Source organism: Xyrauchen texanus, chromosome 38 (genome assembly GCF_025860055.1).
Source record: "Xyrauchen texanus isolate HMW12.3.18 chromosome 38, RBS_HiC_50CHRs, whole genome shotgun sequence".
In the NCBI taxonomy this organism is placed as follows: domain Eukaryota; kingdom Metazoa; phylum Chordata; class Actinopteri; order Cypriniformes; family Catostomidae; genus Xyrauchen; species Xyrauchen texanus.
This window is the reverse complement of record NC_068313.1, coordinates 14,272,089-14,393,984: the sequence shown is the minus strand read 5'-3', so window position 1 is coordinate 14,393,984 and position 121,896 is coordinate 14,272,089. Positions and strand designations below refer to the sequence as shown.

General features: G+C 39.0%; 3 protein-coding genes across 7 annotated transcripts; 2 read left to right on the top strand and 1 right to left on the bottom strand.

The window, feature by feature from the left end:
- The first annotated feature begins 350 nt into the window (after positions 1 to 350).
- On the top strand, positions 351 to 79,970 carry LOC127631507 (zinc finger protein neuro-d4-like). The gene is given in 13 exon segments (XM_052109651.1): positions 351 to 428; positions 430 to 494; positions 21,554 to 21,583; positions 27,512 to 27,672; positions 27,789 to 27,896; positions 28,839 to 28,966; positions 42,834 to 42,923; positions 46,933 to 47,011; positions 47,868 to 47,999; positions 72,159 to 72,278; positions 72,351 to 72,463; positions 72,598 to 72,679; positions 76,556 to 79,970. Coding segments are annotated over 13 exon segments (1,227 nt in total). The 5' UTR covers positions 351 to 380; the 3' UTR covers positions 76,627 to 79,970.
- A 9,581-nt stretch (positions 79,971 to 89,551) lies between these two features.
- LOC127631506 (endonuclease domain-containing 1 protein-like) lies at positions 89,552 to 92,798 on the top strand. Its single transcript, XM_052109650.1, has 3 exons — positions 89,552 to 89,932; positions 90,865 to 91,021; positions 92,222 to 92,798. The coding sequence occupies exons 1-3, from the start codon at positions 89,636 to 89,638 to the stop codon at positions 92,611 to 92,613; spliced, it is 846 nt and encodes a 281-aa protein (XP_051965610.1). The 5' UTR covers positions 89,552 to 89,635; the 3' UTR covers positions 92,614 to 92,798.
- Positions 92,799 to 92,800: 2 nt separating this feature from the next.
- Positions 92,801 to 117,317, bottom strand: LOC127631502 (TRPM8 channel-associated factor homolog). 5 transcript variants are annotated; one of them, XM_052109643.1, is made up of 9 exons: positions 108,269 to 108,430; positions 108,119 to 108,179; positions 97,698 to 98,449; positions 96,616 to 97,607; positions 95,785 to 95,879; positions 95,454 to 95,667; positions 95,087 to 95,326; positions 93,725 to 94,062; positions 92,801 to 93,428 (listed from the first exon to the last, which is right to left on the bottom strand). In XM_052109643.1, the coding sequence occupies exons 3-9, from the start codon at positions 98,312 to 98,314 to the stop codon at positions 93,186 to 93,188; spliced, it is 2,739 nt and encodes a 912-aa protein (XP_051965603.1). In that variant the 5' UTR covers positions 98,315 to 98,449; positions 108,119 to 108,179; positions 108,269 to 108,430; the 3' UTR covers positions 92,801 to 93,185. The 5 variants fall into 5 exon arrangements, with proteins under 5 accessions (XP_051965603.1, XP_051965606.1, XP_051965602.1 ...); XM_052109646.1 differs by lacking the exons at positions 108,119 to 108,179; positions 108,269 to 108,430 and adding an exon at positions 117,259 to 117,317; XM_052109642.1 differs by lacking the exons at positions 108,119 to 108,179; positions 108,269 to 108,430 and adding an exon at positions 114,097 to 114,168.
- Positions 117,318 to 121,896: the final 4,579 nt, after the last annotated feature.

Below are 121,896 nucleotides of genomic sequence, written 5' to 3'. Positions count from 1 at the left end.
TATGTTATCTCTAATTTAAGTATGAATTAGCTATAAGAATATCATATATGACAGCGAATTCCTTTTTGTCTAAGAAAGCTTCAGCCTTCACCCTCATATTTCCATTTTCTTGTCAAAGAAGCTGACTAACACGAGAGCAAAAATACTGACAGACTGACAGTCCAGAAATCCAACCTTGTATTTACAGTAGATGTTTTGACTTATCCATACAATTTCAAGGCGGGACTAGTATACAGTTACCAGCAATGTAATGTGGTAGTTGTAGTACAGGCTCTACAGTCTCTAAAAGACAGCGTGGCGTAAAAAACTACATTTCCCAGCAATTAACATCCGAAAGTCTCGCTCCTATTGGCTGGCTGCTTCAGCCGCAGCCCCAGAGAATGAATGAAATTGAAATTGCTGGTATATTACATGTACAATACCGGGGAACTGCAGTCTTACATTGTATCATTCTATATCAAAATGGCCACAGCGGTCCAAAATCCTCTGAAATCGTAAGTAAAAAAATATTTATATTTGAATGCTTACCGGTATGAATGCCATGCAACAACGAGCGCTTGTTTCAATGCACACATTTGCAAACATCTTTAAAAGTATAAATTGCGGGCGAGGTTTAAATTACGAAATGCATGTTGCAATATAATAAACCATAATGCACGCGACGACATTTTGGCATCTGGAGAAACGTGGCTTCATGTTGTAAAGTGCAGCAGACTCTCGTGCATCTTTTCTGCATATGCACAGTGATATGGAGGAATGTTGAACGAGAATTGACGTGACCCGGCATCCCTGGTCAACATCGATCTCTGGGAACTTAGAGTTGCTGGTATCGCAAACGAAAGATTTACCGAAATAAACGGCGATCCTTGAACATTTCTGGTTATGATTTTACACGTGTGCATAAAATTCTATATACAAATATTATGCTTTCTAAAATAGGATATCATTGGATATCTAGGATAACTCGTACGTTCAAACGGCATGAACTGGAAAATAAAATAAATATGTTTACATCTCGCGCGCCGACCGTTAATTTGATTGCCTAAAGTATATATTGTGAATTGTTATTATAGTGTGTTTCTGTGTAAAATCCATATGTTTTAACGTGGAATTTTCAGTGTCATGACAGTATAAATGTAACATGTTGATATATCTTATGGGCCGTTTCTATGAAGTTTCCACTGGATTCCTTTGTGAAGATTGACACTATTTTTCGGCGTGCGGCACACAGACGTCGCGCGGGCTCAGTGCCAAACGAATTGCTTTACATCCGTCTGCTTTGGAGACGGGAGACATTCCGCATGGCAGAAGCATATTTGTATTTCCCACGAATGTGACTGTAGGCTTTATATCTGATAAAAGGGATATGCGACTTGTGCCGGTTTTAACGTTGTTTCTCCTCCGTAACTACCACGAACGCCTACTACTACTGTACCTGGACAGTGGACACAGAGGCAGCAATACAAATGCATGAACGCAGCCGCTGTTGACACCATGTAGGTTTTACCTAAAGGGAACGGCGACATTTCATGAAATTCTCGGAATGAATAGCCAATGCACCTGTCCAAGTACGTGCTTCGCATGGCCCTTCCAAATGGACAGTGGAAGCCATTCTTGTAACTAATCCTCAAGAGTTATAGACAGACATTCTGTATCACTTTAGAGCCCATACTTATTCCATAACTTATTTATCAAGCTATAGCACATTATAGTAATTGTAATTATAGCACAAGAGCTATATTACAATGAAAATACTTACACATGGAAATGGTAACCATTTAGTAGCCTACTATGGCAGTATACCATGGATACCAAGTACAATGGTGCTGCCATCTGATATCCACTATACCACGGTATTTTTTTGAAGAAATGAAATGGAAATATTTCATGTGGGTGTATAAATGCAGTATAATTTCAGTATAATTAGAGTCATCTACATTAATCACAAGTTGAGCCCGCCATAAATGAGATACTACCTGTACCTTGCCTAACAAAGCTGAGAGTGAAGTTAACTTAAGTGCTTTGCTCTTAAAGGAACAGTTCACCCAAAAATGTAAATTCTCTCATCATTCACTTACCATCAGAACATCCCAGATGCGTATGACTTTCTTTTCTCTGCAGAACACAAACAAAGATTTTAAGAAGAATATCTCATCTCTGTAGGTCCATACAATGCAAGTAGGGTCGACCCTAGCATTTTGGGGGCCTAAGCATTTTGATTTTCAAAATGGTGTACCGCTACCTACAAGTACAGCTATCCAAACACACCCATCAGCAATAACTAAGCAAGTTTAAAATTGGCAAATAAACAAGTCTATTTTTCAAAAGCATAAAGCTTAAAAATAAAAATCTATCAAATAGTTTATCAGAAGGTTGCCGGTTCGATCCCCACAGCCACCACCATTGTGTCTTTGAGCAAGGCACTTAACTCCAGGTTGCTCCAGGGGGAATGTCCCTTTGGATAAAAGCATCTTACAAATGCATAAATGTAAATGTAATCAACACAGCTTTAACTACTTCAGAAGTACAGAAAAGAAAGAACATGTATTTTAAACAAACACACATATCACATGCACAAATTAAGAAATGTATTTATTGTGTGCAAACGAATAATAAATGAATAAATTACCAAGTTAAGGTATGCTATTTGCACCCTGGTGTATAATAAAACAGTATTTAATCTAATAAGTATTGTGATGGAACTTGACTAAATCGCTGGCAGCGAGACGAAACGCACCTGATGTGTCATGTAATAATTGTACCTCATCACTGCTGTCTTAAAATGCCGAGCATGACTTTAGAGAGAGAACTGTCTATTCCTGTCCAAGAAATGGTTACCACAGCCCTCGCTTTCTGGAACGTGAGATGCTGAGCCACTAGAAAATGTGCTAGAAAAAGCTGCCAACCACACGTTTCAGACCAGGAAAGATGAGCATGCGCCCGTCTACCCCCCTTCTCTACACTGCACAAACTATTCATTTTAATTTAAAATAAATAAATTTCTGATGTACTACCTGTTCTCGATTACATGGACCAATAAGGGCAGAATAGTGAAATTGGCAAAAGGTGGACTTGAACCCAGATCGCCCACGCAACTAAACAATTGTCTTACTAATATTGCCAAATCAGATATTAGGCTGGAAATGGTCAAATTCACATACTTATTGCTCCACATTTTTTCTTCTGAGAGAATGTAAAATTTTTAATGGTTTTGATAGGTTCCATCGGACTATTGGTGTGCATATAGCTGGGCTGTGTACCCAATTCTATTTAATGCATTGCCCAATGCACTTATTGTAAACAATTATTTGGCTATAATTCCACTATAAGTCCACTGTACATCTTGCCATTGCAGTCTTTTGGCACGATCATGATTTCAAGCTCGATTACACTTCCTAGTGCTTGACACATGCACAGAGCGCTAGATGGCACTAGTAAGTGTTATCAAGCTTGAAATCATGATTACCGAGGAGATTGCTGATTTATAGTGTAAAAGGAATTATATTTTGGTCTGTTCTCACCCAAAACCAATTAGATCACTTAAGAAGACTTAAAACACATGAGTCATTTGTATTACTTTTATGCTGTCTTAATGTGCATTTTGTCTTAATGTGCATTTTTTTTTTTTTTGGGTGAACTGTTCCTTCAAGTTGTCAAAGAGACTACAGTTGTGGCAATGGACAGTAACAGTAACAAAAATACCAAAAGATACTATGGTAAAACCAGGGTTTTTGGTCATATAGTGAGGTGGCATTTTTTTTAAGTGCCTTGGAATATCAGTACATGAATATAGAAATTAGAGACAGTAGTAATCATTAGTACCATGGTATTACCATCTGATAAAATCAATCCATTATACATCACAGTGCATTTTAGTAAACTGATGTAATGTCATGACTCGTGTAAAAACTTATTCTCAGACATGAACATTCCTGGAGTACTTCTAAGGGTTCTCTGCCTAATCTTTGGCTCTATAAATGTCCATGAGCTGTGACTTGATGATGTTTTGAGACATATGCAAGGTCAGGTGCGTCTTTGTTCTTTTGAGATACAGTATTTGCATGAGAAACATGAATGTAATGAGGGGCTGCAATCAGAGTCTGAATTACTGTGATGTTACACTCTTCAATAAGCCTCTTCAAAGATACAAGTGAAAGTGTGGTACTTCAGGAGCCATGAGGAGATATCCACTGAGGAGCCAATCTAATTTCCATTATTGGCTTTTATAAATCAAATTTTTTTTAGAGATGGTGATTAAATTATGCCTACCTAGATTGCTGATTATCTGCTAACTGGCATGCCTTCACCAAAATGTTTTGAGCCATTCGGGGGCTTAGCATGTGCATGGGACTTTGGGGACATGCCCCCCCCCCAAACACTTTAAAAAAAGGTGGTTATATCCCCTGCAGTTGTACTGGATCTCCTCCATCCTCATTGCAATCTGCATCCATTCCGAAAGAGATTTTTTTTCCACGGGTCGCAAGAAATGTTATAGTTGCCCCTTGCTGTGCATGAACTTGTCATTAGTGTTGTTTCCATGGTGATCAACTCACTCACACCCAGGCTGCATAGGTCACAATTACAGATGCAAAGATCAAAGAGGCAACAATTTATTCTTTAATGTTACATCAAGTGATTTAACTTGTCATGTGGTATCTTAATTGGGTTTATGTGATATTTAAATCATTATTAATAATTGAAAAGGCCCAACCTCATTTATTTTTAACTTTATCTCTTTGTATCCTTTGGTGACATGTTGCTGCTATTATACATATATTGTCGTTTTACATTGTGACATTATTTTCATGACAGTTTTGCACACATTTTACTCCCCAATTCTCATTACCGCAATTTGAAAAAGATGGTCATGATGATATTTGTATTACTGCAATGTAAAGAAAAAAATAGAGATGTATTTGTAAGATATATTTGTAAGTATTTATGCATCATAGAAGTAGTCCTTTGGTACTGCCAGAATTGAATAAAAAATCATTGTATAACAGCATTTTTCTTTCTGGAACAGCAAAAAAACAACAACATTAACAAAAGAACAATTGTGCTATAGCAATGAGAATCATCATTGAAAACAATGGGAATAGTGAAATGGGGGGACTGAAAATGTCATGGGAAATAATGTTACAGTGTTATGAATAACAATGCAAAACATCTTAAGGGTTCTAAATGTATGCTTCATTTTCTTTATGCAAAGAATATTTTATATTTTTTTAGCGTTGATTTTCTGTCCAATTTGTGAAAGGGTCAGATATAATAATAATAATAACTTATTCATTTGTAATTTGTTTCTTTAATAATATCTTAACTTGCTCATGGGATTGCTATGCAGTGTGGTTAACCCCTCAAGCCTTTATTTTGGCAGAAGCTTTTATTTTGGTGGAAGTTGGAAGGAAGGAAGTTTCTGTTGTTTGTAGATGAGTTGACAACTTTTTAAAGCAGTAAAATGCTCTCATCTCCACTACTGTCCACAAAAACACAGTGTCAGGTGGTTATTTTAAATTTGGATAGTAAATTGTAGTGGCCAAAAATATGTGAAAACACTCAAATGTGTAACAAAAGTAAATCTGGACAGCCTTAAATAGTAGCACACCAAACTGAACTCAAACAGAAGGATATAGCTGCAGACATTGCTCCAAAAAGGAGTGGAAGCTCCAAACCTTACCTAATCCTTTCCCTAACTTTAAACGTGAGTGGAACTGATGCTCCCTTTTAGAGTTGGAGCAACCCCCTTTTGGAGTAACCACACCCCTTCTGGAGTTACCCAGCCCTCTTTTGGAGATGCTGCCCCCATTTGGAGGTCACTGGCATGCAGCTATAGATACTTGAACTCAGAGCACATGTCACTCAAGGCACCAGATACAGTAGATAGAATTTGTGTATATCGAGCACAGAACAGCTCTGAAAGCACTGAAAACACATGCGTAATACAGTACACTAACTGACCTCGTTTAGATGTATTTAAGAAAGCACTACACACTACAGACTAAACAGCTGTGCACATAAGCACAGCACAGCAAGCAACGCATTCAGACATTATTTACTTAACTAAATCGCAGCCCTGGCATTTGATTATCAGACTGGGACATATCGCGATTTAGATTTTATTTTGATTACTGTAATCGCCCCCGCCTTTCGCCCAATGTTAGTTGGGATAGGCTCCAGCCCCCCGCGACCCTGTACACAGGATAAGCGGTTGACGATGGATGGATGGATGGATGGATACTGTAATCGCTCAGGCCTAGAATCACCCCTCTTTTGTGAAATCATATAGTGTCTTGGCAATCATGGGGCCAAATTGACAATAAAGAGTGTTACTAAAATATCCAATTTTGCTAGATTTACCTTCAGAATTTTTTAATTTATTTATTTTCATTATTTAGTAACGTGTCCCCACCACTTCAAAAACTTCACCATTTATTGGCTCCAGACTGAATTTGGTTTCACACCGATCTCTTCCCTTATTTCCATTTCTTCTTCCTCCTTTGGTCCTAACTGTTCCTTACATCTCTCAGGCTCACTTACTGTCTCCATTTTTCCACAATCTTCCAGTATCTCCCTCGGTCTTCTAAAGTGATGGTGTCCTGTCTCTTCCTGTCATTTCACAGGATGTGGAATGTAGACTTCTTGGATAGTTATTTCACTTTGCCTCACTGATCTGAGAAAATTGAATTTGATAGAGTTCTTCACAGTGTCGCTCTTTAAGCTGAAGACTGTCACCCTGTTTAAGATCATTCCTCCATATCCTTAGACTCGGCCTCTTTTAATGTTTGTTTACATAAGCGGTCGCAATGCTATAAGGACATTTATCTTCTTCCGAGACTTGTGGGTTGTTCTCCTCATTTCACTCACTTTTTTTCCCAGAGAGATTCTCTTTGTCTTCATGAAGAGAGAGAGAGAGAGACGAGAGAGAGAGAGAGAGAGAGAGAGAGAGACATAGATAGGTATTTTTAGCTCTATGACCTATTTCTCCAATGCTACCTAACTCATTGTCAGTCATCGCACTGTTGCTCATGGATCGTATTGTGTGCAACTGGCACCTATAGCCTATATATGGAGTTGCACTTGAACTCAGTGGTTGTTTAGATGGATGCTGCAGCATGGTGTTTGATCTTCGCTCTGCTGCAGGAAGGTGAGACACCTTGTGGGAAGATCATCAGATGGTGGATTGAGAACTTGACAGAGGGAGGATATAACTTCCTGATAATTCAGGCTTATCAATGTGAAAATCTGAGTAAAGTAGTTAGGAATTAGACCATGCCATGCAAAAGTGATTAAACATTAACATTTCGAGTGGTGCTTACCCATGCTAGACACAAGAACAGCCATTGCAGTTGCTAAGGTGATCTATAGCATATTGCAATGTGGTTGCCAGAGTATTTTGGATGGTTTTGTACTGGCCCAAGCCAAAAGAGCCCACCCCCAGGTGTCTATGATATTCTGGTGTCCAGATATGGCTTGGCTCCTCCTTCAACATAAATCAATGGGATTTTTTTCTATTTTGTCGTCTTCCTTGCAAAAATTTGAAGTCTGATATCTTAAAAAAGTAGTATCACACCTGTTCTCAACAAACTGCATGATGTGAGGTATCATTTTGTAGCACAAAGGTTGTGGGACGACTAATGTGCTGAGGCTTAATGCCTAGGTTTGGGGTTTTGAGCTGGTGGTCTGCATGGTTTACACATAACCCTATCAGCGACTGGCATGAACTGCAATTGCGCATATGGCAGCCTGTTAAACAAATAAGTGTTTTGGCTTATACTGCCTCAAAGCAGATTACAATATTAGAGTACTACAGTATATCCAAATTAGAAATGTCCATAACTCCTCATATACTGTATATATATATTTATAGTAGTCTATAATTTCTGTATGTAATCAGAGTTTGTAATGTATGTAAATGAGTTTGTGGTGTGCCAATGTTTGCATGCTGTCAATCCATGCAATTTTTTTATATCATTGTGCAAATGTTCAGTCTTAAAGGGATAGTTCACCCAAAAAGAAAAATTCTGTCATTATTTATTTACTCACCCTCATGTTGTTCACAACCCATGTGGCATTCTTTCTTCTCTGGAAAACTAAAGGAGATATTAGGCAGAATGTTAGCCCAAATTTCACAGTAGGCAGAAAGTCATATGGGTTTGAAACAGCATGAGGGTGAGTCTGAGGAAATTATACAATTTTCATTTCATTTTCAAAACTATTCCTTTAAATCTTTTGTCTACATGGTCATCTTGTGAAAAAGTCCATGCATTTGGAGCAGAACAGCATTGCATGGCGTGATCCATTGCTAATTGTGTGTCCATCAGATGAGATTTATAGCTCTCCCTCTTTTGCTGTTATTAGGTGGATAGATCCTCTCCCAACATCTCAGATGTTATTAAAGTGCAAAAAGGGAAGAAAAATTAATCTCTCTCCAAGACAAACTGTCCCACTAGCCATTTTCATAGGAGAGCCATATAAGAACACTCGTTTAGTGGAATCCATAGATGGTCCAAGAGGGAAACTTTAACAAATGTTCACAGAAAAGTAAGAAGTGGCAGTTGGCGAATCAAACTCAAATGGTATCTTTTTATTTCCTTTAAACTAAATTTTTAAGCTTTTCAGTGGTCATACTCAGAAACTACACTTTTCAGCAGACATAAAACAATAGTCCTTCTCCAACTCAGGTCTTGTAACTCTCCCCCTCTGACTTAGATCTAGCTTGCTTTTAAAGCCCGTCTCCACTCACTGCAATGACAAACAGTTGTTAGAGACAATCATTGCCAGGTGAGGATACTTACCATTCTCATTTCCAGATCTTGCCCTCCATTCACAAACTGCCGCTTAACCACACCCCCACCACTACATACCCCCCCCCTCGCCAGACTCTGGCCTGCCCAATACGGGTGATCTTCGTGTTGGTATCCTTCATGCAACAGAGCCACTGGAGTGGGGCATGGTCTGAACAGCGGGTGAAACCCTGTCGCAGGAGGTAGTACCAAAGGGTGAGAACCACTCACTTGATGGCCAGACACTCATCAACGGTACTGTACCTCGCCTCTCTCGCCAAAAGCTTCCGGCTGATGCACAGCATCGGGTGCTCCTCCCCCTCTACCACCTGGGCTCCCAACTGCCTGTCCGACAATGGCACACCACAAAGCGCAGCTTTCACTTGCATAAAAACCTGTTGGCATGGCTTCAACCACTGGACCGGGTCTGAGGCTCCCTTTTTAGTGAGATCAAACCTTCTATAATAGCCAGCCAGCTCCAGGAACTGTCTCACCTCCTTTTTGGTCTCAGGTCTCGGGCAGGTTGCAACCACTGTGGCCTTATCAATTTGGGGGTGCACCTGACTGTGACCCTGTGGATCCCCAAATACTGTACTTCCACCCATCCAGTTGCAAATTTCTTGAGGTTTGGTGTGAGTCCCACCTGCCGCAGCGATCTCAGAATTGCCATACGATGCTGCATATGCCGCTGCCAATCATTACTGTATATAATGATGTCATCCAGATAGGCAGCGGCGTATTCAGAGTGCAGTTTGAGGACTCGGGTCCGGGGTTTCGGTGGCAGTACCCTCCTGGTGTAGCAAGCTCCAGAATATCTGCCGGTCCTCCGCTTGTGCCTGGAGGAGCACATTGATTTGCTTCTCCTGTTCGGTTCGCAGCTTCAGGAGGGCCTGATGCTGAGTCTGGTGGATGCTGGCGAGGGTCTTGACCACACCCTCCAGATGTGAGGGATCCATGGCGGCATTCTTCCTCCCTTTATCCCGGGTTTCGTCACCAGTGTAAAAAATGTTCACAGAAAAGGAGGAAGCGTGAGATGGTGAATCCATCTCTTTTTATTTCTTTTTATTTACGTTAAACACAATATTTTCGATTTGCAGGGGTCACACTCAGAAACTGCCCTTTTCAGCGGACATAAAACAATACAGTCTTTCTCCAAATCAGGTCTCGTAACTCTCCCCCTCTGACTGGCGTCTGGCTCATTTTAAAGCCTGTCTCCATTCTCACTGCAATGACAAACAGCTGTTAGAGACAATCATTGCCAAGTGAGGATCCTCCATTCACAAACCGGCGCTTCACCACGCCCCCAATGGCTTATATATGATGTGAATGGAATCAATCAAAAAAACAACATGTAGAGAAAGTTATAGAGTATACAGTGAGTAGTTCAAAAATCCGATCACAAGTTCCAAGTTGCCAAATCAGACTGATCTTGCTGTGAATTCAGCGACAGAAGGTTGACAGTTCTGCTGCGGAATTTGGTCTGTGCTTACCGAAATTTGAATCACTGCCCCCAGTGTCCGAAACTGGAAGTGTTTTTGAATGTATTGGCATGTGTGAGCTCAAGTTTTCAAGTCAAATGTCCACAGAGAGGCACCAAAAGCAAGTTGTATTTTTATTTGTAAAAGATGTAATTTCTAAGTCAAAATTAATGCAAATTTAATTAACCCCAACACTAAAACTAACCGTCATTTAAAAGGTAATTTTAGAGCGAAATGCAGCCTCAAACATTACGCACACCATTGTTTATTTGAACGTGATTAATTCCTGGATTCCATGGGACCAGAACTCATGTTCGGAAGCAACATGTCAATTTCCTGTGTGATCATGTAGCACAAATATGCATTTTATCAAAATGGTAGGGGAGGAGGAGATGGGCCACTTGTAGAAAACTTGTTTTTGATGCTCAATATGGTGGCTGTATGGAAGTCCCTCCTTTCAGTTAAAAGGCAATCCTCGTGTTTGTTTACTCTAGATCACGCATACACATTAAATGGACCAGTCAGACAATGCAGTTCAGATGTGCACTCAGTTTTTTTTTTGCTAATGGCTAAACTTTTAAACAGAAAGATGTAGTAATAGTAGAATAGTATTTAAAAAAATATGTTTAGAATGATAAGATGACGACTGTAGTCACATCAGTCTTGGAGAAAAAGCTGCTTTATTCTACATATGGTGCTGGGCAGACATAAGCGCTGCCATGTTTTGTTCATATGACCAGTCATATATTGCTGATTTTATCTATAATCTTCTGTAATTGGATGCTTTCACTTGCAGTATTAATTAATCATGCCTGACTACGAATTGCGCATTTTTACAATGACACGTAACTTCTGCAGCTGTCACTGCAACATACTGTAAACAAGAATATAATTAAATACACCTTTAATCTTGTCAAAATGTTTTGAAGATTTCAGTCGTTCCCCATTCAAGTAGGCAGAAGCTCTACTTGAATTCTAGAATTCTGAATATTAGCTATAAAAAATAGGTGCCCTGGGGCATTACCAGGTTGTGGTCACCGAGTGGACTGACTTGCCTTAAAGGGACTTTATGACGGTGATCAACAAGCAACTAAGAATTGGTTTGGGACAATGGCTAGAAGCAGTGGAACATGCGGCAGGACATCAGGTCCATGTTACACCACAGGCCACATTTTATGTGAACACACAGCATGTGCCAGCAAAAACAGCATTGCAATTAAATTTAGTGGATAAATGCCTCTGAGCATATATGTTTCTGTCCTGCAGCTAAGAATTCTGGATATTCCATACAAGTGTGAATATCTGTGATCATGGACCATGGTTAACACAGGTGTTTTAGGAAGATAATCTCTGAAAATCGATCGAGCATCTTCAGCATTAACAATTTTGGAGAAAATGTTTCAAATAGCTCATTTGACTCTGCATACAAATTAGATGTTTTGACACCTTTTGAAATCCAAACTCCTCTCTAAGGTGATGCTGATGAATATGGAACTAATTTCATGCTGGTTGACCTTGGCTTTGTGCTTGGTGAACCAGGGTATATTTTGCTCTGATAGTGGTTGAGAGTAAAATCTAAGTCTCACAGGTCAACTGTTTTCAAAGTGTAATTTATTGTATATTAGCTTGTATCTAATGAATTTATCTAAATATCAAAATTTACAGCATTAGTGGTATTCAAATAATAACATGGTTTTGCTATTGCACATGTCCAAAGAATCATGGTATTTCCATGGTACATGTCCAAAACAACATTATATTACCATGACACTGTCTGAAAAACATGGTAATTCCATGGTACGTCTCTGTGAGTGTAAATATAAACAATAACCGTTACCCCCCCAGTCATCTATCAATTCTCTTAATGGTGGATTCATCATTGTTTATATAACTACTCATTTCACATTAGATTACTTTAGTTTATTGCTTTAATCTTTAGTCTTAACATTAACCTGCATACTTAGCTTCCCACTGATATAATCATGCCAAACACATTAAATGCACTTTATTTTGCATTGTGCAGTTCATAATATAATATCTGCTGAAAACGTAAATGTACAGTAGATTTACATTTGACCTCACTAATGCAGTTTTGAAATGTTCTGCATTTCTTCCAGTCCTCACTAGGCTATAGCTAGCTTCGGCAGGCTGCAACAGCACATCTGTAGAGGGAAATGAAGAAATAAATTAGATCAATCATTTGACTGGGTTGTGCTGTGGAAATGAGAGAGAGGGGTGGTGGGGCACAGGATGACAAACAGTATACAGTGTAATCAGTGTAATCTACAGTGGTACTGATGGGGGATGGGAATGCCAATATCCTCTCTGAAAAGACCATAGCTGGAAACTCTGGGGTCACTTCAACAATGTAGTAAATTGTGCACCAACATTGGCACCAACTTCAGCATATCAGCATGGTTAAAAGTTATTTCAATCCAGGTGTGATGCTAACAACAACAAAGTACCATGGTAATACAGTACCATAGCTTTTTGGACATGGTACCATCACAGTAAATGTAAGCAGAGCGTAGTTAGTGGGAAGACTAGCAGCTGTACATCATTGCCCCATTAGCTAGGTAACTCCTAGCTAATCACATGTAAGCCATTGCTTTATAAGTCTTCTCACAATCTATCACATGGCTTCTTCAGTGTGCTAACACGGCAACATCATTCTATAGCACTGTCTGACGTTGAGTCCAAGTCGCTCTCCGACTAGCTAACATTCACATATGGACATGGACATATTCACTGCTCCTTACCTTTTATCCAGAATCAGCAGCTCCTTTCGCAACACACGTCTACAAATTTCTGGATTTTCCCTCTTAGAATGATAATAGACATGTTCCGAACTCTCCAGGCCACAGGCGAACCAGTGCACAGAACATCTCTGGAAGACTGCCTTTCCTTCCCAACGACGCCGTCACTTCATCTCAATTACCCTTAGGAAATAAACAATCAGCAAACCTGGATCTTCATCCATATCTCATTCACTTAGGAGATCTCCCTCAATCGAGCCACCACATCCACCTCAATCGTAATGCACGACATGGTGCGGAAGTAGTGTGTTCCTTGCCAAGTGTGTCAGAATCAGCGGCCAGGCAGCAGCTGGTATTGGTAGCCAATATTTCATGTCAACAGCGCATTCGCTCTAATAGTAATGGCAGGCAATCAAGCGTTCACAGCATGATCACATGAGGGTAACTCGGTCTAGGTTCACTCGCATGTCATTCACCATGTTGCATGCCTGAGTGTTCACCATCAGGGAATTAAGATCATTATTCAGGCATGTCATTATGTACAGTCTCATTTTATGGGGTCTGTTGTTTGCTGTTCACTTTTAATGCGCCATGGTCGGGGACATTACATTTAGTAGCAGGTAAGTACGTTTGGCAATCATTGGATAAAATTTGTGCTGAATAAAAGCTCATTTTCATCTTACTACTTTTAATTTCTGTTCCTGTTGGTAAGTCATAGCTCCATCTTATGCGTTTATGTTATTTCTTCAACTATGTTTCCAAATGCTTTATTGCTTTTAAAATTATCAATGTTTTCGTTTTCGCTCCTCTCAATATATATATACATAAACATTTTTACGTTCAAGGCAGCTCTCGTCTAGCAGCAGGCAGTAGGATTCGTTCTTCTGGACATCACAGTGCTGGATTGGTGTTCTTGAAGCAGATACCGAAATTCAGTTCAATGGAGCTGCATGTCATGGACCATGCATGGTCTGCTGGTCTTACGGGCTAATAAAAAATAAAATAAAAAAAACCTTCTACGTCCTCAATTATCTTACCATTATGCTCTATATCCCACATGATGCTTCCCCACCTCTCTATCTACTAGACCTAACATTTCCCCTTCCCGATCGTTTCCAGTTTCACATTCAATCTCCCACCCCCTTGGACCACCTCATTTCACATGCACATCATTCATAAAGGCCACTTCATCTCTCACACGCTTGTATTTCGTCGATACACTCTGACAATGTATCTATTGACTACTGCTGCTGATCTCAATTTGATCCCTGTGGCTTATCATTGGAACAGTTCCCCTTTTTCCATAACAATACCCTGAAACCTCCCTTTTCACACACACACTCTCCGAAGGTCCCGAAGCAACCGAATAGGATCATGATTTGCAGGGGAAATGGCCAGACAAAATTTTAACTCACACCAGCTCCCCTTCATCCACATCTTCGAAATCACTCCATCGTCATCGCCAGTGAATTATGGGGTCCCCCACTGGCAAGCAAACATATCATAATTTTGAGAATCAACTACCACCGTCTTATCAAGGCTGTCCTCCTTTAGGCTCCTTAGCCCCTACTGAGACTCTTGACATGGCAGAGCTCCAACTGAACCCCATTCCTCAGTCAAGCACATTCCCAGGTTTTCAATTCATCGTTACTCTCTATCTCGATCAGGAGTTCCATCGACATGTCCATTTGCCAGCATACCACTTATTCTCTGCCCACACCTTTCAAACATTCTGCCGGTCTATGCTCCTCACTCCTCCCCTTAGATTCAGCTTAGACTCATGCAGAAAGGACTCGCCCAGCCCACACTCATTTCACCACTTTTGTCTAACACTCCTGAATTTACCACCTGGGATGCGGTTGAAGCTTAACATTATCTATAACCTCCAGCTCCTCCTGCCCCATACCCTCCCCCCATATTCTGAAAACAATTGCATCTGAACCCTCAAATATTTCAGCCCCTCCCCTAGTCTCGAGGCACACTATCAGAATTGGTGTGGCCTCAACGGCTGCTCATCAAGGACTACCAGAACCCACAATCAGATGCTCGGGCACTGGTCTTCCTCATCCTCCAGAAATATGCTTGACCCAACCCTCAATCACTACACATACTCAAGCCTCCTCAGCCATAAGTTTTCTTTGCATAGATACTGCACAAGCCAGCTCACCCTCACCGGAAAGCTCACACCATCATGGGATATCTTTCCACAAGGATATTGCTCAACAACATCGCCATTATCGTATGGCTTTATGAATGCTGTTCACCTTTAGCAAAGATAACCATTAAATAATGGCCGCCCTTTTGAGGGCTGGAGCCTCATGGGATATCTTTCAACAAAGGGTATTGCACGCAATGTCGCCATTATCGTATGGCTTTAAACACGTTGTTCACCTTTCTGCAAAGATAATCATCAAACAATGTCCGCCTTCGTCAGAGTGTTCATAATCAAATGTTTTCTTTCAACTAAATGTATTGCACGCAACGTCGCCATTATCGAATGGCTTTACGCTACGTTGTTCATCTTTCAGCAAAGATATCTCAAACAACGCTGCTCTTGTCAGTAGGTCCATAATCAAATGTTGTTTTCTTTCAACGAAGGGTATTGCACTCAACATCGCCATTATCGTATGGCTTTACGTTACATTGTTCTTCGTTTGGCAAAGATATCTCAAACAACTCTTCCCTCGTTGGAGGGTTTTCATAATCAAATGTTGTTTATCTTTCAACAAAGATACTGCTCAACAACGCTTGCCTAACGTAGGGCCTCATACCATGTTGTTCATCTTTGGCAAAGATTCTGCACAACCAGGGGCTCCTCCACAGAGGGTCCAAATTCGCACTCAAGAACAAGGACAAAATCAAACTAGGGAAAAAAAAACCCTCATCATAAAATCATCCGTAAACGCAAGAACGGCTTTTCCTACTGCAAAGGTATTGCACAACCATGCCAGGGATACGGAATTTTTTCATACCAAGTGTCAATTCTAGATCTTCACATCTCCTTTTTCTCTTCTCTAGATTGAACGCCAAACACAAGACCTGGTTCGTAACCTGACCGGATCTTCTCTTTGGGGGTAGAATTTTATTTCTCTCTTTTGGGGTAGGCTCCTCGCCCCTTCTTCCTATCTCCGGCAGGATATGATGGTTCCGAAAACAACTTCTTCGGACCGCCAGATGGGGCTTATACCAAAGAGAGACATTACTTTTCTTTTTTTATATTCAACAAATAAATGTCATCTTGAATTTCACTCAAGTCTGCGAGTCTTCCTGATAGAAATACCATTGTTTGGACATTTACTATGCGAATACTGTAGTATTCTTTGAATATCTTGGAATACCATGTAATTACCATGGTATTTGACTATGGTTATCATTCATTACCATGGTGCTTCTGCCACATCATTTTTTGTTAGGGAATCTCCACAAACACAAAAAGTACCATGGTAGATTGTTGAACAACTAACAATATTTTCTTTTTAGAACAAAATGCATGGCAAGCAGGGCCGTAGTATGGTAATCTAAGCCCCCTGGCTTTATCTTGCTCTGGGCCCCTTTCCTATTAAAAAATACAGTTTAGAATTTGTTGTGGGCCCCCCTGGACATTTGGACCCCTAGAATTGTTACCACCTTTCGCCCCACTAGCATATAAATACCATGTTATACCATATGAATATGGTAATCATACACTATTTAAATTTCACCTTGTTTAAAGATGGCATATTCAAATTAGTAGATACACTCTAAAAAATTAAGAAATACATTATCAATGTATTAGATGCTGTTTGCTGAAAATCCAAGAGTTTCCAAAAATGTTATTATATTTTAGTTTATAAATTTAGGCTATATTGCAGATGATCAAGCATTTTAGTTTGGTATGTTATTTTACTGTTGATTAAATGTTACAGTATTCGAAGTGAGCTCTCTACCTGTTGTTCATATGGTAACTGTTTTTTAACTGACACAGTGCAGCCTCTAGAGGGAGCTCTCTGTTTCTTTTCTAAAAGAAAACTGCTAATTGAGACTAATTTGCATTGCATGCTGAGCTGGTGGTGTAGTGTGCATAATGAGGAAACCACAAATTAGTTTTAAGACAATTCTGGACACCGTCTCCCTTTGCCTCCTCGCTGCCTTAAATTAAATAGGCTACAGAAGAAGAGCTTAATCTGGAGGTTGCTCTATTTTTGAGAGTCACAGTCGAGCTTTGCACAGGAGTGACAGTGTGGATGCTTGAAGCTATTTGCTCCTCTCAAAAAAAAAAATTCTTTCTTTCTTTGGTTTGGGGAAAAGGCTTCTGCATTTCTTTTCTTTAGCAAGAGTGTTTTTGTGTTGGTCTGGTTTTCTTTGTAAAAATTGTGTGTGAGAGTGGTTATTACATGTACGCATTAATATTTTAACAAGCACACACTACATTATCAATGTTGAACACATTTTATTGCAGGATTTTGCATGTTGTCAATTCTACTGAAAGGCTTTAGCTGCAAAGAAAGGACCCTTAAGTGCCAGAAATATTTCTCAGAAAGTAGATTATCATTTGGACGGTCTTCTTTCATTAGACTTTGCACAAAGCCACCTTGAAATATACAGACAATATAACAACACTTGTGTGCTCTGTGATTTTGAATTATAGGGTGCATCAAACTCAAATGTAATGAAAACACAAGAGTAATCGCCTCTGATATGTTTGATTAGATCTGTGCTACATTTGTTGGTGATGCTGACAAATTGAAATCTGGCCTGAAAGGTGTCTTCCAGACACTTAACAATAACAAATACACTGAAAGAATGGGTAACTGCTATTATTACATCAAGGATCTGTTTCTGTTTACAAAAATAACTTTTGTTGCTTTAATTTGTCAGGCTGATTTATTTGAACAAATACAATTTTTTTTTAATTGCATTAAAGCAGTTATTTAGATGTTGCAGCATTAAGCACATTTTATGTTTTTTTTAGCGGTCAACCGATAGTGGATTTGCCGATATAAATTACTAAGGTGGCGAAAAAAGCAGATAACCGATTAATCGGCCGATAGTTTTTAAAATAATTTTTTTGAATGTTAAAATGTTTTCTTAGTCTTACCTTACGATGATGGGCACAAAGTTTAAAATGATCAAAATCCCAGATGCACTTTAAAAATCCCAATGATAGCAAGTTAATATGAAGAATTTGTCCAAGACACAGGACTTTTAACTATAACCTCCTCAGACCCTTGCGTGACTGGAGTGTGCATGTTCCATTTCCCTTTTTTATTTGTAACTTGTAGAACCTAATAAACAAGTAAAAATAAATAAATAATAATTTCTAGAACAAATAATTTTCATAACAATTGATGTCCACATGTGTGGACAGTGGGACTAAGTTGTGAAATTAAGTAATACCAAGCTTTAGAAAGACAGATGTTTTTCATCAAATAATTTATTATGTGTCCAGGAGTTTTGGTTATTCATGTTTTTGAGACTTTATAGACATTACATATGATTTTCTATAAAGCTGAATTAATAATTCATATTAAAACCAGTATCATCAATTCACTGCAAACAATGTTCAAATAAAATTATACATTATACAATTCTGAATCTATGTACTGATTATTATCATTGTCCCATGTCTGCCAAACATGTTGAGTAGTCCAAACATCATCTGCAGCCTGAAACTGAACTTTTTCACGTGATGCGATACGGCAGATGTTTAACCCTTAAATGACAGTGTAGAGTCTTGCAAACAGTATTCAGCTGGTTTTAATCACTTAAATTATGTGTTGCGTATAGCGAAGCCAAAATACAATGTCCACACGTGGGGTCGCATGTGAATAAACAAGTCAGAAACACCCAAATTATTTTGACTCTTATTTTGAAATTACAGAATGCTCTACATTCCGTTACCAGTAGTTCTAAATGTAGAATCCATTAGTGCTGGCCACAGAGAAACACAGAGGAACTATCTGCAACTACTGAAAACTGATAATTCCAAAAAGTATCAGCAGCTATCGGGACCGATTAACCTGTGAAACCGATGTATCGGTCTACCTCTAGTTTCTAAAGTGTTAGTAATATGGGTTTGCAGTAACATGAGGGTGAGTAGCCTAAAAGATGACAGAATTTCCACTTTTCAGATGACTGTCCCTTTCATTTGCAGAGAAAACTCTTGATCAAGTGCATTAGAGTTCACTGAGATTGGCCTACTTTCAGAGTATATTCCATATGGCTGGCTTTCCCTCATCTTTCAGCAAGACATGTTACACAGCTTTTTCAAGGCCACTACAACAGCATAACATAATGAGATTGCATTAAAAAAGGCAAACAAACTGAGAGCGGCCATTTTCTATAGCTGTCAACTTATTACTGAAAGCCAGACTTGTTCCTCTCGCAGCACACACAGAAGTGAGGTGATGGAATGGAGAAGGGGGCTTGATGGCTCTGTGCTCAGACTATAAAGAGGCAGAGGGGGGAGGGGGCATTTTGTATGAACCTCAGGGGTGAGTTTTTTTGCATTTGTGTCTTATTCACAATCATTACCTTTTTAAGGCTTTCAAGTCCATGCATAAGTCTGCAATACAGTTTATTTTACTTTCAGTTATTTGAAAAGACTTGTGTGCAGTCTATCTGTTAGTGTGTGTGTCTCATATGGTTCTTTAAACAAATAAATATGTGCACATTGTGCCTATAGCTGGTACCCTTACAAAGTGGTTGTACCAAGGTGCAGTAATGATATAAGATGATAATATCACTGTACTTTGATATACTGGTACTGAGTGACTGTAATATTCATGTACCATGTTTATAAAAGGGACAACAAATACCATTGTACATAGATGCCCAAAAAACATGGTATATCCAACATACCAAAAACATGGCTGTACCATGGTACTATTTTTATGATTTTGTTAGTGTGTAAAACCAAAATTCCTTCTGAAAAACTTAAAAAAAAACCATCTTAAACCATCCTAAACTGGTTTGCTGGTCTAAAGATGATCAAGCTGGTCTCCAAGCCTGGCAAAGCTGGCCCTCAACTTGTTTGCTGGCCTACCAGATGATCTCCCAGCCTGACCATCTGACTTGTGAAAACCTTTCTAAAACCTAGCCTGACCAGACATATTATGCTGGTTTAAGCTTGTCTTGTCAGCAGGGATATGCACCACATTGAAACTGATGTCCATTTTTCTCTTCTGCTGTGCTCTCATTGGTCAGTTAGATCAAAGTGAGATTATAACATTCAGTTTCAGCTATATCTGAAGGCTAAAATCAAATTCACATATACAGTTGCATACATACAATCTGACCTTTTACTTCCTCTAAGCAAACAAAGAGGTGCCATTCCTCATGGCACACTGGCATGCACACTTTCCCCCACGGATATCATTCCTTGCCAGCTCTCCGAGCACACAAGCCAAACACTGGTTGGTTTGCTTCAGGCTTTTGCTTAAACTTATTGATTTTTCTTATATTAGCCAACCTCACCCATTTCTCCACTCTGTCAGCTTTCTTCCAAGATACCTAATATGTTTTTTTTTGGCCTTCTTACAGCTTGCATACAAAGACATTTGCGTTTCTCTGTAATGTAGATAAAGATGCAATAAGTAGCATTTTCTGTTTTCTAATTTCTATTCCTGTAACTGTTTTTCGGTGTCAGCTGTAAAACTGCAGCATACTGCTGCCTACTGCTGATCATGTTGCAATTCAGAAAACACATTCAAGGTATACAGATACTAAATTCAGATCCTCTAGAAGGGATAGTTTACTCAAAATTTTTAATTCAGTCATAATTTACTCACCCCTTAATGTTGCTCCACTGCTATATGACTTTCTTTTTAATAAATATTGCAGCCCGTCTTTTTAGTGGATAGTGCCTCACTTTAAGGAAACAAAAGTATCATAAAAACATGCAAGTCATCCATCATAGTCCAAGGCTTCTGATAGCATGCAATAGGAAAGTAATTTTCCAGTGAAAATCTTGACATCTGTTGAGCCTTCATGATTGCAAATATTTGTACTGAAAACAAATGACTTACATTTTGAGTTGTATTTCACAAAACTTATCAGATGCACGAGTTGCATCATAGATCTCAGCACTGTCTGTGCCGCTTGGCTGATTAATTGAAGTCTGTGTAATTTCTTAAATCCACTAAAAGCAAAAAAACATTCTGCTCCAAGTTATTTAGAAAATTTTGTTCAGTTCATTTGAGCATTTTCTCATTTCCAATTATTAATTTGTGTTATGCATATACTGTATAAGTGCATAATATTTGTCATAGGCAATCCTGTTCTTAAAAATGAACATCGGCCATTGAAAAATACCCATATTGGTTGACCTCTTTTTCTGTATTTCTTGGCATGACATTTTGAAGTAAATGTTTGGTGATCTTTCTGTCAATTTATCATGATTTTTATGGAAACACATCTTATTTCCCCTTTTAAGATTTCTGTTATAGTGGTCAGAATTTTTCCCTAACCTTATACTGTATATTGCCTGGATATCAGCCTGGAGTCATATTTTTTGCATTCACTTATGTCTTTCTTTGTCTCTTTCATTTCTTTCCAGGCAATCAAGTGGAACCGTCATAAAGAACAGGTATGCTTATTAAACTCCATACAGGGATCCCCCTACTCCTCACTGGTGCATAGTCATACCCAGATCACTTAGTGTTTGGCTAGACCTTCCCGCCTGGGATTTTGAGGCAGCATACACTTTCTTGAGGTAACGTTAATTACGGAAATATAATCAATGCAAGAACGCAAACACACATGCTTGGCCAAATACATTGAAAAACATTTGGAGTGGGGTTTACTTAAAAAAAAAAAAACCTAGGAAACAATTTCCTTGAAGAAATTGCTAGTAAACTTAACAGATCATATTTTCAAGTCAAGGATACACACAATTTTTGATGGCTTTAATTAGAAAATTCTCAAGTATAGTTTACTTTGTTAATTTGACTCTTTGCTTGTACATTTTACTTAAGCAATGTAGCACTGAATTAAGCCATGCTTTTAAATGCATACTAGCATTTCAATGTGTTTTTTAAATGTACTTGTTGTGTACCACATGACACACAGAAGCCTTCCACTGGGAAGCTTAATGCATACTATGTAGTCTATTAGACAACATCACCTTGTTTTAAACCATCACCTTGCTATACCATCCAAGAGCTGCGCATGCATTCCTGAACTCTCGGTGCACAAAACACAATGACGATAACAATTTACATCAGACTTCACAAAACAAGAAGCAAAGTTTCCCACAGGATTTTGTGAGACTGTTGTGGGTGGACTTCGGACCCTTAAGGGGGGTCTGGGTGCATGCTCCCCTGGAAGAAAATGTTGTAGATTTCAAAGTTAAATGTATCAATCTGGTGCACTTTGAGAGCAAAATTAAGAGGCTAGATCTACTAGATCTTTGCTCTAGTAGTAATTGAATCATAAACACATTGGTGGTATTGAGATGAATGGTGATGATTACTAGATTACCAGAGCCACTGGTAATAACGCTAACGTTTGATAATTAGCTAACGTTAGCTAGCTTGATATAACGTTACATACATTATACATTGTTTTTTTTGACAAGCAGCCGGATATGTCAGTCAACATAAGCGAGACTGACAGCTAACGTCGTTAGCTAACATTAACATTACCTAATTTAGCTAACATTAGATAAATGTTAATTATCAATGATAACTTCTGCAGTAATGTTATCTGTTTGCTGTCGTATATTGATAATGATAAAATTGTGTTTGGACTGTTGTATAACTGCAGTGGATTCTGTAACGTTAGTTAACGTTACTTACCTCAAACGATGTTGTGTCCTCAAAATGTCTTGCCGTCTCGCATGCAGACAGGTGGTTCCAGTGCGTGTGTGAGCATGCATGCGTACTGCAAACAATGAAACCTTGCAAGCTCATTAATTATTCAAGTCCTGTGCATGCTGGGAACACCAGCTTGTTTACCTGTGAAATTTACAAAAATCAGCAAATAAATATGACAAGGTTTTCAATTTTATGATTGATACCTTATGACGCGCATTGTTAAGTTAACAATCAATAATCATTTATTTTTCTCCCCAATTTGGAAGGCCCAATTCCCATTGCACTCTAAGTCCTCGTGGCGTAGTGACGCCCCTCAATCCGGGTGGTGGATGACGAATCTCAGTTGCCTCCACGTCTGAGACAGTCAATCCACGCATCTTATCACGGGGCTTGTAGAGCGTGCTACCGCAGAGACTTAGTGCATGTGGAGGCTTCACACTATTCTCTGCAGCATCCACACACAACTCACCACACCAAGAGCGAACCACATTATAGTGACCACGAGGAGTTTACCCCATGTGACTCTACCCTCCCTAGCAACCGGGCCAATTTGGTTGCTTAGGAGACCTGGCTGGAGTCACTCAGCATGCCCTGGATTCAAACATGCGACTCCAGGGGTGGTAGTCAGCATCAATATTCGCTGAGCTACCCAGGCCCCCTGTTAATAAACAATCATAAAATATATTTACCTGTAAGCTAGAATAGACATTTTTACATATTTGAATTGAGTTCAAATGCAGAATTTACTTAATATTTTCAAGTTTATGCTTAAACTAACTAACTCAATATATAAAGTACTAAATCTTTTCTGCTATCACCACAAAATACTGTTTTACACATATCTCACTCTGCAAGATCAGTTTCCAAACTGTTTCTTTGCCATTACAGTTATTGACCTGAAAGAGAAAACTGAGCGTAAAAAAGGACTAATGCCTGCTACAGCACCCCTTGTGGCAATGCGAAGAACAGTATGCAATGTCCACTTGCATTGTTTTATGAATTGCGTTCTGTATGCAACAACACTGAAAATCAAGCTTGCATAGCTAGAAGCATTTGCATTCACGTACTTGCTTAGAGCATGTTTTGGGGGATAAAAGTTTACTTTTTTATTGTGCTCATTGGATATTTAAACTTTACATAAAAACAAGCTCTGTTGTGAAATTCTTGAGGGCGATGCTGTTTAATGCCCAACTCTCTTGAACTTTCATTGAACAATCTGTTGGATCCCCAGCCCATTGTTCAATGAAGAGAGGACCATTACAAAGAATTCTGTTTAAACCCTTTCAGAGATGACAGATAACAGACTCAACAGAGACCTTTTCATCTCAATCACAATTTGCTCATGTAAACACAGAGACTCCAAACTTTGTTGTTTCTCACCCACTGACCTTTATATATTTCTGGTTCCTGGACTGACTGCAGGCTGAGTATCTGCTGAGTTTAGAGGTGTTTTAATGGAGCCTGCAGCACTTCAACACAGGACTTAATATTTCCCCTCTGGTGCACCTGAGCATATGACATTCCATATCTGTAATTTACTCCCCCTTCAAACTTTTTCAGCCCACATATTGAGGATTAATTCCAACCAATACTGAAATATCAGTTTGTAACGCCCCCTTGTAGATTGCATTTCCTTGTTTTATTCAAATATGGACCAAATTGAACAGAAAGTGATGTGTGATTGACACATTTGTGACAGAATTGTTATTTGGTCTGGTTTTGGTTTGGTCACCATAGTTTTGTTTGGAGAAATGTAGGTTATTTATCTCAGAGAGCCTGAGTTGTTAGTTTTGAGCCACTGGGCTCTTCTTCATTGCCCTGCAGTGAGAAATGGATGAGTTCACCAATCACATTGGGTTTACAATTACATCATCAACATCACCTCAAGCCTCTGTCCATTTGTTATCCGGGCTTGTTTCAGGGATGCAGTCATTGTAGCATGATGCAATTTTCCCCCATTCCTCACTCTTGCTTACAGACCCAGTGGTTTTGATTACAGCGAAATAAACAATAGTCATATCTGCTGAAACCAATCTGACTATATCCCAAAGCTCTCTTCTGTTTCACTGGTCTCCTTTCCCCTTAGTGGTATTGCCAATAGTTAGATTGGGCTCATTTTTACAGTAGCTTATACTCTAATTTCCTCTGAAACTATCAAAATGAAATTAAAATCATAGTGCTTAGAAAGAAAATTGCAGTTATATATGTAGCCTGTTGCATGATTTGCACAAATAAAGAAAAGAAAGAAGAAAAGTAATTGAGGTAAAGCAAGGTTGAGAGGAGTATTGTCAAGACTCTTTAAGCATCTCCTATTTCTGCTCTTCTGATCTTTCCTTGTATTAACAATGGGAAAAAGCTCAGTGTGAACTTCAAAGCTGAATAAACAAGATCTGAATCAAGAATATTTACACTTAATTTGGTAGCAATGTATTTATTTATTTAGTTAGTATTTTAAAATAAGGTTTATTCGTTAACAGTAGTTAATGCAATCATAAAAATGAACTAACAATACAAAATATTTTCTACAGAATTTATAAATCTTGGTTATGTTAATTTATGAAAATACAGTAGTTAATTGTTTGTTCATAACAGTTTATAGCGCATTGACTAATAGTTACCTATACAACTTTGAAATAAATAAAAAAAATACTATATATTAGTAACCAATACTGTATTCCACAATTAACATTAACCAAGATTAATAAGTGCTTTAAAAGTATTGTTCATTGTTTTATATTAACTAAGTTAGGGAAGTAACGTTAACAAATACAACCTTATTGTAAAGTGTTGTCATATAGTAACTATAAAAACGTACTAAGCACTTTATTAATAAAGTCTTAATAAAGTGCCTGACGTGCAGGGTTGTTGTAGCCCATCTGCCTCAAGGTTCGACGTGTTGTGCATTCTGAGATGCTATTCTGCTGAATACAATTGTACAGAGGAGTTATCTGAGTTGTTACTGTAGCCTTTCTGTCAGTTCGAAACAGTCTGGCCATTCTCCATTGACCTCTCTCATCAACAAGGCATTTTCGTCCACAGAACTCCCACTGACTGGATGTTTTTTGTTTTTGGCACCATTTGGAGTAAATTCTAGAGACTGTTGTGCGTGAACATACCAGGAGATCAGCAGATACAAAAATACTCAAACCAGCCCGTCTGGCACCAACAATCATGCCACAGTCAAAATAACTGAGATCAAAAATATTCCCCATTCTGATGGTTGATATGAACATTAACTGAAGCTCCTGACCCATGTCCGCATGATTTTATTTGTTGTACTGCTGCCACACGATTGGCTGATTAGATAATTGAATGAATAAGTAGATTTACAGCCATTCCCAATAAAGTGGTCAGCGATTGTATTTCATGACTGGTTTCAGGTGTACCTAATAAAGTGTTTTGTGAGTGTAAATGTAAAACATAATTAATTAGGCAAAGTGTGGAATTCTGGGGTCAAATATTTCTGTAATAAATTAATTTCAGCTCAAATCAATTTCATTTCATGTCCATTTCTTTATATCTTTATTTGGTAAATGGGCATAAGCCGGATAATGTACAGTAATGTAAATATACAAGTTCCTGATCACCCTGTCAGGGTTTATTTTGGTTAATAACTGGTTGACTGTGGACTATCCAATTCCATTACTTATTATTCCCTTACTTAAATTATATAATGTGTACTAGATCTTTAGTTAATAGAGCCACATACTTAAAAATCTTAATGTTTTTTCATATTTTAATATCTGAATGTAAATCAACTACTGATCTGTTAAGCATTACACCATATTTGCTAATGACTTAGTGATGAGAGTTATATAAAGTGTCGTCCTAATCTTAAAAGAGTTTTAAATATACAGCAGTTTGCTGAGCAGGGAATCTCACTGCAGTCTCAGCATTTAAACCACTGTTCTGTACATTTGTCCTGCCAGTTTTAAGCATGCAAACATGCTCCTGAGGACAGAACAGTTGACTCTGCTTTTTTCACATGAACAATAAATGTTCACCAATTTTCTCATGGTGCAGTGTTTTTAAACATCACTTTCTGAAAGTCGAGTTTTGCAAGGTAAAAAAATTAATTAAAGTAAATCGTGAATTGTAGTCAACTGTTCGGTTAATGAGCTATATCTATCTGATCTGACCCTTGAAAATGACTTTAATTGGTGAAATGTAATTTACTTAGGTTGGCAATCATCCGTCATATTAAGTAATATTATTTTACTTGATTAAAACCAATTAATTTAATGTATGATTCCTCATGAAGCACATTTTTGGGTTACTCGTTAAACATTTTTTCTTTCTGTGTAAGCCAAATTTTCATCACATATTTATTCTTCATATGTCAAATATTAATGAAATTCATCTTCATATCATCCCATTTCCTGTAAAAAAAAAAACTCCTCATTTCTATTATTCTTTATTGAATTTCTAATAAATGTATTATGCACACATAATAGAGCTTTGAACTTTGCTGGAAATAATCTGTGAATCCAATTCACCCTTCATTTACCACCCTGCAATTATAATGAACTTGAATACATCAATTTGTGTTCCAAAAGTTATCTGCTTATAGCACCAAATGCCTGGAAATGTAATTAGCAAAGGTTGTAGTTTTCCTTAATTGTTGGACAGTAAATCAATCCAATGTTTGATCATTTATGTCTGTGAAAATAGCATGTTCTCATCTTTTGTATTGTTTCCAGCCTTGGTGAGGAGTTCTACCGTGAGGCCATCGAGCACTGCCGCAGTTATAATGCTCGACTTTGCGCTGAACGCTCCATGCGTCTGCCATTCCTTGACTCCCAAACAGGCGTAGCACAGAGTAACTGCTACATATGGATGGAGAAGACCCACCGAGGGCCAGGTGTGTGTTTATGGTACTGCACATGTGATTTTCATCTAAGGTTAGTGCTGTATGCTTAAGCTAGAGACAATATTCATGCTGTTTTACATATCTGCCTCTGGTTCTGTCTGACCCAGGTGTTGCTCCAGGGCAGCTTTATACTTATCCTGCACGTTGCTGGAGAAAGAAGAGACGATTAAACATCTTAGAGGATCCACGGCTTGGACCCATCGAGTTTAAGATTGGTGAGAGCCATTTAATGATATTTACAAAAAACTGAGGAATTAAATAAATAGTTCATTAAAAAATTAAAATGTATTTAGTTTTTTTAATCTAAAGTGACTTTACAAATGGGAGGAGTTTGGTAAGTCATTCCACTAGTTAGGAACAGTTAAAGTGAAGTTCAGGGAAAGTGAATTTGGGCAACTATAAGATGGCACCACAAGCCACTGCTCACCCGCTGATTGTAAGCTTTTGGAGGGCACGTATACTTGAAGTTTCGAGTGTACAGATAGGGTGTGTGGAGCCAGTTGTTGGTCTGTAAGGGAGCAAAAAGTGCCTAGAAATGCAAGCAACCAGACAGTTCGATGAAGTTGAGGCGTGATGTGTGCTCTCTTGGGTTTGTTGAAGACCAATTGAGCCGCTGCATTGTGAATCAACAGCAGAAGATTGACTGTACATGCAGGAAGTTCTGCCAGAAGAGCATTGCAGTAGTCCAGTCTAGATATAGCAAGAGCCTGAACAAGAAATTGTGTAGCATGCTCAGATTGGAATGGTCTGATCTTTCTATTTACTCACCCTCATGTCATTTCAAACCAGTATAACTTTCTTTCTTAAGCTCAACACAAATAAGATGTTTTAACGGACATCACAGCCCATCTTTCAATACAATGGCAGTGGATTGTGCCTCACTTTCAATCTAAAAAGGGGCACAAAAGTAGTTTCATTAAAATTTTACCTGCAGTGTTTTGCACAAGAAAGAAAGTCATGTGGATTCAGGGCAATATGAGTGTAGACAGTCTGACAGAATTTTCATTTTTAGGTAAACTTTTCCTTTAACTATGTTTATGTCAACTTAATCTAGACTGTATAGAAGTTTTCAGGTCTAATTGGCTGTGTGTGTGTGTGTGTGTGTGTGTGTGTGTGTGTGTGTGTGTGTGTGTGTGTGTGTGTGTGTGTGTGTTCAGACTATGAGGCATCCCTAAAGAAGGAAGGGGGTGTTCCTGAGGGTCCAGTGCTGGAGTCCCTCCTTAGTGGAGAACTGCTTGATAAGAAGGTTGAGACCAAGGAAGAGGAACCCATGAGTGAGTGCCAGGTAAAATGTCTCCAAAACTATCTTTAATCTCTCCAGAATCTTAAAACATACACTCTACTGTAAAGAGAATAGAGTTATTTTACCAAACTTAACCCTGAAATACACACTCATAAACAAATGCTCTTGCCACAACTCAATTTATTGTTTCTGTCTTCATTCTACCATGGTCTTTTTATCTTTTACTCTTTCACACTCCCTCATTCTCTCTCTTGCAATTTTCTCTATGGTATTTGTGTCTTTTTTTGGCAGTAACACAAATCCCTCTACGGATTTCTTGTTAACCTTTGTGGTTGTTAACCACAAAGTGTGTGTCTGCCTGTGAGTTTGAGTGTACGTGTTTAACTGTGTATGTGTCTATGCGAGTATATGAGTATTTTTGACAAAGCTGTATTATTGATTTTAAGGAAAGGAGTTAGATATTTGTAACATCTTGTGGTAAGCAGGTAGACATGTTTGATTGTGTAGACCCTAATGAATCAGTCAATCATCTGAGCTATCACTGGTCTCTCCACTGTATCAGTTTTGCACACAATATGGCAGCCACCCAGGGGTGGACAGCTCATCAATTAGCACTTCAATTAAGAGTGACTCTTTAGGGGGGCCTGAGAAGCTCAGCGAGTATTGACGCTGACTACCACCCCTGGAGTCGCAAGTTCAATTCTAGGGTGTGCTGAGTGACTCCAGCCAGGTTTCCTAAGCAACCAAATTGACCCGGTTGCAAAGGAGGGTAGAGTCACATGGGGTAACATCCTTGTGGTCATGATTAGGGTCCTCGCTCTCAATTGTGCACATGATAAATTGTGCGTGGATTGCGGAGAATAGCATGAGCCTCCACATGCTGTGAGACTACACTGTGTCATGCACAGTGAGCCATGAGATAAGATGCGTGAATTGACTGTCTCAGAAGTGCAGGCAACTGAGACTTGTGCTCCGCCACCCAGATTGAGGTGTGTAATGGCGCCACCACAAGGACCTAATAAGGAGTGGGAATTGGGCATTCCAAATTGGGAGAAAAGGGGATAAAAAATAAATACATAAATAAAAAAAGAGTGTCTCTTTAGAGAGCTTTATTCTCTGGGAATGAAACTGTGATCCTGCTGCTTGCATTGCCTCGGGCCCCTGCAGGAACTAGAAACCTGTGTGCCTCCCTTGTACCTATGTTCTCTTCTCACGCTGTATGTAACCACATATTTTAAGTACAGTTGTATTGTTTTTCTTGATAAGGCAAGCAGCAGTATTCTTACTGCTCATTCTTGAATTTAGGGATTTTGAGAAGAAAAAAAAAACAAACCCTCCATTTTTAGATTTTGCACTGAAGTGCATAACTCACCCAAACCTTAAACCACACCCTAAATCTAACCATGATTTTAAAGGGATAGTTCACCTAAAAGTTCACCCATATTTAAGTACTTTTTAACTCTAAATCATTGCTTCTGGTAAGCTTCACGATAGGGTGGAGTCCATGCAGTCTCTTGTGTGACGTATTACTCTTGCCATGATACAGACGTAATCTCACGTTCTCCACTCGGTTGAGACATCCAGGATAAGCACACAAACACACCATTGTGAGCAAAGAAACAGATGAATACAGATCTAAACCACAAAAAGCAAGCTACTGTATAGCATTCCTCCTTCTAACTTTTAATCAGCGATGCTCTTATGTCAGTTCTCGCGTGTTTCGATCGGCAACACGATTACGTCACACGCGCATACCGCTTCTGTCTTGATTCATGATTTACAGTTTAAAAAAGTATTTAAATATTTATCTTTTTCACACCAAAAGTGATCGTGTCACATTAGAAGATATTAATTTAACAGCTGGATTTGTATGAATGACGTTTATCCTGACTGTCTGTGAATTTTGGAGCTTTAAAAATCGGATTACCATCCATTTGCATTTTAAGGACGTACTGAGCTGAGAAGTTTTTCTATTTTTCTTCAAATGTGTTCTGGTGAAGAAAGAAATTCATACACACCTGGGATATCATGAAGGTGAGTAAATAATGAAATAATTTTAATCTTTGTGCGAACTATCGCTTTAACTGAAATTTCACTGTTGTGTACCACCAAAGAAAGAGAAACATCAGGGTTTTTAACGAGTGTTTTTTGTTACTTTTAGCCCCTAACCCAAACCCCAGTCTCAAACCTAATCATAAAGTCTAATCCCTTACCCAATCCCTAAACCTAACCATGATTTGAAACCATGAAAATAGCTTGTGTACAACAGAATGAAGAAAACATCAGGGTTTGAAACGTGACAAGGGAAGCGTAATGCAGGTTAATGAAATACATTAGTCATTTGCATTACATAAATTAATAAGAAATTAGTAAAAACATTTGGTTACAGACATTTTCTTTCTTTAAACCAAGTAATGGATTGGAGGCTAGCTAAAATTTGATGCCTGTAAATTTGTATACCTATCTCTATGGGAATAAAATACATGGCAAGTCATATAATATCTTATGATTTTGCCATCTCTTGCAAATGATTACAAGTTGTCATGAGATTCTGCACTATTCTGCACAAAACTATGGTCGAGTTTAGTACAGGTAAGCACAACTCAAATTCTCTACAGAAAATTTAAAAATGTATCTTATAATATAAGGTGAGAAATTAACAACATGCAATTGGCAACCCTTTTACAAAAAGTCTCATTATTTCATTCCTGAACCATGTGTGCATTTGTGCAGTTTTCCCTCATTCAAGCTCTGGCCATTTCATGGTTAGACTACTGTAACAAACTCCTTACTGACCTACTGTTTTTTTTCCAGTTTTTTACAAGTCCTCTGCAAATTCTCACGTTAGGTCTTTGCTCGGATTGGCTACGCCTCTGCTCCAATACTAATGGTGTGGCCCCCTGCTGCCTTCACTCCTCCACAAATGTGTTCACCCAAGAAGACTCTCCTTTATAATTGGCTAACTTCCCCAAATCCTCAGAGAAATGGTTTACGCAGGTTCTATCTGGAAATGCTTCTCTCCTTGACACTTGGGAGCTAATTCCCAATCACTTGGAGCCAACTTAAAGCCAACTTATCAGTAACCATTGACAATTCTCCCTGGCCTTAGCACTTTTGGACATGTTACCTTGATAATACCGTTTTTTTTTTTTTAACCATGGTAGTAGTGTCTTTAAAGGACCTTGGAGTGACTTGATGTCACATATTCCCTGCTTTTTGTCGTGTCTTTTATGTTGAAATTATTGTTTAGTTCCTGTTTCCTGTTAGTTTTGTAGTCCTTTGTAGTTACATTTTTTTTATTAGTTTTCCCCTGATTGTTTCCACAGGTGTTCCTCATCCACTTGTTGGCCCCTGTTTATGTAAGCCCTTGTTTTCCCTGTTTCCTTTGTCAGTATTTGCCTGTTTTGTTTGATGCTCTGTGCTTGGTTCCCTGTGTTTTGGTTTTCTTTATATTCTGAGTTAGTTTGCTTATTCTTTGTTAATAAAGCTGCATTTAGATCCTCATTCCTCACCTCCATCGTCACAGAAAGACTGACCCTCTAAAATGGATCTAGTAGTGTTCTTTGTCCAGTTGAGCCGAGCAAACTTACCAATTGAAGAATACTCTCGTCTGTTTAGCACCATTGCCAGATACACAGGATTTGCCGATTCCCATTTGAAGTCCTTGTATCAGATCTGCCTCTTAGCTCACGAGTGGAAGGAGTTGCCGGAGACTGGTGATTACACGTGGGAGGAATATGTGGAGTTAGTTTTGGAGACATTCGCTTCAGAGGAACCTCCTCTCTCAACCCCGTTTCTGAGTCTTCCACACCTCAGCCTGTTCCATGTCATGTCACAGCAACGCTTCAGCCTGCTCCACACCATGCCACAGCTACGCCTGAGTCTGCTACATGCCATATCACAGCCCAATCTCCCACGGCCCTTGTTTCCAAGTTAAATTATCCTTCACCTATGTCTGTGCGTAGGGCCATTAAGACCCTACCCCACAAACTGCCAGCACCCATGCCTGCCACGGCCAACGAGCCCACACTTGCCATGGACAACGAGCTGGAAGCCTTGTCCATCCCAGAGCCAGCGTTGCCAGCCTTGTCTGTCCCAGAGCAAGCATTAGCAACTTTGGCTATCCGGAGGAGAAGAAAGGCTTCTGTTCCCCAGTCTCTGCCTGTAATCTCTGCCTGGCTCTCAGCCCCGAGCCTGCCCCGGCTCTCAGCCCTGAGCCTGCTACAGACTCTTTCCTCGAGACTCCCATAGCTCCGCCTTTCATGGCTCCACCCCCAGAGACGATTCCTCCCACGGCTCCGCCCGCTCCCCCAGAGATGATATCTGGCCTCCTGGCCGTCCCCTGGATCTGCTCTGGTCCCCTTGGTCTCCTGGCCGTCCCCCGGATCTTCTCTGGTCTCCTGGCCATCCCCCGGATCTGCTCTGGTCTCCTGGCCATCCCCCGGATCTGCTCTGGTCTCCTGGCCATCCCCCGGATCTGCTCTGTTCTCCTGGCCGTCCCCCGGATCTGCTCTGTTCTCCTGGCCATCCGGCGGATCTGCTCTGGTCCCCTTGGTCTCCTGGCCATCTGCCGGTTCTGCTCTGGTCTCCTTGGTCCTCACTCCCTCCGTCTCCACCGCGGTGTCAAACCTCCCTGTTTTTGCTATGTTCCTCTGCTCTCCTTGCCCCCTTGAACTGCCCGTTTGCCCCTTGTGCCCTCCCTAACCACATGTTTTCCCCACAATACATGGACAATTTTTTTTTGTGTGTGGAGTGTCTGGAATCTGCTCCTTAAAGGGGGGGCTCTTGTCACATATTCCCTGTATTTTGTCTTGTCTTATGTTGAAATTCTTGTTTAGTTCCTGTTAGTTTTGTAGTTTCATTTTATGATTGGTTTTCCCCTGATTGTTTCCACAGGTGTTCAAGTATTTAACTTGAACACCTAAGTATTTAAGCCATTGTTTTCCCTGTTTCCTTTGTCAGTCTTTGCATGTTTTGTTTGACGCTCTGTGCTTGGTTCCCTGTGTTTTGGTATTCTTTATATTCTGAGTTGGATTGCTTATTCTTTATTAATAAAGCTGCATTTAGATCCTCATTCCTCGCCTGCCTCATCACACTTGAAAGTGTGATTCTACATGAATAAGTTCATTGAGTACCATAGTGTTTATAAAATTATCATGGTTTTATCCTGTGGTACTGCCATAGTAAGGGCGACTGCAGGATTTCATCTTTGGGTAAAACATTATTTTGTTTGAAAAAACAGCACTAAAGCATTCAATTATTTTGATATTGAGAAGCATTTTTAAATATTTTAAGTATGGCTAAACAATTTCTGAAAGACTTCGAGGTCATTCAGAGTCAAACCAAACATGGCTGAATGGTAAAAAGGAACATGGCAGCATTTTTTTCTTTTCTTTAGAAAGTAGCTGACCTCAGTGAGTAAATGTTGCTATCTTTTCAATGTTGCTTTCATGATTTCTACAAGTTTTAAAATAAAAAATCCATATTGTCCCTTATTCACATGACACCGCACTAGTTGAAGTTTCTCAAAGTTGCCTCTCTAGTAGTGGCATTTTGCATCAACTATTTGTTTGTAAATATCTACTTCATCAAAAGCTCTTTATTATTGTATCCAATACTGTTTTACTGAGTGAGAAACCATTCCAAATTATTTCTTTGAGTGAACAGACCGAATGAATCCGTCTAAATTTCAAATCGTTTGGCCAATTCACTGAAAAAAACAGGATTTTCTGATTCCACACAGCTGACAGAAATACAGACACATAAAGATTGCTGAAACATTCTGTTAAGTTGGAGTGCTCATGGTAAGAACAGTATGTACAGCTTCACAGCTGCAGGCGCCACTGGTCACAATATTATTCATACAAATTGTAAATAAGTAAAATAATAATCCACCTGGAAAAATCTTATATTCAGTCACTTGGAAATGTAATAGCAGACCTCTTCTTAACAAGCTACATGATTTTAGGTATAATTTATGTCTATAGCACAAAAGGTGTGCGATAGTTTACACAATTATATATAATACTTTGGGTTAAAGGTTTGTTCAAATCCCTAACTCTGTCTATAATAATAAATACTTTTTTGTTATTATCAATTTGTATTGATTCCATTCACAAATTAAATAAACATAACAGAAAATACGGAATCAAATTATATAAATTAAACCCCTCCCCCAAAGACTACCCCCCACCTGACACAAACACAGTCCAGTCATCATAATTATTTAGAACATACAAAAAACTAAAGTAGACTTTCAAAAAACAATAAGAATGCACACACTCATTTAATACTACAAATCCTTCTCCACTGCCCCTCCCTGAGAACCCTTCAAAAAAGCCAAATATGTACCCCACTTCCTTCTAAACAAATTCCATTTTCCCAGCCTTCTATATGTCACCTCCTCAAATGCCACCACCCCATCCATCTCTGTGCAACACTCTAGAAATGAGGGTGCTCCTGCCGACTTCCATCCCCTAAGAATGATCCGTCTGCCGATCATAACTCCGGCTAGGACCCAACTTTTTATATATCTATCCCCTATATTTATTTATATAATTTTTTTTATTTTCTCCACAATTTGGAATGTCCAATTCCCAATGCGCTCTAAGTCCTCGTTGTGGCGTAGTGACTTGCCTCAATCCAGGTGGAGTATGAATCTCAGTTGCCTCCACGTCTGAAACAGTCAATCTGCACATCTTATCATGTGGCTTGTTGAGCATGTTACCGCAAAGACATAGTGCGTGTGGAGGCTTCACGCTATTCTCTGCGGCATCCATGTATAACTCACCACGTGCCCCACCGAGAGTGAACCACATTATGGTGACCACGAGGAGGTTTCCCCATATGACTCTACCCTCCCTTAGGCCAATTTGGTTGCTTAGGAGACCTGGCTGGAGACACTCAGCAAGCCCTGGATTTGAATTCGTGACACCAGTGGTGTCTATCCCCTATATTATCCCCTATATTACCCCCATCACCTAAGAGTCTGGGGCAAAATGAAAATTGTGTGTCCAATACGTCACACATAAAACTCTGAACCCTCAACCAAAATTCTTGGATCTTAACACACCACCAAATCTAGAGCGGGTCCAATAGAATCTATGTAAATCTTTGCATGAGGCACACCCTTACATCTCTAGATGTAAACTTGACATTTTTTAGAATCCTAGCCCAAACTCCCTCCTCCAATACCAAGTTTAAATCTTTCTCTTGAGAGAAGTTGAAGCTCCATCCCACAAACTCTGAATTAGCAGGGAGTAAGACACTGATGACACATGACCTTTTCCAAAAGCAGTAATCTGAGTAGAAAAGAGTATCTGCTGCTATAGGGGGGTGCTACTCCCAAAAATAGCACAGAGCAGGTGGCACAGCTGTAGCTACCTAAAGAACTGAGATCTGGGAATCCTAAAATGTTGAACCATATTTTCAAAGGATCTCAACACTCCACTCTCCTATAGGTCACCGAGTATATTAACCTCCCTCACAATTCACTATGACCAGCAGAATGGGGACTTATTAATACATTATTGTAGGTTCCGTCATATGCTCAAGGCAACATTTAGGGGGCTTTCACACTTGGTTTGATTTCCTGTTCCGAACCCGAGTTCGATTGCTCCCCCCTGCCCCCGATGGACTGTGTTCACATTATATATTTGTATCCGAACCGCGGTACGCTTGCGCCATCAAGCTGCAGCTGGTGCGTAATCGTGTTGCTTGATAACCGCTGAAATGAAAAGGCGTCAAAATTCAATGAATAGACTTGCTCGGTTCACATTTGTTCTTCTTTTTTTAACCTTTGGTTTTGTTTTCAACATCAAGATACAGAAACACACTTGCGTCTGTCTGCCGCAAAAATACTGAAATCGCTCAAAAGACAGCGGGCTGTCCGCCGAAGACAATTTTTGCGAAGGCAAGCAGAAATCATCTCTCTGCTTGCAGTGCGTGTGCGTGTGCATCAATCCCGCTCGTCAAGGTAAGTGTATACACACACACGCGACGCACGCATCTAAAGTAAACCCTTTCCGCTCATTTTGAAAGTGACACGTGTGAGACTGACGACCACATTATACGTCATCAATAGCGGTTCACTTCCGCGGTTTGGTTCGATTGCGTACATATCAGCAGCGAACCGTACTGGAGTTCACATGAACCGTACCCCAGACCACCTTTTTAAGCGGACCCGAGTACGGTTCGCGGGTGTGCACCCGAGTTCGGAAGACAGCTTTCACATCATCCAAACAAACCGAACTCTGACGTCATTCGAACCGGGGTGCGCACCAAAAGTGCTAGTGTGAAAGCCCCCTTAAATAGATGTCCGAATTAAACACTCTGGACACTTTTGTCCATACCTAGTACAAATACGAGATAACAGAGTGTAACTTCACTTCTCCGATTAGTTTAATAGAAAGACTCTACAATGGCGAAATAGGGGCAAGATCTTCCTGTTCAATAAAAAACAGGGAGGGGCTATCTCAGGTGGAAGCGACCAATGAGCCAAATGTCTGAGACCGAAAGCATAATAATAAAACAAAATCTTGTGTAGGCCTAGCCCATCTTTGTCAGTCGGCCTGTCATTTATTGAAATGTAATCTGGGACATATACCATTCCAAATGAAGATCTTCACTATGCTGTCAAATTGTTTGAAATAAGAGAGGGGGACATCTACAGGGAAAGATTGTAGCAGGTAGTTGAATTTTGGAATACAATTAATTTTAATAACATTAACCTTCCCAGTCATAGATAAATGTAATGGAGCCCACCTGCCCACATCACTCGAAAAAAAGTTTTTATCAAAGGGTCAAAAGTAACTCCAACTAAATCACACAAATTTTCTGGGAATAAAATGTCCAAATACTTAATTGCCTGTTTGGGCCTCTGAAAGGCACCCGACTGAAAAGCCATTACTTGGCAGTATGCTGTCAGAGCCAAAGCTTCGGATTTAGACCAATTGACTCTATATCCTGAGAACTTAGAAAAGGAATGAATAATTCTGTGGTGGCAAGGCATAGATCTAGTAGGGTCGGAGACGAATAATAAAATATAATCTGTGTAAAGCAAAAGCTTATGCACAATACCTCCTGCCACCACCCCTGGAAAATCATCCTCCTTTCTTATCGTGGCTGCTAATGGTTCCAGGGCAAGACAGAACAATAATGGGAAAAGAGGGCAACACTGCTGAGTGCCCCTATCTACCACTACAAGGTGTCTATAAAGTAATTAATCCATCCAATAAAAGTATTCCTGAACCCATATATTTCCAAAATCTTAAAAGATAATCCCATTCTACCAAATCAAATGCCTTTTCGGCATCAAGTGAGATGGCAGCGACCAGAGTCTGATCATTTGCCTTTTACCACATGGTATTGATGAAATGCCTAATATTATCAGTAGAGCTACAGCCCCAAATAAACCCCACCTGTTCTAAATGCATAAGAGATGTCATAACTTTACTTAATCGGTAAGCCAACATTTTTGACAATATTTTAATGTCTAGCTGGATCAGGGATATTGGATGGTAACTCTTACACTCATTTGAATCTTTGTCCTTTTTAAAGACCTTTGTCTGTGCTTATGTCATGGTTGGCAGAAGCTTTCCATTCTTTAATGATTCTGTATAAACTTCTATCAAAATGTAGCCAGTTCTGTAGCAGAAGATCTAAAAAATTCAGCATCAAAGCCATCTGGCCCTGGAACCTTGCCTGTATGAAAGGCCTTAATTACCTCGCAAAGCTTCTCCAAGGCTATCTCAGACTCAAGAGAATTTATTTGCTCAGTCGTCAGTTTATGAAGTTCTAATGGTTCCACAAAGTTTCTAATATCTTCATCAGTAGACATGGTACTATAGCGGTCAAGATAGAATTCTTTAAAAGCATTATTAATATCAATGGCCGAGGTAAATATTTCACCACCAGCAGATTTCACTGTGGGAATGGTAGAAAAAGACTCTCTCTGTTTTATACATCTAGCCAAAAACTTCCTTGCTTTGTCCCCTGACTCAAAGTATGACTGTCTTGCCCTGAATGGCCAAAACTCCACCTTCCTTGACAAAATAGTATTATATCTGTATTTCAGTCGGGTCAATTCTCTGAGGCCTCAGCACTTTTAATATTCCTCATGTGTGCTGGCTCGTTAACCTTGGCAGGCATGGGCGCTGGCTTGTTATCCGTGGAAGGCTTGGAGGAAGGAGCAGTGGAAGGCTTGGAGGAAGGAACTGTGGGATGCTTGGGGGAAGGAGCCATGAGAGGCTTGGAGCAAGGAGCCATGGGAGGCTTGGAGTAAGGAGCCATGGGAGGCTTGGAGCAAGGAGCCATGGGAGGCTTGGTTGCAGGCTTTGGCCCGGGGTTCCCGCCATAACCCACAGTGTAATGGGAACAAATTGCTTCTCCACATACTCAAAGAGTGTCCATTGAGGATCATCCAGGGGCATTAGTTCTTTTAGTTCACTATTCAGACTGACCCAGAAGGAAATCACCAGAGAGTGTCATCATAGTGCACTAAATTTGCCAGTTCGAGGAAGTCACGGACATGAGCCTCAACTGGACGGTCCCCTTGCTCAAGGAGGTGAATTCTGACAGCTGCTAGATCCATTTTTGTAGGTTAGTTCTTCTATCACATTTTGTAAAGATGAGGCTAAAGAGCAGAATCTAAGTGCAGCAATCCTTTAATCCACAATCAAAAGAAGATAAGAATACAAAGAAGATGATGATGATGATGGTAACAAAAAATGTTTTTGTAACATTTAGCCATGCAACAATGAACAGGAACTGACAATCATAGAACACAACTTGAGGGTATTTAGACAAAAAGGTGCTAATTAGGGAATGGAGAACAGGTGAGGGAAATAGGGAACAGATGACTGTTATGAGGGCTATGCATCCTGGCCACCAACAATGGTGATTGTGACAATTCCCTTCCAATTCCACAAGTTCTTGTGCTTTGGATTTTTTGGTGAATGAGGCATACTGTATGATGGTCTCTGAAAGTCTCCCCTAAGAACTGTCTTAATTGCCTCCCAAGCCATGATCACAGAGGATACTGGGGACCAGTTAGTCTCCATATAGACATTGATTTCAGCCTTCAGCATTTATTGGAATTCAGGATTTTGAAAAAGGGATACATTAAAGTGCCAACTATATGATTTATTTTTCTCCGTATGTGGCAACACCTCTAAACACACCTGGGCGTGATCTGAGAATAAAATGTTTCCAATCGAGCAATCAACAACAGATGAAATGAGGGACTTAGATAATGTATATATATATATATATATATATATATATATATATATATATATATATATATATATAAATGTCTCAAACAGAGTATATATGGGTTCAATAGTCTCCAAATATCTGTAAGACCAAGATTTTGACACATTCTGTGAAGCGTCACTGTTGCTCTAGGGGGCTTGCACACTTTTGCTTCACTATGATCAAGGACTGAGTCCATCAAAAGATTAAAGTCTCCTCCCAGTATTGTATCATGAGGGGTGTCAGCGGCTTGCAACATCCCATAAAGATCTATAAAAAAGCCCTGATCATCAACATTTATCTTTACTCTGTTTGAGACATTTGAATTGTAGATATTTACTTATCAGTGTAATGACTCCCCTGCTCTTAATGGAGCCAGCACTATAAAAAAATGCCCACCCCATATCTTTCCAAAATTTTCAGCTTCCTGTGAGGAAAGGTGCGTTCACATTCCCCAACCCATTCACATTCCACGTGGAGAGAGACAATCCGTTCATATTAACATTTTACATTTTGACATATAAGAAGAAATAGATTGTCTGTCAAAAACAGGATTATAAAGACCACATTCCAACATTAATGCAACAGTCAAATCCCAAACATTCCCCAGAACCAAACAAACAGAAAAAACCTATGTGCATTATGTGCCCATGTGAAATGGCGTCCATTTCTCCAAACTCAAACAGTCCATGAACTCCTACAAGAACCTCTGTGACAACTTTGCGTCAGATTGCTCAAGTCCAGTGATTCAATACATTTTTTTTGACAGAATTACACAGCAAAAGATAATCTATAAAATAAACTCCAGCCAATAGGCAGAATAAACACAAAGAGTGTGTAGCTTCATCCATAAAACTGTCCTAAAGGTGTATTATTCTACAAATAAAACATGCAGGTTCCGCAAACTGTCAAGCGGATGTTCAGTGAGCTGGCCCATTCGGCTGCAACATTAGTGTAAGCAAATAACTTACTCACGCCAATGACTTTTCCAGAAATACTCCACAAAATAAACTCCTGTCGAATAAGCACAAAGAGCATGTAGATTCATCCACAAAACCATCCCGAATGTGTGTTTCTCTACAAAATAAACTCCAGCCGCTATGCCAGCACCAAAAAGAGCGCATAGAATCTTCAAACAGTCAAGCATATGTTCAGTGAGCCGATCCAACTGGCCAAAACATGAGCACCACAACATGACCCACTCACTCCATTGACTTTATGAAGGACATCACTTGCTGTGGGCATATGAATGTTGTATGGCCATCCTTCACATCTATTTTCAATTTGGCCAGGAATATCAGTGCAAAAGTGATTTCCGTTGATGTAAAATTTTCTTGCATTCCTTGAATCGATCATGTTTCTCTCTTGTCGAGTTCGCAAAGTCTGGGAACAAGAAAATGCTGTGGTTCTTTCAAGAAAGCCTTCCTTTACTCCTCGCCTCGTGTAACACAAGATCTTTATCAGATGATCTTAGAAATTTGGCCAGAATTGATCAGGGCCTGTCTTATGGCCTGCTATGTCGAGCAGACTCGGAAAGAGCCCGTCCAGAATTTCCTCCATATTCTGTCCTTCTACTCCCTCCGGGACTCCCACGATACGGATGTTATTCCGCCAGCTATGGTTTTCCATGTCCTCCAACTTCTCCCAGACATACTCCAAATTCACCTTGGATGAACCTAGTGGATTAGCAGATAATTCCCTCTCCGATGACTCCAGATAATCTATCCTTTTCTCGACATCCCCCACTCTTGTGACCACATCAGTAATTTCGCCTCCACGGCAGTGATCGATCGATTGGCTTTGTGTTGATATTCAAAGCTGCTCCTTACCTAAACCTATGAAAAAATCCTTTAATTCCACTTTTCATATCACAGCAAGATCTTCCAAGTCAGCAACGACCTTCGTCAGCATTGCCGACATGTTCAGCATCACTCGCCGGATTTCTCGCAACTCCCCGACCAAATCGACTCCCTGGTCTGCTGCCTTCTCAGGGGTGTCAGCCTGAGCATGTAAGTGTCTTTTAATGTCTCCAGAGCCCGAGGATTTTGAATTATTTGACATATTGTCCTCCTAGAACAGTTATGGAACAAAAGTGTATAAAATTTCATATGTTATTAAAAGATATTAAAACTAGCAAAGAGTACAGAGCTCGCCATTCACATGTCCGATCCTCGCATGGCATCACGTGACCCACTAATAAATATTTTTAAATGCAAATTTAATTATTACACCATTCTTAAACAAAACATCAGAAAAAAAAACTTTTTATTGGTTTCTGTTCCCTTTTTCAGATGTTTCGTCCTGTTGTTTTAGTGTCTGTGACATTGGCTCTTCAAATAGACTTGTCTTTGCACATTACTTTTTTATTGTGACAAATTGCTTTCTTTTATGTGCTGTTGTCCTCTAGGCCTCTAAGTTTGTTAGGCACTGGTTCTCCTGTGTGTTTATTCAGTTAACTCTAATCCGCTGTGTGCTGGGTAAACCTGGCATGCATTGCTTGTGCTATTACATACTAGTGTCTGTAGCATACAGATATAAAACATGTTTCTTCTCTTAGCCTATTATCATCCAACTTTTCGTTCTTTCACCAGCTCATTTGGCATTCAAGTGTAGGGCAATCTTTTTAAAATGTGCCGGTTTTTACTTGTGTTTACAGAAGCTGCTGGTGGGGGATTTTCCTCATGAGCTGGACGTGGAGGAGATGGAGGAGGACATGCCCAAACGCAAGAACCGCACCAAAGGACGGGTAAAATATTTGATCGACATTTGCTTGGACTTTAATGTAATTAAATTACTAATTTAATGTGAAACCAATGGTTTTAAAGTTAAATGTTCAACAAACTCATATGGGTTTTGGCAGGCTGATTTCCCACACACACACACTAGGGAGCTATTAGGCATACAACACACATTTGAGGTTATGCATTAATAGCATCTTGTTTTATGTCAGACCTGTAGATTTGCAGTCATCCCCATGGGGTCTTTGTTTTATCTAGTATCCCTGTTTCCTCAAGGCTAGAGTCTGAACAAAGCAGGCTATTGTAACTCATCAGCCATTGATCTATCATTTCTGTTTAGCACATCTCTAGGTTTGATCATTGTGCATCTTTCATCATTGCATCCCCAGTGGCTTTGTGTTGATATTCAAAGCTGCTCCTTACCTACACCTATGAAAAACATCCTTTAATTCCACTTTAAAGACATCACCTGATAGTGTGATAGCTCACAGAAAACATGACTAGATGATCTTTAATTATAATCCCACACACGAAAGGCTTGAATTAAAAGAGGTGTGGTTGTGTGCAGAAATGCCTGAACAAGGACAACTGGACAAACTGCTGATTTATAGTTGGAATAATGGGTGCTTGAGTGAAATTAGACTTTTGTTTTATTTTTTTTACAATGGTTATACATTTAAATATGTTATATGGTATAAAACAAGAGTTGAAGTACAGTATAATTTAATTTGGGGATTTAAATTGAAATTACAAGAAGAGAAATTTACTGAATTGCAATTTAAAGAATTTCAAAATAGGCACACAAAAGAGGAATTTCATTCGTCCAACATAATTTCACGACACAATGTAATTACATTTATTCTGGCTAATTATTCCTAATTATGCTCTGATGTGCAGAACACATTTTTCTCTCAACTGATTACACATTTTTTTCTAAACAAAGTTCAATACTGGCAAAATAATAAACACAGCCAACAAAAAATATAAATGTGTATACAGTGTATGTATGTGTATGTATATATATATATATATTACCAATTTCTTTTGGTTGCATTTCAAACACTGATTATTATCCTAACCTACCTAATATCGCTAACACTTTACAATAAGGTGGAATTTGTTAACAATAGTGAACTACATAAATATAACATGAACTATCAATAAAAAAATTACTTTTTTACAACATTAATTAATCTTGGTTTATGTTAATTTCAAACAATATTAAGAAATATTTAAAAGTAAAATGGGATATTTTAACATTATTTAAAGCATTATAAACTCACAATGAACAGTTGTACTTTTGCACAAAATTGTATTAAAAATATTTTTAATACATTTACAGTACTGCGCAAAAGATTTAGGCACTTGTGAAAAATGTTGCATAGTGAGGATGTCTTCAAAAATAGTGTCATAAATAGTTTTCTGTAAGGGGGTTACAGGGAAAGCAGGAGCCGAGAACCGTCTTGACAATAAAAATAATGTTTAATGATAAACTTAACCAAAAACACACAAACATAAACACGTACAGGGCAGCTGCCTGTAATTCCCTCTCTCTCGAACTGTCATCACCGGCCGTCTTTATCCCTTGCGTGCCCCATCAGGCTGATTGGGGACCGAATGCGCATCATTCCAGCCCGGCCCCGCCCTCATCCACTCTACGTTTTCATTTATCAAATAATGTATTTTTGAAGTCCAGTAAACATAAAAAAAAGCTAAAGCAATATTTGGTGTTTGCCTTCAAAACAACACAAATTCTCAGCACCAAGTACACCTGGATACAGTTTTATTTTGGTTGTTGGCAGATAGGATGTTCCAAGCCACTTTTCTTCCATCTATTTTGGCTGTCTCAATTGCTTCTGTCTCTTCTTGTAATCCAGACTGACTCAGTATTCAGTGGGGGGCTCTGTGGGTACCATGCCACCTGTTGCAGGGCTCCATGTGCTTCTATTCTATTCTATTTGCAAAATATATGTTTGGGAGTCTAAAATGTATATTTCCTATTGACACACTAAAACTGAAAATATAAATAACCATCTTAAGCCACATTTTTGGACTTTTGCACAGTACTGTACATTTACCTAATGCATTTACTTATGTTAACAAATTTAAACTATGTATAAAGTGTTAGAAATACCCCATATGTTTTGTGTATGATTACATTTTTCTTGGTAACTCATTCTGTACTGTTAAAATTAAATGCATTATTAAAAACTACAAGCATTTACTGTATATACACTCACCTAAAGGATTTTTAGGAACACCTGTTCAATTTCTCATTAATGCAATTATCTAATCAACCAATCACATGGCAGTTGCTTCAATGCATTTAGGGGTGTGGTCCTGGTCAAGACAATCTCCTGAACTCCAGACTGAATGTCAGAATGGGAAAGAAAGGTGATTTAAGCAATTTTGAGCGTGGCATGGTTGTTGGTGCCAGACGGGCCGGCCTGAGTATTTCACAATCTGCTCAGTTACTGGGATTTTCACGCACAACCATTTCTAGGGTTTACAAAGAATGGTGTGAAAAGGTAAAAACATCCAGTATGCGGCAGTCCTGTGGGCGAAAATGCCTTGTTGATGCTAGAAGGTCAGAGGAGAATGGGCCGACTGATTCAAGCTGATAGAAGAGCAACTTTGCCTGAAATAACCACTCGTTATAACCGAGGTATGCAGCAAAGCATTTGTGAAGCCACAACACGCACAACCTTGAGGCGGATGGGCTACAACAGCAGAAGAACCCACCGGGTACCACTCATCTCCACTACAAATAGGAAAAAGAGGCTACAATTTGCAAGAGCTCACCAAAATTGGACAGTTGAAGTCTGGAATAATGTTGCCTGGTCTGATGAGTCTCGATTTCTGTTGAGACATTCAGATGGTAGAGTCAGAATTTGGCGTAAACAGAATGAGAACATGGATCCATCATGCCTTGTTACCACTGTGCAGGCTGGTGGTGGTGGTGTAATGGTGTGGGCGATGTTTTCTTGGCACACTTTAGGCCCCTTAGTGCCAATTGGGCATCATTTAAATGCCACGGCCTACCTGAGCATTGTTTCTGACCATGTCCATCCCTTTATGGCCACCATGTACCCATCCTCTGATAGCTACTTCCAGCAGGATAATGCACCATGTCACAAAGCTCGAATCATTTCAAATTGGTTTCTAAAACATGACAATGAGTTCACTGTACTAAAATGGCCCCCACAGTCACCAGATCTCAACCCAATAGAGCATCTTTGGGATGTGGTGGAACGGGAGCTTCGTGCCCTGGATGTGCATCCCACAAATCTCCATCAACTGCAAGATGCTATCCTATCAATATGGGCCAACATTTCGAAAGAATGCTTTCAGCACCTTGTTGAATCAATGCCACGTAGAATTAAGGCAGTTCTGAAGGCGAAAGGGGGTCAAACACAGTATTAGTATGGTGTTCCTAATAATCCTTTAGGTGAGTGTACTTTTATTTGAGTATCATTCCATTTTATTTATACTGCTTCATTTCAGATTCCAATTACAATTCATCATCCTTTTGCTGCCTTAAATGGAACTTACAAAGCATTCTCAATTCTAAATGGCACACAACCCCTGCAGAAATGCATGCAAGTTTCAGTAGTCTAGCCAATCTAGCTTAATACATGCAAATTGCAGTTGTCTAGTCTAGCAGAAATGCATGCAAGGAGAACAAACAGAACTTTGCCTGGAAATGTCTTAGCTCTGGTCCCTAAAATGTCCCACCTTCTGTGCTGTTAATTGGGGCACACTACTTCCTCTAACATCTCACATACCACACATAATTATCATGCAGTGTATAGAAGAAATGCTGTGATAATTGTGCGTGAGGTGTAATTAATGCTGTGTAAGAGGATTTGCTGGAAGCTTGAAGATGGAAGTGCGTTGGGGGGCACCACAAAGCCAAAATAGCGATGGTTCTCTAGCAACACCTGTGTACAAGAGACTGGTTGCCAACTGCAAATTGATCTGTGTGCATATTTATGTGTGCTGTTTTGATGTTTCTAGGCATGTGGTGTCGGAGGGATGAGAAAGAGACAGGAACCAGCATCCCTAGAGGACAGAGACAAGCCATATGTGTGTGACAGTGAGTATAACTGTCAGCATATGTGTGTAACACAAAGTAGAACTCTATATTCATTATCAAAGCCATTGTGAGAATAAGAAAAATGCATACAAATAAATAGACATTAATAGATGCAGGTACATGTCTTTTTTCAACATAGTAATTTTAGGTTAAAATATGAATATATAAAGGAAAATGTATATCTTGCGTGAAACTGATCTCCATTTTTAATCACTTTTTTTTGCCTTCACTAATTAGTTCATTTTAAAGGGCCCTGTGGAGTGACATATACATTTTTAAAAGCATATATATATATATATATATATATATATATATATATATATATATATATATATATATATATATATATATATATATATATATATATATGTATGTATGGGATATATTTATTTATATGGGAAGTTGATATGGAATACTTTGTGACGTTATACTTTAAACAACATTTAGCTACAGTGCATTTATAATTATCCTGCATGCAGCTTTTATGGTCTCATATTAAATTGAATATATTCCATTTAATATGAGAGCATAAAAGCTGCAATGTACTGTAACTAAATGTTGTTTAAAGTATAACGTCACAAAGTATTCCATATCAACCTCCCATATGATGTTGTGAAATTGACAGTAACCATTTAAAGTCACTCTATATAGTGTCAATATTACATTATCTTAGTAATTACTTTGTAATAGTATTTAATTCATGTGTTATTAGTGTATGTAAGGAGGAGTTCTTTGTAATTAAAAAACTGTTAATACTATTTTAATTGTAATTATATAATTTATATTGCTATTAAGTGTCCTGGAATCATGTCATGTGACTGTCTCTTTGTTTGCTTGTGTGTTTGTTCATATTTAGTTTGTGGGAAGCGCTATAAGAACCGCCCAGGTTTGAGTTATCACTACACTCACACACACCTGGCAGACGAGGAGGGTGAGGAAGACTCAGAACGGCACACACTGCCCTTTCAGCGCAAGAACAACCACAAACGTGAGCCCAGCATCAGCCACGTACTGCGCACTCATAACACAACCCATAGAGTTCCGCTGTTCTAACATTATTTATCCACTCTCATACCCCTTTTCCACTGATAGGGTGCTTGTGCCCAATCTGGCAGAGTTCCGTGCATTTCCACTGTTTGGGATGCACAAATTGGCTCCAAATTGTCCCCTTAAACCTGCTTGGGGTGGGATAATGCCATCATGACATAAAGATTTCAAAACACCAACAACTAGCAAAAGTGATGTGACAAAACTAGATTTCTCCCATTATAATCAAAAATGCTATCGACACTGGATATGCCTGGTGCAGCGTGTTGCAACCCGACACACCTTCAGTTGACTGTTTTGGTTCTAATTACTTTTCCTTTTTTGTTGTGCAACTCCAGTCACTTTATTTTCCCCATCTATCTGAAATAAAATGCTTTTATTTACCAATATCATTTGTGTGATTTGATTGATCTGAATTTTTATTGGTTATATATTTGAAATAACTTTCGACTGAAGTTATACATTTAGTATGAAATTACTTGGGGTGTTAAAATATGTTTTCAAAACTTGGAGAAATGCTGCATTTACACGATGCTGGAATTACTGGAATTACTAGTTTACGACGTGTTAAAACTGTTCACGTCTTTATCAAATTACAGTTGCAAGTGGTAAACTCAGAATTTTCTGAAAGCTGTGACTTCTCTCACTTCACTGTTATGATGGCATGTAAAAAGGACCAAAATGGCAGCACCCGCTACAGTTAGAGTTTTTAACATGATAAAACGGAAAATCGAAGTGTTGCATCCGAATGTTCATGTATCAAGAAGTCAATTCCATTCAGCCAAAAATCTCATACGTGCCATCCCACATCAGACAAGTGATCACATTTCCGTCTAGTGCTACTTTTGCATGAGCAAAGTCGAGACACGGGGTTTGGTCCAATGGGAACCAGGAAAATATTGCATACACATAAACAACGGTGAATGTGAATCTGAGAATACATTTTTACTCCACTTAAAGTAAGGTTTAGGGTTGGGGTTTGGTTTAGGGCAGGGATGGGGAACCTTTTTTACTATTAAAGTCAATTTGAGTATTTACATTATTGTGGGCCATAGCATTGCTTGCAATTACTCATTGTGGGTTGAAATGAAAATACACATTCCGTTAGGTGTTCACGCACCATGAAAAGCTATTAAAAAATTCTATTACACAATATTTTGCATTTTAATTATTTACAATTATTTTTAATCATTTTTAATTTTTTTATTTCTTACAATTAATGGAATCAAGGCCATTTTTTGCTTTTAAAATTTGGTAAAATGGTCTCACGGGCCTTATAGGACCCTGAGGCCTGATGTTCCCCACCCCTATGTTAGGGAGACGGGTTAATAAAATATGTATTTCTGTTGACTGTATCACATCATATACAACTAAAAAAACTATTTGCTTTTAGCGCCACTCTGTGGACATTTCATTGCCCATTTATTCAACAATTCAGACACAACATGAACATAGCAAATGACTTGTAAACAAAGACTGGGTTGCCCATATTTGTTTGATACAAATATTAGGATATGCAGAATACAGTATACTGCATACAGGTTTATTCTGAGAGCGGTCCGCACATCCCACGCACTAGCTCAGGCACCAGCATCTGGAACGTTTTGGTGGAAAAGGGGTTTTTAGCTATCTCACAGACATGCATTACAAAAAGGAGTCACACAGTAACATGTTGCAGTCATGTGACATAATCAGTATAAGATCTTGCTCCCTTTGTTTATGGCTTTGCAGTGTACAGTACAGTCTGCAGCCTTTTGTCTGACAAAGACAAGGTAACAATGACCTCATTGCAGTGTACATGTAGAATTATGCCTATTTGCCTTCCAGAGTTATCTGGCTTAGTGCTTAGGTGATTTGGCCTGCCCATCGGTTTGTTTACCCCTTACAGCCACTGGCTTTTCTGTCGGAAAAATGGTTAGAAGGAAAAGAGCAGAAAATTATGGGTGTGTTAAAATGTGGATTTTCAGACAGAGCACGAATGATAGCGTATGCAAGATGATTCGTTTTTCCCCTTCCCTCCCAGTTTCTCATTTCACACACACCCCACATTCCCAATTTACACCATGAGCAATATTATTAATAAGAGAGGTTTTAATGAATCCTAGGCCCATGCATTATTCATGCAATATTTAGACCAAACGGGAAAGATCTAGATGTAGGCATTATAAATAGTGCTGCCCGACTCAAGACCAAATCCAAAATTCCTAGCCTCTCCGTCTATTTTGTTTTACTGTTACCCCTCTCTCCTCGCTTCTCTCTTCTCTATCAGTTTGATAAATGGCAGATTATTCTGACAAGAGATGAGATTTTACTTCTCCTGTTCTCTCTCCCTCTTCTCTGTCTTTTTCTATTCTTCTTTCCTCTCTTTCTGTCCCGAGCCTGGGAATTCATCCCTTTTTCCTTGGCTTTTTCCAGCGTGATCTTGTTAGTATCCATAGGCATCCATAGGTAAAGTGTAGTTCTAACAAACATTCATTTTCACACATTTTGCTAGACACTGAAATGTACAATAAAATGTAATCACAGTAGGTCTGGTGAGATATGATATTTATTCAATATTTTTCAATGTTTTTCCACACTGTGCTCACTAAATGTACACAAGGGAAAATGATATTTATTTATTTAACCACATGCACCTATATAACAATACATTGCAATAAATAACATTATTTGTCTATATTTACTTTTACTTAAGCTTTTAATGTATGGAAAATGCCACAGTGATGAGTCTTGAGTGATGGCGCAAATGAATCGAATCACAGTTGATTCAGTAGATTCATTAAAACAGACAGTTTAAACTGAAGCATGCATGCAAAAAAAAAGATCTTGCCAAATCAAATGCCATTTTTGCTACTGTTAAATTTAGAGATGCTTTTTAAAACATCTCTGTCTAACATTAACACTCTCCTACTACCAAAAATTAATCTGATGAAACAATCTTTAGGAAACTTAGTGGGCACATAAAAAGTGCATTAAAACTGTCACAATACACAATACAGGGGTTTCCTCATTGCATATTTCAGTGCAGAAACCTGCGTATTCATTAACTATCGCAATCTAGTTCTAAGCAGATGCAATCAGTGCTAAAATAGTACCACATATTGAGTATTTAAATAGATATACTGTATATAATGAGTCATTGTCATTCCTTTCCATGCAAACACACCTCTTTTCTATGTAAATTGGGCTCATTATAGATTGTGCTATTAATGCTATTTGCCCACCGCAATTAACATCATGCTATTCCTGCCTGAGGAAAGCAAGCGTAAACTTTCATTTGAAATGTAACATTTTATTTAAAAGTGCTGATTGGATACATTTTGCATCTATATGCAAAGAGCATTATAACCGGGCATATATGCAGATGTGCAGTGTTGCCAGGTGCACTTTCAGTGTTAAAGAGATGATTCATGTGTCTGGATCACAGTAGTGGAGTGTTGCTGTACAGTCCCAATAGAACGTGCCAGATCACTGTGGTCTGCTGCTGTCAGGGTTCTGCCCTTAGTTTAGTTATTTTTCCCCTTTGTGGCAGAGCCTTGACATGTACCTATTCTATGTCTGTTTTATGTCTTGGGTCTGGATTCAGCCACTTCGGTTGGTTTGATTTATTGACACTGTGTCTGAATCCAGGCACTTGTGTTTTGTCTTGTGCTGTGTGAATGCTCTTGGGTTTGTGTTTTCTCATTCCCTTGTGCATTCGTGTATGTCTTCAGTAATAACCCTGCCCTCTCATTTGCCTTGTTATCTGTCTGATTATTAGTTGATTGTTTTCACCTGCCCTCCTCATTATTTCCTTGTTTCCTTCCCTATTTAACACCATTGTGGTTTTTGTCTTGAGCCTGTCCGGACAGGACAGAACAGGATAGGACAGTACATGATAGGATAGGATAGTACAGGACAGGACAGGATAGGATCAGGAACAGTTACAGGAACTGACTGACTGACAGACACCTAACCGGGGTTAGGTGTCCGTCATTCCGTTCCTGTCCGGTTTGTCTTATTCCAGTCCTGCTCCAACCCAGCCCATCAGCTGGTTTGTTGCCCTCGACTGTGTTTTTGTCCTGCCATTTCCTCATCCAAACCTGACAGCTGCATTCTCCTTTATAGTGCGCTCAGAACCGATAGAGATTGCGTGTGCAAATTGCAATCAGCACAGATTATGTGGGCATGTTAGCTTTTTTTCGGGCATAGTTCATTCTTTGTAAATTCCCCCCAAAATGTTGCTTAATTTTATATCAGAAGCAAAATTTTCAATATCACGAATATCCCAAATAAAGCCCATCCCTTACTGACAGCATCTATAACGTACACCGTAACGTAGAGATGTACAAAACCTCTGAAGACTAGATGACACTGGAAATGTACATATTGTATGCACTTTACATGCGAATAAGAATAAAATCACTCTACTTTTTCATAGTCATCCCTTTCTCTATCTTTCTGTTTTCCATCACCTTTGTCTTTCCAACTCAATTTTTTTACACTTTCTACTATCTCTTTCTCTTTCTGTTTGATTTAAGATTCATCTATCAGTCCTCTGTATTTTTTCTACTCTTTCTTTATTTCCATTGTAGAAGTCAGCATGCTTGGCAGAGATGAGTGACAGAATTCAAATGAATGCTTGCTCATATTCTTTTTCGTATAGTGTTGTGGTGGTGGTGGTGCTAGTCGGGTGGAGGTGGGGGGTATTGGGGGCCATCCAGCGAGGTGTGGGGGGAGTAACGCTGTCTGTGCTCTGGTGTCAATATGGAGGGAGAAGGGTAGAGGGGTAGATGGCGGGGGGGTCGGCTGGTGTTTGCATTTGAGGTTGACCCTCTAGACGTGCCTGAAAATTGGATTTTGGGATACGGGAGTTCTTGTTAAAATTCTCTCCCACATGTACAGTACATACACACATACACACACATTGTGCACCCATTTCTGGCCCTGGAGTGTAGATTGAGATTCAGACTCAGGTTTATGGAGACAGAGGGTCAGCAGGCAGACAGTTGGAGGGGTGCCGGTGTTTTTTGTAGTGGGGGGGGGGTTGTTGTTCATTGTGGTGAAGGTCAGATTTCATCTGTCTTTCTGGCTGTTTGTTTGCTCTCTATATTCCAGTGGCAATTGCTTTAAGATTGCACAGCATTCCCTAACATTTCATAAAAAAAATTTTGCAATAAAGGGATCTGTGTGAAAATAATATATATATATTACATACCACTCTGGGTGTGTTTACATTTCTTTAGTGAATAAATGTGTAAAATATCACATCTGTCACGCTTGTTCAATCAATTAACATGGCCTGCAGGACTTCCACAGTCATGGACAACCTGGGAATATAATGGAATATAATGGAATTTTAAAATAGTTTCCCAGGCTTTTCCAGGCTCAGAAAAATCACAGAATTCAATAAACTCTATAAAAGTTAAATTAATAAAAGTCATGGAGACGTCATGGAAATTTCTATAGTGAATATGGTTCATTACAAATAAGTTCGTCCGAGGTGATAAAAATGCTAAATCTTTAAAAAAATGTAGTGTCATTTAGTTACAAATGTGTCAAGTTTTTAAAAAACATTTATGTCAATGATGGTCTCATAATTAGTTTTTTAAACATTTTAAAGCTTTTTTTTTTTTTTTTTTTACAAAAAGGACCAGAAAACCACTGACCAGCCACAACATTAAAATCACCTGCCTAATATTGTGTTGGTCCCCCTTGTGATACCAAAACAGCACCAAGCCACATCTCAGAATAGTATTCTGAGATTATATTCTTCTTAGTTACTGTAGACTTTGTCAGTTCGAACCAGTCTGGCCATTCTCTGTTGACCTCTCTCATCAGCAAGACGTTTCCGTCCACAGAACTGCAGCTCACTGGATGTTTTTTGTTTTTGGCACCATTCTGAGTAAATTCTAGAGACTGCTATGTGTGAAAATCCCAGGAGATCAGCAGTTACAGAAATACTCAAACCAGCCCGTCTGGCATCAACAATCATCCCATGATCAAAATCACTGAGATCACATTTTATTTCTCCATTCTGATGGTTGATGTGAACATTAACTGAAGCTCCTGACCCGTATCTGTATGAATTTATGCACTGCACTGCTGCCACATGATTGGCTGATTAGATAATCACATGGATGATTGTTGTGTGGATGAAATGTTTTTCCAGAGCTGCATATATATATGCCGGTGGCACCTGGCACACATGAGAGAAAGACAACAACAAAAAAAAAAAACTGACCGTATATATATGTATATATATATATATATAGAGAGAGAGAGAGAGAGAGAGAGAGAGAGAGAGTGAGAGTATATATATATATATTATACTGTAGATTGTCAAGTCATTGTTCCATATCATTTTTTAGATTTTAACTGCTTTAATATATTTCCTCGGTTGAAAGTTTCTCTTTGTAAGTGCTTGTGTTAAGAAAACAATGCCTGCCTGCTAGCATTATAAGCATGATGATCAGTGATGAACAGTCTATCTACATTTAATTAGTCATTTCAATTCATTAATTCCTTATCTAGTAATCACAAACAACTGGAAAACGAATGTAAATTCATTGTCTAAAAATGATGGAAATCCTGAACTACATTATTATAAGATTCCATAGACACACAGCCCACACAACTTGCTTCAATTGCTGTCTATAGCAGATACATGTACCATTAATTTAAGTAGAGAAATTATTGATGTTTGTTGAACAAGAAACTCCAAACACATCATTTTGGGTGCCACCTGGACACTGCACTTAGAATGAGAACATCATGAACCCTATATGCATTGAAAAAAAGCAACTGATTGTTAATTGGCAATTAGGCTTTCAATCAATGTATTTTTGTGCCACCTGGAAGCCCAGCTTCTCTATATGATAATTGGATGAGCTCACAAACTTTGTGACAAATGGCCAGTAATTGGAATGGTGACATACAAGATACATTTAATTGTTGTCACACATTTAGTTTAACATTTCTAATATTGTCCTTTGACTATTCTCATCTGTAAATATTTTAAAAATGTATCTTTTGTTGATTATTTTCATAGTAATTTCACAGTTTGGTGGTAGCTTTAGACGCAGCATTTAGGATCATCATTGCAGACAACAAAATAAAAAAATAGATCTGTGTAAACATTTTGTAAATATCATGTTTTATACTTGTGCTTCCCCACTCTTAAAAAGCATCAAACATCACTGCTACATTCATTCCTAAATTTCACAAGGTCTGATTTATTTCTGTTCCCTCTTCACCATTTTTTTTACTTCTGTTTCTCTGCTTCACACGTAACATACACAAGCACGTCAGTAATCACATATTCTTTTGATGAACAATTGCGGTGATTATGGCTGGTAAGCAAACGCTTTGAAAAATCTCAGAATGACTCCGTTCTTTAGATGAACTCACTCGTGCTGTATAAATGAGAGGAATCGTGATTGTGAGGCTGAATCAAGGAACCTTAAATAATAATGACATATCAGCACACCTGGGAACAAGTGGAGCCTGATCTTATCAAAAGCAGCCACACAGTCAATTGTAATATACTGAGGGGAAAAATCAGACTCTCAGTATCGGGATCTTGTTTAAAATAAGGCATTATGAAAAGCATTGTGTCTCAAAGAGGCTTTATCCCATTGACAGTTCTTTGAAATTTAACATGTTGTTTAAAATACCACAAACTGGGAATTAGTAAGTAATATGTCTACATCTAACATGTATAGTATTTTATTATAATTTTATTTAAATGAATGTTACATTATATTATATTATGTAAATTTGAATATGTGATTTAAGATTACCCTTAAAAAAGCAAACTGGTTGTATCATGGTGTAGTGATGTATCAGACGTTACTGCCATGGCAGTTTTATATACACCAATCAGCCACAACATTAAAACCACCTGCCTAATATTGTAGGTCCCCCTCGTGCCGCCAAACAGCGCCAACCTAGAAGACCAAACAGTCTTCTCACCACAATCTGAGTTACCGTGGACTTTTTCAGTTCGAACCAGTCTAGACATTATCTGTTAACCTCTCACACCAACAAGACATTTCTGTCAGCAAAACTGCCACCCACTGGATATTGTTTGTTATAAGCACCATGAGTAAATTCTAGAGACTGTTGTGTGTGAAAATCCCAGGAGATCAGTAGTTACAGAAATACTCAAACCAGCCTGTCTGGCACCAACAATCATCCATGCGATTATCTAATCAGCCAATCGTGTGGCAGCAGTGCAGTGCACAAAATCATTCAGATACGGGTCAGGAGTTTCAGTTAATGTTCACGTCAACCATCAGAATGGGGAATAAATGTGAACGGAGTGATTTTGAGCATGGCATGATTGTTGGTGCCAGATGGGCTGGTTTGAGTATTTCTGTAACTGCTGATCTCCTGGGATTTTTACACACAACAGTCTCTAGAATTTACTCAGACTGGTGCAAAAAACTAAAAAATATCCAGTGAGTGGCAGTTACAGGCAGGGACCTACACAATATTAGGCAGGTGGTTTTAATGTTGTGGCTGATTGGTGTATTTCACTGCACTGAATGATTACCATATTCACGTACCATGGTATTTAAAGGTATTTTATATATTGGAATGGTATTAACATCATTAATTAGATCAATGCCCAATGATCGGTAATACTATGGTACCATTCCCCCAAAAAAAAGGGGGGAAAAAGGGTAATATCATGTTTGTTTGTTTGTTTGTTTTTAAATGTATGATGAAAATCACAGGACATGTTATAGGTTGCAATAAGGCCTTATTCAAAACACCTTTAAATAATGATCCACCATGCAGCATCAAGCAAATGTTGCAAAATTGCCAAACCTCTCCATATGAGTTTACCTGTCTCTTGTCTATGCTCCACTAGGCCGCAGTCACTACCTGTCACAGTTGCACTCCTGTCTGCATCGCAACAAAGCAGGAAGAGCAGTGGCCGTTGCCTAGTGATGGTGTTGCCATGGAGACTGGCCAGCCAGACTCCCTGTATAAAAAATATGTTGTTATATGTACATCGAGTGCAGGAAGATGAGGGAAAGAGGCAATGGAGTTTGGAGTTTCTCTAGGTTTGAGGACAGAGGGGTGGGAACAGTTCATTAATTCTGAGAGAGAGACAGATTTAGAAAGAGACAGAAAGAGAGAAAGAAAGAGACTTTGTGAATTCTCTGTATGATTCAGCATATGTACTGTATGAGGCCAGACACAGCAGAGAGTTGATTGAGTGATACTATGTTCTGCCTCATTTGCTATTCTGTATTAAGAACGGGGCCGAGGGCTGTTTGGCTAGACTGCAATTTATACTCCATCAGGATAACCTCAATACCCCCGCATTTCTCTTTTGCTCTCTACTCTTCTTAAATGTACATATACAGTACATACTATAAAAAACCTATCTAGTTCCAGAGAAATACTGTTGTAATTATTTTGTATTTGATTATGAAATTCGAAAAAGATCTCGCCCGAAACTCAACAGTGCCCTCCCACTTTTTCAGACATCTTACTGCTAAGCCATAAGTGTTTTCCCAATTATTATTTTTTCCCATATGGATTTCATCAAATGCTTCACGAAGGAGTTCTAAGCCATGAACCAAACCAACCAGCTGCAAGGTGAATCACAACATTACAAACATTGATTTAAAGCAAGAAAAACAAATAGAAAATTGGACAAGATGAAGGTACAAGTCTGTGGGGGGAATCCACTAAGAATGAATTGTGCCCGGTAAAAGTGCTGGTTATTTGCATGCTCTGTCTGCGCTGGTTTAGCAGCCGATTCACTAAAGGAATTATGCAGATCAGTTCATCAATTACAATCTTGCCATCTGGTTCTGACCGCTGTATAGTGGACGATGCAGCAGACCACCGTTATCTGACACTGCCAGGACTGTGTAGCGTCACTGTGAGGCAGACACCTGAATCATCTCTTTAACATGCCCACAGTGTGCTTGACTACACCGCACATCTGGATACACTGGATGCCAGGATATAACGCTCTTCTCCATCATTTGGTTATTATTTGATGAATTACTGTTGATAGGCTGGATAGAAATGTACACAAACATTTATTTTAAACAAATTTCATTTTACCACATGATTAATAGCGTGATGTTAATTGCATCCAGCAATTTATTTATTTTTTGTGAATGAAGTGTAATCTATAATAAAGCTAATTTAAAGTACATATAAAGGAGATGCGTTTGCACAGAAAGGAATGACGATTAAATACTCAAGCGCAACGCAATTTCAGAGCTGTGTGCGCCTATTTAAATAAGATTGTGAGTGGTTAGTCAGACAAAGGTTTTTGCACTAAAATACCACTCGTAAAAGTGGCACAATTGTGTGGATTCTCCCCTGTGTACTCATTGTCTTTCATGAAGGAATGAACTACAATCACAGGAAGCATTGTGAATAACGTTAACAAATTGAAATATATTTTAAGTTTATTGCAAAATATTCAAATATCTAAAAATATATAAGTCTGAAAGTGTAGGGACTCGATTACTTCATTCACAGTGTGTTATGGAAGTGAGCGGTCACTGCTAAGCACTTTAGGTGCGCTTTGACATGATTCTCTTATTGGTAAACCTTTTTCTGCAGGATCATGGGTAGTGTAGTTCACCACAAATTCAGTCAATAAATATGTTCATGTTTTCTTAAATTTAGTTGAAATGACATGGACTAATAACTTCAACAGAAACTGTACCATCCACTAACAGCTTTGGAGGTCATGCTTGGTCTGTCTTTAGAGGTTTGTAAGTTATTGTTAAAAATCAAAATAATACTTCTAACCTGACTGTTGCACTCTATGTTGCTATGTTTGCTGGTCGGGATGCTAAAGCAAACAGAGGAATGTTTTGATAGCACCACAAAGCCACTTTGTTTATACTTTTCGGGTAAAAATCAACCTACGAATGGTTTACTTACAGTTATACATTTAGCTGGAATAGGAAATGGTTATTAACTCTGTTATTTTTAAAAATTGCACACTTTGTTACATTAGAGACAGAGTAGAAATATTATGCTAGAGGTAACAAAAGTTGTATACAGTATCACAAGAGATGGTTTTGAATCCATACTCTCAGGGTTTTCTTGTGAGAATATTAATATATTTACAGTTTCCATCTGTTCTCTGAAATCCCACTGGTGTGTGGAAAAGCCACACTGATGTGTTTTTACCACTTGCATTTGAATGCACAATTGAGTGCCGTTTTAAATTAGCTTGCTTTGTGTGCAAATTCAAAGAATGGTGTGATAATGCAGGTGATTTAAACAATCAATTTGAAATATGTGTTGGGCTGTGTGAACCTCTTATCTTATGCTCCATACTTTTGCTTTGATCAGAGCTTTATGTCAGCCATGGTTTGTGTTTATGTGTGTGTGTTTGTGCAGGTCGGACTGACTGCACCATAACCATAGATCAGGTTGTATTATGCACCAAAAGCTCGTCCTCCTCTTCCTTTGCAATGTCATTCTGTTTAAGGTCTGTTATGCAACTCGGCCTGCTGGACAAGCAACTGAGGTCCATGTACTACTGCAAATCATTTTCTTTCCTCATATATATTAGCATTTATGATTAGGGAGAATATATGTTGATATATGATGATTGGCGAGTGCTTGACCATAACTTATGTTTTTCTTTTACTGATGCTGATCAAGAGAAAAGAGAAAACAGACAGACAGACAGACAGACAGACAGGTAGGTAGGTAGGTAGATAGATAGATAGATAGATAGATAGATAGATAGATAGATTGATAGATAGATAGATAGATAGATAGATAGATAGATAGATAGATAGATAGATAGATAGATAGATAGATAGATAGATAGATAGACAGCGGGGTAAGTAGGTAGGTAGGTAGACAGACAGACAGGGAGGTAGGTAGGTATGTAGGTAGACAGACAGACAGTCAGACAGACAGAGAGAGAGAGAGACAGACTGGTAGACAGACAGATAGATAGATAGACAGACAGACAGACAGATAGATAGATAGATAGATAGATAGATAGATAGATAGATAGATAGATAGATAGATAGATAGACAGACAGACAGGGAGGTAGGTAGGTAGGTAGGTAGGTAGACAGACAGACAGACAGTCAGACAGACAGAGAGAGAGACAGACAGACAGACAGACAGACAGATAGATAGATAGATAGATAGATAGATAGATAGATAGATAGACAGACAGACAGACAGACAGATAGATAGATAGATATGGACAGATGTAGATAGATAGATAGATAGATAGACAGACAGACAGACAGACAGACAGACAGGGAGGTAGGTAGGTAGGTAGGTAGGTAGACAGACAGATAGATAGATAGATAGACAGACAGACAGACAGATAGATAGATAGATATGGACAGATGTAGATAGATAGATAGATAGATAGATAGATAGATAGATAGATAGATAGATAGACAGACAGACAGACAGGTAGGTAGGTAGACAGACAGACAGACAGACAGACAGACAGACAGACAGACAGACAGACAGACAGATAGATAGATAGATAGATAGATAGATAGACAGATAGATAGATAGATAGATAGATAGATAGACTGATTATATTTGATAGAAAATGTGCAATATCCATTGGCAAATCTTTTTGTAGATTTAGAAGCTAGCATAAAAACGAATCTCAAAATGGCCAGCTATCAGCCGATTAATCTGCCTGGCCAATATATCGGTCTGTCTTTAGTCCAACAGTGCAAATGCAATTTGTTTATGTGTATCCATACATGGATATGTGTGTATGTGTCTGTGGTAGCTTGATAAAGGGGTTTATTAAAAACAGGAGCCTGCCCCATTTATCATGGTCAAGAACTGGGGTGCAGAATGCGGACACACTCAAAAAAACTGATGAGGCGAAGATGTACCAGTACTAAAACTGAGCTCTGGAGTGGATTTGTATATATGTTCTCTCATGTGTAATTTGTTTGCATAAAATGCACATTCATCCACACTGCTGCAAAACTTAATGAGGTCCCTCATATTATGTACTATTTTAAAGCTAGTATCATTTAGGAGACTCTACTGTGTGAGGTTTTCTGTAGGATAGGACAGAGTATATGCTATATCAATATTCTGGGTAAAATACAAGTTAAGTTCTATTTGCAGCATCTGTGACATGCTGATTACAAGACACAGTTATATCGACTTGTTGCTCTGTTTGTAAAACATGCAAAAAATGTGTGCACAGTAATGTAAGTAGACATCAGTGGGGCTATCATGCATCAATTTAAAAATTGCCTTAACACTTAAACATTTTACATGTTTGCATTGGACTGGCATTTTGGACAGAATGGTTTATCAAAATTGGCTGCGTGAAATTTAAAACCTGATAAGTTGCGATTGACATGCACATGTAAACCAGAAAATGGCAAGATGTAACTATCCTCCAAGTATGTTCACAGGAATTACAACAGTAATGCATTACCAGAAGTTTGTTCATCCACCTACATACTGTATATATATAGTCTTTCTATTGCTATCTGTAAATATCAGTCTACGCTTTATATATTTAAATATAGTGTAAATATATTTACAAGAACAGACAGAAGGACTGTTCTTGAAATTGGTCTGTGCCTTACCGATATTCAACCCCCACCCCCCACCTCCCGAAGCTGAGCCCCTTGTTTTGGAGACCTGCAATGTGATCTCTGTAGAGCCAGAAGAAAAGGTAAATGTATTTTGAATTAATAAAAAAATGCCTGGATGGCACTGAATGGGGTCGATTACAGGGTACTTGAAAATTCGGAAGTAACATGTTGAATTGACGCGTGGCTTAGATGCTGTCAATAGCTTTTCTTGTGTTTAACTTGGAATAATCCTTCAAGATGTACTAGCAGAATACTGTCTATTGTTGATTTACTCACTGCTTGACTTCTCCTCTGTTTTACCATTTTAAGTATTCTCTCTCTGCCTCAAGCTTTAATTTATCCCTTATTTCACAGTCACAGTGATGTACACATGTTAGATCAGGTATGTGGTGGCTCTCCTATGGATTTGAATCCTCTTTATTAGTCTGAGGGGTGCTGTGAAATACCATCGCATGATTCTAGTTTGATGGCCTCATGAGGACTATTCATGTTTTTATGGAGTACTGGATTTTTGAACAGGTGCCAATGAGTTCTTCCTGTGGCGGTGTTACTTCGGTGAGACAGGGGCTGCGCTCTCTTCCAACTAATTTGTGCCCTAATTAGAAATGTGTGATCTAGCTGAAATAGAATTGTGTCACTATAGAATCGTTTGGAAAAAGTGCAGAGAGAGCAAGAGAAGTATGTTTCTCAGATAGAAAGAGAGAGAGAAAGATGATAAGGGAAGAGGGGTATTTGAGGATTCCTCTTCCTATCTCTCCCTTTCAATTCCCATGAGACTGCAGACACACTTGAAAGCTGTGAAGTGTGCTGTTCTGCCTGTATTCTCCCAGTAATTGGACAAATGCTGCATTGGGAATGAGATAGGGAGGTAGGAAGAGATAGGAAAGAAACTCTTATGTCTGTCTGTAACCATCTTTATATATATATATATATATATATATATATATATACAGTGAGGAAAATAAGTATTTGAACACCCTGCTATTTTGCAAGTTCTCCCACTTAGAAATCATGGAGGGGTCTGAAATTGTCATCGTAGGTGCATGTCCACTGTGAGAGACCTAATCTAAAAAAAAAAATCCAGAAATCACAATGTATGATTTTTAAACTATTTATTTGTATGATACAGCTGCAAATAAGTATTTGAACACCTGTCTATCAGCTAGAATTCTGACCCTCAAAGACCTGTTAGTCTGCCTTTAAAATGTCCACCTCCACTCCATTTATTATCCTAAATTAGATGCACCCGCTTGAGTTCGTTAGCTGCATAAAGACACCTGTCCACCCCATACAATCAGTAAGAATCCAACTACTAACATGACCAAGACCAAAGAGCTGTCCAAAGACACTAGAGACAAAATTGTACACCTCCACAAGGCTGGAAAGGGCTACGGGGAAATTGCCAAGCAGCTTGGTGAAAAAAGACCCACTGTTGGAGCAATCATTAGAAAATGGAAGAAGCTAAACATGACTGTCAATCTCCCTCGGACTGGGGCTCCATGCAAGATCTCACCTCGTGGGGTCTCAATGATCCTAAGAAAGGTGAGAAATCAGCCCAGAACTACACGGGAGGAGCTGGTCAATGACCTGAAAAGAGCTGGGACCACCGTTTCCAAGGTTACTGTTGGTAATACACTAAGACGTCATGGTTTGAAATCATGCATGGCACGGAAGGTTCCCCTGCTTAAACCAGCACATGTCAAGGCCCGTCTTAAGTTTGCCAATGACCATTTGGATGATCCAGAGGAGTCATGGGAGAAAGTCATGTGGTCAGATGAGACCAAAATAGAACTTTTTGGTCATAATTCCACTAACCGTGTTTGGAGGAAGAAGAATGATGAGTACCATCCCAAGAACACCATCCCTACTGTGAAGCATGGGGGTGGTAGCATCATGCTTTGGGGTGTTTTTCTGCACATGGGACAGGGCGACTGCACTGTATTAAGGAGAGGATGACCGGGGCCATGTATTGCAAGATTTTGGGGAACAACCTCCTTCCCTCAGTTAGAGCATGAAGATGGGTCAAGGCTGGGTCTTCCAACATGACAATGACCCGAAGCACACAGCCAGGATAACCAAGGAGTGGCTCTGTAAGAAGCATATCAAGGTTCTGGTGTGGCCTAGCCAGTCTCCAGACCTAAACCCAATAGAGAATCTTTGGAGGGAGCTCAAACTCCGTGTTTCTCAGCGACAGCCCAGAAACCTGACTGATCTAGAGAAGATCTGTGTGGAGGACTGGGCCAAAATCCCTCCTGCAGTGTGTGCAAACCTGGTGAAAAACTACAGGAAACGTTTGACCTCTGTAATTGCAAACAAAGGCTACTGTACCAAATATTAACATTGATTTTCTCAGGTGTTCAAATACTTATTTGCAGCTGTATCATACAAATAAATAGTTAAAAAATCATACATTGTGATTTCTGGATTTTTTTTTTTAGATTATGTCTCTCACAGTGGACATGAACCTACGATGACAATTTCAGACCCCTCCATGATTTCTAAGTGGGAGAACTTGCAAAATAGCAGGGTGTTCAAATACTTATTTTCCTCACTGTATATATATATATATATATATATATATATATATTGCTGTCTATTGCTACATAGGCTTCTGCCAGGGACGGATTACCGACCGGGCTAATGGGGCTAGTGCCCAGGGGGCCCTTGACTGCCCAGGGGTGCCGTGGACTTTAAGGCTGCGCGATCTAGTTTGGTGCCCCCCCCCCCCGCTTGAAAACCCTTTTTGGCATGAACAACGAACTTTGCATATGTGAAAATGGGATTTCCCTTGCGTTTGAACAGGAGTAAATGACAGATAATTTAAACTGTATTATTGAAATGCAGTTACAAATATCATATCAGGAATAAGAATTTTTACTATCTGAAATTCCAATTCTGATATCAAGATTGGTTTTTCAATGAGTAATTACATCATTTTACATCATAATACAAGAATTAATGTTTTTACTAGTGCAACTGTACTTACTGATATCAAGTATTAGCATTTTCACTAATGCTATTATGCACATATTATGCATGAGATTAAATGTCGAAGGGTTTGTGATTGTTTCTGTGTGGATTAGTGGTATCAAAGTCAGTGCATTTTCAAAACGTGGCCAAAGGTAGCATACTCACTAGGTTTTGGAATAGAGCATCTGTCTTCTTTTCTTTTTCACCTCCTGATTTCCTTTGTTATGTCCATATACACTGGGGGGCAAAAGTTTGTAATAATGAACAGATTTTGCTCTTATGGACTCTTATTGGTACTTTTATTCACCAAAGTGGCATTAAACTGATCACAATTTATAGTCAGGATATTAATAACGTGGAAAAAGTACTATTATAATTTGAAAAAAATGTCAGAACTTCTTCAAAGAGTTTTTTTTCAAAGAATCCTCAACATGCAGCAATGATAGCTTTGCAGATCCTTGGCATTCTAGCTGTAAGTTTGTCCAGATACACAAGTGACATGTCACCCCACACTTCCTGTAGCACTTACCATAGATGCGGCTGTCTTGTCGGGCACTTCTCATGCACCGTACAGTCTAGTTGATCCCACAAAAGCTCAATGGGGTTAAGATCCATAACACACTTTTCCAATTATCTGTTGTCCAATGTCTGTGTTTCTTTGCCCACTTTAACCTTTTCTTTTTGTTTGTTTTTTTGTTTCAAAAGTGCCTTTTTTTTGCAATTCTTCCCATAAGGCTGCACCTCTGAGTCTGTTGTACATGAAATTGGTGTTGAGCGGGTAGAATTCAATGAAGCTGTCAGCTGAGGACATGTGAGGTGTCTATTTCTCAAACTAGAGACTCTGATGTACTTATCCTCTTGTTTAGTTGTACATCTGGTCTTTCACATCTCTTTCTGTCCTTGTTAGAGCCAGTTGTCCTTTGTCTTTGAAGAATGTAGTGTACACCTTTGTATGAATTCTTCAGTTTTTTTGGCAATTTCATGCATTGTATAGACTAAATTCCTCAAAACAATGATTGACTGATGATTTTCTAGAGAAAGCTATTTCTATTTATTCATTTATACCTAATATTGACCTTAAGACATGCCAGTCTATTGTATTATGTGGCAACTCAAAGAACAAATACAAACAAACACAAAGACAATATTAAGATTAATTTAACAAACCAAATAGCTTTCAGCTGAGTTTGATATAATGGCAAGTGATTTTCTAGTACCAAATTAGCAATTGAGCATGATTACTCAAGGATAAGGTGTTGGCGTGATGGCTGCTGGAAATGGGGTCTGTCTAGATTTGATCAAAAATGACTTTTTTCCAATAGTGATGGTGCTGTTTTTTACATCAGTAATGTCCTGACTATACTCTGTGATCAGTTGAATCCCACTTTAGTGAATTAAAGTACCAATTTCCTTCTGAAACAGCAAACTCTGGACATTATTCCAAACTTTTGGTGTGTGTATGAGAAGCCAGGATTGATTACCTTTAACATGACTGCATGTTTTTTTTGTTTCGTTTTCTCCCCTTTTCTCCCCAATTTGGAATGCCCAATTCCCAATGCACTCTAAGTCTGTGCATCTTATCACATGGCTTGTTGAGCGAGTTACTGAGGAGACCTAGCGGCCGTGGAGGCCCACGCTAATCTTCGTGGCATCCACGCACAACTCACCACGTGCCCCACTGAGAGTGATTATAGCGATCAGGAGGAGGTTAACCCAATGTGACACTATCCATTCTAGCAACCGGGCCATTTGGTTGCTTAGGAGCCTGACTGGAGTCACTCAGCATGCCCTGGATTCAAAGGAGAAGATCAAATTGATCAAATTAAATGTGTAATGTTTCATTTCTGTTCCACTCGCATCACCAAATTAATTGCAATAATAATGATGTTGGTTGATGATGTCCATTGGCCAAAAATAAAACAAAACAGATAATTCCGCCCCAAATTCAAGCTATTGGTCTAGCCAATGTTGCTCAAACAAACAGCTATTTTTTATAGCATTGCAGAATCAACTGACTTATACTTACTTATACTGTAGTTGCATACTTATAGTTGTCTTTGCATATTACATGAAATTAATATCTGATGCATATCTTGCACAAAGCTTTCCAGAACTGCAAGCGCCAGTCTAATTGTCTGCCATATGCATGTGGAAGACCTCTGCTTCTCTATGGAAGGAGGAAGTGGGGACTGGGTGAACACTCCAACGCAAGACTTTAATTTCACAAACACTTTACACTTTTCTGTGTCACACATAATGAACCACATCAACACACAGAGGTTTTCTTTTCAGCAGACTCTCACACATATTGCTCTTCAGCAGTACAAATAACGTTGACACACATGCAGCTCCATGCATCTCTCTCTCCCCATCTGCTGCTGTCTCTTCTCCTTAAATACTCCCGCCACTGCTCACTGGAACTGCTGGTGCTGGCGCACGGGTGGAACTCGTTGACCATTCATCTCCCCGGCTTCACTCTGCCCAGACGCCACTTGTCCAGGCCCTGCTCACCACAATGCAATATCCAGGAGTCAGGGTGCACAGGTTTTTATCTGTCTGCTAGGAAACAAAGTCATGTTTATTAAGTACCAGGCTGCTAAATTCCACCTTTTTCCAGAACGCGGATGTGTTCCGTGATTGGACTGTTTTCCGTTTCCGGTCTACAGTGTTTCCATTCGCATAAGTGTATATTCTTAGCGGGTAATGTAAAAATGTAAGGTACAGTTTTTGAACATTTTCAAAAAACATGTGGCTGTATAGTGCCGATAATTCACAGATTCGAGATGATAATTTTTTATTGACAGGGCCTCATCTGAGTGTGTAGATGACATGAAGCGATGGTCCGAGGTTAGTTACATTGATATCTTTAAGTACTTTGAGTTGTTATGACAGTCAACAATTGCACAAGTTGAGCCTAATTATTACTCCAAAAACTTTAAAACTTAAATGGTTGTTGTTCGCTTTCTGGATCACTTGTTTCTGGAGATCTTACTTTATCTGACCAGAAAACTAAAACAGGCTATCAGAATCATCATAGCACTGCCCAGTGGTTGCTCAGGGAAACTGTGGATATGTACTTTTATGAAAGAACTAGTTGCTGTTTTTGAGTTATAATATACTAATTTTGTCAGAGTCTTCATTTTCCTAACTGTTTGCAGAGAACACTGCACCTCTTTGTTGCATGGAAATTGTAAAATGTCCTGCCCCTACTAGCAGGGCTGTTTCTGAGCATATGGGGGCCCTAATAAAAATAGCTACAACTCTCTCCTTGCAGTTACATTCTCCCTTCCCTCTCTGGCCACAAGGGGGCCCCATATTACTGTCTTATTGAGCCAAAACTGCTGCCTGGGTTTTACTCTGAGCTTTTTGTATATTTAAAATAAATAAATAAATAAAAATGGCTCAGGGGCCCCAAGCGGTCAATTATACCACTAATAGCTAGAAATGGCCCTGACTACCTGCCTGTTATCATGAAATAAAGTGACTGGCGTAATGTTTGCAAAATTATATTACGTGGCTCCTAAACATGCTGCGGCAGTTCCGAGGTGAAATATCCACTGAGTGCCGCTGAAAGTGAGCTAAATTGTCTCCCAAACATACAATTTTTAAGGTTAACGCTCTATCGAGTTTTAAATCAACAAAACCCACCTCCCTACTATTTCATTTCATGAAATGAAAAATGCAAATGCTGAAGAAACCAATTTGTGCATCCATGACCATACTTTCGGCTCATGTGTCAACTTGCATGCTCTTCGGCACTCATACACTGGTCCTATGCATCGCAAGTGCAACTATCTGTCAGTTGAGCTGCCGCACCATTTGATCACGCTTAATAAAGGTTGTAAATATAATTGGTTATGAAATGCAAACATTAATATGTATTACCTTGCAAATCATACACTGTTGTAAAAGTGTTTTGATGTCATTGAAGATAGAATTTTGTGAGGAACGTGGTGAAAAGTAAGTGTTTACGAACTGATAATCACCGTTTCAGTTGTGATTGGTGTGAAAGGGAATACAAGTCATTGTTGTAGTGGCTCTATTGTTCATTGTAGCAGGAAAGTGGCTTGATGCCTACAATGAGTCACGTAAAAATCTTTTTGCAAAAAACGTAGGTATAGTAAAGTGATTCTATGGGACCATGTTGGCCCTTACATGTCACAAATAATCAAACTGTAGTGGGTCCTTTTACATATCGATCGGTTTAAGTGGGCTGTTCTGGGCCAGAATAATCTGCAAAGTACACCAGGCTTTATAGTCAAAATAGCTGATAGTTAAAAGTGGCTCTGCTGGATTAATCACATGCTTGCAGCTTTACAAAGAAGATGGAGATACTGCAGCATGTTCAAGGACCATGGACAGCGTCAGAGCACACTGGCCCCCTCGCTATGGCTAGAAGTACTGCCCCTAATGCCTTCCACTGACATGCACTGCAATAGACCATGAGTGGCATGATTGTACTACACAGTTAATGTTTTTATGCTCTCTTGAATTAGAAACTACTTCGGTGCAGTTGGTCTGTTCTCCTTTAGAGCCCGAGTTCTTTTTTCTTCCCCTCTCAACCTTGCATTTGTAATTTATGGTTATTTGTGTGTGCAATGATGCTGGAAGCAGAGGTTGGGACAGCGACCACTGCACTGGATTTTTTATACGTCCTCTCTTATAATGATCAGAGGCATTTGCTCTCTCCCTCTACTTCCCTCTCTCTCTTTCTCTTTTTCTCTCCTTCTCTCTAGAGATTAGAGAATAAAACAGCACAGATTCCTCCTAACTCTCTCTAACACACACACACACACACACACACACACACACACACACACACACACACACACACACACACCCCTCTCCCAGTGATTTGATCTCTAGAGGATGGAGTGGATTAATGACCTCACTGGAGAGGGCCAGAGCTTTCCAAAATCACCCGGCAGAGTTACACACCAGCCCCTGATTATGTTTGTGTGTGTGTCATGTTGTACAGTTGCATTGTGCATATGTTGTACTTTTTCCTTTTTTTTGTTACTACATACAGTGTTGTCAAAAATCTAAGACCAAATTTTTTGGATTTAATTAAAAATCCTTCATTACAAATTCTATTTAAGTGTATACATTCGAATCGAGAAGTTCAATAGAAAAATCTGTATTCATTTTCAGCATTTCTTGAGTTTTTGGCATGTGCCCCTTTTGCTTTAATCACAGCATGCACTCGAGTTGGCATGGAAAAACAAAAAAGATCCATCATCCAGCATGATTTGAGATTGGTCCAAAGAACTGAGATGTGTGTTTCAATGGAAGCAAGGAAATCTAAGCTTTTGTTCCAACAACATGGTCAAGCTCATACATTTGTCTTCCATTTGATTAGGGATCTAGAAATACAGTAGTGCAGAATTCAAAATATTTGTACTCATTGTTTGTCATACAATAGCATATCGTAGCATATCTTTGTTTTAAATGTATAAAATTCCTTAAACTTCCTGTTTATTTCAATCTGGTCTCCTAGAACCACATTTTTGTAACGCTCACTGCAAGTTCTGCAGTAGTTTTCTAGTGAAATGAACACTAGAGAAACATTTTTAAAGCCACTATTTGTATTGTCTTTTTTAATGATTTACTTGACTGTCACAAACATTTATTGCATTTTATTAATCTGAATTATTATTCAAAAATATATACTGTTTATATTTTATTTCTAATTATTTAAATACATCTATTTATAATTATTTAATCATTATATATTGAATTATTGTTATTTTATGGGCTTTCTAGGCAAAAATATATATGTGATAAATTGCGATTAATTGCGATTAATTAATAGGCATACCATGTAATTAATTTGATTTAAAAAACAAATCGATTGACAGCCCTAATTTTAACATTTGTATCACATAACCAACTACATTTATAAGCTTGTTCAAGCACAATCAAATTGCATATTATCTCAACTGATGAAGTGTTGCACTTGCAATGCATAGGACTGGGGTACGAGTCCTAAAGAGCACGCAAGTCAAGACGTGAGCCGAAAGTGTAATAGGAGCACAAAATGACGTGGTTGTTTCTGCAGTTGCATTTTTCATCTTGCATTTGCTTTTTATGACACTGTAGGATAGGTTTAAGGTTTAGGGTAAGGAGGTACATTTTGTTGATTTCAAACTCAATAGAGCACTAACCTCATAGCGAGAAAATATAACTCCCTTTTAGTGCCACACCGTGGAAATTTCATCTTGGAACTGCCACGATATGTGTATTGAACCACATAATATAATTTTGCAAAAAAGTTAGCACATTCATGTAATTTTCTTGGGATCAAACTGGTATACAGTATTTCCAGGTGTACAAAATCCTCTTCTCTAAGTCATTCAGTTTTTAATTCATTCCTCTGACAGACAGATTCATTCAGCCATGAATACAGACTGATCTGAGAGCTGCGCAGTAACTGGGCAAACTGGTGACATCCTTGTCTTACTTGTTAATTATATACACCGGTCTCCTGCTGTGTATTTGTCTCTTGTCGCACAGCAGTTCCCCTCTCTTACTGTGACAATATTTAACAGACCTCCAGTTCTCCCAGTGGAGAGCACATGTCACCCCCACCCCCTCTACTCCATGCAGCATACTCCACCTGCATGCTCCAGCAGGCACATATACCATTGTGAAAGGAAACATATGGACAGAAAACCCACTACACAATTCAGGAGGGATCCTATCAGCAGTTCTACTCAGTGCTGTTTGCTAAAGCAAGCTATTGTTCATACGTATGGTTAGGACAAACTCCTAAGTACTAAACTTACAGTATACACTCACCAGCCACTTAATTAGGTACACCTGTAAATCTACTTATGATTATCTAATCAGCCAATCATATGGCAGCAGTGTAATATATAAAATCATGCAGATATGGGTCAGGAGCTTCAGTTAATGTTCACATCAACCATCATAATGGGGAAACCTTTTTATCTCAGTGATTTAGACCGTGACATGATTGTTGGTGCCAGACGGGCTGGTAACTGGTAATTTCTGTAACTGCTGATCTCCTGTGATTTTCACGCATAACAGTCTCTACAGTGTACAGAGAATGGTGCGAAAAACAAAAAACATCTAGCGAGTGGCAGTTCTGAGGGCAAAAATGGCTTGTTAATGACAGAGGTCAGAGGAGAATGGCCATACTGGTCCAAGCTGACAGGAAAGTGACTGTAACCATTTCTGAACGTACAACACGTCGAACATTGAGGCGGATGGGCTACAGCAGTAGAAGACCCCTCCGGATACCTTTACTGTCAGCTAAGAACAGGAAACTGAGGTTGCTGTAGGTACAGGCTCACCAAAACTGGACAGTTGATGATTTGAAAAACATTGCCTGGTCTGACAAATCAGGATTTCTGTTGAGGTACACAAATTGTTGGCCCACTGCATGCTTAACTTTCTGTTCTTGGCTGACCGAAGTGGGACCCGACGTGGTCTTCAGCTGTTGTAGCCCATCCACCACAAGTGGCAAGTGTATGTTCCCTTTTTTTTTTTTTTAAGTTTTTAATTTCTTTGTCTCATTGCAGCCAAAAAAGCAGCTGATGGCTCTGTCATCCCCAACGGCTACTGTGACTTCTGTCTAGGAGGCTCTAAGAAAACCGGCTGTCCAGAAGATCTAATTTCCTGTGCGGACTGCGGCCGATCAGGTGCGACCAAACCCTTTCTTAGCACTCCTTGGCTTAGGGATGGGTTTTATTAATTTTCTTTTTTTCTTGTAGGGCATCCATCATGCCTGCAGTTCACCCTCAACATGACGGCAGCAGTGCGGACCTACCGCTGGCAGTGCATCGAGTGCAAATCGTGCAGCTTGTGTGGTACATCAGAGAATGACGTAAGGATCACCTACCAAATAGGTTTCCTTTCCAATGCATTCCTTTATTGTGTTTCCGAGTTATTTAATCCAAACCCCAGATCTGGCATTTAGGGTCATATGTATACAAGGATCAACTTGCATTATTTTTGCAGGATCAGCTTTTATTCTGTGATGATTGTGACAGAGGGTATCATATGTACTGTCTAAGTCCCCCCATGGTGGAGCCTCCTGAGGGTATGTGCTATCTGCATTTTACCTTTTGGTGTTGATATTAGTGCACTTTCATGCCCAGGGGTTGACTATTATTTAAAATAACAGATTTAAACTTTTTACACACATGTCACACACATTTTAAAACTGACTTGGAACCTTTTTACCAGGCCTTCATCATTTATTTTTGGTATATTTCAAATGCCATTTATGTGTGATTGTAATGTTTTAGCCTTGTCCCAGATCAAGACTTTCAATATTAAACTATGAAAATCCACAATAAAAATCCACATTATTATATTTAAAACTATGACAGTCTAAACAAAGATTGAAATAACCACAAACATTTTCAATATTTATTATGTGATAAATGATTTCTGTCAATTTTTCAAAGATTATTACTGTTGCACTGTTGTGCCATCATTTCCACCACACAAAGCAATTTTGTCCCTAATAAAGTTTTTCAAAAGTTGGTATACTTTGGTGTCGACAAAAGTGTCAAACTGTAATTTTGTTAAATTATGCAAAAAGTGTGAAAATATTATTTAATTGTGTGTATATCTAGGATACTTCAAATTGCCTTTAGCAATACAAAGCAGTTGACCATTTTTATTTAAAATACCAGCGAGTATTGATGCTGACTACCACCCCTGGAGTCACAAGTTCGAATTCAGGGCGTGCTGAGTGACTCCAGCCAAGTCTCCTAAGCAAACAAATTGCTCTTAATAGGGCGCGTATTGAGTTGTGCATGGATTGCGGAGAGTAGCATAGTAGGAGGTGTCATGCACCTTACAAGATGCACAGATTGTCTCAGAAGCAAAGTCAACTGAAACTTGTCCTCCGCCACCTGGATTGAAGTGAGTAACCACACCACCACGAGGACCTGCTAAGTAGGGGAAATTGGGCATTCCAAATTGGGAAGAAAAAGGGGATAAAATAAAAAACAAAGACTATGCAAAATTTGAGATATGCTGGAAATTACACTGTGGTGGGTATTTTTATGACTTTCAGAAAAAAGACAAAAATCTCCTGTTATTCAGGTACAAACACTGCTGGATATTGTTAATAGACAAATTAAACTTAAGTGAATGTGATTTTTTTTTTTTTAAACATGCCCAAGTTGAAGAAACACCATTTATATTTATACTATTTTATATACTAAATATACAAATCAGAAGTTTACATACACCTTAGTCAAATACATTTAAACTCTGTGTTTTACAGTTCTCAACATTCTCTGTCTTAGGTCATTTATGATCACTACTTTATTTTAATAATGAGAAATGTTAGAATAATAGATTGAGAGAATTATTTATTTCACCTTTTATTTCTTTCATCACATTCTCAGTGGGTCAGAAGTTTACATACACTTTGTAGAATTTGGTAGCATTGCCTTTAAATTGTTGAACATTTTGGAAAGCCTTCCACAAGCATCTCACAATAAGTTGCTGGAATTTTGGCCTATTCCTCCAGTTAGGTTTGTAGGCCTCCTTGCTTACACATGCTTTTTTCAGTTCTGTCCACAAATTTGCTATCAGATTGAGGTCAGAGCTTTGTGGTGGCCACTCCAATACCTTGACTTTGTTGTCCTTAAGCCATTTTACCACAACTTTGGAGGCATGCTTGTGGTCATTGTCCATTTGGAAGACCCATTTGCGACCAAGCTTTAACTTCCTGGCTGATGTCTTGAGATGTCGCTTCAATATATCCACATAATTTTCCTTCCTCATGATTCTGTCTATTTTGTGATGTGCACCAGTCCCTCCTGCAGCAAAGCCCATAACATGATGCTGCCACCCCCATGCTTCACGGATGGTGTTCTTTGGCTTGCAAGCCTCCAAACATAACAATGGTCATAATGGCAAAACAGTTACATTTTTGTTCATCAGACCAGAGGACATTTCTCCCCAGATATGTGTCCCCATGTGCACTTGCAAACTGTAGTCTAGCTTTTTTATGGTGGTTTTGGAGCAGCGGCTTCTTTCTTGCTGGGCAGCCTTTCAGGTTATGTTGATATAGGACTCTTTTTACTGTGGATATAGATACTTGTCAACCTGTTTCAACCTAAGTGTATGTAAACTTCTGTCTTCAACAGCATATTTATATATATATAAATATGTGTGCTGTATATATAATTTTTATTTATTTTTTAAGCACAAGAACTGCTACTTAATGGTGAAGTGTGTTATTTCTGCATGACAAGTATCACCAAATGGAATAGTGAAAGTAATAACTGTTTTCAAACAGCTTTCTCTAACACTCCACCATATCCTATTGGTCAACATATAGATAGTCCCATCTCAAAGTGACACCACTGGTTGAGCCATTGTTAGTGTGTTGGATTGGTCGTGATCCTTGAAGAAACAGAGCAGTAGTTTGATAGCAACACAGCATTTATATATTTTGGGGAAATCAACCTATGAATGGCTTACATAACATTATCTCTGCACATTAAGTACTTTAATAAACAAAAACAAAAAAATAGACACTTCATCTTTAAATAGAGTTTTTGATTTTGGCCAAATAAACTCGGCAAAAAAGTACATGTGTAATGTGTAAATATTTGTATGAACATAAAAAGATTCAACAACCAAGACATAAACTGAACAAGTTTCACAGACATGTGACTAACAGAAATGGAATAATGTGTCCCTGAACAAAGGGGGGGTCAAAATCAAAAGTAACAGTCAGTATTTGGTGTGGCCTCCAGCTGCATTAAGTACTTCCTCATGGACTACACCAGATTTGCCAGTTCTTGCTGTGAGATGTTACCCCACTCTTCCACCAAGGCACTTGCAAGTTCCCGGACATTTCTGGGGGAATGTCACTAGCACTCACCCTACGATCCAACAGGTCCCAGACGTGCTCAATGGGATTGAGATCTGGGCTCTTCTCTGGCCATGGCAGAACACCGACATTCATGTCTTGCAGGAAATCATTCACAGATTGTCATGCTGGAGGGTCATGTCAGGATGAGCCAGCAGGAAGGGTAGCACATGAGGGAAGAGGATGTCTTCCCTGTAATGCACAGTGTTGAGATTGCCCGCAATGACAATAAGCTCAGTCCGATGATGCTGTGACACACCGTCCCAGACCATGACGGACCCTCCACCTCCAAATCAATCCCGCTCAAGATTACAGGACTCAATGCAATGCTCATTCCTTCTACGATAAACGTGAGTCCAACCATCACCCCTGGTCAGATGCCAGTTTTTGCCAGTCCTGTCTGGTCCAACGAAGGTGGGTTTGTGCCCATAGGTGACATTGTTGCAGGTGTTGTCTGGTAAGGACCTACCTTACAACAGGCCTACAAGCCCTCAATCCAGCCTCTCTCAGCCTATTGTGGACAGTCTGAGTACTGATGGAGGGATTGTGCATTTCCTAGTGTAACTCGGGCAGTTGTTGTTGTCATCCTGTACCTGTCCTGCAGGTGTGATATTTGGATGTACCGATCCTATGCAGGTGTTGTTACACATGGTCTACAGCTGTCCTTCCTGTCTCCCTGTAGTGCTGTCTTAGGCCTCTAACAGTACAGACATTGCAATTTATTGCCCTAGCCACATCTGCAGTCCTCATGCATCCATGCAGCAAGCGCGTTAATGCAGATGAGCAGGGACCCTGGGCATCTTTATTTTGAGTATAATTGCGTACCGTCTGTAATCGCTTAGTGTCTAACGACTGTTCCACTGGTGCATGTTCATTAATTGTTTATGGTTCATTGAACAAGCCTGGAAAACATTGTATAAACCCTTAACCATAAAGATCTGTAAAGTTTTTGGGATTTTTACAAAATTATCTTTAAAATACAGTGTCCTGAAAAAGGGACATTTCTTTCTTGGCTAAGTTTATATTGTTTACGCCTCTTTCTGCCTTATAACATTTGAGGGTTTTCCATTGCAGGAAGCTGGAGTTGCCATCTGTGTCTGCGCCAGCTAAAGGAAAAAGCATCTGCCTACATCACACTAACCTAATCTCCATGCCCTACTTCACCCTACCAGTCTCATCCTCCTCTATCCCACCATCACGGATCCAAAGAGACTCCCCCAACATCAACGAGAAAAAATAAATACTTTTTTTCCATCTGCCCATTGCCTGTTTGGTAACTGCAATGAAGACGTAGGGTTCAACCTGGAACGATTAACACCATTCCTGACAGTCCCTCCAAAGAGCTCTTTTCTGCACGGAACTGAGGGGTTTTCTACTTGCCTAACTCTTTCAACTGTGGTTAGACAAGTAATGCCAATTGATGTGTTATTGAGGAGACATTTGCTTGAAGCACTTCAGTAGGAGGAGACTCTATGACATCATTATATGATGCACCAACTGCAAGTGAGATGATTTTTTCTCATGATCTCACCACAGGTTTTGATTTGTTTAGCTATGATGAGAGAAAGTGGTATAAACGTACCATTGATTTTTTTGCAGTATTGTTACAAGCAGACACCAGCATGTAATTTGACCTTGTTTAGTTATTGAATTTTCCCTTATTCTTGCTATTAGACTTATGTTTGAAAGTTTAATGAATTCTTCAATGATTAATAACCCTTCAGGGTATACATTTTAGTTACCCTTACTAAAATATGTTTTTTTTCTTTCTTCAAATTACCCACAATTTTGCAACATGGTCTCATAGAATCACGCTACTATACCTGCATTTTTGTAAAATGAATTTTTACGTGCCTTGTATTATTTATTGCTGCACTTTCCTGGTGAAATGAACACTAGAGGAGCTACAACGGCAATAGCTTTTATTTCCTTTCATAAAAATCACAAGTAAAAAGAGTCTTGAAAAGTACTGTTTTCAACATTTGGTAAATTGCCAGGTTTCACAAACAGTTAATCGTTTTTCCGTTGGTATGCGGGAATAACTAACTTTTATTGCAATGGAATTTCCTCAAACACTACTCAAAATAGAGTCAAATAAATTGCACAGTGACCTATGAGGCTAAATAGCACAATACATAGATCCTCAAATGATAAAATACAATTCCTAAAATCAAGCCCTGAAAAATTCCTCAGTTCAAAACAACCTTTAATCACATTTAATGGCGTAACAGACCTATGAATGCAGCACAATGAATGAAAACAATGCAGGCGTTTTGAGACGCAATTATAAAAATGAAAGCCCTTTTTACCTTTAATCTGTGTCTAAAAATGCGCCGAATCTGCATGAGATGTGTCAAAGAGTCCGTCCAGCGTGTGTGTATCAATATATAGAAAATCAGCTCCTAACTCGCCCTATACTTGAAAAGCTGACCCAAACCCCTGTTGGAAAACCAGACAGTTTGTCGGAACTCGTAGAGTTAGGCTCGGGTTAAAGACCTCTATTGCATGTGTAGAATAATAGCATAGTGATTTTGCTATTCAAATAGTGGTGCGTCGAACTTTTTACTGAATGTCGACTATCCATGCACATCTATATTGAAGATCTTGCATGCAAGACAAGTTGACACGTGAGCCAAAAGAGTCAAAGAAACTCAACAAAATGACGTGGTTACTTCATCAATTGCATTTGTCATGTCTCGTTTGCTTTTTCTGACAATATCGGTTAGGTTTAAGATTTAGGGTAGGGAGGTAGGCTTTGCTATTTTAAAACTCAATAGAGCATTAACCTTAAAAACCTCAACTGTTTGGGGGAAAATTTTACTCGCTTTTAGCACCACTCTGTGTAAATTTCACCTTGGAACTGCCACAATAGCCTATATGTAAGGAACCCGTAATATCATTTTGCGAAAATGTCGCCACAGTCACGTAATTTACATGAGATCAGGCTGGCAATTTAACACATCACTCTAAATTGAAAGGTTTCAAATTATTGCTATATCACAAACTTAGTCCGTGTGTAAGTCAATAACTTTTGACTAAGGGAATTAAGTCTTATTGCTGCAACATATTGTTGTATTCATACATAGATATCCCTTTATTAAGAAGGTTTGAGGTGCATCATCCAGAGTCAAACTTGCTCCGAATAAAAATTGAAAAGAAAGAAAATTTGATTTAAAAAAATCACCTGATTTCTTCTGTAGGCTACTTCCAACACGCTCCCCACGACCTCTTCCTATTCCTTCTGAAAAAGCCAACATAAAAATTCCCTCTCAGTCAGGGTGCATTTGTAAGAGTGTATATTTATCAGACAATGTCTGTCCTTGTTTTAAAAACAGGGCGTTAAATGTTCGATTGTTCTCTTTTTTTATGATGACTTGCTTGCATGTTGTAATAGTATTGTTTTTAAATAAATAATTTAAGGACAAAAAATCGAAGAAAGCACACTTAATCTGCAATAACATTTTTGTGTTTGTGACCCTCTCTGGGGAAGTTGCGTCTGTATGTATGTGCGCTTTAAAACTCTTGTGGAACTTTGAAACTGTAAACAACAGACTGTAGTGCGCTGAGTGTTAAAGAGGGGAGGAGTTTGTGAAATTTCTGATGCTTTCAGATGCCACTGTAATTCTCAAGATTTGATTTCCTGGACAAACTGAAGACCAGCTTGAAGACACGTTTTTATTTCTGGTCTCTCTGGAGAGGCATTTTTCCTTTTTGTGTGGCAAGAAAATGTTGCGCCTCTTTTGTAGAATGAGCTATCTGTAAGTCTGCTTTCTGTTCAGAGACTTGCTACTGCAGCCTGCTTAAAAGAAGAAAAAATGTCCAAATCAGTCCAGAGGAGTGTTTTGGGGATTGCAGCATGTGTGTGAGAGAGATTGTGCTGAGGTGACTGTTTTTTACCCAAAGTCCCCTCTTATCCGTGGCCTAACTGAAAAGACTGCCTGCCATTTTCTCTACTCCGAGTCCTTGAGCTTTAAGTTGCTTGACATTTGCTGTAAATAGATAATGCATTGTCTTTTCAGAATCAGTCCATGTTATAAACTTAAGTGAAATGTTCCATGTGCGTTAATATATTAAAATGTGAAAACAGCCTTTTCTACGCAGTTAGTGTAATATTAATCCATGTTATTGGGTTACAGTATTTCTATTTTTGTATAGTTTTCCAATTTATGGTTTCAACAAGCACTACACCATTGGTAACTATAATGCCAGATATGTACATTAGGCAATATTTTAAATTCTTTTAAAAAGAGTTGTAGAAGTGTTTCGTCTTCAGTAGAAATTGTGATTTCACATTTTGATATTTTGATTTTAAACCAACTAGTTATTTTCACAGATCTCCTTGTTGTACTTATGACTATTTTGCACAGTTTGTGTGATTGTTTGGGTGAGGGCACTCTTAGCATTTTCATAGTGAAATTTAAGCAATGAGATGAAATTGTTGACACTGATGTCGATACACAATAATTACACATGGAATGTGTTGATTCTGTTCTCCTATTCTCATTTTACGTTAACTTTCCGCAAAACACTGTGGCTTTGGGGTTGTGTGGCTTGTTGTGCGTAGCATGCCACTTTGCTGGTGAAGTGAACACGAGAGGCACTATAACAACAATGACTTTTATTCCCTTTCACACAAATCACAAATGGTAAATGGTCTGCACTTATATAGGGCTTTTTTAACCTTAGCGGTTTTCAAAGCGCTTTACACTGTGACTCATTCACCCATTGACACACACACTCACACCAATGATGCCATTGGGAGCAACTTGGGGTTTCAGTGTCTTGCCCAAGGACACTTCGGCATGTGGAGTCGTGTGGGCCAGGAATCAAAGAGCCAACCCTGCAATTAGTGGCCAACTCACTCTACCACCTGAGCCACAGCCGCCCCTTCCAAGTAAAATGAGAAATTATAAATTCATAACCCTTATTAAGAGGGGTAAAAAAATGTGTTGATTTGCCTGCCTTGGTGAGATGTTTGGTTAGAAACAAACCTTCATGGTCTGTAGTATTTTCTAGAACATCAAACGATTGTCATGATTTTTCACGTCCCACCAGTTTGAGTGAGCGGCTGTGATTGATTTGTATGCAAATAAGTGTTACTACACTGACTGGCCTTTATTGACCAGGGGTAGAGTCATAAATGATTTGATTGTATTCTTAGTAATGTGAGAGTAAGAGTTATGTTATGCGGGAAGAGGGAGCATGGGCACATAAACTTGTTATGCAGTGTCACAAATTTTGCATTCATGTTTTTGTTGAATATGGCCAATTTAGAGTCCTCCATCCAGCCTCAGTTGAGATCTGTGCTCTTTTTGTCCTTCTATCTGTCTCTCTTTTTGTCTCACTGATTTCGCAGGGTCTTCTCTACCTGTATATTGTTGTGCTGTGATATTTGCTTGCAGATTTTTTATTTCCCCTACTAACACACACAAAAAGATCTTCTAGTGTGAGAGGACGTGTGAGTGTTTTCTTTTCTTGTAAGTCACTGTCCATTGTAAAATAAAACTGACGGATAGAGAAAAGAAGTGTGTTCTGACTCAGGACTGAGTTGTACAGCTGTTTTATTTGAACTTGAAATGGATGGTCCTACATGGAACTGAGTGGCTATGATGGCTGCTGCTCGGTGATCCATTTTAAAGAATGTTCTTTGTTTTATTTCTGTCCATTTTGACAAGCAGGAAATTAAAGATGTACTATTATCAAATTTTGTCTTCTGTGATGTTTTCTGTAAAGGAACCCTAAAATACCTTAAAATACAAAAAGGAAACATGCGGGTCGTACTTCACTCCAAAATGAAATTATGTATATATATATATATATACAGTATATATACTGTATATAACACTAATAAAATGAAGAAAATATGTAGAACCATTAAGAATTTAGTATTGTTTTATATTATGACATTGAAGCAGACTGTATAAGTGCATAACAATTTATACAATATCATATATATATATACTTAATTTGTAATATTTCATAATAGTTTTATATTGGTTGACTTGTGAGATAAGTTGATTGTAAAGTGGAATTACATGTACACATCATGCTGGCATTTCTTGCACTAAATTTTATTTATGCTGATTTTAATAATGCCTGATTTATTTAAAAAAAAAACGTAACTTTTTTATTACACTACTGGAAACAATTTTTTTCACATTACATTACAGATATGAGAATGAGATTATTATTATTTTATTACAGTAATTAGAATTTTGAGAGGGAAATGTGCGTATCCTAGTCATGAATATGTCAGAATGCCAAAAACAAAAAAATGTCTAAATGCAAAACTGTTTGAATTCATTATTTTTTTATTTGGATTGTTTTGGGGTGAAATATGACCTACACATTTCTAAGATTTACCCACCCTAGCCTCAAGCAGTATACAGTATTTTTTCAGTTTAGTTATAATAACTCTTTTTAATGTTAACATTTAACAAATTGGTCAACAGATGTTTTCAGCTGTTTCATTTGCTGGATCTCTGTTTAAAAATTATGCCGTACTGTTCGTAATATAAAATACAGCACTATATTCTCACCTACAGCTAGTCTTCTTGGTAAATGACATGCAATCTAGAAGACACACTGTACTGTAAAGCTGTGTTTAATTGGAAGGGTGAATTGTGAAACAGATATTTGCACCTTCTGTCTGCCTGTTCTGAAGAAACGCAATTAACTAACCAGTAAACATTCTATTTGTGCTGCACTATTTGTATTCTTTTTTGTTTATTTGTTTATTTTATCACTGCATAGTCTTAATGCATTTTCAAAATATCAACATTGTTAATAATGAAAAACTGTTCATACATACAGTACTCACTTTCCATTGTTTGAGTGTGCTAAAGAGATAGTTCACCCAAAATGTAAAATTCAATCATCATTGACTCCAAATCTAAACACTCTTTGTTCTGAATGCAGAATGTGAGCCTCAGTCACTTTTCACTTTCACTGTACAGAAAGAAAGATGCAATGAAAGTGAATTGTGACTGAGGTAGCTTTTGTTTTGCACTGAAGAAATGATGACATACAGGTTTGGAACAACATGATGGTCATTAAATAATGACAGATTTTTATTTTATTTTTGGCTGATACAAACTCAAATCTGAATTCCACAATTCCCAAGCAAACCAACCACAATAAGTCAGCCCTTTTTCACATTCACATTTACCAAACCACTGAAATCTAACCCCCTTTGCAATAAAATCACAATATTGGCCATAACATTAAATTCTTAATGAAAATAGATGTGTTTTCTGCTGTATTTTCTTGCCTCAAAATGAGTATTTGTGTCTAAGAATGATTTTGCACATATGTGTTTGAGTTTGTGTGTGTGTTTGTGAAGGGGGGGCAATTAACACATCCACCAGACAGCCTCAGACTGCCTGAGCCTTCCTTCCAATAAGAGCACGGCTGCAAAGAGCTGAGGCCTGTGGTGGTTACCATGGCAACTCATGGGCTGCTTGCATGGCGGATGATGCTGGGGTGATGGATTACAGTAATGGGATGGGGTGTGCGGGGAGGGGAGGGGAGGGGGTAGTGGAGGGAACTCATGCATAAATATATTGGAAATGTATGAATAAATCTGAAATGCATAGACTTAATGGACACAGGGGGAAAAGTGGCTTGAGGATCTTTGAATTTGTCCTGTTCCACACCTTTGCTGCCAGTTAGCGAGGGTCTGAAATCACAATTGTGTTGCTTTCGGACAGGCATATTGTCTCATAGAGTTCAGTATGAAACTCTTTTCTTTTCTTATTGTTTTTATATCAGCTAAATTTGTTTGAACTGTTTTTAGGTTTATCATTTTGAAAAGTTACATGAAAAAGAACAATAGGTCCAAATATAATAAGAATATAAGAATGACAGCATACAGTAGTTCAGCATAGCAGTCAGATGTGTCATGCATTTCTTTCTTGTTTTTCATATCATTAAAATTTGCTTTTTTTAAATTATGAGAACAATAGATCAAAATAATTTTAACACTATGGCAATTCAAATATATCTAGTCTTTTTTGTAAAGGAATATGAGGAATTGACCGAAGATCCTTTTTTTCATACTAAAGGTCTAATGCCAAATGAATTCTGTCATTATTCTGCCATCTAGTGTCATTTCTATATTACTCTTTGCAGCTATTGTTGTTGTTCAGAGTGGTGAGGCGAACTGAAAAAAAGAAAAGTTGCAGTTTCATACACAGTGGTCCAGATGCTATAACCATTGTGCCCTTGCTGTGCACAAGGCCTCTAACCTCAGGTCGCTCCATGATGACAGTCCCTGTAACAGGTATTATGTCAAGCACTTTGGATACAAACATTAGCAGAAAGACAACTTTCTATACTTGCATACTACACATAAATATGAATGAGAACATGATATTTAACAAATGTTTAATTACATAACAAATGCTAATCAAAAGCAATCAATGTATTAAATGTGTGTTAAATGTATTGAATACCATAGGAAATGCATATAAGACCCACATATGCATTACAGGGGTAGTGATGCAAATCATCGTGATCGTTGTAAAACTGACTGTGCCTGCTAAAACAGATTGTGGGTGGTTTGTGAATAAGGGGCAGGTTTTTGCGCTGAAATATCATGTGCAAAAGTGGCCAAACTGTTTAGTGAATCTGCCCCACTGTATCAAAAGTACAGCCTTAATACATGACACATAAGCCAACTCTAGTCTTGTAACTGGCACTGATGTGCTGGCACTGGCAATGACGAAGACCTGAAGATGAAGAAACCAAGTTCGGTTTATTTACATACGTGAAATCCAAAACCTAACTATAGACATGAACTAGACATGAACATAAACTTGACTTATACAAGACTTAGCAAACAAGGTTACATTTAACAATGCTTGACAAGAGACCAAGACAAACATGAGGGCCTAAATACATGACATGGAGAACAAGACAAACAAGTTAATCAATGAAAAGACAAGACTGATAAACAAGATAACAAGATTAATAAACTTAAACCAATGACAAACTAGAACTGATAATGAGTAACAAGACAATAAACCAACAAACACAAGACACATGAATGGAAACAGGAATAACATGACTAGTTAACAAATGATATGAACAGGAACGTCTAGGTTACGGATGTAACCTCCATTCCCTGATGGAGAATATGCCTCTGATCTATGAAAAAAGGCCAATGAGAAGTTGGCAGACAGTATTTGCATACCCTGCCTCCAGACATACGGGTGTAAAGGCGAGGAAATACATCGAGTTCATTCAGGATTTTTCTGAGGAGCCGTAAATGGTCCGGCTACCACAGTGGCTCGGCTCAGCGATGTGGCCGGGAGGACACAACGTCTCGTTCCCTCCATCAGGGAATGGAGGTTACATCCGTAACCTAGACGATCCCCGTCTGTTGCTCTCTCGACGTTGTGTCGGAATATGCAGAATCTCCTGGGGGAGAAAGCGCACAGTTTTACCTCGGTCGAAGTGCAAGAAGGCTCACTGGGGGAAAATGCGTACTTGCGCAGCCCCGCAGGCCAGCTGTGTGCCAGTGCATGCCAAATCAGCTGGACCGACTGTGGGTGAAGCCTCCACTCTCCGCTGGGCAAGCGTTCGTGTCCGCTATCACATTGAGGTTGCCGGGGATGTGAGTGGCACGCAGTGACAATATGTCTCGATCTCTGGGTCATCTGTCTCTGGAGCGCTTGGGAACCTTCCGGGTCCTCGAAGGGGTCCGTGAGACAGGGGGGCGTGCGCTTCCTGAGGGGTGCTCAACGCTGGGGCTGAGAGCTGGGCCCACTCTTGGTTGAGGCGAAGCAGCACATGCCTGCGGAACCAATCAAGTAGCCGTTAGGGGGGGACGGGATTTTCTGGTCCAGCCTCACGCTCGCGGTACCCGGGCAAGCATAGCGGACCTCTGTGCGTCAGGCTCAGTCTGGATCTGGAACAAGGTGGAACAGCTGTCTTCTACAGTAGGACTTGTACTGCCGCTCCTGGCAAGAGGTCAACCTACAACAGAGGCACAGGACAAAGTGCAGAGTTAATCATGCACACCATCGTCACCAGCTATTCATGCAGAACAGGCATTAGATGCAATGTCAGTGGCTGCCTCTGACTCGCTTTTTGGCACAAATCCGTTTGCAACCTCAGTTATTGGTGAAAGTCTGCCTATGGCCCAGTCACACCACTCTGACAGTGATAATGTGTCTGAGCAATTGGGTGGGCCTACATTTGAGCCTCCTCATCAGTTTTGTCATCAGACCATTGCCTCCACCTCCTTCCTGACATGGTGGCACCTTACTACAGTGGCATCAGTCTCACATATGACACCAATGCCCCCAGCATCGCCAAGATATTTTTTAATATAACTCAGATTGTGTTTGGCTGAAAGAAGAATGTCATGTACACTTAGGATGGCTTGAGGATGAGTAAATTATGGGATAATTTTTGGGTGAATGTGGCAGGGCCGGGTCGTGATTCTACACACCCGGTCCCTTATCAGGCTAATCAAGCCTCCGAGAGGGATAAAGGCCAACTGCGGAGGATGGTAGAGAGAGATTGTTTACGGACATGTCCATCGTGTGTGTGTTTGTCTTTTGTTTAAGTTTCTCATTAAACTATTATTTATATTGTCAAGCCGGTTCTCCGATACGCCGTAGCTTGTTCCTCGGCCACACCTCCATCCTCTAACGGACGACAGTCGCACCTCTCCGGGCGGATCGGAGGCAGTCCTCCAGCCCCTGGCAGACAGAACACCCGCCGTGTTCTCGGGGAACAGAAGGGGTTTCCCCCACCCCTGGCAGCGGTTCTTCCGCTCCAGGCGATCGGCAGCAAGCCCCTCCCTGCTCGACGGTCTCAGACCCTGCCGCGTTTCAGCGGCTGGTAGGGGACTCCTCTGCCCCTGGCAGCGGTTAGGAGCCCCTTCTCCCCTCTCGGTCGACGGCCGTTCATCCGCTTCCAGACGGCCGGGCTCCTCATCCCCCGGCAGATGGCCGCGGCTGCTCCGTTGTGGTGGACGGTAGTGGCGAGAACTCTACTACGATGTATCCCTCCTCCTTCGCGGATTTCGGCACCAGTGTAAAGCAGTTCAATGGAAAGGAGGAGGTGAGAACCGGCTTGACAATATAAATAATAGTTTAATGAGAAACTTAAACAAAAGACAAACACACACACATGACGGACATGTCCGTAAATTATCTCTCTCTCCGCACCATCCTCTGCAGTCGGCCTTTATCCCTCTCGGAGGCTTGATTAGCCTGATAAGGGACCAGGTGTGTATAATCACGACCCGGCCCGCCCTCCGCCCTGCCACAGTGAATTAACCCTATAACACTTCAACAAGGTATGCGGTTTAAATATGTTTTTGCAGTCTTGCAGTGCGTGGTTATGATGTTGCAGTTATTCCATGATTTTTTAAGACCCAAGAAAAATAAACTCACTTGGCACTTGGCCATGTGACAGTCAGCGCACCTCCGCAGAATATATTTGATGTGCTCCATTCTCATGCAGTTGTGTAAAGAGGCTCTGGTGGGTTGAGTGACATTTCATGAAGTTTTGCTAGGGTGTCAAGTCTTTGCCCGTTTTATGTTGAGATTTGGCTAATCACGTTGAGTTAGATGAGGAATCTGACATGCTGTCTGGTATTGCGCATTTTATCAAAGTGCATGATTGACTCCTCAAAGTGTGTGAGATTCTGCACTATATTAATTTACACACTCAAAAAATACTTTAGCCTATTTTTAAGATTTTGTTTATTTTCTTAAAAGATTATTCATTTCAATTTGATTGAATTTTGTTATGAAATTGAAATGAGTGTATCTTAAAATATCTTTGAGTGAGAATTTTTGAGAATTACAGCTCCACAACCAATTCAAAAAAGCCAAATTCATACAGTTCATCCTTTGTGTTATTGTGTACTTCCACACTGTAAAATTGATCTATGGCTTAAACAGATTAATTAAAGAAAATATAAATCAATAATTTCAAATAACTGTCCCATGGTTATCATACTGTATGTTCAATCCATGTACTGTTATTAATATAGGCTACAGAGCATAGATGCAACTGCACCATCTACAAGTGCACAAATTGGTAAATTACCATAGGAACTATCAGTAAAGTGTCATAACTCATTTTGGTTAATACAAGAAAAGTTGTCATTTAATTACATAACATCTCATTATTATGAGAAAAGATGTCATTTTATGACACAATATCTCGTAATTATGAGAGAGAATGTCGTTTTTGTCGAGTGAAGAAAAAATACGTACATGGCAGCATTGCGCCACCACATGTTTGGATAAGCATTGGTGACAAATTTAAATATATTCCAATTAGGGTTTGTATATAAACAAAATTACTTTACTGCAAAACATCATTTTTCAATAATGAGGGAAAAAATATTCAACATTAAATATAGTAATATCATACATTAAATATAGTAATATAATACATAACATACATTCGCAATCGTGCTATATGGCACTAAATCAGCGCTGTTGTGATTACCTGCGGCCTTGTGCCTGCGGACGAATCACAGCAGTGCTGATGTAGGGCCATATCGCACTCTTGCATGGGTTATATTGCTTATAGACAACAGTTCATTGAACAAGTAAATTTTAAACAATTAGGAAAAACTGAGGATGGTCATAAAAAGAGCATTTGTGCATGGAACTACTTTCTTAAGCGACCGATCAGAATCTGCCATTGCTGGTTCAAAACAAATGATGCCTCCAAGCCTCCGTTAGTAATTCAAAAATGTCACTTCAGAAATATTATCACGGCTTGTGCTGTTTCTAACACGTTATTGGATTAACAAGGATAGTTGTGAGTGTGTGTGTGTGTGTGTGTGTGTGTGAGAGAGAGAGAGAGAGAGAGAGAGAGAGAGAGAGAGAGAGAGATAGAGAGATGGAGCGTGTGTGATCGCCTGTTGCCAAACCCAAGCAGAGATACATTCAGCTTTCTGAAGATCAGCTTTCTCAGTGGAAAAATAGCATCCAAGTAGGGGTAATTCTCCCTATTTCACGGTAGCTGGTGAAAGAGTCTTTCACTATAGAAACCGCAATGTCCTCCGCCATTTTAAACACTACTTTTTCTCCTATGTGGAAACCCCAGTAAGTAAGTAATAAGTTGTGTAATAAATCTGTCTGATGTGTCTCTCAACTGTGATGAGCCATAATGCTGAAGTTGTTCATTTAAAGCCGTTTAAAGCTATTTTCTAGCTATAGTTGTGTGGTAGTAGTAAAACGAGGGATCACGGAGCGCTGTTGTACGTAAACAATGTCTGATGGATTTACTTCACGTCACCAACTGCTCATATAACACACAAAAATGATCTTTTGCCACCACCTGCTGGCTAACATAGGCAATGTCAAAAATAAAATAAAAAACACACTACTCTTACACTTTAGTAAGTAGTACAGCACGAACACAAGCGGAGTGATACACACACAGTGAAGCGTCCGAGTACTGATGTGTCAGACCATCAGTGCTCATGGAATGTCTCTTGTCCAATCAGATTCGAGGACTGGAACTAACTGTTGTATATTATTATATAAAATAAGTAATTTTAAAAATATTTGCTAGATATTTAACATGCTAAAAAAAGGAATTGTCTTTTACATGAATTTGATCAGGAGTGCAATCAGTAAACAAACTGGATGGCACCATTTTTGAGGCATGATTTTTCCATAAACGTTCCGTGGATCAATGCGTAGGTGTTTAAAGGTAATGGCAAGATCAGCCATATGGGTTGTTCCCATAGGGTCACCTTTGAGTCATGTAAAACAAACATGTTATGTGACACACGTAAGCTTTGCTGCATGGAAATATTTTTAAACAATCAAGAAAGCAAGCAAGCTAGAAAGTAATAAATAATTATTTCAGTCAGTTGTTATTTTGCCAGCTTTATAATAACAAACCATGGTGCTTTCTAACTAATGTGCGACTTTAAACAAAATTACAACATATTAATATTTTTTTTAGATCCACTACAGGTATGTGTGATTTTGTAAATTTTTTTTTCACCAAATGTTGCTAAATCTGGAACTACTTGGTAATCATACTTATCATTAATGCTGACATTGATGGGGAGTAAAAATAGAATTGACTGATAAAGCGGAGGTATGTTATAAGAAGTCTACGCCCACTGTTGTAGGAGATCAGTTGTATTCAGTCTGTTGCACCATGGATATTTCTATAACACTGTGTGTCCTCATTGGCATGTTCCTGGTTCCAACCAAGGGTGAAGTGGTGGCTAATTTCGGGGAGACACCTGAGTGCTTAAAGTTCTTCTACAAAGAGAAAGTGCCAGAGTTGGGAGCTACCTTTCCAGACGTGGTCCCTTTGTGTCAACGTTTCCTAAACACGTATCACTTTGCCACTTTGTACAACACATACTACCGTACAGCTGTATATTCTGCATATATTTTTGAGCCAAGCAATGGTGGAGGCAGAGAGACACGTTGGTTTGTAGAGCCACAAGTGAGTTATCCATTTTTTCTATCCATCTAATATACCTTCAAAAAGTGTGAACCACCTTTTGAATGTTGCATTTGTTTCCTGTTAGAACAAAACAAATTCTCAATTTCAATAAAAAAGTACATTTTAATTGTTTATGAATAGAAATATATATATATATATATATATATATATATATATATATATATATATATATATATATATATATATAGAACACAACTTTTTCCAGAATGAGAAGATTAGGTTTCACGTGCACAAAATTATTCACCCCTGGGTCAATACTTTGCACATAATCATTTAGCACCAATCACAACCGTGAATCATATGTCTGTATGCACGTTGGTAACATTTGTTGTGGAACTTGTGGAAGCTTATCAAGCTCCAGCTCCAACAATTTAAACGGAGAGCATTGATAGACTTCCATTTGTGGAAAAATAAGTTTGAAACTGAAACTATCAGTATAGGTGGTCTCTTGATCACTAATAATAGATCTTGTCTGATCGCTCTTTTTAGTAGGATGGCCTGGACTTGCTAGCATCTGGATTGTTTCATGTTTTTTGGATAGACTTCAATGTACTCATAATAGACTTCAATGTACTCATAAGAAGGATCAAAACTTTTCAAATTTGTATATCCTCACAACTTCATCTCAATTCATGGGCAGCTCCTTGGTCTTTTTGACAGCAGGACTTATCTGATCTGCTATTGTGAGACCTTATGAAGTCAATAAGTCAGTGTTGTGTACTGTGTAAATTAAATAATTGAACACAAGTAGATTCTGAATGATAAAGTGTTAATGCGCATTTGTCAGTATTATTAAATAGCCCACCAAGTTAAGTTTGTTAAAACAAAAAGATTCCTTTTTTTGTTATCATTCTGACAATTTTGTGTTAGGCCAGCTAACAAGAAAAAAGCCATGTTTTGCCATTTAATAGTTGGTGGACCCCTCATGGCCTGGTGAAATGATAGATGGGTATAAGCTGTCACAGCAGAATCCTAATATCTACCTGGGTGAGAAACAGGCTCTGAATGAGGACTACACAAACTCAGGTTTCGACCGTGGACACCTGAACCCCAATGGACATCATGCAGGTACTGCATAATAAAGAACTTGACTTTAATCCATCTGGCCTTTTTTTAGGTCAAAGATCAGAGCAATTAATTAACATGTTTTTTTTATCTTGAGACCTTTAGTTTCTTCTGACAAAAGTTAATATTCTGAATCTAAGTAGATAGTCAGTAAAAATTACTTTTTCTACATAAGACTGGATTAAACCACACAATTTTAACATTAATTTTAGCCCTGTTTTTTAGTTGGGCTGAGTTTGTGCTAGTCTGCTATAGTCAGCTAGTCAGATTTTGGGAAAGTTGGAGTCAGAGAAAAATGCTCAGTATGCAGTATCATGGCTACAGACTCTGATTTCTTACCCTCAAACTACCCTGCTGAAAAGCTGGAGAGTGACAAATCGGCTTATATTGTGTTTTGGCTGCCGGTCCCCCAGCAAGGGATGCTGGCGTGGTGGTGACTCTACCCAGGCTTTTAAACTAGCTTAACCAGCTTCATAAGAAAGACTCTGCTGGTCAACCAGCTCCACCAGCTAAGTTTTACTGGTGAAAAGCATGACTATGCTGGTCCATCAGCTAGACCAGCACCAAACAAAGACTTACCAGCAAACCAGCCTAGACCAGGCTGCATTCTGGAATTGCTGACTGCTGGAATTAAGCTGGTCTTTGTAGCATGATTATTTCATCTAGTCTGAGGCTATAAAACACATTTGATATTTCAGAGCTGACTTGCCACAGACACTGAAATCTCAAGCCGTAGGTGAACAGCCAATGGAAATCAAACAAGCGGAGTGAAGAAGAAATGGAGATAGCGAACAAGCAATCAACTAGAGTTTAACCTAACTCTCAAGAGGCCTTTTGTCATGACTAGCAGCAGCAACAACAAGAGCAGCCAGTTCACATTTCCACATTTTTTTTACATCTGTCATGTGGCTCCTAGAATGGGAGGACATGTGTTTCTGCTTGAGCCTGTGATAAGACTGGTAGTGTGTGATGCCCAGTTTTTGTCTGTATTGATTTTCAATTTTGGTAAGTGAAATACCTAGTATTTTAAAATCTGTTCAGAATTTAAAAGTAGTGTAGTGCAATCCAGCCTTTAGAATTATTATACATTGACAACAAGTCTTCCTAGAGGCAAATATTCTTCTTAAACCTCAATTCAGACAAAATTATGTTTATTAAAGGTTTGTTTCTTGTCTCTCTTTTATGTTTTATGTTCCCTGTTAGTTCCAAGTCGTAATGCCACCTTTACTCTGACCAATGTGGTGCCCCAAAACCCAAAGCTGAACCAAAATGCCTGGCGCATACACGAGTCAGAAATGACCGACTTGTTTAACACAAAATGCCATCAGGCTTATGTGCTGGTTGGTGCCATCCCTTCTTCTAACAACTGGATCATCAAGAACAATGTCAGAAGAGTGAACATCCCAGAGTACATCTGGAACGCTTACTGCTGCGTCGATCAAAATGGCCGCCCTATCCTAAGTGGTGCTACAACTGCCCTCAATACAGAGCTCAACGTTGTTGTGGAACGCACCCTAAATGACTTGGTTGACTTCCTACAACAATATTCTGATGCACCAGTGGGGGAGCTGTTTAGTGGCCAGTGTAGAACTTAGGCTGAGACATTCAAATCAATTTAATGTACCATGCATCCAGCAAAGAACATAATTATGCCCAACCAAATCATATCAACATTATGGTGCTGCATCATTGAAAATAATTTTAAAAAATTATATAGGATCATAGATCTATGCTCTTGGATGAAAAATAAAGAAAATAACTGAGATATCAATGCAATATGGTTAAGTTGTCAGCCTTTTAATTGCAGTGTGTAGTACATGATAAGTGTTTATGTATCATATGTAATGCTGTTGAGATTTATGATTTAGCCTTATAATGTGAAGGCAGTAGTTACAGACATCTATACCAATAAGACAGATATTTAAGAATATAAATGCTGGTGTGAAGTGTTACTCTCCAGCTTTTAAGTCTTTGGTCTCATTCTGAATATTTAAAATTAAATTCACATTTTATTTCACTCACCTATGCTTATTAAACTAAATGAGAAATACTTAATCCATTTATTTTCCATGACCTTCCATGTAAGCACATATCAGCTTTTATACTTAATCCTACACGACAATCAAAATGTACACTGTTATTTGTTTTAAAGCCATCTCAGATGCTCTTATGCATACTGGCCCATGGGATGGTCACTCCACTCAGAGAGATGAGCGATCTTCTCTTCTGTGCTGGGCTGGATGGGCCAACCCCAGGCTTTGAAGAAGGAGGCCAGATTCAGGTTGACCACCTTGGAGAAGGTCTCAGCATATAGATTCATCTTGCCTGCATTGTTATTTGGCACTCCACTCATTTCATGGTAGGCAGAAAAAACTTTCTTGAAAGCATCCCAGCCAAATTTATCTTGAAGCTTTGGGTATATAAAATATTAGGGTAAGACATAGAAGTGACTGAGAGTTAATATAATTATGGTTAAAACATTTAACACTTCACATTAGCTTTTATTTGTTTAATTTAATTTAATTCCCCTCCATCATTTTTAAAATAACATTGAAAACAGTTTATTGGTGATCAACAATGGAGTATTATTGCTTTGAATGGTCATAAATGATACTGGTACATTATGAAAATGTAATCCATAAAACATTTAATAATGAAAGAAGTGTTTAACTGTTAAAACCAACATTATAAGCAGTCTGTTCATACCTGCATATAGGTCTCCAGTGATGTCCACATACCCCAGTTTTTTAAATCTTTGCCACCTTTGGCATAATCCTGAGCACGACCCTGTCGTTTTTCTAGGATCATGGCTGGATGAGCAATCGCCCTGTTCAAACCCAGCACTTCCTCATGTATGTACACTGACCACAGGTTGCAGGTGCACTCAGTGGTGTGTGGAGGGAACTCCCAAACTGCACGCTGCTGGTTGTGACCCAACTCATGAATGGCCCCCCAGAGACCACTTTTACGGGCTGCCTCTGGGTTTATTAGTACTGGGGCAGAGTTGGAGTGCATCATGATGGGATATCCAGCATGCATAAAACCTGAAGGGGACAAGAGGGAATTTGGACTGCAAGTTGTCAAATAGTTACAGTTATACACCCAAAACAGTGAGAACGTAATAAACACTAGGCCTGAAACATACTCTATGCAGGTATGTGAACATAGACACATCTAGCTGCACAGGCTTGATTTCATGATTTGAATGTATGTACACAATTAAAATACACACTTAAACACAAGGGGAGCTATAGTGTCTATATATAGTATAGCAATATCAACTGTCTGCTTTGGCAGTCATTTTTCGATTTCAAGTCCTATTTTCTAGTTTTATTTGTAATGGCAGTACAGCAGTTTAAAGAGAATCTTGCTGAGAAAGTTAGTTAGAAAGTTTTATAAACAAGTGAATTGCTAGCTACTTGAATAACAACACATCCAGTTTATAAGCACTGTCATTTAAAAGGTAAAAGTATTAAGTCAGTTACCACCACATTATCACAATAACAGATTTTATGTACAACAGGATCTGCGACTTGCAATAGCAACTTGCCAAGCACTCACATCTACAGTATACGGTTACATATACAGTAGTATGCTCTGTGGTTATAATAATGGTGGTTCTTTAGCCTAAGAAAGACACTGGGATGCCATTCCCCTTATTGCAATAAATATGAAAAAGCATCCCCCTTGTAACACCCCCCAGATCAATTGTGTCATGTATTGCTAATCATGCATGTCAAATATAAAATTTTCAATGTTTGATAAATAACAGACTTTAAATAATGCTGACTTGCCGGTCAGAATTAGATTTCGACGTGTGTAAGGTTGCCAGATTTCTATAGGAGAAATCCCCCAATCAGATCTGGACACTTGTACAGTTTGGAGATATATATATATTGTGTTGCGAACACTGGCAAACAGGTATGTTGGAGTTTGACTTTTCTCTTGACTTTTAAACGTGCGCCACTGAATGCAATGTATGTTTTCAAAGGTTTTATATAATATTTGCAAAATCCATTAAAATTATTAGTGAATGAGGCCCATTGTGTATTCAATAGTACTGCATACCGTGAGAGATCTGAACATCTGCAACAAATCGCTCCTTGCGGGGGAACTTGGAAGGCTTTGCCGCCAGGTCAGCTATGCCTCTCATTATGGAATCCCAAAGTGATGCCACCTCATCGGGTCTGTCCAGGTTCCTTATCACTGCTGATTCTAACGTGATGATGATGTTCTCAAACTCAAGCTCCGCCCATGGGGCTGGTGCCTGACGGATCCCTCCAACCCAGTCAGCAACACTGGTCTCTCCTGTGGGACAAAGCAAGTTCAGATTCCAAATTTTACCACACACCTTTATGAATTTTGGTGTGACAATGCTTAACTGCTTATTTTATGGTCAAATGATGCTCACTAAATATTTATTCAGCTTTCTTACCAGACTTGAAGTATGGGGCCTGAACTGCGGTCTGCACGACAATTTCCACCCCCTCCACTTTGCATTTGGGAGGTGCTATTAGGTAGATTAACCCGCCCCACAGATTCCGGAGCTGGACTATTTCTGTGTCCAAGGGGAATCGCTCACAAACCATGGGAGCCCGTTTCAGAACATTAGCTCCACCAATATTATCTGTCTGGCAACCAATCTGCACCTGCATGGATTGATATTTGCTCATGTTAATGCCAATAAAGTTGTAGTATGAGTATATCTATATAAGGGATACATTCCTTGATGCATGTTTTAATTAATGTACAAACTTTCTGATCACCTTCCAATTTTTCCCAATGATCTCTGGAGGTAGTGCAATGTATGTCTTCATACCAGCAGTAAGATATAAGCCTGTGCTTATCCATTCTTCACAAGCTGAAACAAGTAACTTAACATTTATGAGACAATAAAAAACTTTAAAATTGAAATGGTTGTTATACTACTCAACAGTGCTTTTCAAACTTTAAATTGTTGACCAAGGGTCATTACAAAACCTGGGTCAACATAATCCTAGGTTATCTTTATTTTTTAAACTGTTCATACTTTACTGTGGGTTTATAATTATAATAATTTTTTTACCCTAGGTAAGCATTTAATTTGCATATTGCTGTTCAGTTTCTGATTAGTAGTCAATTGCTATTCAACCGGCTGTTAAATGGCTTTCACATAACTCACATCGCTCAACACAAGCATCAAATGCCACTTTGATCCCCACATTTTTTATTTAGTGCCAACGCAGTGAGAAGTTCTTGGAATTGTCCGGTGATCATTGGCTAAATCTTTGAATGGTCTATGGCAACAGGGTCGAAGTTAAATTGTCTGGAATTTGAGCGCAGTGTTACAATGCTTGACAACCGCTTTGGGGTGCTAACCCCATATTACTGTGCCAAAGGTACACAGAGGTATGCTCTGGAGTAGGATTTCGTAGCCTGGGGTTAAAAGCGATGGGAACCCCCTTTCAAACTTACTTGCATAAAACATTGCTTAACCCAGGGTTGAAACTACCCTTAACCAAGGGTTAAAAATTATGTCAACCCAGGGTTTAGTTCAGATGAAAAGCCCTAACACACAAAAAAAAGAATAACTTTATTTGGCAGGAAACCATTCATACCTGCAGTGTCGGCACTGACGCGAACTCTTGTATTAGACACATTGGGTAGGTTGGGTCTGTCCTTGATGATGTAGGGCAGAAGGGCATCAGGATCAGGTGACACTTTGTACACTTCATTCCCAACATGAAGCATCAGATGGTCCTTGGAGCTTTGAACAGGACAGTTACTACACACCTGTGGAACACCTACCTCTTTCACCATTTCAGAAAGTAGCGCTACCATTGAATTATAGGCAGCACAGTCATGAGCCTTCATGCGGAGGTAACTCGCACAGTCACTGCCAAGCTGCTTCAAGCAGCCCTGTTCATGAGCAGTCAGTTCCTTCCCCTGGGTTACATGTTCAGCAAAGCGCTGCAGCATGTTGCGAAAGTGGTACCCCTCTCTACAGCTATCCCCTAATTCTGGGGCTTTGTATAGTCCTCCACTCAAGGTGTTGCCCAAGATACACAACCCCATCTTGTTAAGAATGTGATTTCCAGGATATTCGGTCATCACATTGGAGCCACAGTGGGTCTGGGCCCAATGCCAGGCATGACCCCCAATAAGAAGACCACCACCTTCAGCAACAAAATCTTGGATCTGTTCACACTGGGCATCACTGTAGGAAGTGCAGACATAGACGCTAAGATCTTCTCTAAAGCCAGTCAACTGACAGTCAAGACCAGATTTGCTTAGTATCTTGTGGGCTTCTCTAAGGTTGGATAGAACCCCGATAACACCCTTACGACCCTCATCAAGCCACTGTATAGCATTAATCATGAAAGTGGACAGAGATTCACGGCCCAGGTAGCCTTCATGGGTTGCCACAATTACTCGCCCTTGCCCATAGTAGGCACCGGCAATGAATGCTTTACCAGCTTGGGTGACTCCAATAGGAAATGCTAATGGTCCATGCACCATAACTTCAGATGCCAAAGCCCCACCTTGGGTGTCAAACTCAGACACCCCTTGTAGCAGGAATTCTAAGTCACACTTAAAATCCTTGCCTATTCTGAAAAATAGCAACAAAACACAAACAGTTAGATAAATGTTTTGAAACATTTGTATATTTAGAAAAGGCTACAATGAATGCAGGACTTACGTTACAGCTAGCCAACAAGAAGGGATATTTTTGGGCACAGGAAATTTGCCAATTTCTCCAGGGTGTTCGGAAAAGTAAATTCCTGCGACACTGCACACCTTGTTTCCAGGAAAGTTCATCAAAGTGTTCTCTTCTGGATGGGTGTCAGTCCAAGTCAAGGCTTGGCCTGCAATTAGCAAACCGCCTCCAGCTTTGAGGAAAGCAATTAAATCCTTTGCATAGGTGTCAACACTGTAAGCATCAGAGACATAGATAGATAACCCATTCCGAAAGTCTCCTAGCTCAGTCTTGATAGGGGAGTAGACCAAGTTGTCAGCTACTGAACGTAAATTCCCCTGAATCCCTACAATGCTGTCATCACCAGTACATGGCATGAGCCACATAAGGGCATTTTCAACCAGGCCAGGGAAGCGTGTTAGGTATTCCTCATGTCCCAACACCACCATACGTCCCTGGCCATAACGAGATGCAGCCATCAGAACCTGACCTCTTGGATTCATGGCAAGTGGAAAGGCATGGTCACCAATTAGCACAAGATCACTAGGCACTGCTTTCCCTTCAAAATCAAGCTCCTCTTGCCCCAACATGAGAGTGTAGTAGTCCTCTTCACGTGCCATGGTGTTTTAGTTACGTTAAGTTAGTCAGAAAAAAGCCTGTTCACCCTTAAATTAGTTACTTTTTCAGGGTATCTCCACTGGGATTTTTCCACCAGAGCTTATATATGGAGTAGTGTCACAGACTGGATTTCAGCCCTACACAAAGACAAAATTTGTATATACAGTATTAAGAAACTACTAAAGAAAGCATAACAACACTGTTTATTAGCTTTTTCATCGCTTAAAACTTAAGTGGGTAGCACTTTATTTTACAGTACTCAACATTTACGTACTATATAATTACAACCACTAGGATTGGTGGAGGCGTAGTGGGCTAAAGCACATAACTGGTAATCAGAAGGTTGCTGGTTTGATCCCCACAGCCACCACCATTGTGTCCTTGAGCAAGGCACTTAACTCCAGGTTGCTCCAGGGGGATTGTCCCTGTAATAAGTGCACTGTAATTCACTTTGGATAAAAGCGTCTACCAAATGCATAAATGTAAATGTACAGCAATTACTAATTACTAACCCAAACCCTAACCTTTACCCATATTAAGTACATTAATTACATTAAGTTACCTAATATTACACAGTACTTTCTTGGGTTAAAGTACACATAACGTAAAATAAATTGCAACCATTAAGTGTGTAATTTTCTGTGTCAAATGGAATTGCAAAAACAAATATTGTTTCAAAAAGATTTACAGCTCAAACGGAGCAATTTTATAGTGCCACGAGGACATGGGGAATTCACCAAGTATAAATTGCACCCGGTAAAAGCCCCATTTAGTCGCATGCGCTGTCTGCACTGGTTTAACAACTGATGCACTAAACGAATTATGCAGATCAGGCAATTGTAGAAATACATCCACAAAATCTGTGCTGAACACAATTTATTTTTTGTAGTGTATAATGGCGTGAAGACTACCTCTCTACTGACCTCAATCCATCTTTAACTCTCTTGTATTTATAAAGCTGCATATTGCCAATTTTCTTCACGCTAAGAAATGCACAGTGACACATGCATTATGATTCAGTAAATCGTGAGCCATCATATTATAATCTAGCTGTGTTAAGTGAGCGTCCACACGACAGAGAGTGCGTCATCTGGGTGCAGTTTCAATATCACCCCCTTAGATCAGGACATTTCCGCAACTCATAGAAGAGGAGCTGACTGCACAGAGAAGTGCCAGTTTCGGCATTTGTAGTAATTTACATGATCTGCTTCCGTACTATTTTAATTAAAATAAAGCTATATTTAATTAAATATAACTGCATTTAAGATGTAAGGTGGGGTCTGCTTATTCCACAACGAAAGTGCTTCTGTATTTAATTATTTCATATTTTTGCATAATAATTCCCTCATTCTTAGCGTTCTACATCATCCTAGCTGTTTGGAAAGTTTAGAGTGCATCTGTAGTGTGAGCTGTGTAATTCTTCCTCTCCTCAGTCAGACGCGAACTGTAGTGCTGCTCTCACACATAATCTGAGTTTAATGTGATCTCATGTTACATTAAATAAGATAATGATAATGTTGACTAATTGTTTCAGCCCTACTCTCCATGTGGTCCTCACTGAGAGCCTTCCAGAAAGGACAAATACTTGTCCCATTTCTTACCAAATATTTCCAATTTGCCAAACTGTTTATATGACATCCTTTCAAATGCCGCCACCCAGCCAATTCGGTGAACCATTATTGAAATGAGGGAGCACCAATTGACTTCCATCCTCTAACAATTATTTGTCTGCCGATCATTATGCTAGTTTGGACCCAGATTTTAGTATATTTGTCACCTAGTTTAATAACCTCCCCATCACCCAATATACAGTACATAGTCTGGTGCAGAATGAAATTTGAGTATCTAAAACCTAACATATAAAATTCTGGACTTTCAACCACAATTCTTGAATCTTAGTGCAGAACCAAAGAGCATGGGCTATGTCTGTCACGAGTAGTTGCTGAGATGAGAGACATAATAACTATTTGCAGGCTTTAATAAAAAGGATGACAGTGAAACAAATAAACAGGAACTCAAAACAACAACAACCAAGAACTGACAAAGAAGGAACTAAAATAGAGGGTTTTATACATATATGGGTTAATGAGGGAATGGACAACAGATGAGAATGATTGGGGAACAGATGGCAGTAATGAGGGCAGTGCATACTGGGAAATGTAGTATGGGGAAACACTTCAAAATAAGAGTTCTACGAAAAATGAGGGAGACAGACTGTGACATAACCCACCCATTAAGGGGCAAATTCTGGCACCCCAAAGTTGGCTGTGAAGGGCAGGAACATACAGGTGGCCAAGGAGACACCAGGGAAAGGATTGGGTCCGGAGGTCTGGGGGCCACCTCAGGGTAGAGACTGGGTCAAGAGATCTTGGAGGCAGCCTCAGGACAGGGAGTGGGTCAGGAGGCCTGGGGTGCCACCACAGGCCCGGGACTGGGTCAGGAGGCCTGGGGGATGGCCACAGTGCGGGGACTGGGCCAGGAGTCCTGGGAGATGGCCACAAAGCGGTGACCGGGTCAGGAGGCCTGGGAGGTGGCCACAGAGCTAGGACTGGGTCAGGAGGGCCTAGGAGATGGCAATAGGGCAGTAAATGAGTCAGGCGGCAGAGGCGCTGGATGAGGGGTGGGCAGAGCCACTGTAAAAGGAGTCTTTGGGAGAGCGGGCAGAACCTCTGGAAGAGGAATCTCTGGAGGAGCGGGCGGAACCGCTGGAGGATGAGTCTCTGGAGGAGCAGGCAGAACTGCTGGAGGAGCAGTCATGGGATGCTCGAGGGGTAAACTCATGGAAGGCGGAGCCATGGGAGGCTCAAGGGACAAAGCCATGGAATGCGGATCTGTGGGAGGCTTGAGGGGCGAAGCCATAGAAGGCGGTACTGTGGGAGGCTCAAGGGGAGAAGCCATGGGAGGCTTGACCAGAGCTGCAGCAACTGGGAACAGATCTGTGTGGTCGTGAGGACAGGCAGTGCCTGGTGGTTGTGAGCACTGGCACCAACTTGGGAACGACCTCCGTGGTCATGAGCACTGACAGCGACTGGGGAACAACATCCATGGTCGTGAGCACTGGCAGTGACTGGGGACCAACCTCCATGGTCATGAGCACTGGCAGCGACTTGGGAACAACCTCATTGGTCGTGAGCACTGGCAGCAACTGGGGAACGAACTCCGTGGTTGTGAGCACTGGCAGCGACTGGGGAGAAGGTGTCCTTTTCCTTCTCCTTCTCCGGACAGCTGGGAGCATAGTCACGGGAGCGGCCACAGGCATAGGCTTTGGGATGGTTGAGGCTACAGGCATGGGCACTGGCTTGTTGACCGTGGCAGGTGTGGAGCAAGGAGCCATGGAAGGCTTAGTACACACTGGGAAATGTAGTCTGGGAAAACAATTCAAAATAATATTCCAAGGAAACACGAGGGAGACAGACTGTGACAAGAACTCCATCCTTCAACTGACATCACCAGTAGGTGGGTGATTCTCATGAAATCCAGATTTAGAAGGTGTCCAGCATCAGAATTTTTAAAATGCCCTTAAAGCCAATTTTCTTTTTGCACGTATAAAAGATTAAGGTCTGAACTTACTATAACCATTATTTTTACAAGATTTAAAAAAATATTTCCTAATTATTTACATTTTTAGATGAAGTCCATAAAAAATGATCATTACCGCAACATGACATTACATTAAATATATGGTTAAAAATGTGTATTTTTGGCTAATGTTAAAGTAGACTCTTATTACCCGTGCTCAAAGCTATGTAAAACTCTGGAGAGATTACTTTTTCATATTTATTATTTTTTGTAATTTCCTTATTTTCTCTCATTACTGAAACATACGTGATGATTTACAATTTCTTTTATTTAATTGTTTTACTAAAAGATAACATACACATTTGTTATGTAGCAGACCTTAAATAAGTAGTGTTGTATAATATGTATATACATTTTAAAACAAAATATGATTATCTAATTATTACTTAATTTGTAAAAAAGATACATGTTGCGGTAATGAAAATGCCATTTCGGTAATGAGAATCAATGTTTCGGAAATTAGATTTAGCTCACACATTATCGTTGACAAAGGGGTTTGATGCCTAACCCTATTTTACATATTTAAAACGCATACAATTTTTAAAATAATATTAATTTCATGAACAGTTTCATTTTCTCATTTATCGTAATCATCACAGTACCATGCCTTGTGTTAACAAGTGTTGTCTATATAAGTTACAATGTTATGCTCATAAAGAATCATGTCATGTAGCCTACACTGTAGTACTAACAAATATACAACCATTAGTATAAATATTATCATTCTAGTAAAACACATAATCATGTGTTCATGAGAACTTTTTCAATGTAACATATTATCATGTGGTCCTGAGAAACATTTAAATGTAACAGCATCATGTGCTCTTGTAAAAAGATTTTAGTTTAGCTAAAACACTTTGGTCCTGACATTCAACCACACAACCTTTTTCTGAGAATAATTTCATGTGAAGAACTTGAATAGCAGCAACTCGATTTATGAGTTGGTCAAACAACTAAAACAAACAACTGGAACGACTGCTTTGTACTAGAGATGCACCGATCGACCGGCCAGGGACCGGAATTTACCGCATGCTCAGCCCGGACCGGTAACCGGCCGGTCAGCCTCACGTCTTACCGATTCCAAGCCGGTCCGTTTTGTTGCCAGCGGCGCAGGCAATAACGTCACAGCCGCATGTAAACATGTCATTGGCGTGGGAGATCTTCACTGTGTGAGTGAAGTATATATAAAGTTCGAAATGTGTAATAATTGTAAGGCCAAAGTAAACCGTGGGGGGACCACCACAATAACTTTCGGAACAACAAACCTAATTAGACACTTATAACACCATCACCCAGCTGAAAATGCCCATTTTAAAAAAGAAGCTAAAAAGTGAAAGCGGCTAAAGCTTGTCAGAGCTCAGAGCCAGTCACAAGTCAGCAGCCTCTCCTATCATTCCTTGGAATGAGCAGCGAAAAGACCAAAGCAATTACAAGGAAAATTATGCAATTCATGGCCCTGGATGACCAGCTCTTCTCCATAGTTGAGGACAAAGGGTTCAGAAATCTGATACATTTCCTCGATACAGAGTAGGAGGTACTTTCCGACGTCGCGTTGCCCGAGTTGTTTAATCTCGTGTCATGTCACACACGCAGCCTGTTATCTGTCAACATTTGGGTACACAAATCCGGGAGAGGGGAAGGGGGGTGATGGATGGCAGAGGCAGGCTAAATACATACAAATTGTGCCGTTGTGATTTAACGTAATTTTTCCCACCGTGTCCGATATTAAAATCAGTGCGACATACATTACAAAAGGCGTGGGCATTGTCGATATGGCTTCGGGATATGAAATTCAATTCTTCCATCCAGCTGTTGTTAAATTTACATGTATATTTTGTTTTTTCACCGGCGCACCAGCTGATTCTTCTCCTCCCATCTACCAGTGATGCTTGATTTAACATCCCGCGTCTACTACCTGCGCGGATATCAACAGTGCAAATGGGTTGTAGGTTGCCAGATTGTGGTCATGGCAACTGGACCACCTTGGAATAATATATTGATGTGATTATTCATATAACGTGGTTTGGGCCATACAAATTACGGGAGTTTTTTTTGGGAGAAATAACAAAACGGGAGACTCCCGGGAAAAACGGGAGTGTTGACCGGTATGCAAGCCATTCCTGAAGCAGTGCTCTGTTTTACAACTGATATTTGTACATCTAACGTAAGTTGAGCGTATTGGACACTTCAGTTTTTCAGATCTTTAGAATTGTTTTGTTAGACGAGTAATAAAGAGAAAAAGGTCCATTTATAAAAATAGTGGAAAATGACATCTGTTATATAAAGCAACTCATTTGCAGTTAATTGTTATTTCTACCTCTTTCCAGTCACAGAGCACTTTATTTTCAGAGTTGTTTAAGTGAGAGAAGATCCTGTAACTTAGTGCAGTTTGGGGGAAATTGTAATGTTTAATAATTAATTTTATTATGAAAATAAAATTTAGCATTGAAGCAAGGTAGATTTTATTTGTATATGTGGTCAATAATAGTTCTTGGAAAGAAAATCAGAAAAAAATCGGTATTGGCAGGTCACACTTGCAAAAAATCGGAAATCGAAATCGGCCAAGAAAATTGCAATCGGTGCATCTCTACTTTGTACCAATCACGTTTTCCCCCAACTGTAACTCATTCATGAGCGTTTTTTATGTTTTGCCCATATGTCAGGTAAAATGCAGAAATGTCTAGCAGAGGAGGTGACATTTCTGCATGGTTTACGCAATTTGTTCAAGAAGTGTTTAAGGCAAATATCAAGTTATATTGAAATGAGCAAGAGTTATAGTGCATGTCCCTCCTTCAGAAGTCTGTTTCTCATCACCGAAACATTGAGTATCTCCACCGCAACAGGCCTTCAATTGTTGCGGTGAATGATAATGGTGTTGCGGAGGATGAGCGAGCTTAAACATTCTTGCTAACTGTGGAAGCTAAATGAGGGTTAGCTAAACTTTCCCTCTCTTTTTATATTTAGACCATAATGGGGTATATAGTAATCAAAAAATTAAAACGGCAACATTTTTTAAAACTTCAAACTCATGTTTCAGTAATGAGAACTAAAAAGTTGTGTAGGTACCATGACAAACAAAATTTTAACTTTTATTTGGAGAGAAAAATAAGAACTGCTTACCTGGTAGCCATCTTGAGTGTCACAGTCAATTATGTCCCTTCCAACAAAATTTCTTGAAAATGTTAGTTCCTTGAGGACTTAAACAATGATTGAAAATTGTTATGGAGGATGAGAAAATTGGTCTTGGACACATTTATATTCCTTATTGTTGTCACTACATTTACCAATGATCAACAAATACCACATGTTTCTTTACTGTAAATGTTTATAGTATAACATGCACTGAAGCTTTTTATTTTTTATAATTTTTAATTATAAATATTTCCATCTCAAAGAACACAAATCCAGTCATGGACACGTTGCGGTAATGAAAAATTTCCCCTTAAATGTGGAAAACACAACAAAATTGGTTTTGATGATGTCATTTGAAATAATGTGCAAAATAGTACATGAAGAGATGTTTATAACTGTATCCTTCTTATTTTGATAGCATTTACTTTTATCATCAAAATGTTTCATGACACCTCATATGTCTAATTTCGCGAGAATCACCCAGGTAGGTCTTTTAAACAAAGTCTAAACCATCTATAGAGGGTCCAGTAGAAAGGATGACAAATCTTAAACTGAATTAGGTGTACCCTTGAGTCAGGCAACCCTAGAACTTGTTTTAACATTTTAAAAAATACTTTCCCACTCCCCATCCTCCAATACCAAGTTAAAATCTCTTTCCCATAACCTCCTAAGAGCTGTTAAAGCCCAGTCACCAAGACTCTGAATCAATGAGGAATAATACACAGACACTTCATGCCACTTTCCAAAGGCTGTGAGCACCATTCAGAGGGTGTCTGAAACTTTAGGGGGCTGTGTAACACCAAATATAGTACAAAATAAATTGCACTACTACAAATACCTGAACAATTGAGACCTAGAAATCCCAAATTGTGGTTTAATATTTTCAAATGATCTCAATGCTCCGTTTTTATGATGTTCACCAAGTAAAACACCCCTCTCCAACCATTCTTTCCATAAAAAGGGGACTTGTTAATACACACATTGGGATTCAGCCAAATAGAAAATTTGTGGGCAGAACTGAAAAAGCATGTGCGAGCAAGGATGCCTAAAAACCTAACTCCATTATACCAGTTCAGTCTGGAGGAATGGGCAAAAATTCCAGCAACTTATTGTGAGAAGCTTGTGGAAGGCTACCCATAACGTTTGAAATGCTACAGCGCATTGCCGGCAAGATGCCACCCTGGGTGCATGCCCATGTCGCCTATACCTAAATCTGCTAGTGACTGCTGCTAACGGTTGTTTATAAATAACTTCATCCACCCAATAAAAGTGTTCCCAAACCCATACATTTCCAAAATCTTAAAAAGATAGTCCCATTCCACCCTATCAAACACCTTCTCGGCATCAAATGAAAGGGCAGCAATCGGGGTCTGATCATTCGCAACTGATCACATAATATTTATAAAATGTCTAATATTATCAGAAGAACTGCGACCATGAATAAACCCCACTTGATCTATATGTATAAGAGATGTAATAACGCTGCTTCGATTAGCTAGAATTTTAGATAATATTTTTACATCTAACTGGATCAGGGATATTGGATGATAACTTTTACATTCATTTGGGTCCTTATCTTTTTTATGAATGAGACTGATGGGGACTTGCTTCATGGTTGGTGGTAGTTCACCTTTTTTTAATGACTCTGTGTAAATTTCTAACATACGTGGAGCCAGTTCTGTGACATAAGATCTAAAAAATTCTGCAGCAAAGCCATCTGGCCCTTGTGCCTTACCTGTTATATCTGAGTCAAGCCAGTCTTATTGATCATGTCAATTTAGGAAGTTCTAATATTTCTGTGGCCATTAGGGGTAATAACCCACAATAGTATACCCAAAGTATAGTCTAACTACACCACTCCCATTTATTGGACTGGGATGGGAGGCCCAACTAATACCCCAGAATAAAGATATACCCCACACTAATGATATTCAAGTAAATGAATCAATTGAAGGCTGATGTAACAAAAGCAACGTAAACAATATTTATTTGAAATCTTCAATCAGAATGGTTAAAATATTTCTTTATATACAAAACAACCATTAATGACAGTAATACATCAGCGGCACTTACATGAATTCGCATAAATAAATATTCATATGAAACACTACAATAAATGAGGTTGGGCTGGACCACAGTGCTCAATGTTGACAGGGATCCACGTTTAATTCACCATGAGTACAATGCTCCGAAGGAGTTCAGCACACCAAAACAGCAACCGAGGTTATACTATATCAACCATAAAATGTTTTATTAGGACACACCAATTCTAAAATCACACCACACAAATGGTCACCTTAATACATTGAACATTGAGCCCTGCCCACTAATTATAAGAACATAAGCAATGACCACTTCAGTATAATAACAAATAAAGTGCGAAAAGCGCTCTATGATCAGCTGTACAGAAAGCTGTCCAAATTTCACATACCACTAGCACTTCCCTACCCCAAATTTAGACATTGCACACTGCCCAAATACAACAAGTTGTCTCAATAGTAAAATATCCATAATCAGAAGAACATGACCTTAATCATAAAGTTCCCAGGCCTGATATAACTGAATGATAAAAACATACAAAAGTTTCATACATGAGAAAACAGTGGCTGGATGTCCAAACAGAGTACACAAACTGCAAAGACCTAGAAAGACAAAAACACACTTATTTATTTATTCCCATAACACCCACCCATGCACCCCACTGATGATATACATTGAAAACACTTATAAACATTTGGAACACTCACGAGAGACGGTGTTCATTCACAAAAGGCTCCTAATGACCCTGTGTGCACTGAAGCGCACAAATGCCGGAGCGGCACCAGCCCGTGCGCACGGATGAAGGAACGCACGGGGCCTGGTATAATGACGGGCTACACATAAAACAAACATGAGTCTTTGCAAGACCAAAGTCTAACAATTAATTGGATATCAGACTAACAGATACCTACTTTGGGCTAAACCGCCCGCACAAACACACGGCAGCAATTATGCAAACACTCTGTAACACCAGCACCGTCTGTTAAAAACCATGGACTATAAATATACGCAGAGCGTAAAGCAGGGGACCGTCTCAATGCCTTGACTATACGTACCTGGACACGAGAGAGAGCATTACCAGCGAATATCAAACTTCGTTCTGTTTACCCGCCCATTCTACAAAATAAACCACAATAAAAAAAAATCACACCACAGCATCTCACGGCTCACATCAAAACCACACTCTTTAAGGGAAGCATACCTACCGGCGTTAAACTCCGAGCGCTTCCGCGATTCCGTTATTGGTGACTGCACATGCGCGCGCGCGCGCACACACACACTTCCACACGCGGGACGCCAACACCTGGCTGACTGCCGCCTACGCTCACCTATAATCGCGGTTCCACTCCCCTCCGTTTCCTGTCTAAGCGGCCGACAAAACAAAAGAACCCGCCCTTATGGACACCTCTACATTTAAGCCCTTGCTGCTCGCTCCTGGGTCCTAAAGTCCCACTGGCTACATCTCTATGAAGTTGGTAATATCCTTATTGATAGACGAAGACGTGGAGCTATAAAGATCGAAATAGAATTCTTTAAAGGCCTTATTAATTACTGTAGCAGAAGTAAATATATTGACTGCAGAAGACTTCACTGAAGGAATGGTGGAAAACAAATCTCTCTGTTTTATGTATCTGTTAAGAAGTTTCCTTGCTTTATCCCATGATTCAAAATATGTCTTGTCCTGAATAACCAAAATGTAACCTTCTGAGACAGATTAGTATTGTACCTATATTTTAGCTGGGTGAACTCTCTAAGACCAATGGATGACAATCGGAGCTTCAGCTGTTTCAACTCTTTTCAAATTCTATGAATTCTTGTGCGTTGATATTTTTAATGAATTAGGTATATTATATGATCCGCCCCCTAAGAACTGCCTTAAGCGCCTCCCATGCCACACCCACAGAGAACACTGAGGACCAGTTGTCTACATAAATATTGACTTTTGTCTTTAAAAAATTTTGAAATGCTGGGTTCTGTAGAAAAGTTGTATTAAAGCACAATCTATATGATTTTATTTTCTCTATATGCAGCAAGATCTCTAAACACACCAAAGCATGATCTGAAACTAAAATGTTCCAAATTGGGCAGTCATTGGAAAATGGAATAAGTGACTTAGATATAAAGAAAAAATAAATTCTAGAGTAAATCTTATGAACTGATGAATAAATGGTGTTGTCCCTCCCAGATGGATTCAGAAGTCTCAAAATGTCTGTTAGACCAATATTTTTTACACATCCTCTGAGGTGTCAACGATGCTCTAAAGGGTTTACATGCCTTTGCATTACTATGATCAAGGAGTGAATCCATTAAAAGATTGAAGTCATAACCATATCATGAAGGATCCCAGCTGCTTTCCCTCAAGATCTATAAAAAAAGTTCTGATCATCAGCGTTGGGTGCATAAATATTAGCCAAAAAAGTTTTTTTCCCCTGTATTTCAGTAAAAACAATAAGACTCTTCCTAAATTGTCTTTGATCTGTTCGAGACATTTGAATTGTAAATGCTTACTTATCAATATGACTCGAACCAGTACTGCAAAACACATCCTTATTTTTCAGCTTCCTGTGAAGAAAGGTGCGTTTCTTGGAAGGAACACAATATAAAAACCTTCCTTCATTTTATAGGGTGCCCCAGCCTATTAACGTCAAACTTGGAGAGAAATATTTTACCTAAATCAAAGTGTGACATATTGACATGTACAGATAAATTGTGTCCCCAAGGCAAAATTATACAGACAACTTTCCAACATTGATGTAACAAGTCCTGAACAAGCCACAGAACTGAAAAAAGAGCTTCAACCCCACGTACAACAGTCAAAATGGCATCCATCCCCTGGAAATCCGACGGTCCATGTACACTCACAAGATTTTCCACAACACTATTGGTAAAGGATTGCTCAAATCCAGTGTTTTTTTTTTTTTTTTACATAAACCATGCCATTAAATTGCATAAAATGTATTCTATAAAATAAGCTCCAGTAAATAACCCGCAAAATCGAACCCCCAAAATGAACAAATGAACTCAACAATAAGCCAATAAAGGGAGATTAAAAAAAAAATGAGTAGAGCGAGAGTCAGTGGGCAGTCAACAGTATAACATACTCTCTCAGGCTGCATCCGTAAAATGCACGATGTGTAGTCTGCAGGGAAAATGAAGGCAATAGCTTGTCATGGGCATGTAAAAACGTGCGACTACCCTTGGAGTCAATTCTTAGCTTAGCAGGAAAAAGCAGTGCGCAGCCCACATTCTGTTGGTGAAGCAATTTTTTACACTCTGAATCTGTTGTGCTTTGCTTGTGTCATACTAGCAAAGTCCGGAGAAACCATGATGTTGTGGTCCTCCTAGCACAACTTTAATTTATTTCTTACTGCTCGTAGAATAAAGTCTCTGTCAGCCGACTGCAAGAACCTTGCCAGGATAGATCGGGCCATCTGCCATGGGCAGCTGACCAAAGACTCTGTGGGCGCAATAAATTTCAAGCTGGCGTTCCACTGTGTCGATCAAATTCTGAATGAGCCCGTCAAAAATGTCCCTATATCTTCTGGGATTCCAACAAATTGAACATTTTTAAGCCTGCTCCGATTTTCCATATCCTCTAGTTTTTCCCCCACACGTGTTCCATATTAGCCTTGGTAGCAGGCGGGTTAGCCTGTAGATCTCTTTCGGCCGACACCAGAAAAATGTTTCAACATCGTCCATTCTTGTGATCAGTGTGGAAATGTTCTACTCCATAGATGTGATCGCTCGATGTATTTCTGCGAGGCCCTCCAAGTCAGTCGAGATTTTTATCAGCACTGCATAAATGATCAGATCTCCAGACCTACTTCACGAAGCTCATTGCCACCATCGACTGGCCATCCTGATCCTCCGAGGCGTCTGACGCGTGGGAACGCAAATACTTTTTTATGTCCCAACAGGCAGACGATTTAAACATTTTCAACATCTTGCCCTCCCAGCGGTAATCAAACAAAGCTAGTACAGTTCTCACCAGTTAATATTGCTTAAAAGGATACTGTAACTGTAACAAAACTTAAGCGGAGCTCGCCTCCAAGCGACCAACCTTCGCATGGTGCCACATGACTGTCCGATTTTTACATTTTAGAGTGTAATTTGGTTGTACTTTTGTTAATAATAAGTATAGTTTAAACAATATCCCCAAGTGAAATAATAAGCACACAGGGTAAATTACTATTAAAACAGTTTATTAATAACATCAAGGATACTTATAGAAGGGTGCATGCTTCTTGCTGTTTTAGAGTAAATTTATAGGAGCTATAGAAGCAGCTACATGTGTCAGCAAACAAAAGTAGAAGTGGAGTTTAGCTCTACCCTTATGCTGTGCCAGAGGAAATTGGACTGATCCATTCTTTCAAGTAATTTATCTGTTTGTCTGTTTAAGTGATTTAGTAAATTGATTGCTGTATTAATATAATTTGGATTCAGCTTGCAAGTTCACGGAAATATGATCTTTATGTTTTGGGGTTATTTGAGTAAATTGTTATTTGATACCTTTATTTTGTGTTTGGTAGAGACTTGTAGTCGACCGATATATAGCCGAGCACTATGGATTGTACTTTACTCTTACTGTAGACTGCGTAATCTGCTACTGTGTACATATCGTAAATGGGTCATTCCTACAATTTGGTGACATTCTGGCTTTGAAACTTTTGAAAAATAAAACACACTTTTACAAGTTTCTTCATGTTTCATCATTACAGGGACATTATTAAAGATTGCATTAGTCATACTGGTTAAGCTAAATTACTAAACAAATCAGATGTCCATCCAGTTAAATGGGCAGCATCATGGTGGACAATAGCAGGGTGGACATTCAGTGGATAAATGAGCCATTACATGGTCTGTGATTGATATCTAGTAAACATATTTGTAAACTAATATTTATGATTTTATCTCTGTTAAAATAAATACTATATATTAAAATGTTTAATTATATGAATTTCCCATATATATTACCATCACATGGTGGACATGTTATGCTTGACCACATATGACTACCACCACAAAATAAAAGGAAAACAAATAAAACAAAAGAATTACAAAATTTTAATAACTCAAAGTAATTTTGCAGAAAGGGTGTTGTAAACCTCCAGTGTGTGTGATGTCATTTCCTAAAATACAGTATATCTTCAATGAAAGGTCATAGTATTATGACATAATAGGGTGCACAATACATCAAGGGACACACAAAAAGCTCCACTATCACTGTTAAAATTACACATTTACCACAAATGAATGCATGTTAGTGAATGAGAGAATGTAACACTAAACTCTTAACTGCATGTGGGGGAAGAACAGATATCCAATGATTTAGCATTTATTTTTGTCAAAGATGTTTGAGAAAATGATAGAAAATAGAATAGAAAAGGGGACTTAAATGACACAGAATTGTGGTAATGACCCATATTTACATGCATTCCTGTGCAAGATGCTGCTTTACATTGAAAAACAGCTCGGACAGAAGCAAAAATGTGTTCAGTGTGAACGTCGACTACTAAAAGAAGAGAGAATGGGAGAGAAAAGGCTTAACATGAAAAAAGTGTATTTCTCCTTGGATAAGTGTCATTGTTTTGGCAGTAAATAGTGTTTATCATAAGGGAAATGTAAGAAAATCACGTAAAGTGTTTTAACTACACCTGTAGTACCGTACTTTTATTTTGGAATAAGGCAGTAATGCAGTTTTTCTTTCCTCTCTCTCTCTCTTCCAGAAGAGCTCTGACATATGCAATAAAATGTAATGGCATGTCATGAATAGGTGCATTTACTGGTGTTTTAAAATACCAATGGTGGGAAACAATTAACGCTATAGAATGCTTTATGATTTTGACAAAATGATCATGCTTCTGACAGAAAACACGTGCTGATTGTCTCTGATCTTTTCACAAAATGCCATTTTTTCCCTTGATTATGGGACGATTCCTTATTTTGTTAATTAATTTTACCTAATACTGCTTCAGCGTGAGGGTGACTCTCTCTCTCTCCACTCACTGTCATAAATTCCCTCAGTCGATGACAGCGGTGACATAATTATCAGGGGCCGGGAATGGTAGAATTCATGTGACAATGCACCAACAAAGTGTCTCCAGTTCCACCAAACAGCATCCAATTCAGTTAAAGGGAAACTAACGACAGTAGATTATGGGCTTCTGAAGCAGCAAAACAAGTGGGTATACAGAGGGAATACGCAAATATTGATCCTTAGAAGTCATTATATGCAGACAGCCCTGTGAAAAAGTAAGCATACGGCATATATGTGCATATGGCCCCGACTACACCACTGAGTAGAGACCAAGTTCAATACATGAGCGTGGTGAAAGCAACAGTTTCTGTTCAGCTGACTCTGAGCTAAACAAGGTTTACCTGTTTTAGCCTTTTCGTTGCCATGCCAACTTTTTTCCAGCCATGACTATCACAGCCTGTTTTCCTCAGGCGGTAATAGTTGCAATATTAATTGTGCCAGGTAAATAGTTTTTTTAATAAAGTGCATATTTATAAAGAGACTAATTTACATACAAATGAGGCATGTTTATGCAGAATGAATGACAAAGACTTATTTTAAATACTCAAGATTAAGTGGCATCTCTTCAGAATGTATTGCTTCTGCTTAAATGAGATTACGAGAGATTGTTTTTGTTTCGTTTTTATGTGCTGAAAACCACAGGTTATAAAAGCACAAATGAATTTGCCCCACATTGTTTACAGATTTTTAGGAAATCAACCTATGACTGGCTTACTTATAGTTTTCTCTGCATATTAAGTTGGGGTAGGAGAAAATATTTTAACATCGAAAAAGTTATGACTTAAGCTTTAATATATACAAGCATCTTAGCATACAATTCCTGGAACAGAAATGTGCCTAAATATTAAAGAATGAATAAAACAATCATAGCTACATCAGTATGAAATTCTACAAATGGTCATATTCTAGAAGTGGTTTTGGCTCAAAACTATTATTATCCATCGAATGTATAAAACGTGTAAAGAAAGAGCATTCATCTATCAAGCACAGACTTACCTACAGATGCATGTACAAAAATGAACAGGTGACATTCCTCTTAGCTCTGTGTAACTACTGTGAGGAATTTTGTGGCTATTACTGTGCCTCTCAACCATATGCCTCACCCATAAATACATATTCTTTGTTTATTCTGAAACCACATTCAACCACTCCCACTACAGCAATGCAAATGTTCTGTGCTACACCTATTTAGTCCTGTTCATAGACTGTTCAGGTAAACGTGCTTGTTTCAGACAGTGTGTGAATATGACTCAATACACAAAAAAAAGAAAAAAAAAGAGCAGTACTACTTATTCATAAAATTAAAGGATTTTTGTGTGTCATGTCAGGGGGACATGACACACAAATCAAGTTGACACAAAAAGCTAATTGCACATTTGAACGGTGGGAACAGCATTATGCAATAAATTATGAGTCACTCGTGCAACAAATCATGTTTATCTTGTCACAGTCCCTAGCAGGATATCCTTACACATTTTAATGCTTAATTAAACTGAAGGTTTGTCATCTAACAAGCGTAAACACTGCAGAGGACACGGACTGAATAGACTCATACTGAGCATTGTATTGTCTTTGCACTATGTTCTGTTTTTCAGTTTCTGTACAAACAAACCTTTAAATGCCTGTTGTCTCTCTCTCTCTCTCTCTCTCTCTCTCTCTCTCTCTCTCTCTCTCTCTCTCTAAAAAAGTTGTTGCAACTTGTTGCAATGCCTTGAGTTGTAAGTTTAAAGTTTGGGGTTTACTTTTAAGATGCTGTTTTAGAAGTATTGCAACAACAACAAAAAATACAATGGTACTTTGATATAGTATACCACAGTACATAATGATAACCATATTCAAATACAGTTAAAGTCAGATGTTTACATACACCTTAGCCAAATACTTTTAAACTCAGTTTTTCACAATTCCTGACATTTAATTGTAGAATACATTCCCTGTCTAAGGCCAGATAGGATAAATACTTTATTTTAAGAATATGAAATGTCAGAATGTCTGAATAGTTGAGAGAATTATTTATTTCAGCTTTTATGTCTTTCATCACATTTCCAGTGGGTCAGAAGTTTACATACACTTTTTCATTCACACTAGCATTTCAAACGTTTTGGCTAGCCTTCCACAAGCGTCTCACAATAAGTTGCTGGAATTTTTGCCCATTCCTCCAGAACTGGTGTAACTGGGTCAGGTTTTTAGGCATCCTTGCTCGCACATGCTTTTTCAGTTCTGCCCACAAATTTTCTATTGGCTTGAGGTCAGAGCTTTGTGATGGCCACTCCAATACCTTGACGTTGTTGTCCTTAAGCCATTTTGACACAACTTTTGAGGTATGCTTGAGGTCATTGTCCATTTGGAAGACCCATTTGTGACTGAGCTTTAACTTCCTGGCTGATGTCTTGAGATGTTGCTTCAACATATCCACATAAATTTCCTTCCTCATGATGCCATCTATTTTGTGAAGTGCACCAGTCCCTCCTGCAGCAAAGCACCCCCACAACATGATGCTGCCAAACCCAAGCTTCACGGTTGGGATGGGGTGCTTTGGCTTGCAAGAAATGTGTGCGTCATCCCTTTTTCCTCCAAACATAATGATGGTCATTATGGCCAAACAGTTCAAATAATTTTCATTAGACCAGAGGACATTTCTCCAAAAGATATTTGTCCCCATGTACACTTGCAAACTGCAGTATGGCTTTTTTTATGGCGGTTTTGGAGCAGTGGCTTCTTCCTTGCTTAGCAGCCTTTCAAGTTATGTCGATATAAGACTTGTTTTACTGTGGATGTAGATAATTGTCAACCTGTTTCAACATCTTCACAAGGTCCTTTGCTGTTGTACTGGGACTGATTTGCACTTTTCTCACCAAACTACATTAATCTCTAGGAGACAGATTGCACCTTTTTCCTGAGTGGTATGATGGCTGCGGGGTAACATGATGTTTATACTTGCGTACTATTGTTTGTACAGATGAATGTGGTACCTTCAGGCATTTGGAACTTGCTCCCAAGGATGAACCAGATTGTGGAGGTTTGGCTGATTTCATTTGATTTTCCCATGATGTCAAGGAAAGAGGCACTGAGTTTGAAGGTAGGCCTTAAAAATACATCCACAGGTACACCTCCAGTTCAAAACATCTCCGATCAGAAGCTAATTGTCTAAAGGCACAGTTATCTTAGCATGTATACTTCTGACCCACTGGAACTGTGATATAGTCAATGTGACTATACCAAGGATCTGCAAAGCTGCTATTGCTGCGCGTGGAGGATATTTTGATGAGAAATCTTTGAAGTAGTTAAAGAAGTTCTGAATTTTTTCAAATTGTAATAGTAATTCATCACGTTATTAATGTCCTGACTATACATTGTGATCAGTTGAATACCACTTTGGTGAATAAATTACCAATTTCTTTCAATATGAGCAAAATCTGTACATTATTCCAAACTTTTGGCCTCCTGTGTGTGTGTGTGTGTGTGTGTGTGTGTGTGTGTGTGTGTGTGTGTGTGTATGTGTTGTATACACATTGTCTTACTGTGTGATTCTATATATACTTATATATATTCTATTCACGTTTTATTTTTATTATATTTGTGTATTATTATCTCTGTCTTGTTGTTGTATTGTTTGTGCACTGGAAGCTTCTGTCAAATTGTATGTGTAAGCATGCTTGGCAATAAAGCGCAATCTGAATTGATATGGGACCTCTTTAAAATAGTGCATGAAGCTTCCAGAATATTTTGTCATTTCATTTTAGTTTTTGATGACAATGCTGACTATTACCTGAGAACTCGCATTTTGCCTGAAATTATAGCTATCATCTTTTGTATGAGACAGACGAGACATGGGTTCAAATGATGTGGAACCAAACAGTGGACGCTAGTTCGACTGCTAAAAGTTAATATAACGTTTTTAGATTATCGGTAAGTGGTACTTGAATTTTATCGATATAAATTCTTCGGGTCCTGTTGCAAATATGCTTTCGGAAAACTGGTCTGCAATACACACAGAATGCTTTATCTGTAAATGTAGCTAACATTGTCGAACAAATGAGAGCTATATCAATCGTCATACTCAATACTTTTTTTCTATCCTTAATGAACCCTGAATAGTTAAATAATTTTAAACCTTTCGATTTTCACCATAGTATCCTGGAGTTTAGCAGTTCTCACCTTTGAATGTAGATGCAGTGCGCTCTCGTAAGTGTCAATATAGCCCGGGTGGAGCTGGCTGTCTGTTGAGCTTTTATATATGGACGAGGTCCTGATTCCACAAACGCAGACAAAAAGTGCTCAAGACGTTTAGGTGAGTTCTTGGAACACACCCATCACAGTTATGCAAAACACAATATGTGTATTGTTTGTGCGTATATTAATAAACTTATTTAACGATTTTATCAAAAGAATGTCTCTTGGTTGACAGTGAAGCTCGTGGCCATCTATGCAAAACAGGAAATTCTGGTGACACAGGTAATAATGATCTGAATATAAGAGGAGAATTTAATTAAAAAGGAAAGCATAAAAGCGAAAAGTGAAGCTTTATAAATATAATTTATTCAAGGGATGGTTCACCCAAAATTGAAAATTCTCTCATAATTTATTCACCCTTTTGACATCCCAGATGTGTGTGACTTACTTTCTTCTGCAGGACACAAATAAAGATATTTCGAATAGTATTTCAGCTCAGTGGGTCCATACAATGCAAGTGAATGTTGACCAAAATATTGAAGTGCCAGAAAGCACATAGAGTCATCATAAAAGTAATCCATAAGACTCCAGTTGTTAAATCCATGTCTTCTGAAGTGATATGATACGTGTGGGGGAGTTACAGGACAAGGAAAAGAGAAAATAAATCATATTTGCACAACAGCCCAGTAGGTGGCGATATTATCACAAAGAATGAAAATAGGCAAAAAAATAGAAGAACTCTTGTGAATGTGCAAAGTAGGGCTGTGTGAAAGGAGATTTATTGTAATCAAGGACTTAAATATTGATCTGTTTCTCACCCACATCTATCATATCGCTTCTGAATACATGGACTTAACCACTAGAGTTGTACTGATTGCTTTTATGCTGCCTTTATCTGCTTTTTTTGAGCTTCAAAGTTCTGGCCACCATTCACTTGCATTGCATGGGCCTACCGAGCTGAAATATTCTTCTAAAAATCGCCATTTATGTTCTGAAGAAGAAATAATTTTTTTCACGATCCTATTTTCTGGTGTTTGTTTCCACAGCTCCATGTGAGTGGAATGTGGGAACATTTGTGTGAAAAGGTGAATCGCAAAATCCTTGTGACTGTGCTGTTTCAGAAGAATATTTTACATTACATACACAACGAGCACCAAGTTTAGTTCACCTGCATATATTATGTTTGACACAGTTTTGTGTGTGCAGGTGGAATCAGTGTTGACAAATCACAGAGATTCTGTGTTGGAGGTGAGCGAGACCATATTTTATATTTTAAACAGTTCTGTGCAAAAGTTTTAGGCATTTGTGAAAAATGTTGCAAAGTGAGGATGTCTTCAAAAATAATGTTATTATATTTGTTATTATTGTATAATTATATTATTAAAAATGCCAAAGAAAATAATGGCAGAACAATGGTGAACTTTCATGAAGGCAAGTACTATTTAGTATGGTTAAGTCTAGATCTAGATGTCCATGGACAAATTATTGACAAAGTTTTCCTCCTGTTGGTCATGTTTGAATTTCAGATGACTTTAATCATCAGGCCTGTGTGCTGCTGAATTCATATAATTCTCGTTCAAATAAAATGTCCAAACAAATGCATGCAAATACAGTCTCCAGTTACTTTTGATCCCTTTTTGTGGTGTGGGGGATTTTGGCTTGTGAAAATGATGAGTGGCTTTGGAATACCACTAACCACAGTCGCTGGTGAGCCAAAAATTAAATGTCAAGCCCTGGTCATGATATTGTAGTAATGTAATATGGTGATTCTACACTAAATGTCAAAAACCAGCTGTGGAAAAAGTCTTAAAAACAACAACAACAACAACAACAACAAAAAAAAACAATCTTGGATTTGAGTATTTTATTTTATCTAATGTACCACCTAGGCAGACTTTTACCATCATTCTTCCATAAATGTCACTTGCCCATAGACAGTTTTGAGTTACTGTTGTTGATTGTTACAACAAAGACAGTAATGACAAAAACTGTACGTCAGCCATTTCTTCAAAAAGACCACATGACCATTTAATCTAGCATGTTTAAGTGAATGTATATGAGTTTTAATGAATTGCAGGTTTATTTTTTATTTTTGAAATGTTGAATTTCTAAAGCATAGTTTGCAGCATTTACTGACTGTAGAATGACCCAGCAGCACAGCAGCTTTATATCTATAATGTTGCTTTTCCATCATATACAGATGCAGCAGGCATCCTGCTAACTGGTCCACAGGGAAAAAGACTTTTCCTGCAGTGACAGACTGGTAATAGCAAGTCTTCATCACAAACAGCAGAATGAATGAGCAAATGCTAGCTAGTTTAAAAGAGTGACTGCATTTTACTCAGTTTTGTCCACAAGGGGGTACTGTACTGTTATTTTTCCTTTCCCTCTTCTAAGAAACCAGAAAGGAAAGTTTAAAGTCATTTGATCGGCTTTTGACAAAATACAGCTACACCATTTTGAATGTTCTCTCTTATGCCCATAGTTTGCTCTCAACATTGGTCTTCAGTTTCACACACATGAGGAATTCTTCTTGGGCTGGAACCCACTCAGTTGAGCGTGCCTATTTTGGACCCTGTAAATGATTTGTCTTACATTTTCTATTTCTGTGAATTCTTCATATTTTTCATTTATGTATCCATGTTAAAACATGTATACAGTTTAGTTGTGTTTTGAAGTGTACTTTCAAATTGTGTGTGATTATGCATTTTTTTATTCGATTTTATAGAGAAAATTAGACTATAAAATGTGTCTTTACTATCCTCCTGAAGCCTCACTCACATCTAAAAAAACAGGAAGTCGTTGCTGCTGTGGGATTCCCTGAACATCTTTTGTGATGTGTATCAGTGTGCTTGTCTTTTTTAAACTCCTTCCAGGTACAGAGTTACTGTAAGATCTAACTTTTTTCCCCAGACACACATCATCCCATAAAGCCATGCATATGTGAACAGGGTGAGTTCAAGCTCCGCTCTAACACAACTGCCTGTAAATTAAGTGAGCTCAGAGACAGGCAGCAGACTTCTAAGAGCAGGTTTGTGCACCTGTAGTTTAGAGAATTTATCACAATATTAGTCAGAAAGTGGGTAAAAGTTTGATTCTGTGAAAGTCAGAGGGGAAAATAAATACAGTGGCACCAAAAAGCATTTGGACACTTAAGCCACAACTACTATGCATGAATGTCATTGCATCATATAACAAATATCAAATTATGTGGCATTTGTCTTAAAGAAAGATTTTCAAGCGATACGTTTCACAAAAGGTTTTAAATTCTGAAATGATCAATAAAATTCAAAATTAAAAAGTATTTATACATTTTCTGTTTGTCAAGTGTTCAGAGATAATGTCCATAGCTAATTTGATAAACATCACCTATGTGAACATCAGGGGAAATTACTTTAGACATCCACTAAAAATCATTTTGAGGCAAGGCTAGGCTAGCTAGCTCACTAAAACATAATTCACTAGCTTAGAAGTCATTGTAAAAATGTCAAAGGCCTTGTTCAGATCAGATGTTTTGCCTATCCAACTCAGATCCGTTTAATTCTTTGTATCTGAACAGAGAAAAAACACATGAAATATATTCAGTAATAATATGATTCTATATTCACAAGCCTAATCCAAACCACCTGTGTGGGTGGGTCTAAATATGACTCAAATCTGACTTTTGTTCATGTGTTTCTGTCTGAACTGTCAGATCAGATTTCATGTGTCATATATTGTGAGATGGTTGTTACGTCAACTATTGTGACAAGGCATTTCATGTCATTGCTTATGCCAACCTTTCCCATTTTTTAAGGTGTTGTCTGCGCTGAATGTGCGCCGATTTGGATACCGCCCTCATGATAATCATAATCAATGTTGAAATATCCATTGCTAAAGTCTCACCCATGGTGAACTAGTGGCACAAGTTTGCATTGTTAGTATGACAGCCAATGTGGATGTGCTGCAAAAGCGACTACCGTCTGAACAGAAAAGCAGTTCGGACCGTTGATCAAAAAAGTCAGCTCCTGGCAGCAGTGTGACAGCATGTGAACACGCTCTAAAGGAAGGCCAAATCGTAGAAGTGGACAAAACTAATCCTGACCCTGAGTCTAGAAAATTGTATTTATACCCCCATTTCCAAAACAAATGCTTATTTATCATCTTTACCGTCAGTTTCTACAGTTGAATGACCTCCAGAAGTCTTAATTCCTACAATTCTTTCCACACATATGTAGACGTCAGTCAAAATTCTAGAGCTCCATGCAGATTTTTCAATATCACAGCAAGTCTGGAACAAGCAAAACATAACAACTGGGTAGGTGTGTTTACCATAATTTATTTTGCTGGAATATTTAAAGGGATGGCTCACCCAAAATTGTATTGATTTGAGTTATTGATCAAAAAACCTGACACTAGCACAGTGTAGGTTGCCTGGGACAGCTGTCAGTTCTACAGTTTAGGGGTTGTACCACAATATTTGACCTCAGAATGCCAAGATTGATCCATCAGAATCAGGTATTCCAGAGAACTGTGAAGACATAAAAAACATGTAAATGCACACTCACTGATTGATCCAATTTCATTTGTTTTGCTGTCTTCAGTCCTGGGAGATGGTTCCTTCGGCCACCAAGCACGTCCCAG

Excerpts from the sequence above, each read along its gene's own strand:
- LOC127631506 (XM_052109650.1), top strand. The coding sequence starts at position 89,636 with ATGGATATTTCTATAACACTGTGTGTCCTCATTGGCATGTTCCTGGTT. Across the intron at positions 89,933-90,864 it reads GTTGGTTTGTAGAGCCACAA|TTGGTGGACCCCTCATGGCC; the intron begins GTGAGTTATCCA and ends GCCATTTAATAG. Across the intron at positions 91,022-92,221 it reads CCCCAATGGACATCATGCAG|TTCCAAGTCGTAATGCCACC; the intron begins GTACTGCATAAT and ends GTTCCCTGTTAG.
- LOC127631502 (XM_052109646.1), bottom strand. The coding sequence starts at position 98,314 with ATGGCACGTGAAGAGGACTACTACACTCTCATGTTGGGGCAAGAGGAG. Across the intron at positions 97,608-97,697 it reads TCTTGTTGGCTAGCTGTAAC|AATAGGCAAGGATTTTAAGT; the intron begins GTAAGTCCTGCA and ends GCTATTTTTCAG. Across the intron at positions 94,063-95,086 it reads AGATGTTCAGATCTCTCACG|GTTTTATGCATGCTGGATAT; the intron begins GTATGCAGTACT and ends TGTCCCCTTCAG.